Source organism: Bacillus rossius, chromosome 8 (genome assembly GCF_032445375.1).
Source record: "Bacillus rossius redtenbacheri isolate Brsri chromosome 8, Brsri_v3, whole genome shotgun sequence".
NCBI classification, from domain to species: domain Eukaryota; kingdom Metazoa; phylum Arthropoda; class Insecta; order Phasmatodea; family Bacillidae; genus Bacillus; species Bacillus rossius.
Genome location: NC_086336.1, coordinates 38,447,352 through 38,569,247, shown reverse-complemented (window position 1 = coordinate 38,569,247; position 121,896 = coordinate 38,447,352). Strand labels below are relative to the sequence as shown.

The following is a 121,896-nucleotide window of genomic DNA, read 5'->3' as shown; positions in this document are numbered from 1 at the left end:
CTTACTAAAACATAGCAAAACCTTTTTTTGGAGACATGTTTGTAAAAAGAATATTACCAATATTCTTTAATTTTAGCAACTTCTTCGTATATTCCATCTCAGCTCATCATGTCTAACGACACACAATCTTATAATTATTGTAATTTTTAAACTTCACTATGCTGCTCATACTGTTCATTTAAGAAATAATATATATATATATAAAATTGTGTAATATTGTAAAAAAATACATACATTCAACAGTACTTCATACTGTAAAAAAAAAGGCGAGCAATACTATCTCACATTGAGCTCCAAAATATGTCACTGTACATCAGTTAAATTATATAAATATACCCAGGAACATTTAAAACATGTTTATTGTAGTGAAAGAAGTTTAATTTTCAACAAATATTACACAATATTCACGGATAGTGTTCCAATTAATTCAAAACCGTGTTGTTGCGTATCAAAACACTAGTACAATGCAATATTTTGATTTTCAATGTGGGCGTTGGCACGGCTTGGCGAATGCTTCATCTCCTAGCCTGCAGAAGTGCTGGTATGGCGCTTCCTCCCTTCTCTTTGTTTTATTCCGAACTTCAGGAAATAAATAATATTTTAGCTCGTGATCGAAGCCAGAAAATTGAAATCTTTTTTAATAAAATAAATCGTTAATAAATTCTAATTTTTTAAACATTATTCTATTATATAGTATTTTGCGTTTAGATGCGTAAATACGGTTTTTGGCCTTATATTTTTGTTTTATTTTATTATAGAGCGATTTTAAACCAAAAATAATTACAAACATTAACATGAGCATGTTATAAACATTTTAATGACTAATTTACATCAAGGACACTTACAAAAGATTATGACATGCTTTGCAATGACTCTTCATTTTTCAAATCCATTTAATCTATTGATATAATATTTGCTGTATCATCTTCATTTTAGTCGGACGCGTAAAGTGAAGGGGCCCTGGATTTTTGTTTCTGTGTTTCTGTAATATACTATATACTGTTTAGCTGCCCGTCAAAAAAATGTCGTCTATCAGAAAAAGGAAGGTATAATATTGTGGTATAGTCGTGTATATATGTATGAATTATTCAAAAGTTGGATATAACAAAAATAGTTAACCATTTTGTCGGTAGGGAGCTCTGATACACAATATTTAGGAATCTATAGGGATTTTGTCGTGTTCCTCACATATCATATTCCCATGAAGCACTGTAGGTTTAGAATCTCGTTGTCTAGAATCAATTTTTTAAAACATGTCACATGGGTGACGTTGCGTGCGGAAGTTTTGTTATTTAGTTGCAGTGATATCAGAAGTAAATGAATTACGTGAGAGTACGTATATGCCAAGTAACTTAGGTAACTAATTATTATTCTTTGAAACGTGTTTAAATGTTTTTTTTTCTAATGTGGTCTGGAATAATTAAATTTATTTTATATTTTATATGTTGTGTAGAGGAAATGTAGTATTCACGCCATCTGTTCAAGGCAATTCTGAAGGTGAGCCTTTTATTTTGTAAAATAATATTAAAATTTCGAGTTATGTTTCTGCAATTATTATTAGCCCCTTTTTTAAACAAGTAGATGTTAGGCTAGGTACATTAAAATGAACGAGTAATCGTGAAAACTGTTGGTAAGGTTACGTTAGCTGCATTAAAGGGTAAATATTTACTTGGGCGGTATTTCCGAAAAAAAATGTTAAAAATCCGAAAATACCTTTATTTTATGCTCTTCAACTTCCTCTTTTCATTAAAATCGGCGGAGATTAGAAATTCCAAATACTTTAGGAGATATCGAATTTTTAAATTTCTTCATGTGTAGTTGAGCGGTATTTGCGAAAAAAATGTTAAAAATCCGAAAATACCTTTATTATATGCTCTTCAAATTCCTCTTTTCATTAAAAGCGGCGGAGATTAGAAATTCCAAATACTTTAGGAGATATCGAATTTTTAAATTTCAGCACAAAACCAGTGCATTCCTGTGGCGTGCACCATTGTTTACTGAGGATAAGTTAGCTTCGAATCCTGGATTCATTTCCCAAGAGGTACCATAGTTACAATACCGTACCATAAAAATCGGGTAACTCGACGAAAGACGTTGGTGCAATACAGGCCTAACTCAAATTATTAAAATTTGATGCAACTTAGCCTTCCAATTAAAAAATATGTACATATATATATATATATATATATATATATATATATATAAACTGTAACGTAATTATAAAATATTGATAAAAATTAACCTACAATGTCACTCTTGTGGTGTGTGTGTGATCATGCTATTGATTTATACCTCCAACGCGGCAAAATAGCCAAGTCCATGTCGCATTAAAATTAAAATCAGACTTTCTACATTATGCTCGCTTAGTACACCTTAAAGTACACACATGTGGGTGCAATCCAGTGTATCAGCTTCGGGGTTATGTACTCTGGTGTTTTTTTAAGAGGCCTTCGAACTTGCGATTTTCACCTCCATTGCAGAATAAATCGCCAAGTTCATGACGCCTTAAAATTAAAAACAGACTTTCTACATTATGCACGCGTAGTACACTTTTAAGTACACACATGTGGGTGCAATACAGTGTATCAGCTTCGGGGTTATGTACTCTGGTGTTTTTTTAAGACGCCTTCGAACTTGCGATTTTCACCTCCATTGCAGAATAAATCGCCAAGTTCATGACGCCTTAATATTAAAAACAGACTTTCTACATTATGCACACTTATTACACCTTAAAGTACACACATGTGGGTGCAATCCAGTGTATCAGCTTCGGGGTTATGTACTCTGGTGTTTTTTTAAGACGCCTTCGAACTTGCGATTTTCACCTCCATTGCAGAATAAATCGCCAAGTTCATGACGCCTTAAAATTAAAAACAGACTTTCTACATTATGCACGCTTAGTACACCTTAAAGTACACACATGTGGGTGCAATCCAGTGTATCAGCTTCGGGGTTATGTACTCTGGTTTTTTTTTAAGACGCCTTCGAACTTGTGATTTTCACCTCCATTGCAGAATAAATCGCCAAGTTCATGACGCCTTAAAATTAAAAACAGACTTTCTACATTATGCTCGCTTAGTACACCTTAAAGTACACACATGTGGGTGCAATCCAGTGTATAAGCTTCGGGGTTATGTAATCTGGTGTTTTTTTAAGACGCCTTCGAACTTGCGATTTTCACCTCCATTGCAGAATAAATCACCAAGTTCATGACGCCTTAAAATTTAAAACCGACTTTCTACATTATGCTCGCTTAGTACACCTTAAAGTACACACATGTGGGTGCAATCACGTGTATCAGCTTCGGGGTTATATACTCTGGTTTTTTTTTAAGACGCCTTCGAACTTGTGATTTTCACCTCCATTGCAGAATAAATCGCCAAGTTCATGACGCCTTAAAATTAAAAACAGACTTTCTACATTATGCTCGCTTAGTACACCTTAAAGTACACACATGTGGGTGCAATCCAGTGTATCAGCTTCGGGGTTATGTACTCTGGTGTTTTTTTAAGACGCCTTCGAACTTGCGATTTTCACCTCCATTGCAGAATAAATCGCCAAGTTCATGACGCGTTAAAATTAAAAACAGACTTTCTACATTATGCTCGCTTAGTACACCTTAAAGTACACACATGTGGGTGCAATCCAGTGTATCAGCTTCGGGGTTATGTACTCTGGTGTTTTTTTAAGACGCCTTCGAACTTGCGATTTTCACCTCCATTGCAGAATAAATCGCTAAGTCCATGACGCCTTAAAATTAAAAACAGACTGTCTACATTATGCTCGCTTAGTACACCTTAAAGTACACACATGTGGGTGCAATCCAGTGTATCAGCTTCGGGGTTATGTACTCTGGTGTTTTTTTAAGACGCCTTCGAACTTGTGATTTTCACCTCCATTGCAGAATAAATCGCCAAGTTCATGACGCCTTAAAATTAAAAACAGACTTTCTACATTATGCACGCTTAGTACACCTTAAAGTACACACATGTGGGTGCAATCACGTGTATCAGCTTCGGGGTTATATACTCTGGTTTTTTTTTTAAGACGCCTTCGAACGTGTGATTTTCACCTCCATTGCAGAATAAATCGCCAAGTTCATGACGCCTTAAAATTAAAAACAGACTTTCTACATTATGCTCGCTTAGTACACCTTAAAGTACACACATGTGGGTGCAATCCAGTGTATCAGCTTCGGGGTTATGTACTCTGGTGTTTTTTTAAGACGCCTTCGAACTTGCGATTTACACCTCCATTGCAGAATAAATCGCCAAGTTCATGACGCCTTAAAATTAAAAACAGACTTTCTACATTATGCACGCTTAGTACACCTTAAAGTACACACATGTGGGTGCAATCACGTTTATCAGCTTCGCGGTTATATACTCTGGTTTTTTTTTAAGACGCCTTCGAACTTGTGATTTTCACCTCCATTGCAGAATAAATCGCCAAGTTCATGACGCCTTAAAATTAAAAACAGACTTTCTACATTATGCTCGCTTAGTACACCTTAAAGTACACACATGTGGGTGCAATCCAGTGTATCAGCTTCGGGGTTATGTACTCTGGTGTTTTTTTAAGACGCCTTCGAACTTGCGATTTTCACCTCCATTGCAGAATAAATCGCTAAGTCCATGATGCCTTAAAATTAAAAACAGACTTTCTACATTATGCACGCTTAGTACACCTTAAAGTACACACATGTGGGTGCAATCACGTGTATCAGCTTCGGGGTTGTAAACTCTGAGTTTTTTTAAGACGCCTTCGAACTTGCGATTTTCACCTCCATTGCAGAATAAATCGCCAAGTCCAGGACGCCTTAAAATTAAAAACAGACTTTCTACATTATGCACGCTTAGTACACCTTAAAGTACACACATGTGGGTGCAATCACGTTTATCAGCTTCGCGGTTATATACTCTGGTTTTTTTTTAAGACGCCTTCGAACTTGTGATTTTCACCTCCATTGCAGAATAAATCGCCAAGTTCATGACGCCTTAAAATTAAAAACAGACTTTCTACATTATGCTCGCTTAGTACACCTTAAAGTACACACATGTGGGTGCAATCCAGTGTATCAGCTTCGGGGTTATGTACTCTGGTGTTTTTTTAAGACGCCTTCGAACTTGCGATTTTCACCTCCATTGCAGAATAAATCGCTAAGTCCATGACGCCTTAAAATTAAAAACAGACTGTCTACATTATGCTCGCTTAGTACACCTTAAAGTACACACATGTGGGTGCAATCCAGTGTATCAGCTTCGGGGTTATGTACTCTGGTGTTTTTTTAAGACGCCTTCGAACTTGTGATTTTCACCTCCATTGCAGAATAAATCGCCAAGTTCATGACGCCTTAAAATTAAAAACAGACTTTCTACATTATGCACGCTTAGTACACCTTAAAGTACACACATGTGGGTGCAATCACGTGTATCAGCTTCGGGGTTGTATACTCTGAGTTTTTTTAAGACGCCTTCGAACTTGCGATTTTCACCTCCATTGCAGAATAAATCGCCAAGTCCAGGACGCCTTAAAATTAAAAACAGACTTTCTACATTATGCACGCTTAGTACACCTTAAAGTACACACATGTGGGTGCAATCACGTGTATCAGCTTCGGGGTTGTATACTCTGAGTTTTTTTAAGACGCCTTCGAACTTGCGATTTTCACCTCCATTGCAGAATAAATCGCCAAGTCCAGGACGCCTTAAAATTAAAAACAGACTTTCTACATTATGCACGCTTAGTACACCTTACAGTACACACATGTGGGTGCAATCCAGTGTATCAGCTTCGGGGTTATGTACTCTGGTGTATTTTTAAGACGCCTTCCTACTTGCGATTTTCACCTCCATTGCAGAATAAATCGCCAAGTCCAGGACGCCTTAAAATTAAAAACAGACTTTCTACATTATGCACGCTTAGTACACCTTAAAGTACACACATGTGGGTGCAATCCAGTGTATCAGCTTCGGGGTTATGTACTCTGGTGTTGTTTTAAGACGCCTTCGAACTTGTGATTTTCACCTCCATTGCAGAATAAATCGCCAAGTTCATGACGCCTTAAAATTAAAAACAGACTTTCTACATTATGCTCGCTTAGTACACCTTAAAGTACACACATGTGGGTGCAATCCAGTGTATCAGCTTCGGGGTTATGTACTCTGGTGTTTTTTTAAGACGCCTTCGAACTTGCGATTTTCACCTCCATTGCAGAATAAATCGCTAAGTCCATGATGCCTTAAAATTAAAAACAGACTTTCTACATTATGCACGCTTAGTACACCTTAAAGTACACACATGTGGGTGCAATCACGTGTATCAGCTTCGGGGTTGTAAACTCTGAGTTTTTTTAAGACGCCTTCGAACTTGCGATTTTCACCTCCATTGCAGAATAAATCGCCAAGTCCAGGACGCCTTAAAATTAAAAACAGACTTTCTACATTATGCACGCTTAGTACACCTTAAAGTACACACATGTGGGTGCAATCCAGTGTATCAGCTTCGGGGTTATGTACTCTGGTGTATTTTTAAGACGCCTTCCTACTTGCGATTTTCACCTCCATTGCAAAATAAATCGCCAAGTTCATGACGCCTTAAAATTAAAAACAGACTTTCTACATTATGCACGCTTAGTAAACCTTAAAGTACACACATGTGGGTGCAATCACGTTTATCAGCTTCGCGGTTATATACTCTGGTTTTTTTTTAAGACGCCTTCGAACTTGTGATTTTCACCTCCATTGCAGAATAAATCGCCAAGTTCATGACGCCTTAAAATTAAAAACAGACTTTCTACATTATGCTCGCTTAGTACACCTTAAAGTACACACATGTGGGTGCAATCCAGTGTATCAGCTTCGGGGTTATGTACTCTGGTGTTTTTTTAAGACGCCTTCGAACTTGCGATTTTCACCTCCATTGCAGAATAAATCGCTAAGTCCATGACGCCTTAAAATTAAAAACAGACTGTCTACATTATGCTCGCTTAGTACACCTTAAAGTACACACATGTGGGTGCAATCCAGTGTATCAGCTTCGGGGTTATGTACTCTGGTGTTTTTTTAAGACGCCTTCGAACTTGTGATTTTCACCTCCATTGCAGAATAAATCGCCAAGTTCATGACGCCTTAAAATTAAAAACAGACTTTCTACATTATGCACGCTTAGTACACCTTAAAGTACACACATGTGGGTGCAATCACGTGTATCAGCTTCGGGGTTGTATACTCTGAGTTTTTTTAAGACGCCTTCGAACTTGCGATTTTCACCTCCATTGCAGAATAAATCGCCAAGTCCAGGACGCCTTAAAATTAAAAACAGACTTTCTACATTATGCACGCTTAGTACACCTTAAAGTACACACATGTGGGTGCAATCACGTGTATCAGCTTCGGGGTTATATACTCTGGTTTTTTTTTTAAGACGCCTTCGAACTTGTGATTTTCACCTCCATTGCAGAATAAATCGCCAAGTTCATGACGCCTTAAAATTAAAAACAGACTTTCTACATTATGCTCGCTTAGTACACCTTAAAGTACACACATGTGGGTGCAATCCAGTGTATCAGCTTCGGGGTTATGTACTCTGGTGTTTTTTTAAGACGCCTTCGAACTTGTGATTTTCACCTCCATTGCAGAATAAATCGCCAAGTTCATGACGCCTTAAAATTAAAAACAGACTTTCTACATTATGCACGCTTAGTACACCTTAAAGTACACACATGTGGGTGCAATCACGTGTATCAGCTTCGGGGTTGTAAACTCTGAGTTTTTTTAAGACGCCTTCGAACTTGCGATTTTCACCTCCATTGCAGAATAAATCGCCAAGTCCAGGACGCCTTAAAATTAAAAACAGACTTTCTACATTATGCTCGCTTAGTACACCTTAAAGTACACACATGTGGGTGCAATCCAGTGTATCAGCTTCGGGGTTATGTACTCTGGTGTTTTTTTAAGACGCCTTCGAACTTGCGATTTTCACCTCCATTGCAGAATAAATCGCTAAGTCCATGACGCCTTAAAATTAAAAACAGACTGTCTACATTATGCTCGCTTAGTACACCTTAAAGTACACACATGTGGGTGCAATCCAGTGTATCAGCTTCGGGGTTATGTACTCTGGTGTATTTTTAAGACGCCTTCCTACTTGCGATTTTCACCTCCATTGCAAAATAAATCGCCAAGTTCATGACGCCTTAAAATTAAAAACAGACTTTCTACATTATGCACGCTTAGTACACCTTAAAGTACACACATGTGGGTGCAATCACGTTTATCAGCTTCGCGGTTATATACTCTGGTTTTTTTTTAAGACGCCTTCGAACTTGTGATTTTCACCTCCATTGCAGAATAAATCGCCAAGTTCATGACGCCTTAAAATTAAAAACAGACTTTCTACATTATGCTCGCTTAGTACACCTTAAAGTACACACATGTGGGTGCAATCCAGTGTATCAGCTTCGGGGTTATGTACTCTGGTGTTTTTTTAAGACGCCTTCGAACTTGCGATTTTCACCTCCATTGCAGAATAAATCGCTAAGTCCATGACGCCTTAAAATTAAAAACAGACTGTCTACATTATGCTCGCTTAGTACACCTTAAAGTACACACATGTGGGTGCAATCCAGTGTATCAGCTTCGGGGTTATGTACTCTGGTGTTTTTTTAAGACGCCTTCGAACTTGTGATTTTCACCTCCATTGCAGAATAAATCGCCAAGTTCATGACGCCTTAAAATTAAAAACAGACTTTCTACATTATGCACGCTTAGTACACCTTAAAGTACACACATGTGGGTGCAATCACGTGTATCAGCTTCGGGGTTGTATACTCTGAGTTTTTTTAAGACGCCTTCGAACTTGCGATTTTCACCTCCATTGCAGAATAAATCGCCAAGTCCAGGACGCCTTAAAATTAAAAACAGACTTTCTACATTATGCACGCTTAGTACACCTTAAAGTACACACATGTGGGTGCAATCCAGTGTATCAGCTTCGGGGTTATGTACTCTGGTGTATTTTTAAGACGCCTTCCTACTTGCGATTTTCACCTCCATTGCAGAATAAATCGCCAAGTCCAGGACGCCTTAAAATTAAAAACAGACTTTCTACATTATGCACGCTTAGTACACCTTAAAGTACACACATGTGGGTGCAATCCAGTGTATCAGCTTCGGGGTTATGTACTCTGGTGTTGTTTTAGACGCCTTCGAACTTGTGATTTTCACCTCCATTGCAGAATAAATCGCCAAGTTCATGACGCCTTAAAATTAAAAACAGACTTTCTACATTATGCACGCTTAGTACACCTTAAAGTACACACATGTGGGTGCAATCACGTTTATCAGCTTCGCGGTTATATACTCTGGTTTTTTTTTAAGACGCCTTCGAACTTGTGATTTTCACCTCCATTGCAGAATAAATCGCCAAGTTCATGACGCCTTAAAATTAAAAACAGACTTTCTACATTATGCACGCTTAGTACACCTTAAAGTACACACATGTGGGTGCAATCACGTGTATCAGCTTCGGGGTTGTATACTCTGAGTTTTTTTAAGACGCCTTCGAACTTGCGATTTTCACCTCCATTGCAGAATAAATCGCCAAGTCCAGGACGCCTTAAAATTAAAAACAGACTTTCTACATTATGCACGCTTAGTACACCTTACAGTACACACATGTGGGTGCAATCCAGTGTATCAGCTTCGGGGTTATGTACTCTGGTGTATTTTTAAGACGCCTTCCTACTTGCGATTTTCACCTCCATTGCAAAATAAATCGCCAAGTTCATGACGCCTTAAAATTAAAAACAGACTTTCTACATTATGCACGCTTAGTACACCTTAAAGTACACACATGTGGGTGCAATCACGTTTATCAGCTTCGCGGTTATATACTCTGGTTTTTTTTTAAGACGCCTTCGAACTTGTGATTTTCACCTCCATTGCAGAATAAATCGCCAAGTTCATGACGCCTTAAAATTAAAAACAGACTTTCTACATTATGCTCGCTTAGTACACCTTAAAGTACACACATGTGGGTGCAATCCAGTGTATCAGCTTCGGGGTTATGTACTCTGGTGTTTTTTTAAGACGCCTTCGAACTTGCGATTTTCACCTCCATTGCAGAATAAATCGCTAAGTCCATGACGCCTTAAAATTAAAAACAGACTGTCTACATTATGCTCGCTTAGTACACCTTAAAGTACACACATGTGGGTGCAATCCAGTGTATCAGCTTCGGGGTTATGTACTCTGGTGTTTTTTTAAGACGCCTTCGAACTTGTGATTTTCACCTCCATTGCAGAATAAATCGCCAAGTTCATGACGCCTTAAAATTAAAAACAGACTTTCTACATTATGCACGCTTAGTACACCTTAAAGTACACACATGTGGGTGCAATCACGTGTATCAGCTTCGGGGTTGTATACTCTGAGTTTTTTTAAGACGCCTTCGAACTTGCGATTTTCACCTCCATTGCAGAATAAATCGCCAAGTCCAGGACGCCTTAAAATTAAAAACAGACTTTCTACATTATGCACGCTTAGTACACCTTAAAGTACACACATGTGGGTGCAATCACGTGTATCAGCTTCGGGGTTATATACTCTGGTTTTTTTTTTAAGACGCCTTCGAACTTGTGATTTTCACCTCCATTGCAGAATAAATCGCCAAGTTCATGACGCCTTAAAATTAAAAACAGACTTTCTACATTATGCTCGCTTAGTACACCTTAAAGTACACACATGTGGGTGCAATCCAGTGTATCAGCTTCGGGGTTATGTACTCTGGTGTTTTTTTAAGACGCCTTCGAACTTGCGATTTTCACCTCCATTGCAGAATAAATCGCCAAGTTCATGACGCGTTAAAATTAAAAACAGACTTTCTACATTATGCTCGCTTAGTACACCTTAAAGTACACACATGTGGGTGCAATCCAGTGTATCAGCTTCGGGGTTATGTACTCTGGTGTTTTTTTAAGACGCCTTCGAACTTGCGATTTTCACCTCCATTGCAGAATAAATCGCTAAGTCCATGACGCCTTAAAATTAAAAACAGACTGTCTACATTATGCTCGCTTAGTACACCTTAAAGTACACACATGTGGGTGCAATCCAGTGTATCAGCTTCGGGGTTATGTACTCTGGTGTTTTTTTAAGACGCCTTCGAACTTGTGATTTTCACCTCCATTGCAGAATAAATCGCCAAGTTCATGACGCCTTAAAATTAAAAACAGACTTTCTACATTATGCACGCTTAGTACACCTTAAAGTACACACATGTGGGTGCAATCACGTGTATCAGCTTCGGGGTTATATACTCTGGTTTTTTTTTTAAGACGCCTTCGAACTTGTGATTTTCACCTCCATTGCAGAATAAATCGCCAAGTTCATGACGCCTTAAAATTAAAAACAGACTTTCTACATTATGCTCGCTTAGTACACCTTAAAGTACACACATGTGGGTGCAATCCAGTGTATCAGCTTCGGGGTTATGTACTCTGGTGTTTTTTTAAGACGCCTTCGAACTTGCGATTTACACCTCCATTGCAGAATAAATCGCCAAGTTCATGACGCCTTAAAATTAAAAACAGACTTTCTACATTATGCACGCTTAGTACACCTTAAAGTACACACATGTGGGTGCAATCACGTTTATCAGCTTCGCGGTTATATACTCTGGTTTTTTTTTAAGACGCCTTCGAACTTGTGATTTTCACCTCCATTGCAGAATAAATCGCCAAGTTCATGACGCCTTAAAATTAAAAACAGACTTTCTACATTATGCTCGCTTAGTACACCTTAAAGTACACACATGTGGGTGCAATCCAGTGTATCAGCTTCGGGGTTATGTACTCTGGTGTTTTTTTAAGACGCCTTCGAACTTGCGATTTTCACCTCCATTGCAGAATAAATCGCTAAGTCCATGATGCCTTAAAATTAAAAACAGACTTTCTACATTATGCACGCTTAGTACACCTTAAAGTACACACATGTGGGTGCAATCACGTGTATCAGCTTCGGGGTTGTAAACTCTGAGTTTTTTTAAGACGCCTTCGAACTTGCGATTTTCACCTCCATTGCAGAATAAATCGCCAAGTCCAGGACGCCTTAAAATTAAAAACAGACTTTCTACATTATGCACGCTTAGTACACCTTAAAGTACACACATGTGGGTGCAATCCAGTGTATCAGCTTCGGGGTTATGTACTCTGGTGTATTTTTAAGACGCCTTCCTACTTGCGATTTTCACCTCCATTGCAAAATAAATCGCCAAGTTCATGACGCCTTAAAATTAAAAACAGACTTTCTACATTATGCACGCTTAGTACACCTTAAAGTACACACATGTGGGTGCAATCACGTTTATCAGCTTCGCGGTTATATACTCTGGTTTTTTTTTAAGACGCCTTCGAACTTGTGATTTTCACCTCCATTGCAGAATAAATCGCCAAGTTCATGACGCCTTAAAATTAAAAACAGACTTTCTACATTATGCTCGCTTAGTACACCTTAAAGTACACACATGTGGGTGCAATCCAGTGTATCAGCTTCGGGGTTATGTACTCTGGTGTTTTTTTAAGACGCCTTCGAACTTGCGATTTTCACCTCCATTGCAGAATAAATCGCTAAGTCCATGACGCCTTAAAATTAAAAACAGACTGTCTACATTATGCTCGCTTAGTACACCTTAAAGTACACACATGTGGGTGCAATCCAGTGTATCAGCTTCGGGGTTATGTACTCTGGTGTTTTTTTAAGACGCCTTCGAACTTGTGATTTTCACCTCCATTGCAGAATAAATCGCCAAGTTCATGACGCCTTAAAATTAAAAACAGACTTTCTACATTATGCACGCTTAGTACACCTTAAAGTACACACATGTGGGTGCAATCACGTGTATCAGCTTCGGGGTTGTATACTCTGAGTTTTTTTAAGACGCCTTCGAACTTGCGATTTTCACCTCCATTGCAGAATAAATCGCCAAGTCCAGGACGCCTTAAAATTAAAAACAGACTTTCTACATTATGCACGCTTAGTACACCTTAAAGTACACACATGTGGGTGCAATCCAGTGTATCAGCTTCGGGGTTATGTACTCTGGTGTATTTTTAAGACGCCTTCCTACTTGCGATTTTCACCTCCATTGCAGAATAAATCGCCAAGTCCAGGACGCCTTAAAATTAAAAACAGACTTTCTACATTATGCACGCTTAGTACACCTTAAAGTACACACATGTGGGTGCATCTAGTGTATCAGCTTCGGGGTTATGTACTCTGGTGTTTTTTTAAGACGCCTTCGAACTTGCGATTTTCACCTCCATTGCTGAATAAATCACCAAGTTCATGACGCCTTAAAATTTAAAACCGACATTCTACATTATGCTCGCTTAGTACACCTTAAAGTACACACATGTGGGTGCAATCTAGTGTATCAGCTTCGGGGTTATGTACTCTGGTGTTTTTTTAAGACGCCTTCGAACTTGCGATTTTCACCTCCATTGCTGAATAAATCACCAAGTTCATGACGCCTTAAAATTTAAAACCGACTTTCTACATTATGCACGCTTATTACACCTTAAAGTACACACATGTGGGTGCAATCCAGTAAACAGAAACTATGGTCACAGTGTGAATTACAGCTGTAGCCTTATTTGACAAGAATTGTTTTAAAGAGAAAAGAAATTCTAATTAAAACTACCTCAACCTCTTTTCCTTAACAAGTGTTTATTTATATTCCCAAATTACCGGGCAAATTTTCATCACAATGTAAATACACAAAGCCTTCGGTACTATAATGTTTAGCAAGATAAAATAAAAATCTGAGGGCCAATCACAATCATTGTTTCTTCAATATCTCTGTCAAAATATACCAACCTAACACACATCCTCGCTATCCACAGGGCAAGTTCCAGTTAGCTACACGGAGGTGTAAATGGGATGGTAAGACAGGACCATCGGGTAAAGGGTCCAGGTAGCTTATCTGCAGGGTAGCTACCTGGAAGTTTGCCCAGAGGATGGTAAGACCGGCCCTTAGTAGGACAAGGGTTTCCACTGTCAACCTTTACCCATTTTTTTTAATGAGAGCTGGATAGCCAATGAAAATCACAAATAAAATGGACGTATGTTGTTTAATGTAGTCTTTTTAGACCTGTGATAATGATTTACAACCTATCATGTAATAGAAAATTATAAAAGAATAATAACAGTGGGTGACTAAAATTACAACATAAATGGTTAACCTTTATGAATTATCATACTCAGTGTAGGTAAAAAAAGAAAGTAGACAAGAAGACTTATTCAAAGGCTACCTATATCATATTTTATGAATAAATTGATTATTATTTCTTATGTATAAGTACCGAAATGTGTGTAGTGCGACACCCCATTTTTATTTCGTAGCATAACAATTACTATTAATGTTTGGGATTTTTAAAATCCTTTTTGGTTAATAGTGATTCATGTAAGAATTGGTATTCCAATTATTTCTGTTTGCACTTTTTTGCACTAGTTAACAATTGTGTACGAGTACTAAATCACTCGCAAGTAAGAAGTGAGGTTGCTTAGTCTTTTTTTCCTACGTTAGATGCTAGCTGGCGGGCGATTTTGAAAGAACTATTAATTAAGGTCGGGGCATCGGATTGAGAATACGTTCTCTGTGCGTGGTGACTGTGCTCCCATGGCGAGCACCGATGGCGGCGTCAAAGGAATACTTCTCCTAACAACCGGGCAAACACATTTAAAAAAAGTAAGCAATGGGATGAGAGTTACAAAAAACCTACATTTATATAAATATGTATATATCTGTAGGTGTGCGCGCACAACAAACTGACGTCGTACCGACCATGGCCGTTAAGCCAGTGCTCCGCACCGCCAGTACCATATCCCGTTTTTGGAGCGCGCCCCTTACCCAGCGGGAATGAGTCAAGCGAGCGTCCCGGGCGTGACCTCAATTAACGGAATTAAACATCAGGACACGAAACCCCGGGGGCTCGACTACGGAAAACAATTCCCAAACGAGGCACTAGGACGAAATTATTTAATCTCAAGCAGTGAGCAAGTATGTTGTAGAGATTCCATGTGTGTGCGGCACGCTCGGAACAGAAAACAATCCTTGTCACTAGCCACAACGGCTACTGGACTTGATTAATTGGCCTATGATGGGGGTCTAGCCAAACTAAGGGAATTCAAACCCAAGCAGTGTTCATTGAGACAATTTGTTGTTAAATTTACAATCGCCAACTTTGACGTCGTCTGGCCGACGACCACCCCAGAGCCCGACCTGCACCCGCCAGTATACGCTCCCGCTAACGGAACACACCCCTGGCCATGGCCCACCCGAGTCAGGCGAGCCGAACAGCAATTAAAGGCAAAACCGCGGAAACCTGAGTAGACAAGAGAAGAACCGTACCCATTCCTCCTGAAACATTAAATTAGGATTTTAGCGACAATAAAATCTCTTCCAGACACATCCGTTTGGAGTCTAGCGTAATGAGGTCACGCCTGGCGCGAGAGAGGCCGAGCCTCCCTCGGACGCCATGCCAGTTCAGCGCAGCTCATGGACCGGGGCGGACCTACGTCCCACGGAGAGGCAACATCCTTTGTCTACATTGAAAGTAACGTCTGGTAAATATAGTCACTAATTAACCAAACCCCTTTTATTACTTAACCTCTCCGTGAGTACCCGGTCCCTTTTTTCGGTCCAGGACCTAATCCGGCCGCATCAACTTAAGGACACCCCGCACCACACTTGGTCAACGGGGCTGCTCTTCAGCATACGGCACGGGCCGTCTCCCGCAACGTACAGAACTTTATTTAAGGTCACGCGCACGGGGCTGACCACAAACCCGCAAGGGAACTTGGACAAACTTAATTGCGGTGCGTGTTTCACCACAGTGGGCACAACACCCGCGCCGAGACATTTGCATACGGGATTGGCCGTCTCCAATCGCCCGCCCCCTTAATTCAGTGTATTTTTGTATCCCGTGTTTTGTATTGCTAACTTACGTTACCCGAGTAACGAGTGCCACGTAACTTGTGCGCACCCCCTTAATTCAGTGTATTTTTGTATCCCATATTTTGTATTGCTAACTTACGTTACCCGAGTAACGAGTGCCACGTAACCTGTACGCGCCCCCTTAATTCAGTGTATTTTGTGTCCCGCCTTTGTGTTACGAAATTACGTTACCTGCGTACCCAGTGAGACGTCTGAGACATAACAGCATCCGAGGCCACGTAACGCGGAACACAAACAATACGGCGCCACGGAATAACAAGTAAAAACCCCCCGGGGACCTCTGTAGAGTGTTGTATTGTGTACGACTCGCTCCTCTGAATAAAAGGTACGACACCACCACCTCAACTCCTCGTCTCTTATTTAAAATCATCTCACGCAACACCGCCGCCGGCCCTAGTGGGCCACGCAGGGGCACATACATCCACGACCCCAAATTCACGACTAGAAACGAGCTAGTCTGGCGCCCACCCGGACAACACAGATCAAGAACCGCCTTTTCCCACTAGGAGCCACACCGGGACTCGAGCCCGAGACCCCGGACGACGGCAACTTGGTGCTGCTTTTTAAATTAATAAATCAATTAAAACAACTGTTAAGCCTTAGGCAACTATTTACCAGGTGCAAAGTTTTAATCAAGCACCTGGATTATGTTTCTTACTGATCATATAAGAAATTAAATTATTATAAGTTTTTGGTACCGACTCACAAAGAAGAGAAAGTTTCACTTCCTTGCGAGGCGGCCATGGTCGGCAGTCTCCAACCACGTGTGTCCGTGGTCAGCATTCAAGTTAGTTTCATTGATTATTTTTATTTTGCAATACATCTTCAAATTTAAATCCTTTTATGAATTCACCGCTGCCCACGTCGACTCAGCGCGTATTTCGCGGAACCGGGCCTATTCCAAATGTCTTCATTGTGATACTGCACTGTGCATTGTATCACGGAAGTTACGGTACTGGCCGACTCCAGCGAGAGTATTTTTAATTAAGGACGCCGTGCATATGCCAGCCAGCTGCACTCACGTAAGTATTTCTCCGAACTTAGGAGCCCGCTTATCGAGCCCCCCCCCCTGCACCCATTAACTTTCGGCGCTGGCCGACTCCATGGAGCATCGACCCATGTCCCGCGAGACTGCTGCGGTAACCATTTCAGTATCGCGTAGTGTTGTGTTTTTTTGTTAATTGTGTAACCGCTAGACGTCGCCAAGTGTTTGTGAGAGTTTTTGTAGCGGGACTGAACCGTGGAGCGGACTTTTAGAGCGTACCGTGTACCCATGCGGACCCCCGGTGAAGCTCTTAAATTAATTGTAATTCTCACCAACTCGTGTACAATCATTTTCCGTAGTCTCCCGTCCTCCACATGGCTCAGCGGCCTTCACAGCCAAGGGAGAACCATTCAAGCTGTGTGCCTGGCGGGGCATGCGGGGGCAGAGTACCCAGGACCCAACATCAACGGCCTAGCAGCCCACTAGCCTGGCGCCCCTCCGGACAACAAGAGCATCGCGACGCCCGTAGCACCTGTCAGGTACCCCCCGGGCCTTTGACAGAGGTCGGGTGAGACAAAACACACACACGAGAACACCACAGTTACATTTCGTGCCTTCTTTAAATTCTTTGATTTCCTCTAATACTTGCTTCGGTGGTGTACTCTGTTACACCTAATAACTGACTGACGCCGCCGTCGTTGCTACCTCTGAGAGAACAGGCCGTTATGTGTCCTCAACACCTGATCAGTGCTGCGCCACGAACACGCCCGCGCGTGTAACGTAGTGCGGTGCCCCGAATGGCGTGACGTCAGTCACGGCCTCCTACGTGTGCGAGGCGCCCGGCCGGGTGTGGCATCAAGCAACTAGGTAGTCTGTGTACATGCATTCGATAAAACAAACAAAAACTAAAATGTTTCAGACATCCGATAATTATTGTTAATTAATTCATCATATTGTAAACTAATATCGTTCACAAAACTGGCCGGAATCATCTTCCCGCGCTCCGCAGTTTCCCCGCGGATTTTTCCCCCCTCCCTGGCCCGGTTGCCAGGGAGAATAGTCAGTAGCTCTCCAGCACTCACGAGGGCCGGCAGCCCCGCGCACGGGGAGCACCCAACTTTGGCGCCAATACCCACATTTATCATCAATAGGTAACTATCTTCGAATCCTCTTCCTTCAGCTACCCGGTCGGCCCTAACTGGCCACACGATATCTCGTGCGATCTTTTGTACGTAATTTTAATTAACGTGGCCCTCGCAACCGCGCGGACTAGCCGCCTTTGTGGGACCACCTGAGTGGGACAATTGAACTTCACCCCGAACCCGGGACTAGCCTTTAGTGACTGTAGTGTAATGTTTCTTTGTTCAGTGTCCTTGCATATCTAGCCGTTAGTGTAACCCCGTGTAACGTGCCGCACAAGCAACCGCGTGTGCAGGAACGGACTTGCCGCTCACGTGATCCAAGTTCTTTTAAATCATTTCAATTAACGTAATTTCAGAACAGGCAGCGGGGACGGCGTCATGACTTTTTTCGAATCAATAATACAACCACGAATTGAATAGTGTAATTCCAATACGTACAATAAAGATGCAGCTTGTTTTTAGACTTATTTAATTTGAAAGCAAGGATTTCGTTAACCGAAATGGCCAATAGATATTTCTTTTGTTATTGTTTTTATTATATAATCAATTCTTTTCATATCATACGACACATTACAATGTTATTTCGTTCACTTAGTTAGTTAAACTTGCATGTGCACATCGTACACTTCTAATATTGGACAATAACTGTTAAGTCGTTTATTTCTAACTGTATTGTAGTTATTTAATGGTTTCTTCTCCAAAAGGGGTGTCCTTATTACCGTTTTAGACCTCAAATTCGAAGACTGGCGATAAAAAAAATATTCAGGCATTACAATCTAAACGGGACATTACTTTCATGTTGAAATATGGCTAAAATGTTACCACGCAACGTTGGACAACCCCTGACACGCCAAGCCTTACTTTTAACTAGAAGTTAGCTCGTGCATTATTGGGGCTTTGCATCAGGGATACCAGTCGAATAAAATAGTCTGCTGTAAGCTAATGAAATTTACTATGTTACTATATACAATAATGAATCCTTGGCAAAGAATAACCCAACGATTTGTGTTAATTGTAATCAAAAAATGTGCTACTTGAATGATGAAAATAATTTTTCCCGATAGAACTTTTTCTGTCTTACATTCAATATTTACAAAGCAAAATTTACACATCTACACAAATGCTCATTCTTTGGTACATCCGGATGGTAATTACCGCATACTGGTGTTTCTTCTTTCGTTTTCCTTGAGTTCGGTTTTGACTGCGAGTGATGACGGACGTTCCTGCGCTTACTCGCGGTTAAGTTGGACAACTCGTTAAATGCAGTATTAGCGGAAGACGTTGATTATGATCGTATGGAGGTAGTGTCGCGCAATGATGTAAAGCGGAAAAGCATAAGTGAAACCAGTGATCTGATTGAACGAACAAACAAATCATGCAAGCGTGACGTCCGTTTAAGTAATTCCTTGGGCGAAGACATGTCCGGCGACGGACGAGGCCGGGTGGCCGATCAACAACGTGGAAGTGGGTATGTACCAGGTGGGAGCGCACGTTACCCTGATACCTGTAGCGGTCCTTTCATTGTAGTAGTGGAATCCCTTGATAGTAATATTGGAAACTTGCACCCGATTTCTTTAGGTAAAAGATTGCACCCTAATCGTTATATATTGCAAATCCAACAAGCAGGTCCAAAACGGCTGAAAATGTACTTTAGTACGGCGACAGCTGCCAATCAATTTCTGGACTCTGATACTCCAGGCAAGATGAACCTGCGAGCGAGCATCCCCATGGGTCTGACGAGGAAACAGGGTATCATATATGGTGTTCCTTTGGATGTTAGTATGGAAGAGGTCCTCGACGGATATGAAAGCGCTACCCATAAACTCCTGCATGCGGAACGTCTCACCAAGCATATCCAACGCGATGGGCAGGATCTTCGGGTACCCATCAAGCTCCTCAGTCTCACCTTTGAAGGGCAAACGCTGCCTCCATATATTAGTATTTTTAAAGAAATATACAAAGTGACCCCTAAAGTCCAGAGCGTCACCATGTGTTATCAGTGCCACCGATTTGGTCACACTGCCAAAAACTGTCGTTCCACGACTCCTCGGTGTGCTACCTGCCTTCTTGTCCATGGACAGGCCTGCCCGACAGTTGGTACACCACAATGTGTTAACTGCCGGGGACCACACTCGGCTCTCAATAAAAAGCTCTGCCCCATGTGGGAACGTGAACGTGAAATCAAACGGCTAATGGCTTATCATAATCTTTCGTATGCAGATGCGACAAAGATGTTACCACCCAGTCCGTGTGTACCGGAACAACAGGTCCATTATCCTATAATAGGGTTCCCTGTTCTGCAACCCCATCTCCCACATACAGTTTCCACCTACAACAGTACACCTGCAGAGGTTCCCGCACCACAGCCGACGTTTGCTCACGTGACCCAAAGCACCATGCGACGTAAGACTGTGCCTACACGGCCCGATGGCTATACCACTTGTTACAAGGCGATCCCACCCGTCATTCCGCTGGACTCCCACACAAATGGCGACATTCGCCAATATTACGCGCAGTGGGTCAACAAGGATACCTTGATGGAGGTTCTCCTCCGCATTTTGAACCTATAATTTAATCTTCTTGTACCATCTCACTTCCTTTCAACCTTAAGATACTACAATGGAACGCTAGGTCATTGATCGCTAATCGATATCCCATGGAACACTATCTACACCTACACAACGTTGATATTATATTGCTATGTGAAACCAGACTTACGGACAAATATACAGTCAGGATACCAGGATATCACCTATACAGATCTCACAAACCTGACCGGGGTACTGCTATTTTCGTGAATAAAAATTTTAGTGTAGCGGAAATATCGATTCAATATCCACACCGTGCTGACAATATTGATGCTGTCGCTATTCAGATCCATCACCGACACTTCGTATGGGCCATAGTGTCGCTCTATGTCCACCCCAACTCCTCCATTGATGCTGATACATGGGACCTTTTCTTCCGCCAATTTCCCACCCCTGTAGTGATAGGTGGGGATTTTAATAGCCACCATTCCTCTTGGGGTAATGCTTTTTGTGATGCAGCAGGCCGGACGTTGCTTGAATTTCTTCATACCTCGAGCTATATGGTCATGAATGACAAACGCCACACTCGGTTAGGTTGCTACCAACAACAATCTACTGCTATAGACCTAACTCTCATTTCTACAGATCTCGCGGGGCAACTTACCTGGACTGTCTTAGAGGACAATTGGGGGAGTGATCATTTTCCCATATTGTTGACTACGCAGGTCTGCCAACCTTTACCTCCTCAACAGTCTCCAGCAACAGCCCAGTTTCGTACCCGTCAAGCTGACTGGAGTAAATTCCGCGGCCTTCTGGCCGATATCGCCCCTTTTGCGGTCATAGGCCCAGGAACGGTAAATGCATGTTACGACTATTTCTACACGCAAATCTTGCATGCCGCTCATCAAGCCATCCCTATAACGTGCCAGACCGCTTGTCGTAAACGTAAACCCACTTGGTGGGATGATAAATGTCAGACTACAAATACTGCATGCCTTATGGCCCTTAAAACTTATAAACACTGCTCCACTCTCAGTAACTACATCGCATTACAGAAAGCACAGGCGGTGGCGAAACGGACATGGAAGGGGGTGAAAAAGGAAAAGTGGCACGCCTTCTGCACATCGTTTTCGCGGTCTACTCCCCTGCCACAATTATGGAGGAAGTTTAAACAATTTCGGTCTAGCAAAGATTTCTCTTATGTGACTCCTATCCCTGATGTCATAGTACCGGCCTTTATGCGGCATATTGCCCCGGATTATGTTCCCAATGCAGATATACATTTCACTCCGCCTAAGCCGCCCCTGAATAGGTATATAGATCATACTGCCTTAATTATGCCTTTTACGCAGCAGGAACTACAAACTTGTATACGTCATACTCCTAACACGGCGCCGGGACTTGACAAAATCCCATATGTGATGATCCGGAATCTCCCTGAGAACTGTACTTCATACTTATTACAACTATATAATCACATTTTCGTTCATGGTGTAACTCCGTTAGCCTGGCGGGAATTCATCGTACTTCCTATTAAGAAGCAGAATAAACCGCTATTAGCCCCTACTTCTTACCGGCCCATTGCACTCCGCTCATGTCTTGCAAAGGTTTTTGAAAAACTATTGAAAAATCGGTTACAGTGGTGGTTGGAAAAGAATAAGCTCATCCGGCCTGAGCAGTTTGGATTTCGGCCAGGTATTGGATGACACGAGGCCATTCTATCCTTATTGTCCAAAATTCATGTTGCCTTCAAGCTACAGAAAATATGTACCGCGCTCTTTGTCGACCTGGTATCCGCTTTCGATAATGTTAACTTGACTGTATTGTATGAGAAGTTGTGCCATATTGGAATTCCCACTCAAATTATTGAATGTGTACACGCTCTTTTTTCTGTCCGACACTATTACCCAATCACGTCACAGACACCATCGTCTGCACGCATCGTCTATACTGGCCTTTCACAAGGCAGTACATTGAGCCCACTCCTGTTCCTTTTGTATACCCAAGACTTAGTTTATCACATTGGGCGTACTTCCTATAACATTACTTATGCAGATGATATCGTGATATGGGCCTATAATACAACATATCAGGGAGCTCAGGACACGCTGTGTGACACTCTCCACAGGCTTCAGGCATGGACTGATAGCAATGGATTAGAAATATCCCCAACGAAAAGTAAGGTCGTGTTTTTTACGAGGAAATATAAACCGCACAATTTTCCACCCTTCCAACTGCTGGGTCAACCCTTACCGTTTGTGACAGAAATTAAATACCTAGGTGTGGTATTTGATCATCGTTTGACGGGTAAAGCCCACATTAAATATCTAACGCATAAATGTCGGAAGCGCATTGATCTGTTAAAAGCTCTAACACACCGCACGTGGGGTGCGGAGGTAAAATTATTAAAACTATTTTATGTTACCACTATTCGGTCGGTGCTCGATTATGGCTGTTGTGTTCTTTACAACCTCTCTCCCACCAGGAGTTATGAACTGGAGAAGATACAGAACGTTAGTATGCGGATCATTTTAGGTGCCTTCCCTTCGACGCCTATCTCATGTATGCAATTCGAACTGGGACTTTTGCCACTAACCCTCCATAGAAAGTGCTTCCTGGGGAAACTTTGGATACGCTCAAGGGCATCTCATGTTGCCGGTTATATGCGGGCGGTGGACAAACTGGATTTGGATATTCCGGACGCTCTTAAACGAGCAGAGTCCCATATCGTTTCTACGCCCTGTTTAAACAAATATACTTTAACATATGATATTACGTTTCAACCGCTGCGAACTCAGGTCATAGGTAGTAAGGGACAACCGTCATATCTAACCGCTCAGGAGTTCTATGAAAGCGTGAATCATGTGCATTTGCATCGAACTATATATACAGATGCTTCCAAAACCGACACATGGGTAGGAGCTGCCTATTACGATAGTCACACTAAAACTACTGGCTTATATAAACTGCCCCCTATAACTACCATTTACTATGCTGAGGCGTATGCGGTATATAAGGCATTGCAATATGTGCTCCGGAAAAAAATTCACCAATCTATTATTGTGACAGATTCATATAGTTTAATTCAGTCTCTCAATTCCACCCCTCTTCCTCGAGAACCTGTGGTCTGGCTTATTAAGGAACTTACACTCACCTTGTGTAGACTTAACATCAGTGTACAATTTTTCTGGATACCTAGTCATATCGGGATTCACGGGAATGAAATGGTAGACCGCCTGGCCAATTTGGCTCGATGCTGTGGTAGTACGGTTCCGGCGGTATCATATAATGTCCTTCTCCCTTACCTCGACCAGCTCATTATGGAGGAGTGGGATGCCGTATGGCGACGCTATGCCAGGGATAACGCAACCGTTTACGCGTCCTTATATCGACGTAGACCGGTCAGCACGGATATCGTCTTTGATAATCAGCCGCGTCACCTCGCTGTCTTAACATTTCGACTCCGATCCAATCATACTGCTGCCCCTGCCCATTTGCATAAACTCGGTATTCAAGACAATTCTGACTGCACATGTGGTGCTGTCCTGGCGGATGTTAATCATTTACTATTTGAATGTCGTTGTGTCCGTTCGCGGGATAACCTCTATGCTCAACTTAAGAGTCTTAATTTGCCTTTGCCCATGGCGTACCCTTCCTTGTTGTTTACGTCTACTTGTGAGGTCTGTATCGTGCTGTCCCATTTCCTATTCGAGAATGGCATCCACATATGAGTTAATGGTAACGTCCTTGGGTCCCCTGTCCTTGGTGACCGGTGTATTATATTGACATTTGACCTTATTCCATGGCCTTCTTTCCATTGGTCGATGGGCCTCGACCGAGAAGATAGTTAGCAATGAATAGTTCCTGCTAGGTATTCCTACTATGCCCCTCCGCCTACGTGCGCTCCGCCTGGTATATATTTCAGTTGGATCCCGCTGGTGTTGATCTCTAGAAGAGGTGGTTTTTTGCAGCGTGATATTGAAGACATCTGGTTGTGAGGGACCATAAGACGTGTTGACCACGTGCGAGTATAGTTCTGGTTGTGGGCGAAAGCCGTTAACCAAAAAAAAAAAAAAAAAAAAAAATTTTGTTTTCCTTGCGAGAACAAAGGTTGTGTACGAAACGGAAGGAAATGTAAGTAATCATTTAATATTTCTGTAATTGTGCTTCCATGTGTAATGAGAAACGATGAGTATCGGCCGTAGAAATGCGCAGGGCGTTTGCCCCATTTCATTCGCCAAGTTGCTGCATACTCGGTACAAAGATATTGCAGAAATTGATAGGCTGCGATGTGAGAAACACGGCATTTTTGGCGAATTGGCACAAACATTTCTCAGAAGTAATTGCATAAAGAATAGGTTGTTATTTATGCAAAAATGGCGGCAAAATGTTGGTAATGTCAGGACATATTTCAAAGATCTCTGTAAGTCAGATGTTTCACCTATGTTAAATAACAGTCATAAAATGGCAAGTTCTATTGTGAAACACGCGGCGTGTGTCTCGGAAGTTAATCAAGCTAATACTTCCGTGAATTCTTTGTGGGCATTGGTGTGTAGCGATATTGGTGTTTTTAACAACAGAAAAAATAGGTTAAGACTGTATGAGGGTTGGAAAAGAAACAGAAACAACATTTGTGAACTGGTCGAGACAATTTTCACTTACTCTATTGTTATGTCCAATGTAGGTAGTCACCATTTGCCAGACTATGTAGCTTCACCTGAAAATCTTGAAAAACCAGCCCAAAAAAAATTGCACATTTCTTCAACAGCTGTGCAAGGTGGTACATCTAATAGCAACACGGTTAAACATCTCGAAGGAGCCACAGTAAGTGCAGGAACAGGAAATAGCAATGCAAATTTGGTGGATATAGGAAGTTCAGAAATCTATAACATGGTATGTTTCTCTTCCAATGATATGTTGGACCATTTGCAATGCACTTCAGAGAAAAACGATAGTTTGTGCGGTACTGAACGTTGCAAAGTCATAAATAATAATGAATATTTCCTAGATGGTTCATTGGCAGTTCGTGTAGATCGCTCAGTAGTCACTGACAAGTTGGATAAATTGCACATCAATTTCCCAGATTCAATACCGATTTACATAGAGCAATCCGTGCAGTATGATACTTCAGATTTTGCAGATAATGTTCCTAATGAAAATTGTAACGTACAACAAAGGTGTCATACCCCTGACCTCAAAAAACCAGAGCATACCACTGCACTTGAAAATAGTGTGAACGGTGTCCCAAACATATTACAAAGTACTGATATTGTCGGAAAGCCTGTGTATCGATCAAAAACCTTAGATTTATATCCGGTTGCTTATGGTAGTTGCACTATAGTCAATTCAGAGTTGCCTACTCTTTCCTCAAATGCTCGGCTATCACGTTTTGATAAAGATAAAATACACTGTTCTTTAAAAGCTGCCCTAATGGAAAAGTTAAATATAATTTGTGTGTATAAGTTTTGTTGCTTTCAAATTCGTTCTAAGGGAAATGCAGTTGACTATGCATCTTGTAAAGATAAAAATTGTAATAATATGTATAGGATTGACATGTCGAATCCAACACCAGGTACGTACGTTATACATGTTAGGGCTAGAAATATGCAGGGAGACAACCATGATAGGAAGACGTGGGATGTAAGAGGTTGGCAACGTCAGCAACTGAAAAAAAAACTGAAAGAGAAGAGACCAACCACGTATCGCTATGAGACTATCGACAGTATGGATGAACATATACTTAATTTGGGAAACATGCAAGATGTGAAAAGCATGAGTGTGGTAAAGAAAGTAAGGTGTGAGGCCCTTGCAGAAGATGACTTAGATAAGGATGATGTTAAGGATTTGTTAGAACAGTTTTTGCAGGGTGAAAATGATGGATCAAAATATTTGCAGGAAATTTCTTTACCTTTGGGAGTTTTAATGTTTTCTAAAGATCAGTTTGATGTTATTAAAAAGTACAAAAAAGATATTTCAGTTTTGTTTCTCGATGCCACTGGATCCGTAGTACGAAGGCCCACAACTTTCAAATCTGCAATTTATTATTATGCCGGAGTAGTTAATATTTCAGGTACAGTTTTGCCCCTTTTAGAATTTATTTCTGCTCAGCACTCTGCAGCAGCCATATCAAATTATTTAATAAAATTTAAGCGTTGCATTTTAAAAGAGGTAGGTTCATGGCCTGTGTTCAATAAGGTTGTTGTAGATTATAGTTTTGCGTTAATGAAGGCCATAATGTTAGGTTGGAATGAAATTACGCTTGCCAGGTATCTGAAAGTAACGCATAACCTTTGCCAAACAAATGACGATTCTGCTTTGCATTCTCTCGTGACTGTTCATATTTGCTGCAGTCATTTTGTCCATTTAATAGCAAGGCAATTGAAAAAAAACAATACACCTAAGAAAGTTAGGCCATTCATATTGAAAGTTATATGCATGCTCATAGTTGCGAGAAGTATAGATGAGCAAAAAGCAATTTTTTCATTATTAATAATTGTACTTACGAACCATACTGTTACAAAAAATGTCATAATTAGTCTTGAAGCACTGTCTAACATTTCAAAAAAGGAAAAAGTCCAAAACATTCTGGCAGAATTAATTCCTGAAAGCATATCATTAAATGTGAGCGTTCAAAATGACGATATAGAATCATTTTTTTCAGAAAATTTACATAAAAATAGTCCATTTCATAAAGAATTTAAAGAAATTTATGACATTATTTTGGAAAAAAATTCGCATGCAGCAGAAAGTGCAAGTAAAAATATTTATTTCATGCCTTCCTTTGGAAAAGAACTAGTTGATCGGTACATGCCCATGTCACCCTTGTGGTCTCAAATTCTTCCCAACTGTTCTCAACGGTATAGTAATTCCAATGTTGAAAACTGGTTCTTTCAAACAAAAAGTAATATCCTGAATGGACTCACGCATTTGAAAGTAGGTCGTTTTGTTAGACACATGTGTGCCCGTGTTAAAGTAATTTGCAAAATGTTGAGGAATGATATACCACGAACATTTGCTAGGGAAAGGAAAGCAAACAGACAAACAACACCAACAATTTTAGGCTGTAGCGAAGTTAAAGATTCAGACCCAGATGATCCGGACAGTATCATTGTCGAAGAAGTTTGGCAAAAAACGTGTAAGAAACCAAAGACGTATTTTGAACCAATGTGTGTCGCAGACAGTAAAATGGCGTTGGTTCCAAGTGTACCCACAATTTTAAAATACAATAATAAGGGGTCTGTCAAAGCATGGCATTATACTGATTTAATGCAAACATGTATTGGATTGTACGGAGAAGATGTATTTGCAGAAGAGGATTTTAAGACATTGTTTGGAAGTACGTGGTTGACAGGTGCCGCTATTGATGCTTGTGTTGCCTTACTACTAACAGAATTTAAAGCTGAAGATATTATATACATACCTGCTGAATGGCTTGGAAGTTTTGTCATTTTTGGGCAAACTCTTGAGCAGGGAGCCGAAATAAACAACATTAAATTAAGCTGTGCTAGTAAATGCATCATTCCGTACAATACCAATCAGCACTGGACACTGATTACGGCAGATTTTAATAAAAAAATATTTTCCTACATAGATCCCATAGGTGAAGAGGATAGTGTTTTACCAAACAAGACTACTTCAAAGGCAGATGAAGCATTTAAAGTGTTCAAAAAATTGCTGTCCGAAAGAAATAAATTCAGCCCAGAAAAAGTAAATACAGACAACTGGAATTCCAGAAGTTGCGCTTATCACCAAATTCAAACAGATTTCAATAATTGCGGAATTTTTGTGATATTTTTCATTCAACAAATAATAAAGGGAGCCCCATTAAATGAGAATTTCAAACCAAACATTATGCGAAAAGAACTCGTAAATAAACTATGTAGCTTTACACAGTCGGGTAAAAAGGTTAAACTCACGCTAGATAAACTTGATGTAAAGAAGGACTATCCTCATCCATTGGCTATGGATAATGGTCTCTTTAATAACACGGAGTACTATCGTCATCCAATATTTGAAGTTGTAGTAGCTTTGTTCAGTGATATCTGCCGGAATACAATAAGGGTTCGGGGTTCAGATTACTGCACTTTTTTTAATGGGGGTGAACTTACTAACACTGCCGTAGATGCAGGTATCTCAGTTTTCATTAAGAGATTAAAAAAATTTGATAACATATTCTACCAAAACATTGAATATATCACTGTCTTCGAAAGTAACATATGTTTAGATAAACCGCATGCTTTGGAACTTTTGTACATCATAAAGCTACGTGATTTGAACAAAAAGAATTTATTAATAATGCCTAACTGCGTAAATGATAATCACTGGTGTCTGTTACTGGCTAACTTAAAATCATTTGAGCTTTATCATTTGGACCCGCTAAAAGGCAATGGGGGAAACAAAATTCTGAGTTGATTTGTTAATTTTTTGCAATATCGAAATAAACTATGTCAAACAAAGATAAACATTATTAGATGGTGTGTCAAAAATATAAATGATAATATTCCAGTACAAAAAGATAATGTTAGTTGCAGAGTTTTTGTAATATTTTATGTGTCTGTGTTTTTAAAACAAAATAAATTTGAAAGTGATCTGAATGTAAAAAATTTCCGTAAAATGTTAGCTGAATCAGTTATACAGGATTCTGATGTAGTCACTGACCTATGCTTCTATTGTGGAACTAAAGGAAACCGAAAACAAACACGATGGATAATGTGTCAGATTTGTCGTAGGTGGGTTCACTACGAGCAATGTTTTAAAAATAACATAAATTTTGAAGATATATCTAGGCCAGAATATAAATTTATATGCAAAATATGTAATGTGAGTAACCCATTTCCGCAAAACAGTTCCCCATAGTATCATGTATATTATTTTCAAGTGAAATTTTAAATTTGCCAGGACCGGGTGAAAGGGTAACTGCGACAAATGTTACTCCTATGCCGAATGGAGGCGTGTCGTATGTTACATTTAGGGTCCCGTTTATTTTTTTTCAAATGAAATGTTAAATTTGCCAGGTCCGAGTGAAAGGGTAACTGCGACAAATGTTACTCCTATGCCGAATGGAGGCGTGTCGTATGTTACATTTAGGGTCCCGTTTATTTTTTTTTCAAATGAAATGTTAAATGTGACAGGGCTGAGTGAAAGGGTAACTGCGACAGATGTTACTCCTATGCCGAATGGAGGCGTGTCGTATGTTACATTTAGGGTCTTGTTTATTTTTTTTTCAAATGAAATGTTAAATTTGCCAGGGCCGAGTGAAAGGGTAACTGCGACAAATGTTACTCCTATGCTGAATGGAGGCGTGTCGTATGTTACATTTAGGGTCCCGTTTATTTTTTTTTCAAATGAAATGTTAAATTTGCCAGGGCCGAGTGAAAGGGTAACTGCGACAGATGTTACTCCTATGCCGAATGGAGGCGTGTCGTATGTTACATTTAGGGTCTCGTTTATTTTTTTTTAAATGAAATGTTAAATTTGCCAGGGCCAAGTGAAAGGGTAACTGCGACAAATGTTACTCCTATGCCGAATGGAGGCGTGTCGTATGTTATCTTTAAAGGTTTTATTAAGTTTCATTCTTGTTTATTTTTGCACAGTTACAAAATATTAAATTGATTACAGATTTGTTTCGAATACTTAATAATCTGCTTTTTTAAAAGCTGTATGTTGGTAGTAGATATTGTATATTGTTTTATGTCTTTTTTTTTAAAAGAGATAATTTTCACAAAATCAAACAGTCCTGTATTTTGAAACAATTCAAATGTTGGTTTCACGATTCAGTATTGTTTGCTTTACGGTGACATGGTAATAGGCCTCTTGGGGAACTCGCCATGTAAAATAAAGAGTAACGAGTTGTGTGCTATACCTCCTGATGTATACCACCTGTGGTAAACTTCTAAGGTGACCAGTGTTGCCAGGTTGAGGGATAAATCCCTCAGAGTAGGGATTTTTTGCATTGAAAGGGATGGAGGGATTTTAAGCCGACCAGGTCATAAATGTAGGGATTTTCGGAGAGGTGAATGTCGTCTTTTCTTGTTTGCGCTGCAGACACCTTTTAATGAGAATATTCAGTCTTTCGATATTTTTGTCGGCGAAGTTGGTGCATCTACAGCATCTATTTGTAACAGGAATAGATGTGTCTTATGTTTTGTTACATATTGTCTTTGATGTTTTGTATGGTTTGTTTACACATTTCGTGTTAGTGCAAATTGTATTGGTTACTGTATCATAATTACTGAATTAGTATTACCTTTCTATAGCAGCATCTGGAGGTTGAAGACGAAGTGTATGTATGTTTCCTATATTTAAGTGATAATGTGTGACCCTGAAGCAGGGTCTTCTACCCCGAAAAGGGTCAGAAAAGAACCGGGAAATGAGAAAAAGTCGTGGCGCAAGCAACCATTTGTAGATTCCTGGTTGGAAGAGCCGCAATTTAAAGGTTGGTTATCAAAGGCCAGTGATAATTATAAAGCAAAATGTTTGTGTTGCAAAAAAGAATTGGTAGCAGGGAAAAGCGAGTTGGAAAGACACGGCGATACTCCTACTCACAAAACAAATGCATTACAAATAAAAAATGTTCCAAAAATTAGCGATTTGTTTCGCAGAACATCGGGTACAGAAGAAACTAAAACAAAATTTGCCGAACTGAAAATAGTATATGATGTTATTGAGCATGACAGAAGTTTTAACTCAATGGAACACATTGTACAATTGAATCAGGTAGCTTTGCCAGATTCAACAATAGCACGCAGTATTAAATTGCACAGAACGAAAATAACATCACTCGTGAATAATGTTGTTGGTAGGGCCGTCCAACAAAAAAATGCAGAAGTATTGAAAGGAAATTTCTTTTCTATTCTAGTTGATGAAAGCACTGACATTGGCAACAATAAAAATTTGTGTATTCTCGCAAAGAGCATCGGTGCAAATGGAATTACCATGAATACGTTCCTACTTGATTATGTAAAAATTAAGGATGCATCAGCAGAAAATTTGTTTCAGGTATTTAAACACTGCATGTCTAAGTACGGTTTGCTCTTTGAAAACATTGTTGGGTATTGTAGTGACAATGCAAATGTCATGGCTGGTGAAAATAATTCATTTGTTACCCGTCTGCTGAAAGAAAATGACGGTATTATTGTGTTTGGATGTATCTGCCATTCTTTAAATTTAGTGGCTAGTGCTGCATCAGAATGTCTACCGAAAAATGTTGAATCATTGTTGCATTTGATTTTTTCGTATTTTTCACGTAGTCCAAAACGCCAGGGCATTCTTGAAGAACTTCAAGACTTTATGAGAGCTTGCCAGGTGAGGATGATCAATCCATCTAAAACAAGATGGTTAGCACTAGGTAACTGTATCGCAAGAGTTTTAAGTCAGTGGCCAGTGTTGTTTTCTCTCTTTGCAGAGGCAAAAAGTGAAGATAAGAATACAGTGGCCGACATCATCTTTGCAGACCTAAATAATCCGTACACCAAAGCCTACTTGCAGTTTTTGAATTTTGTTTTACCAACATTTAATTCATTCAACAAACTATTTCAGTCCGATAAAGTACTAATCCATTGTTTTGCTAATGAAGCTGAAAGATTTTTAAGATTGCTAGCTTCAAATTTCCTGAAACCAGAACTGATTTTAGGAGATAGTTTGTTCACATGTAATGCCAAGCATCCTTCTAATATCTTGCCATTAATTGACATCAAAATAGGGGCAGCAGCAGAAGAAACCATAAGTGATTTGAAAACAAGATTTGACCATGATGTAAGCAAAGATGTAGAATATTTTCGCCTCAGATGCTTGCAATTTCACCAGGTTGCTTTTCAGGAAACACAGAAAAGAGTGCCATTACAACAAGGCTGCATTCGTGCTTTGAATTTTCTACAGCCCTCAAATGCCTTGGGAGTTGATAAGTCAATTCAAAGAGCGAATATCGAGTTATCGCCACTTATCAAAAAATTTGAATCCAAAATTGATCCTATTGCAACTAAAGACGAATGGGATCACATGTCTAATTATTTTTCTAGTGAGGAAAAAACTGCATTCTTGAATTTGCCAATACTAGAATTTTGGAGGGAAATTGAAGTATGTGAAAATTTCAATGCTGAACTTCAGTTTAAAAATATTGGCAAACTTGCAAGAATTTGTTTGTCGTTACCACATTCCAATGCTTCTGTTGAACGTATATTCTCTATGGTTTCAGACATTAAAACAAAAAAGAGAAATAAATTATTTGCATCCACAGTTGCATCCCTTGTTCGTGTCAAGTTAGACATGCAAAACATGAAGAAAGCATGCTATGAATACCCAGTAACTGAAAAAATGCTGGAGTTGTTCAACGAAAACATGTACAAGAAGGATCACAAGGAAACTGAAATTGCTGGACTTTTGGCTGCTGAAGACGAAGAAGATGAAACTGTTATCTAATGTCAAAGTCTTTAGAACAAAAAAAAAGTGAAATATTTAAGGTAGAATTGAATAGAAAATGTTGTGTGTGGACTAGGTGTATCCTACTTCATTAAAAACTATTTTTACATATTATTAATACCATATTGTATTATTATTACTTGTCCTATAACAAAAAAATAATAATGTAGGGATTTTTTAAGGCTTGGAGGGATTTTCTAAGTAGTCTGCAGGGATTTTTGCATTGGGGAACCTGGCAACACTGAAGGTGACTTGGAAACTGGCACAGGTAGCAGGGGCCGTTTGGTTTTGTTCCTGTGACTTAATGCACTTGCATCTCTAGGGTCTCCCTGCAGAAGTGAAGTGTTTGTATAAATCAAAACCTAATTTTTCTGAATTACGGCTCAGTCTCAGGCCGAATACGATATTTCCTTTTCTTCTCGATCAATCATTTCATCAATGTTTTTTTATGACGTCACGTTAAAGTATCGTCCGTAAACAGACTTTACAGACAACCAATTTTGTTATTTCTTGTGTTTCATGCATCTAAGGATTATACTATCTGAAAATAACATTGTTCGTAGGCACATGAAAACAAATTTAAACTTAACATGATATTATTGATTGTTGATGTGTAGATGGTCCTCATAAATGCGGAACTTCGTATCGGATGTCTTCTGGCTATAAAAACTTGGGGTCTCCTTTTCAGCTAGTGGAGCCTGTGACAATGAAGACAAATGGTCACCTGAGAATTGGAGTATTTTATGTCCATTGAAGTCGGAACTTAGATATAAGCATTTGAAAGTTCAAATAACTAGGAATATCATGACATAGATAGAACAAAATAATATTGGTCTTAAATTGAGAAGAAACATTTTTATGTGCGTAGACGTGTGTGGATAATGTCGCGGTCTGGAAATTTCATTATTTTTTTTTCTTAAATTTTATTTTACTTTTGTATCTCGTTAGGTTAACGTGTTGGTGTACGTGCACGTTTCCAGGCTCGGCCGGTTGATTTCGACACGTGGGTATTGGAATATAGGTTGCTGCGACATTAGTTTACAGGCACCGCGGGCTTTTGCGAGGCTGCGTGGTTAGCTGATTCTCGCGGGTCGCTGGCCAGGGCCCGCTGAGAGGTTGCAACACGCCGTTCCAGAAAAACCCGCTGTGTAACGTCGATTTTGTTTGTTCTGCCACGCGAGGCTTTTGTGTACTCGTTTCGAGGACTCTGTCCTGATTAGTGTTGCCATCTGGCATCCGACTTTGGAAACGTAGACTGAAAAAAACAATCGAGCAGCGCAAGAGGGAGAGGGGGAAACTCGCTCGCGCCTGCGCAAAAGGAACAGCCTACTTCACTTGTTTTTCATTTTTTCCTTGTGGGAAGGGGGGACAGCCAGTTCCCCCTAGGCTAAGTTTTCCCGGTGTTCGTGTTTTTTTTTTTCGGAGTGGCCCAGTTTTGTAGTTAAAACCTCCTTCCAGGGAGGGGCCGAGGCTTTTTGCCTGGGGACCTCTCTGGAAGCCGGGTCCACGTCGGTTTGAGACAACTTTTCTCAGTCTCCAGTCAGAGGGTAAGTGATTGGCCGTGATGGATAGGGAGATTAAGCTTCGGGCTGGACGATCTTCGTCCTGTACTTAATCTTTTAAGTAATAATGTAGTATTATTCCATCCCTATTATTTATTATTTGGTTTTTTGGGAAAAATCGACGTCTGGTTATAAGCATGTATGTAGTGGTAACTGGGAAGTGTACTGTTCCTCAGCGGAGCTGCGGCGACGGCCATGTTGTTGTAGCGATAATTGTTTGCCGGCTGACTTCACTGTAATGTGTATTTAATGTATGTATTTATTCGTTAATGCCTTTGTTAAATGATTTATTATTAATTTGTTAATCAAATATTTGTTTAATTATTTTTTTTTATCCTAGTGAATAAACTCTGTGCTTGAATGAACTAATCACGTCTCTTTTCAGTACATAAATTATACCCTACACTTCCTGTATAGGGAGAAGACTTGATCTCGAGTACCCTGCCTACCAACGAGCTACAGTACCACCCCCCCCCCCCCCCCCCCCCAATGTTATAGGTTATTTATTATTTTGTGTATAGATGTACGCGGGACGTCTGACGGAGTCACGTCACAATATAGTACAAATGAATAATTTCGTGTCCATAGCATTAAAAAACCTAAAAAGTGGACATAGACAACAACAATTTTCAGCCGGCGAAATGTTAAGATGTTTTACATAACTTTATTTAAAAAAAAAAATTGAAAACACACCACCCAATAATCGCAACTGCATTAATTTATTTCTGTCGTACACATTTATCAAATACTACATTTCTTATAATAAAAATTAATAAAACATCAATAAAACTACAAGCCGCCCTACAAAATTACTGTACACTGATCTCTATTTATGTCTAACTTATCTTTACTTCCATAGACAGAAATTCTATGAAATACCTTAGCACAAACAATAGCGTGTTGTCTTAAACATATAACTTAAACTATATGGATACATACACCACAAAACTTAATTAAAAATTTTTCCTGAACTTATTCCTGTAACAAACGAAATTTACAAAACATTTTTTACAGCCTATTAAATGAACTTTGTCTAACATATACATTACTTAGAGATGTAACAAAATTCTAAAATTTACTAAATCAAAACTGTTCATAAACAAATTTACAAGACAAATATTTACCGTTCAAATATTCTATGTCACCCCCCACACAATATAAACCACAATTCGACTGTGTATATATGTTTCTTAGCAAACGTGCCCCATAATAATCTCCACACTGTACCTTGTATTATTATTACTTAAAAATTGAAATATATTTGAACTGAAAACACGTAACCCATCATTAGTCTACCCCAATGGAAAAGTCGCCAGGTAACTGTTCAACAGCTGTGCTTGTCGTCGACTCCAGGGTCACCAAAGCCAACAACCATCAGGGTATCCAACATACTACATATGGATCGCACTCCACCAGAACGTAGCAGCACCATGACTGGCTGAAAAGCCCTCAGTCTACATAAAAACGAATCTGTAACGATTAAAATATGTTGCCATGAATATGATACACTGGATTGCACCCACATGTGTGTACTTTAACGTGTACTAAGCGTGCATAATGTAGAAAGTCTGTTTTTAATTTTAAGGCGTCCTGGACTTGGCGATTTATTCTGCAATGGAGGTGAAAATCACAAGTTCGAAGGCGTCTTAAAAAAACACCAGAGTACATAACCCCGAAGCTGATACACAGGATTGCACCCACATGTGTGTACTTTAAGGTGTACTAAGCGTGCATAATGTAGAAAGTCTGTTTTTAATTTTAAGGCGTCCTGGACTTGGCGATTTATTCTGCAATGGAGGTGAAAATCGCAAGTTCGAAGGCGACTTAAAAAAACACCAGAGTACATAACCCCGAAGCTGATACACTGGGTCGCACCCACATGTGTGTACTTTAAGGTGTACTAAGCGTGCATAATGTAGAAAGTCTGTTTTTAATTTTAAGGCGTCATAAACTTGGCGATTTATTCTGCAATGGAGGTGAAAATCGCAAGTTCGAAGGCGTCTTAAAATAAAACCAGAGTACATAACCCCAAAGCTGATACACTGGATTGCACCCACATGTGTGTACTTTAAGGTGTACTAAGCGTGCATAATGTAGAAAGTCTGTTTTTATTTTTAAGGCTTCCTGGACTTGGCTCTTTTGCCCCTATGGAGGTGAAAATCGCAAGTTCGAAGGCGTCTTAAAAAAACACCAGAGTACATAACCCCGAAGCTGATACACTGGGTCGCACCCACATGTGTGTACTTTAAGGTGTACTAAGCGTGCATAATGTAGAAAGTCTGTTTTTAATTTTAAGGCGTCATGAACTTGGCGATTTATTCTGCAATGAAGGTGAAAATCACAACTTCGAAGGCGTCTTAAAAAAAAACCAGAGTATATAACCCCGAAGCTGATACACTGGATTGCACCCACATGTGTGTACATTAATGTGTACTAAGCGTGCATAATGTAGAAAGTCTGTTTTTAATTTTAAGGCGTCCTGGACTTGGCGATTTATTCTGCAATGGAGGTGAAAATCACAAGTTCGAAGGCGTCTTAAAAAAACACCAGAGTACATAACCCCGAAGCTGATACATTAGATTGCACCCACATGTGTGTACTTTAAGGTGTACTAAGCGTGCATAATGTAGAAAGTCTGTTTTTAATTTTAAGGCGTCCTGGACTTGGCGATTTAATCTGCAATGGAGGTGAAAATCGCAAGTTCGAAGGCGTCTTAAAGAAACACCAGAGTACATAACCCCGAAGCTGATTCACTGGATTGCACCCACATGTGTGTACTTCAAAGTGTACTAAGCGTGCATAATGTAGAAAGTCGGTTTTAAATTGTAAGGCGTCCTGGACTTGGCGATTTATTCTGCAATGGAGGTGAAAATCGCAAGTTCGAAGGCGTCTTAAAAGAAAAACCAGAGTATATAACCCCGAAGCTGATACACAGGATTGCACCCACATGTGTGTACTTTAAGGTGTACTAAGCGTGCATAATGTAGAAAGTCTGTTTTTAATTTTAAGGCGTCCTGGACTTGGCGATTTATTCTGCAATGGAGGTGAAAATCGCAAGTTCGAAGGCGACTTCAAAAAACACCAGAGTACATAACCCCGAAGCTGATACACTGGGTCGCACCCACATGTGTGTACTTTAAGGTGTACTAAGCGTGCATAATGTAGAAAGTCTGTTTTTATTTTTAAGGCTTCCTGGACTTGGCGATTTATTCTGCAATGGAGGTGAAAATCGCAAGTTCGAAGGCGTCTTAAAGAAACACCAGAGTACATAACCCCGAAGCTGATACACTGGGTTGCACCCACATGTGTGTACTTTAAGGTGTACTAAGCGTGCATAATGTAGAAAGTCTGTTTTTAATTTTAAGGCGTCATAAACTTGGCGATTTATTCTGCAATGGAGGTGAAAATCGCAAGTTCGAAGGCGTCTTAAAATAAAACCAGAGTACATAACCCCAAAGCTGATACACTGGATTGCACCCACATGTGTGTACTTTAAGGTGTACTAAGCGTGCATAATGTAGAAAGTCTGTTTTTATTTTTAAGGCTTCCTGGACTTGGCTCTTTTGCCCCTATGGAGGTGAAAATCGCAAGTTCGAAGGCGTCTTAAAAAAACACCAGAGTACATAACCCCGAAGCTGATACACTCGGTCGCACCCACATGTGTGTACTTTAAGGTGTACTAAGCGTGCATAATGTAGAAAGTCTTTTTTTAATTTTAAGGCGTCATAAACTTGGCGATTTATTCTGCAATGGAGGTGAAAATCGCAAGTTCGAAGGCGTCTTAAAATAAAACCAGAGTACATAACCCCAAAGCTGATACACTGGATTGCACCCACATGTGTGTACTTCAAAGTGTACTAAGCGTGCATAATGTAGAAAGTAGGTTTTAAATTGTAAGGCGTCCTGGACTTGGCTCTTTTGCCCCTATGGAGGTGAAAATCGCAAGTTCGAAGGCGTCTTAAAAAAACACCAGAGTACATAACCCCGAAGCTGATACACTGGGTCGCACCCACATGTGTGTACTTTAAGGTGTACTAAGCGTGCATAATGTAGAAAGTCTGTTTTTATTTTTAAGGCTTCCTGGACTTGGCGATTTATTCTGCAATGGAGGTGAAAATCGCAAGTTCGAAGGCGTCTTAAAGAAACACCAGAGTACATAACCCCGAAGCTGATACACTGGGTTGCACCCACATGTGTGTACTTTAAGGTGTACTAAGCGTGCATAATGTAGAAAGTCTGTTTTTATTTTTAAGGCTTCCTGGACTTGGCTCTTTTGCCCCTATGGAGGTGAAAATCGCAAGTTCGAAGGCGTCTTAAAAAAACACCAGAGTACATAACCCCGAAGCTGATACACTGGGTCGCACCCACATGTGTGTACTTTAAGGTGTACTAAGCGTGCATAATGTAGAAAGTCTGTTTTTAATTTTAAGGCGTCATAAACTTGGCGATTTATTCTGCAATGGAGGTGAAACTCGCAAGTTCGAAGGCGTCTTAAAAACAAACCAGAGTACATAACCCCGAAGCTGATACACTGGATTGCACCCACATGTGTGTACTTTAAGGTGTACTAAGCGTGCATAATGTAGAAAGTCTGTTTTTAATTTTAAGGCGTCCTGGACTTGGCGATTTATTCTGCAATGGAGGTGAAAATCGCAAGTTCGAAGGCGTCTTAAAGAAACACCAGAGTACATAACCCCGAAGCTGATTCACTGGATTGCACCCACATGTGTGTACTTTAAGGTGTACTAAGCGTGCATATTGTAGAAAGTCTGTTTTTATTTTTAAGGCTTCCTGGACTTGGCTCTTTTGCCCCTATGGAGGTGAAAATCGCAAGTTCGAAGGCGTCTTAAAAAAACACCAGAGTTCATAAACCCGAAGCTGATACACTGGGTCGCACCCACATGTGTGTACTTTAAGGTGTACTAAGCGTGCATAATGTAGAAAGTCTGTTTTTAATTTTAAGGCGTCCTGGACTTGGCGATTTAATCTGCAATGGAGGTGAAAATCGCAAGTTCGAAGGCGTCTTAAAAAAACACCAGAGTACATAACCCCGAAGCTGATACACTGGGTCGCACCCACATGTGTGTACTTTAAGGTGTACTAAGCGTGCATAATGTAGAAAGTCTGTTTTTAATTTTAAGGCGTTATGAACTTGGCGATTTATTCTGCAATGGAGGTGAAAATCACAAGTTCGAAGGCGTCTTAAAATAAAACCAGAGTACATAACCCCAAAGCTGATACACTGGATTGCACCCACATGTGTGTACTTTAAGGTGTACTAAGCGTGCATAATGTAGAAAGTCTGTTTTTAATTTTAAGGCGTCCTGGACTTGGCGATTTAATCTGCAATGGAGGTGAAAATCGCAAGTTCGAAAGCGTCTTAAAGAAACACCAGAGTACATAACCCCGAAGCTGATACATTAGATTGCACCCAAATGTGTGTACTTTAAGGTGTACTAAGCGTGCATATTGTAGAAAGTCTGTTTTTTTTTTAAGGCTTCCTGGACTTGGCTCTTTTGCCCCTATGGAGGTGTAAATCGCAAGTTCGAAGGCGTCTTAAAAAAACACCAGAGTACATAACCCCGAAGCTGATACACTGGGTCGCACCCACATGTGTGTACTTTAAGGTGTACTGAGCGTGCATAATGTAGAAAGTCTGTTTTTAATTTTAAGGCGTCATAAACTTGGCGATTTATTCTGCAATGGAGGTAAAACTCGCAAGTTCGAAGGCGTCTTAAAAACAAACCAGAGTACATAACCCCGAAGCTGATACACTGGATTGCACCCACATGTGTGTACTTTAAGGTGTACTAAGCGTGCATAATGTAGAAAGTCTGTTTTTAATTTTAAGGCGTCCTGGACTTGGCGATTTATTCTGCAATGGAGGTGAAAATCGCAAGTTCGAAGGCGTCTTAAAGAAACACCAGAGTACATAACCCCGAAGCTGATACACTGGGTTGCACCCACATGTGTGTACTTTAAGGTGTACTAAGCGTGCATAATGTAGAAAGTCGGTTTTAAATTGTAAGGCGTCCTGGACTTGGCGATTTATACTGCAATGGAGGTGAAAATCGCAAGTTCGAAGGCGTCTTAAAGAAACACCAGAGTACATAACCCAGAAGCTGATACATTAGATTGCACCCAAATGTGTGTACTTTAAGGTGTACTAAGCGTGCATATTGTAGAAAGTCTGTTTTTATTTTTAAGGCTTTCTGGACTTGGCTCTTTTGCCCCTATGGAGGTGAAAATCGCAAGTTCGAAGGCGTCTTAAAAAAACACCAGAGTACATAACCCCGAAGCTGATACACTGGGTCGCACCCACATGTGTGTACTTTAAGGTGTACTAAGCGTGCATAATGTAGAAAGTCTGTTTTTAATTTTAAGGCGTCATAAACTTGGCGATTTATTCTGCAATGGAGGTGAAACTCGCAAGTTCGAAGGCGTCTTAAAAACAAACCAGAGTACATAACCCCGAAGCTGATACACTGGATTGCACCCACATGTGTGTACTTTAAGGTGTACTAAGCGTGCATAATGTAGAAAGTCTGTTTTTAATTTTAAGGCGTCCTGGACTTGGCGATTTATTCTGCAATGGAGGTGAAAATCGCAAGTTCGAAGGCGTCTTAAAGAAACACCAGAGTACATAACCCCGAAGCTGATACATTAGATTGCACCCAAATGTGTGTTCTTTAAGGTGTACTAAGCGTGCATATTGTAGAAAGTCTGTTTTTTTTTTTAAGGCTTCCTGGACTTGGCTCTTTTGCCCCTATGGAGGTGTAAATCGCAAGTTCGAAGGCGTCTTAAAAAAACACCAGAGTACATAACCCCGAAGCTGATACATTAGATTGCACCCACATGTGTGTACTTTAAGGTGTACTAAGCGTGCATAATGTAGAAAGTCTGTTTTTAATTTTAAGGCGTCCTGGACTTGGCGATTTATTCTGCAATGGAGGTGAAAATCACAAGTTCGAAGGCGTCTTAAAAAAACACCAGAGTACATAACCCCGAAGCTGATACATTAGATTGCACCCACATGTGTGTACTTTAAGGTGTACTAAGCGTGCATAATGTAGAAAGTCTGTTTTTAATTTTAAGGCGTCCTGGACTTGGCGATTTAATCTGCAATGGAGGTGAAAATCGCAAGTTCGAAGGCGTCTTAAAGAAACACCAGAGTACATAACCCCGAAGCTGATTCACTGGATTGCACCCACATGTGTGTACTTCAAAGTGTACTAAGCGTGCATAATGTAGAAAGTCGGTTTTAAATTGTAAGGCGTCCTGGACTTGGCGATTTATTCTGCAATGGAGGTGAAAATCGCAAGTTCGAAGGCGTCTTAAAAGAAAAACCAGAGTATATAACCCCGAAGCTGATACACAGGATTGCACCCACATGTGTGTACTTTAAGGTGTACTAAGCGTGCATAATGTAGAAAGTCTGTTTTTAATTTTAAGGCGTCCTGGACTTGGCGATTTATTCTGCAATGGAGGTGAAAATCGCAAGTTCGAAGGCGACTTCAAAAAACACCAGAGTACATAACCCCGAAGCTGATACACTGGGTCGCACCCACATGTGTGTACTTTAAGGTGTACTAAGCGTGCATAATGTAGAAAGTCTGTTTTTATTTTTAAGGCTTCCTGGACTTGGCGATTTATTCTGCAATGGAGGTGAAAATCGCAAGTTCGAAGGCGTCTTAAAGAAACACCAGAGTACATAACCCCGAAGCTGATACACTGGGTTGCACCCACATGTGTGTACTTTAAGGTGTACTAAGCGTGCATAATGTAGAAAGTCTGTTTTTAATTTTAAGGCGTCATAAACTTGGCGATTTATTCTGCAATGGAGGTGAAAATCGCAAGTTCGAAGGCGTCTTAAAATAAAACCAGAGTACATAACCCCAAAGCTGATACACTGGATTGCACCCACATGTGTGTACTTTAAGGTGTACTAAGCGTGCATAATGTAGAAAGTCTGTTTTTATTTTTAAGGCTTCCTGGACTTGGCTCTTTTGCCCCTATGGAGGTGAAAATCGCAAGTTCGAAGGCGTCTTAAAAAAACACCAGAGTACATAACCCCGAAGCTGATACACTCGGTCGCACCCACATGTGTGTACTTTAAGGTGTACTAAGCGTGCATAATGTAGAAAGTCTTTTTTTAATTTTAAGGCGTCATAAACTTGGCGATTTATTCTGCAATGGAGGTGAAAATCGCAAGTTCGAAGGCGTCTTAAAATAAAACCAGAGTACATAACCCCAAAGCTGATACACTGGGTTGCACCCACATGTGTGTACTTTAAGGTGTACTAAGCGTGCATAATGTAGAAAGTCTGTTTTTATTTTTAAGGCTTCCTGGACTTGGCTCTTTTGCCCCTATGGAGGTGAAAATCGCAAGTTCGAAGGCGTCTTAAAAAAACACCAGAGTACATAACCCCGAAGCTGATACACTGGGTCGCACCCACATGTGTGTACTTTAAGGTGTACTAAGCGTGCATAATGTAGAAAGTCTGTTTTTAATTTTAAGGCGTCATAAACTTGGCGATTTATTCTGCAATGGAGGTGAAACTCGCAAGTTCGAAGGCGTCTTAAAAACAAACCAGAGTACATAACCCCGAAGCTGATACACTGGATTGCACCCACATGTGTGTACTTTAAGGTGTACTAAGCGTGCATAATGTAGAAAGTCTGTTTTTAATTTTAAGGCGTCCTGGACTTGGCGATTTATTCTGCAATGGAGGTGAAAATCGCAAGTTCGAAGGCGTCTTAAAGAAACACCAGAGTACATAACCCCGAAGCTGATTCACTGGATTGCACCCACATGTGTGTACTTTAAGGTGTACTAAGCGTGCATATTGTAGAAAGTCTGTTTTTATTTTTAAGGCTTCCTGGACTTGGCTCTTTTGCCCCTATGGAGGTGAAAATCGCAAGTTCGAAGGCGTCTTAAAAAAACACCAGAGTTCATAAACCCGAAGCTGATACACTGGGTCGCACCCACATGTGTGTACTTTAAGGTGTACTAAGCGTGCATAATGTAGAAAGTCTGTTTTTAATTTTAAGGCGTCCTGGACTTGGCGATTTAATCTGCAATGGAGGTGAAAATCGCAAGTTCGAAGGCGTCTTAAAAAAACACCAGAGTACATAACCCCGAAGCTGATACACTGGGTCGCACCCACATGTGTGTACTTTAAGGTGTACTAAGCGTGCATAATGTAGAAAGTCTGTTTTTAATTTTAAGGCGTTATGAACTTGGCGATTTATTCTGCAATGGAGGTGAAAATCACAAGTTCGAAGGCGTCTTAAAATAAAACCAGAGTACATAACCCCAAAGCTGATACACTGGATTGCACCCACATGTGTGTACTTTAAGGTGTACTAAGCGTGCATAATGTAGAAAGTCTGTTTTTAATTTTAAGGCGTCCTGGACTTGGCGATTTAATCTGCAATGGAGGTGAAAATCGCAAGTTCGAAAGCGTCTTAAAGAAACACCAGAGTACATAACCCCGAAGCTGATACATTAGATTGCACCCAAATGTGTGTACTTTAAGGTGTACTAAGCGTGCATATTGTAGAAAGTCTGTTTTTTTTTTTAAGGCTTCCTGGACTTGGCTCTTTTGCCCCTATGGAGGTGTAAATCGCAAGTTCGAAGGCGTCTTAAAAAAACACCAGAGTACATAACCCCGAAGCTGATACACTGGGTCGCACCCACATGTGTGTACTTTAAGGTGTACTAAGCGTGCATAATGTAGAAAGTCTGTTTTTAATTTTAAGGCGTCATAAACTTGGCGATTTATTCTGCAATGGAGGTAAAACTCGCAAGTTCGAAGGCGTCTTAAAAACAAACCAGAGTACATAACCCCGAAGCTGATACACTGGATTGCACCCACATGTGTGTACTTTAAGGTGTACTAAGCGTGCATAATGTAGAAAGTCTGTTTTTAATTTTAAGGCGTCCTGGACTTGGCGATTTATTCTGCAATGGAGGTGAAAATCGCAAGTTCGAAGGCGTCTTAAAGAAACACCAGAGTACATAACCCCGAAGCTGATACACTGGGTTGCACCCACATGTGTGTACTTTAAGGTGTACTAAGCGTGCATAATGTAGAAAGTCGGTTTTAAATTGTAAGGCGTCCTGGACTTGGCGATTTATACTGCAATGGAGGTGAAAATCGCAAGTTCGAAGGCGTCTTAAAGAAACACCAGAGTACATAACCCCGAAGCTGATACACTGGGTCGCACCCACATGTGTGTACTTTAAGGTGTACTAAGCGTGCATAATGTAGAAAGTCTGTTTTTAATTTTAAGGCGTCATAAACTTGGCGATTTATTCTGCAATGGAGGTGAAACTCGCAAGTTCGAAGGCGTCTTAAAAACAAACCAGAGTACATAACCCCGAAGCTGATACACTGGATTGCACCCACATGTGTGTACTTTAAGGTGTACTAAGCGTGCATAATGTAGAAAGTCTGTTTTTAATTTTAAGGCGTCCTGGACTTGGCGATTTATTCTGCAATGGAGGTGAAAATCGCAAGTTCGAAGGCGTCTTAAAGAAACACCAGAGTACATAACCCCGAAGCTGATACATTAGATTGCACCCAAATGTGTGTTCTTTAAGGTGTACTAAGCGTGCATATTGTAGAAAGTCTGTTTTTTTTTTTAAGGCTTCCTGGACTTGGCTCTTTTGCCCCTATGGAGGTGTAAATCGCAAGTTCGAAGGCGTCTTAAAAAAACACCAGAGTACATAACCCCGAAGCTGATACACTGGGTCGCACCCACATGTGTGTACTTTAAGGTGTACTAAGCGTGCATAATGTAGAAAGTCTGTTTTTAATTTTAAGGCGTCATAAACTTGGCGATTTATTCTGCAATGGAGGTGAAACTCGCAAGTTCGAAGGCGTCTTAAAAACAAACCAGAGTACATAACCCCGAAGCTGATACACTGGATTGCACCCACATGTGTGTACTTTAAGGTGTACTAAGCGTGCATAATGTAGAAAGTCTGTTTTTAATTTTAAGGCGTCCTGGACTTGGCGATTTATTCTGCAATGGAGGTGAAAATCGCAAGTTCGAAGGCGTCTTAAAGAAACACCAGAGTACATAACCCCGAAGCTGATTCACTGGATTGCACCCACATGTGTGTACTTTAAGGTGTACTAAGCGTGCATATTGTAGAAAGTCTGTTTTTATTTTTAAGGCTTCCTGGACTTGGCTCTTTTGCCCCTATGGAGGTGAAAATCGCAAGTTCGAAGGCGTCTTAAAGAAACACCAGAGTACATAACCCCGAAGCTGATACACTGGGTTGCACCCACATGTGTGTACTTTAAGGTGTACTAAGCGTGCATAATGTAGAAAGTCGGTTTTAAATTGTAAGGCGTCCTGGACTTGGCGATTTATTCTGCAATGGAGGTGAAAATCGCAAGTTCGAAGGCGTCTTAAAAAAACACCATAGTACATAACCCCGAAGCTGATACACTGTGTCGCACCCACATGTGTGTACTTTAAGGTGTACTAAGCGTGCATAATGTAGAAAGTCTGTTTTTAATTTTAAGGCGTCATAAACTTGGCGACTTATTCTGCAATGGAGGCGAAAATCGCAAGTTCGAAGGCGTCTTAAAAAAAACCCAGAGTATATAACCCCAAAGCTGATACACTGGATTGCACCCACATGTGTGTACTTCAAAGTGTACTAAGCGTGCATAATGTAGAAAGTCGGTTTTAAATTGTAAGGCGTCCTGGACTTGGCTCTTTTGCCCCTATGGAGGTGAAAATCGCAAGTTCGAAGGCGTCTTAAAAAAACACCAGAGTACATAACCCCGAAGCTGATACACTGGGTCGCACCCACATGTGTGTACTTTAAGGTGTACTAAGCGTGCATAATGTAGAAAGTCTGTTTTTAATTTTAAGGCGTCCTGGACTTGGCGATTTAATCTGCAATGGAGGTGAAAATCGCAAGTTCGAAGGCGTCTTAAAAAAACACCAGAGTACATAACCCCGAAGCTGATACACTGGGTCGCACCCACATGTGTGTACTTTAAGGTGTACTAAGCGTGCATAATGTAGAAAGTCTGTTTTTAATTTTAAGGCGTTATGAACTTGGCGATTTATTCTGCAATGGAGGTGAAAATCACAAGTTCGAAGGCGTCTTAAAATAAAACCAGAGTACATAACCTCAAAGCTGATACACTGGATTGCACCCACATGTGTGTACTTTAAGGTGTACTAAGCGTGCATAATGTAGAAAGTCTGTTTTTAATTTTAAGGCGTCCTGGACTTGGCGATTTAATCTGCAATGGAGGTGAAAATCGCAAGTTCGAAGGCGTCTTAAAGAAACACCAGAGTACATAACCCCGAAGCTGATACATTAGATTGCACCCAAATGTGTGTACTTTAAGGTGTACTAAGCGTGCATATTGTAGAAAGTCTGTTTTTTTTTTAAGGCTTCCTGGACTTGGCTCTTTTGCCCCTATGGAGGTGTAAATCGCAAGTTCGAAGGCGTCTTAAAAAAACACCAGAGTACATAACCCCGAAGCTGATACACTGGGTCGCACCCACATGTGTGTACTTTAAGGTGTACTAAGCGTGCATAATGTAGAAAGTCTGTTTTTAATTTTAAGGCGTCATAAACTTGGCGATTTATTCTGCAATGGAGGTAAAACTCGCAAGTTCGAAGGCGTCTTAAAAACAAACCAGAGTACATAACCCCGAAGCTGATACACTGGATTGCACCCACATGTGTGTACTTTAAGGTGTACTAAGCGTGCATAATGTAGAAAGTCTGTTTTTAATTTTAAGGCGTCCTGGACTTGGCGATTTATTCTGCAATGGAGGTGAAAATCGCAAGTTCGAAGGCGTCTTAAAGAAACACCAGAGTACATAACCCCGAAGCTGATACACTGGGTTGCACCCACATGTGTGTACTTTAAGGTGTACTAAGCGTGCATAATGTAGAAAGTCGGTTTTAAATTGTAAGGCGTCCTGGACTTGGCGATTTATTCTGCAATGGAGGTGAAAATCGCAAGTTCGTAGGCGTCTTAAAGAAACACCAGAGTACATAACCCAGAAGCTGATACATTAGATTGCACCCAAATGTGTGTACTTTAAGGTGTACTAAGCGTGCATATTGTAGAAAGTCTGTTTTTATTTTTAAGGCTTTCTGGACTTGGCTCTTTTGCCCCTATGGAGGTGAAAATCGCAAGTTCGAAGGCGTCTTAAAAAAACACCAGAGTACATAACCCCGAAGCTGATACACTGGGTCGCACCCACATGTGTGTACTTTAAGGTGTACTAAGCGTGCATAATGTAGAAAGTCTGTTTTTAATTTTAAGGCGTCATAAACTTGGCGATTTATTCTGCAATGGAGGTGAAAATCGCAAGTTCGAAGGCGTCTTAAAAACAAACCAGATTACATAACCCCGAAGCTGATACACTGGATTGCACCCACATGTGTGTACTTTAAGGTGTACTAAGCGTGCATAATGTAGAAAGTCTGTTTTTAATTTTAAGGCGTCCTGGACTTGGCGATTTATTCTGCAATGGAGGTGAAAATCGCAAGTTCGAAGGCGTCTTAAAGAAACACCAGAGTACATAACCCCGAAGCTGATACACTGGGTTGCACCCACATGTGTGTACTTTAAGGTGTACTAAGCGTGCATAATGTAGAAAGTCGGTTTTAAATTGTAAGGCGTCCTGGACTTGGCGATTTATTCTGCAATGGAGGTGAAAATCGCAAGTTCGAAGGCGTCTTAAAAAAACACCATAGTACATAACCCCGAAGCTGATACACTGTGTCGCACCCACATGTGTGTACTTTAAGGTGTACTAAGCGTGCATAATGTAGAAAGTCTGTTTTTAATTTTAAGGCGTCATAAACTTGGCGACTTATTCTGCAATGGAGGCGAAAATCGCAAGTTCGAAGACGTCTTAAAAAAAAACCCAGAGTATATAACCCCAAAGCTGATACACTGGATTGCACCCACATGTGTGTACTTCAAAGTGTACTAAGCGTGCATAACGTAGAAAGTCGGTTTTAAATTGTAAGGCGTCCTGGACTTGGCTCTTTTGCCCCTATGGAGGTGAAAATCGCAAGTTCGAAGGCGTCTTAAAAAAACACCAGAGTACATAACCCCGAAGCTGATACACTGGGTCGCACCCACATGTGTGTACTTTAAGGTGTACTAAGCGTGCATAATGTAGAAAGTCTGTTTTTAATTTTAAGGCGTCCTGGACTTGGCGATTTAATCTGCAATGGAGGTGAAAATCGCAAGTTCGAAGGCGTCTTAAAAAAACACCAGAGTACATAACCCCGAAGCTGATACACTGGGTCGCACCCACATGTGTGTACTTTAAGGTGTACTAAGCGTGCATAATGTAGAAAGTCTGTTTTTAATTTTAAGGCGTTATGAACTTGGCGATTTATTCTGCAATGGAGGTGAAAATCACAAGTTCGAAGGCGTCTTAAAATAAAACCAGAGTACATAACCCCAAAGCTGATACACTGGATTGCACCCACATGTGTGTACTATAAGGTGTACTAAGCGTGCATAATGTAGAAAGTCTGTTTTTAATTTTAAGGCGTCCTGGACTTGGCGATTTAATCTGCAATGGAGGTGAAAATCGCAAGTTCGAAGGCGTCTTAAAGAAACACCAGAGTACATAACCCCGAAGCTGATACATTAGATTGCACCCAAATGTGTGTACTTTAAGGTGTACTAAGCGTGCATATTGTAGAAAGTCTGTTTTTTTTTTAAGGCTTCCTGGACTTGGCTCTTTTGCCCCTATGGAGGTGTAAATCGCAAGTTCGAAGGCGTCTTAAAAAAAACACCAGAGTACATAACCCCGAAGCTGATACACTGGGTCGCACCCACATGTGTGTACTTTAAGGTGTACTAAGCGTGCATAATGTAGAAAGTCTGTTTTTAATTTTAAGGCGTTATGAACTTGGCGATTTAATCTGCAATGGAGGTGAAAATCGCAAGTTCGAAGGCGTCTTAAAGAAACACCAGAGTACATAACCCCGAAGCTGATACATTAGATTGCACCCAAATGTGTGTACTTTAAGGTGTACTAAGCGTGCATATTGTAGAAAGTCTGTTTTTATTTTTAAGGCTTTCTGGACTTGGCTCTTTTGCCCCTATGGAGGTGAAAATCGCAAGTTCGAAGGCGTCTTAAAAAAACACCATAGTACATAACCCCGAAGCTGATACACTGTGTCGCACCCACATGTGTGTACTTTAAGGTGTACTAAGCGTGCATAATGTAGAAAGTCTGTTTTTAATTTTAAGGCGTCATAAACTTGGCGACTTATTCTGCAATGGAGGCGAAAATCGCAAGTTCGAAGGCGTCTTAAAAAAAACCCAGAGTATATAACCCCAAAGCTGATACACTGGATTGCACCCACATGTGTGTACTTCAAAGTGTACTAAGCGTGCATAATGTAGAAAGTCGGTTTTAAATTGTAAGGCGTCCTGGACTTGGCGATTTATTCTGCAATGGAGGTGAAAATCTAAAGTTCGAAGGCGTCTTAAAGAAACACCAGAGTACATAACCCCGAAGCTGATACATTAGATTGCACCCAAATGTGTGTACTTTAAGGTGTACTAAGCGTGCATATTGTAGAAAGTCTGTTTTTTTTTTAAGGCTTCCTGGACTTGGCTCTTTTGCCCCTATGGAGGTGTAAATCGCAAGTTCGAAGGCGTCTTAAAAAAACACCAGAGTACATAACCCCGAAGCTGATACACTGGGTCGCACCCACATGTGTGTACTTTAAGGTGTACTAAGCGTGCATAATGTAGAAAGTCTGTTTTTAATTTTAAGGCGTCATAAACTTGGCGATTTATTCTGCAATGGAGGTGAAACTCGCAAGTTCGAAGGCGTCTTAAAAACAAACCAGAGTACATAACCCCGAAGCTGATACACTGGATTGCACCCACATGTGTGTACTTTAAGGTGTACTAAGCGTGCATAATGTAGAAAGTCTGTTTTTAATTTTAAGGCGTCCTGGACTTGGCGATTTATTCTGCAATGGAGGTGAAAATCGCAAGTTCGAAGGCGTCTTAAAGAAACACCAGAGTACATAACCCCGAAGCTGATTCACTGGATTGCACCCACATGTGTGTACTTCAAAGTGTACTAAGCGTGCATAATGTAGAAAGTCGGTTTTAAATTGTAAGGCGTCCTGGACTTGGCGATTTATTCTGCAATGGAGGTGAAAATCGCAAGTTCGAAGGCGTCTTAAAAAAAAAACCAGAGTATATAACCCCGAAGCTGATACACAGGATTGCACCCACATGTGTGTACATTAATGTGTACTAAGCGTGCATAATGTAGAAAGTCTGTTTTAAGTTTTAAGGCGTCATGGACTTGGCTATTTTGCCGCGTTGTAGGTATAAATCAATAGCATGATCATACACACACCACAAGAGTGACATTGTAGGTTAATTTTTATCAATATTTTATAATTACGTTACAGTTTATATATATATATATATATATATATATATATATATGTACTTTTTTTTTAATTGGAAGGTTAAGTTGCATCAAATTTTAACAATTTGAGTTAGGCCTGTATTGCACCAACGTCTTTCGTCGTTTACCCGATTTTTATGGTACGGTATTGTAACTATGGAACCTCTTGGGAAATGAATCCAGGATTCGAAGCTAACTTATCCTCAGTCCATTGTTTCTTGTTTACGTACGAGTATCTATTTTTTTATTGGATAATGATGTCACGTGATTGTTCGTGATAGGCCAGAATTCAAATGAACTAATACGTGATTATTTAGTTCAATTATTGTTTAAAACGGTGTTTAATTACCGCTTCCAACTTAGGTGAGTTTTTAACGTTTATAATTTTAAAGTCTTATTTGTTATTTTGATATTGTTGCGCAAGTAATAAGTAACAAAAAAATTTACGTGATTGTTACTGTACATCCTTTGTTACGGGTTTTGTTAGGTAAGGTCAGTTACATTATAAATATTTTAAAACTAAACAGCCATTAAAATTAATTCACAAAATAATTTTTAATGTCGGCTTAGTTTAAAAGTATTAATAATGTAACTGACCTGACCTAATCAACCATTTTATTAATTACGCATTCACGATTCACGTATTCACGAACACACGGCAAAATAACAAAAATGGCGCCGCTCGAATGGTTCCACAAGTTTTGTATTGCAAAATTAAAAAATTCGATATCTCCTAAAGTATTTGGAATTTCTTACCTCTGCCACTTTTAATGAAAAGAGGAAGTTGAAGAGCATAAAATAAAGGTATTTTCGGATTTTTAACATTTTTTTTTCGGAAATACCACCCAAGTAAATATTTACCCATTAAAGTATTTCAAATGTAGTTAACCTAACATAACTGACTTAATATTACAGTATTTGTACCTACTATTTAAACATAACCTTACTACTTGTTAACTACTTGAAGTAACATAACACCCTCTTGGAGAATGATTCAAAAACATGTCAAAAAAAAAAAAAAAAAAGCATTTTTCAATTCTTCTCCTTGGAAAGAGGCTCTCTTTCAGGTTCACAATGATCGTTCCTGAATAATACATAACCTTAAAAAGATCCTGATTTTAACTGGATGTGTTTGGTAGGTTTTAGTTTAGTGTCTGATGCAAAAAAAAAAAAAATGAAAGTGGTTTTTCAACACTACATACCTGTGTGTGTACCTGTTTTGCTACTAGTGTCAAGTATGGTATTTTATTAATATAAAAATAGTTTTGTACATAATATAACAGGTGTTTTCGTTATTTAAACTTTAAATACGTTAATGTAGGTTTCCTGAGCAGTAAATGTGGCAGCCGATAATGATGTGAGTTGATGTGCTCTAGTGTAACCGAGATTGTTTTACACGAGAAATTTCCCTGGTTGTTGTTGCTGCTTTACTGTTTTTTATTTAATTTTGTAACTTGATCCTGTGGTTCTCCCCAGATCCTTAGGAATATATTTTAGCTGAGATTCTTTACAAAAAAAGTGGTCTTTAATGTCGGTACTTTATGCCTGGGGCCAAGACTCTTCCACCTTAATTTGTTTTTCAAGTGATTTTCAGTATTCTTCAATATTAACTTGAAATCTTACTGGTTGCTGTGTGTAAGCCCTCTCGTCACTACTAGTGTAGCTTTTTTATGTTACAAATTGTGTTAATAATTACAAAATTCATAATCCTAAGCAGTCTCACATAATTATGAGCGTCTAACCACATGCCTGCATAATTTCTAATAGGGTAGTAAAAGTAGGGTTTCTGCAGACAAGGAAAATCTGGCAAATGGAAAAGACTCAGGGTAATCGTCTAGAGTAAGAACATGGGAATCCTGAAATATAGCATAGGTACCTTGATTTTCAAAGTAGACCTGAGGAATGAACATGGAACCTGTTCCTCATCAGTCTAGCCAGCATGATGGTTACTGCACTGCAGTTACAAACTCACGTTATTTTCCTTTGTATTTTATGTGTTCTGTAGTGCTTAGGGCTGGCTGATGATTAACAGTGCTGTGATGACTTTGCAGCTGGGTGGTCTCTGTAAATTTTGTCTTATTAGCTAAGTAGGTGTAAAGCATATTCAAAGAGGTGTTATAGACTCAGCATCTAGCCATGCACCAGTCATGTTTGACCACTAGCTAAGCGAGTGTCAGTTACCCAGAGCAAGTGAAAAACTCTTAATAATCAGTTACAGTAAGGGGTCACTCATCAGCAATAAATGTTGTGTGTGCTATTGAACATGTTTATAAAAAATTGTCTCTGTGTGATTTACATCACAGGGAGTAGAAGTAGCTTAAACCTCAGTTATATTGTGCGAGTTTATTAGCTACTTATAGGCAATAAATGTACTGCACAATTATGTCTTATCACTATATAAATACACAGAGCGAGTAGAACTTGCCAAATCGCTGCCAAGCATTTTTCCTTGAGATTTATTTTGTTATTCTCATTTAAATAATTATATAGTTTTTGTATCTTATTTTTATTTGAAAATTAAGTAAATAACAGGTTTTTTTTTTTTAATTTTGTCACTTCAACTGTTTATCAAAACTTGTCATTTGAAAACATAGCCGTTGGAAACAAGTAGTAGAAAATTTAGACCTACGGTATTTATTTTATTTTGTCAATTGATGAAAATTGTATGCTTTTATGGAATTCAAAAATTATTTATAGTTTTGGTAACTGTTTAAATAACATTAGCTATTACTGCAAATTTGTGTAATAAATATAGTTAAAATAATTTTTATTTTTTATTTTAATTTTAATATATGTGAGTTTTATCAAGATATCGTGATATTTTACAAGTAAAATATTTTATCAGCTAAAGTCAGTGGTCTTATTTTATACAGTACTTAATTCTTTCTGTTTTTGAGCCTACAGAGCAGCTGTAGCCAATGTTATTACATAATGTGGAATGGAAGGTTTGTGAAGGATAGCTCAATTAATTAATTCTAACATTCATTTATTCACACCTTAAATTTGATAAGAAAAAAAAAACAGCTTAATCTCTGCATAATAATGTTACACCAATCATTCAAACATTAACACTGATCACTGAAGCTTATTTTGATAGTGGTTCGCTCACCGGCCAGTCTCTGTCCGCATACCAGAGTTTTCATAGAGCTACCTCACACCATTCACCCACGCCGCGCCGAAACACCATCCCGGACCTTCTACGCCAAACAGTCGCTCCATGTCGCCGCAAAAGGAACTTGAAGGTATTGCTGGTACCACTCCCCGATAGGTAGAGACACTTGCCACTCGTCGGCTGATGCCTTTTATACCTTGCGGAGGTCGTGCGTAGAAGCACCCAGAAGCCGCATGTTATGTCACAAGGGTCCCCGACCCAGTAGTGCAAGCTTCGCCCATTCCTCGAGGTGATGAGTCTAGAGGTCTCCAGACATATCGATGCCCTGCAGGAGCGGGGGGTGGTGTTGGTAAATACCAGGCAGTCTTTGAATCTTCCAGGGACTGAGTGGTGCCATGCCCGGGGCGGGGATAAGGTAGAAGGCTACTTTCCGAGCCCGTGCTCCATGATTGGTGCAGGCAAAGAGGGGGGAAGGCCGTGGTTGGCTGGCCGCTAATGGCCAGGCATCAGGCCCCTCTCTCGGGGGGGGGGGGGGGGGGGGGGTGTCCCATGGTTTCCTATGGTTTCCTGGAATCCACGTGAATTGGGCATGTTTGACAGGCCTAGATCCACCCCGTAACATAACAATATCTTGGTTTGTAGAAATATTAATCATCTCTTTCCATAAAATGATGCAAATAAACACATTTGAGAAGTAAATTGCTGAACGGAATCAAGCCTATTGTTTTAAAAAGAGGCAATGCTATGTGTAAAAGTCGAGACCATTAACCCAGCCCAACCTCATCTTTTCACTAACCTTGAATCTTGTTGGCATAGGAAGCAAAGTAAATAGTTTGACTGGAGGAGTTCATTAGTTTTTGGAGGAGGAAAAATTTTTTAAGTACCAATATAGTTTTCTTAGTTAAATTATGCTGCAAAATTCATTAAATCAGTGGGTTTGGCAATTTAAAAATATAGGTAGCTCTATAAAAATTTGGTTCTTAAAGAGGCAGTTTTTAGGTTTTTATTATAATTTTAATTTTGAAATTTTTATTATGGCTTAAGAAATTTGTGTTGTATGCTATATCTCATGTTTTTCTTCTATTTGTAATCAAAAATATTTTTAGGCATAAGTAGGCCTTAAAGTTAAGTCATATTTTTTGGAAAAGTCATTTGTTTCATATTAACCACATAGCATTATGTATGTTTATGAGTTTATTTCTTTTCAGCTTATTGATGACAGGCAGTCATTTTCACACCAGAGGACTAATGCTAACAGACCACAGAGCAGAAGTCCAAAGATACGTCTACAAAAATGGTTTCTTATTCTGATTTCATTTGTTGCACTCACATTAGTGGTTGGTAAGTACGTTTTTCTTTTAATAAACTAACACAGACAAATATAAAGTTTGTTTGGATGCTAGCTAAGATAATTTAAGATTTAAGTTTTTTCATATGTTATTACACAAGTCATCACAAACATCCTTAGCCTACTCGCCATTCCGTCTCTTTGTTATTCATCATAATCATAAACCTTTAAAGATGGTTTTGAGATATATTCTTAATTGTGTAATGTATGAGAATAGCCAGTTTTTTGGTATACCTCGCATTACTGTATTCACTGTAATTTAATGTGACTTTAATTGTGAGTCCAGAAAAAAGACTTTACAGAGTAGAAATGACAATTAAAGTAAAGTCCATCCGGGCTACTGGGACCATGAGGTAACTTAGCCATGATTTTTCATCCACCATATTTGTTGATATTTTAAGTTTGGTGGTTGGCACTGTAACATATCAGATCTCTGGCTACCTCAACATTGGTCTAAAGTGCACATACATGAACACTTGCACAAATTAGTTGGTCGTTGGAAAAAATAATTAAGTTAAAAAAAAGTTATTGTTGATAATTTACTGTTAAAATAAAGTCTGACACATTACGAAGTTTAAATGTTTTTTATTTATCATTCACGAGAATTGGCCGCCATCTTCAGATTACAAAACAAGTGCATGTCAAAAATTCAAACATTTCATTCAAAACATCTTCAGTGACACAAATTTACTGTTCGTAGATACCAAAATATGAATATTAAAGATTGTTCGCAAGTAAATTCAGTGGTTGTTTGCAACTCACGATACAAGACGAAAGACTCAATCCTCGAAACAATGGCAAAGTTAGTTACACATTTCTTTGGGCCATTACAGATGACTGTGAAAGAACAAATTCTAATTTAAAGTTCCAAAAGATAAGAAAAAAAGTTATATATAAATGGTAGAGCCTTAACCACAGCTGCAAAATTCTCTTTTCTCCTTATTAATGTATTATTTGTGCGCGTCCGCCCGATATGAAACTTACCGGTGCCTCGTTCAGATGCTGACTAACTTCATGTTTGCCCTAATTCCTGAGAAAGGACAAAGGGTGCTCAGGTGACATAATTTTCAACCAATCCCAAAAAAAAGTCTCTGCCAATACTGGTGCATGGCAACAAGTTACGAGTCCTATTTCTTACGCTCCTGCAACATTTGTCTCTCTCTAATTTGTATGTGACTGGCAAACTATTGCATCAGCTCATTTTCAAACAAAGAACCACGACAATAATATAAGAAATACAAAAGATAATTAGGTACATGAAAACGTGTTTACGAAGAAAAAAAACACAAGCAATACTTAATAAGAGTGAAAGCAAATAAAAACCTAACTACACAAATAAACAAACTGGTAAACTCAACTTAAGTGTTTATGCACCATAAAGCAAGAGAGTAATCAGAAACACTTAAAAAGCATGAAACAATGTCAATTATGACCATACAATGAATAAACATCTGGTATTTTAATGATGTCAAGAAAACCTAACCATAGTACTAGGTATGATCTGACAACTTACAAAATCTTCATTTAAACTGTGTAACAAGTGGGGAGGGCAGCAGCGTGGGTTGCTTCAGCACCACTACAGGCTAGCTACAAGGTTAGGAAACAATAAGCAAATGCCGCTTTCCTCTTGAACTGGTAGTATCACATTATATCAAGTCTGTGTCTGTGATTTTTTCATTGCAATGCCTGTAATCACCTGCTTTCAAAGATTCCTGAAACAAGACAGTAAGTCCAGTGATTCCATTTTCAGCATTTTCTTTAATATAGTTTACTACTAATTCAAATAGTTGAAGTGTTCCAGTGTGGCTAACTCATGTCATCTTGATGAGAAGGTGGTTGGTGTTGGGGGGGGGGATGGGGGGGGGGGGGGGGTGCAGGTTCTCTAAACTGGGCACTTGGGCCAAATGGTTGGGGCAGTTGAGTCCCTCCTGAGGCCAGTTACCCCTGAAGCCGATTGGAGACAAGTCCAGTCGACTACAACTAACACTGACAAAAACAGGGGGGTTTTTACATTAAAACCCAACGACAGTGGGAAGCTGGTGCAAAGCAAAAATATAAAGCTTTAGAAAAAATACCAAAAATAGAAATAGAAATACCAAACATAGAATTTTATTCATGCAAGCTTATAAGAGTTTATAAAAAGTTTACAGTTTATAAAACAGCTTATAATTGTCATTGGGGCAAATCCTAATGCGCTCCCGCGGGACGCGAAATAAATACAATCATTCACACATATAAAACAAGGTAAGCAAGAGTAAAGCGGACATGGTGGCAAAGCGCTGTAAAGTAGCAGAACAAGTAATATGGGCCGCCAGGCGAAAAAAAACTGAAGGCAGAATCAAGAGAGAACTTATAATGCGGCTTGACAAGAAGTGTCCAATGCCATTGTGGCATGCCCATATACAGCCGCAGAAATGTTACAACATGCTACGGGCAGTACTCGGCGTGAGCAAAACAAACCCAAATCAAATGACCTGAAGGGTCCAAACATTGGTGACGATTACATATAACACGGCAGCAATAAAAAATGAAGGCGCGGCCACGATGCGCAAGCAAGAACAATACCTAAATACAGACGTTAAGTTTCACAGCCGAGTACATACCGGAACGCAGAGCCACCGCCGCAGTGACAGCCTTCGAGTCCAGAGACCAAACGACTGCAAGGAGTACGCTAGGGGCCGGACTATATATAGGCCGGGTAAACACTCCGACAGAGAGCGCTGGTGAGGTGGCGGGGAAAAGAGCAAGAGGGGGGTAGGAAGGGGAAGCTGGAGAGGGAGGGGAAAAGAGGGGAAGGAATGCTGTACAGTGCCGAAAAACGGAGCAACTGCTTCACCCCAATCCTAACCTGCAGTTAGCTAATTAAAAAAAAAGCATGGTGAATAATTTGGAGTGCACTCACACACACACACACACACACATTATATATAATATGTATATGGAGCTCTTAGGAAAACTAAATGATAAAATAGCTTATATTATGTATTATGTGCTTTGAATATTTTCCAAAAACTTATAAGTAATTTGTTTCAATCTATAGCAGGGCGTGGTACGTACGTTTGTCAGGAAACAACAAGCTAGACAAGCTTTGCCCATACCACAGAAGATCTCTATCGAGCTATATAGGATATAAAGAATGGTAACAAGAGCACATGCAGAGCAGCACAGCATTATGGGATTCCTCGATCAACATTGAAACATTATGTTACAGGCATCAGAAGGAAGGGTAGGAGATCAGTAGATGGCGAAGGAGGGAGTGGAGTGTGTTTTTATTCACTGTAAATAAGAAGAGGAAATAGCTGGGTGCTTCAAATTAATGGAATACTACAGCTTCGGGCTTTCCAGTGTAGAGGTGCTGCAACTGGTTGATGGTACATTGCTCAAAATAAATTGACCACGAGATTCACCTTGGCCTAGACAGGTTTACAAGGCTTTACCAGTGCAGGGTCTCAGAATATTTTCATACTTGGCTACTTGGCAAAGGGTACCTGAGAAAACAGTCTTTTTGAAATTTTAACAATAGAAGTAGACTGAATGTTACTACCTACTCGAGCGAGCCCATAGCTCACTCTGCAGTATGCTTGTCTAGTAATCACTGCATGCAATTTATTTTTTTCCATTCTAATTTTTTTCCCTTTTTTCAATTTTTTTCCTTTCTTTGCTACCTACTTATATTTCAAACAAAATATTAGGATGAATTAAAATTTGGGTTTGAAATAAAAAAATATATATTTTGGCTGGAAAAATACTTTATATTTTATTTTAACCAAATTCATAATGTAACATTCGTGTCTTCGTTAAGGGCCACATTTCTTGGCCCGTTGTGTTAATCAGTGACATAAGTTTTGGTGTAGTACTCAATTCTGTCATACACACCACCATCAGTGAGAAACTAGTACCGTGGGCAGTCAGTGTGTAGGAATGTGAAGGGCTAGTTCGGTGAACAGCACCGTGTACACAGTGGGTCGGTGCAGTAAAGCAACGTCCTTCAAACTGTGTCTACCGTTATTTCTTACGGCATCCCAAGTGGCCAATAACTCGGGGTTCCCTCCTGCAATGTCTGCCCTGTTTCACAACCCCCTGAGAAACAGCGCACCACTAGTTAGCCGGCGCACGGGACTCGAACCCGCGACTCGACCATCACTGGGGAACCAGGCGGAGCACGTCAAGCTATTAACATTTATTTCAAGTTTGATTTTAGCAATTGAATTTCGTGACTTTCATTATAAGTGATCTGTACAGGCAGTGTATCAATGTGAAATTTGGCATGTAGCTTGTTAAATCTTGAAATTTAATATGTTATGCTTTTGACAGAATAAAATATTGTTAATTGATTATAAGATGTTTCTATTAATATTTTTCTCACTGAATTAGGGTGTGTTTGCTATGAGTTATTGGCAGTAGAAAGTAAGTGAATTTTATAAATTGTACAATGTGATAGATGAATCTCCTTCCCGTGTTAAAGAGTAATGCAAGTGTTTGTCGTCTCCCACCAGGCAGCTACTACAAAGCCCTGCCATGGAGCCTCCAGTCGCACGCCACCAACACGCTGGATGCAGTGGCGTACTCTCTGGGCTTGCAGAAACATGTGCACGCAATCATCATCGATGCTGGCAGCACGGGCTCCCGCGTGCTGGCCTTCACCTTCCACGAGTCCCTCTTAGGTGATTCAGCATCCGACACATTCATCCTCTACTGTTTGCAACTTAGTCAGTGCTAGTGAGATGTGATTATTAGTGTGATGCTCGCTGGTGTTTCTAGCATGGTATGACCTGTAAGTGCAAGGCCCTGAACTGGCATGCAGTCTTCTCATTGTGCATAGGGCAGTTATGGGATTTAAGCGGTAATCGTAATATTATATGATGGGGAAATTGAGGTTAAGGTGTATTCCAAGTCTCTTGAGTGCTTTCAAGAACCTGTACTGTATGTCCAAACATTATTCCGAAAACATACATTTTAGACATTATGGGAAAAAACTACTCATCTGCCCTCAGCTTTTTCGTAAATGCTTTTCGTGAACAGACACCACTCGGATCTCTGGAGCAGTTTTTTTAAATTGCGGGGTTTCTTCTGAAGCTCTGCACATTGGATGTGTGCCTGGGTAGGTGGGCTCTTAGCTTACCCTTCTGGGATGCTTCCAACATGTTTATTGTTAATGACAAGATTATATGGTTTTATTTTTAGGATGATTTCATTTTTAAAATTGATTGATTAAAATATTTTAAGCACTTTTTTACACAAAAAGCTATGTATTAATCTACAATTATGACACTAAAATACTACTCAATACTTATTTTGCAGAAAAGTATAGTTATTTATTGTTACATTATGCTTTTAGCAATACAATTTTTTGTATTAAGAATGTCTACAGCATTACTCTGAACAATTAAAAATAAATCAACATGCTTCTGTGTGTTTTCAAAATGTATTAATGTCAGAGAGGAAAAAGGGAGTTAGGAAGAGATTAAATTTTTGAATCGACTTGGGCCATACATCTTGGTACAAACTTCATGCTGAATAAATAAATGATATCCGTGAAATTTAACATTTTAAAAGATTAGGTTTTTGAGATTAATTTCATGGTTTAATTCATTTTGGTGCTATATGTTTTATAAATTGTATTTTGGTGGATATGGTGTATTGACATACTTTAAGGTTTTATCTTAATTCACCATAAAATCTTTTTTTATATTTATTGTGTCTATTCATTTTCAATTCATGATAAAAAAATAATAATTTTAAGAGGGCACATATCCCACCATTTTGCCTCTGTCAAAGTTTATTCAATTAATTTCTGTATCAGAATATTTATCCAAATTAATGTAACCACTTGAAGGATAATTACTGGTTGTCTCACATGGCCTACTGAAGATTTTGTAATGGTAAAGTAGCCAATAGTTACTTTGGTTTGTTGTGTCAAAAAATTGAATAATAAATCTATATTGCTGCGGCTCGTATTCAAAGATGACATGTATGATACACCTTAAATGCTTTGCTTTACTGCAGATTTCTCCCCTAAGGATTTTTTTCGGGCACATTGGCCACCTAGTTTCCTTTCCCACCTGGCTGAATATATAATTCTACTGATCAGTCAACAAAACAGCTACAGTTGAGAGGAAGAATAAAAGAAAATATTTATGGAAATGTTGTTGTATATGTAATGTTTTGACAGTTCAAAAAATGCAGACCAGCACGTGTACCTCGAAAAAAGGAGGGGGCCTATAAGGCAGCATCCACACAATTTTTATGTGCAGATATCTACATTATAGAAGCAGCCTTCTTTGAAACAAGGCTGCAATTTCTGACATTATTATTTTTTATTTTTTTTTTCGTTTGAGCCTTATTGGTAGTCATCACATACCGAAATATAAAATAAATTAATATAACTCTAATTGTATATTCTGACGAAACCTTATGGTATTAATTCTCATGAGAGTTTCTTTGAGAGTCTGTTGGTATTGTAAAAAAAAATTTTAATGTGAACAGCATCATTGGGATATAGATTGAACTGATGGCCATTTTTAAATAGACAATTGTTTTTCAAACTATTACAATTATTTTAGGATGTTTTTGCCCTAGACATTCTTATTATAAACTATTTTATTGTATACATGCTTTTTGTATTTGTCAAAATGGCACTATTTTGGTAAAATAAAATCCAGGTTTTAATAATCATCTTCATGAAAATTTATATATATATATAACATTAACATTATAATCTCTTGTTTTAAAAATGAAATTAATTTGAAAATAAAACCATAAATTCTTGTCCCTAGTAATTATAAATGAGTTAAAGGTGTCACAAATATCTATTAGTGTGGTCATGTGGTTATTGTGTCAATCAAAAAGCGTGATTGCAGTCAACTGGTCTCATGGATTATGTAAGGATACGGCTCACTATAACATGCCCCAAGTTATGGTAACCAAATTGTTCTGTACTATCATGAGCATACAATAATTAATGGGATTGGGCACCTTGTGCTATGATTAACATAACTTAGTGATAATTAGTATCACAATAAAATAAAAATAACATTTATTTTTAAATAATACTCGACAAGAATAATATACATCAACACAGATTTCTCGAATGTGTCTAAAAGAAAACAAATTATGTCCAAATCTACGTTCAGTTACGTTGGGCACATGTTTATTAATTTTCAAAAGTCTATTTATTATTTGCCTCCAGCTAGTCAGACACGAGACTCTGACTCCTAGGACTACTGGACCTGTGTGCGACAGATTGATGAAATAGTTCGTTGTTTCTAATTAAATTATTGAAAACACATCAATGATAATTACGTGCGTGATTTATATATTGTTCACTGGGACGGAGCTATTGACTCATGGGGCAAACGTCTCTGAATGATGGTGCAGCCAGCCATACCTGAGTCCTGGTACAAGGGAATTTCTCAACCTTATAATTTGCGGCAAAGTTGTCGCCGCGCGCTGCCTTCATTTGCTGACGTCCGTAGTGATTTGTTCTCGCGTTTAACTACACCTTTGTAGTTAAACACGACGCTGGTCTGCTTCAAACGTCCAAATTCCGCACGGGAATTATCGCAGAATCACGCCATATTCCCGGCGTCAGAAGCAGTTTTTTTTTTTTTTTTTAAATTTCGCATTGTCGGTATTAGCCGGCCAATCCAAACGTAGACGCTAGGCGTCATTATTACAAGCAACCAATTATAATGTTATTGTTTTGAATCACGGCAGAATGTTGTTGATTTTCTGCGTCGTCATGGCAACGTCCAAGGTCGCTGATACTCGTGACCACGCCAAACAAAACACTGCGGAAAGTCCGGGAATGAAACATAAAGAAAACAAATGAGCATCAAAATTCAGTTGCAGTGAACCTGTAAATACCGTAGTATTACAATTACTGAACATAATTCAAGGACCACCCAAATATAAATTTTCTCTATTCTAACGAAAAAAAATTCAAACATAAAACATGTGTAAAATTGTTGTGAGATTTTCTCATGATACCAATTTTAGACGCGGCATTACGCAAAATAACTTGGGGTTATATTTGTAAAATATTTATTTTTTAAACCATTTTTTCATTGAAATGAAAATTATTAAAGATAAAAAAATAATCACCCTTGGTGACAAAAAATAAATGTTAACAATGTTAACTTTGGGCATAATGAAATTAACCTAGTATGGAAGGTGTAAAGTAACATTGTTTAAATGCTGGAAGTTGGGTAATTATATTGTTCAAGTTTGCAGCAAGTGAGTTCAGTGAGATTTTGCATCTGTGCTATAAGTCTGGCCCCAGAACATGCAGACCTTACTGCATTGGGCTCCCTTCTGCGCGACGACAATCAACACGCGTTCACTGCGAGCACAGTGCTGATGGGAGGTTGTTGATGCTGCTCATCACCAGGTTTCTTGTAGTAATTCTCTTGTCATCCATCATTTTGAGCCACTGACATAATCTGCACTGTGTAAACAATACTGTGTCACATAATTTGTTTTGCTGTTTGAAGTACTGTGCTCACAAAACATCTTTGGCAGCATCGAAGCAAATAAAGAATGTCTACAGATCACGAAAATCTCGAAAAAGTAAGGAAACTATGGTCACAAAACTTAATTTTCAGCAACCTTATAATTTATAATTTGTTTTTTGATGTCTCACTTAAGTTTATAGTCACAGTGGAAATTGTTTCTAAAGATGTTTTAGCTTTTTAACTTGAAAATCTATAAAGTCCTACAAATTGTAGAAGATTTTGTTTTGCATTTGCTCATGTGTAGTTTTGGTTATGTATGTCGATTTAAGAATAGCCCTTAGAAGAAAAAAACTTGTAAAAATATATTTTTTTTAAATGTTCAGAAAAAATCTTGAAATTGGTTCTCTAGGTATTTGTAGACACCTTGAAATAGAATACATAGTATGGTCTAATTTTAGGAATTGCTTTTTACATTGTTTGAAATATTTCACAATATAATTAAGTACTAAAAATCTTTATTTTTTCAAGCAGATGGCACGCTGAGGTTGGACAATGAACTGTTTGTGCAGATAAAACCAGGTCTATCTTCATATGCAGATAACCCTAAAAAGGTAAACATTGCACCAGACCAAAGTTGTAATTAGTGAGTGAGTGCTAAATATCATTATGCTTCCCCTAATAGAAAGTGTGATGGAAGTTGCAAAAGTAAATATTGTTTTATTTTATGTACTTGAATAAATCAATAAAAGGAATAGTATATGTTTGTATTAAATTGCAGCGGACAGCTAGCACTGTTCGTGCTGGACGGCCCTCCCCTCCTTTCCCCCCCCTCTGTTCCGCCTCTCCTTGCTCCCCTCTTTCCCCTTCTTGCCTCCCCTCCAGAAGAGTGCTGTAGCTGTTCGGCGGGGTTGACGGCACTTCTCTGTCTAGTTTGGTCGTGAGTGTTTGCTCGAAGGCAGGACAAAGGTAGGGTTGGCAAATGATAACTGTTTGCGATGGAGTGTAGGAGGTGTGTCAGTTGAACACGTCTGTATCGTAGCGTTTCTTGCCGGCCTTTGTGATGAAATTCCCTCTCGGCCTTTCCCCTCAAAATTCATTTTTGCATTCTACGATTTCAATGGTTAATGATTTTAATCTTGTTTCCGCCAACCATGCCAGTGTCTGCTTTTCCAGTGCCTTGTTCCCTTCATTAAAATTAACTGGGCAATTTTGCCTTATCGAATAACCGGCATGATACTTGTGATTTATCTGTTTTCATGTACATTATGGGCTATGAATTATAGTAATCTGGTTAAGGCTTTAATTCGTATGAATATATTAAGTATTGGCGTTTTAATGGAATGTTGTTTTCGGGTTTGTGCCTTAATTGGGTTTGAGGCCGTGCCCTCTCTCCCCATGATTGTTACTTCTGGATTCTTGTTCTTAATAAAACATTATTGAGAGCGCGTTGTTTTTGCTTGCTTGTCACCACACTAGCCCTGCAGATCTCCTATCTGAAGGAGAACTACTTTCCTTGTATCACCTTTGGAACGCTAGAGTTTTGGTCAGGTTCTTGTACACAAGCGCCGAGGTGCCACGCTGCGGTTGGGTGGAACCTCCCCCCCCCCCCCCTCCCCGCAAGCCTGCAAAATTTTATTTTTTTAAATTTTGATTTAGTGTTCTTAAAATAGTAAATGTCATCTGGTATCTGTAGATTTTCTGTTTCTAATGAGTTGCTGTGGACATTTGATACATTTTTAGTAAGATTTGATGTATCAATATGGTTATGTCCATGGAATCAAAAATTTCTAAGAACAAAATAAATTTTTAATAATATTTACAGTTTTGATACAAGAAAGTTTTATCTGGTTGTTATATTTCCAGGCAATGTGAAACACTACTAACATGGCAGTTATTTTGATATACTATTGTACATAACAAGTGGTTGTATTTAGACCATTTGGTTGGGTGGTTAGTTCCCACATTTATGGTAAAACCGTTTCTTTCCTGCAATGTTTTTTTTATGATAATTTTTAGTTTCTGGTTATTATGACAAAATACACTCGGAAGCAAAAAAAAACCTCACTGATTTTTCACTGTAATTTTTTATTTCTTTTTTACTTGTGGTAAGAATTAGTTTCTTTATAGGTTATTTAAACAAAGCTTACCACAAACAAATAATTTTTGATAATAGAACTGTACAAATTAATTATAAAGAATAAGAATAATAAATTAACACGTCTTTTAAAACTGATAATTCTTTGTTTTCGTCTGGTTTTCTGAGAGATGGCCACCAAATAACGGGTATTACCTTCTTGCTAAGCGAAGGGCCCTAACCCTGTCAGGCATAGAAGGAATTACATCCACCAGCACAGCATCCCATTCTTTAGCTGATTTAAGTCACTAAGTCACTAGGAGGACTATGATGATGATGCCCAACATATCTCTCTAAACTATACCACAAATGTGTTATCAGATTCTTATCGGGAGATTGTGCAGGCCAGTCCAAAAATGTAATTCTCACGTGCTCCGAGTATTCTGTGACAATTATTGCGGTATGTGGGCGTGCATTATTCTGCATAAAAATGAACTGTTCATCAATAAATGGAGCAAATGTGATCATAGCCTCTAGGAGCACTTCCTCAGTGTACAAATGTGAATATACAGTGTACTTTAAAATAATAAATTTTTTTTTGGTATTTCCTTTCAATATTTTTGTTTGATAATATGGCAGAATCGCTTATCCGGTACTGCATTGGTGCCAAATGTGCTGAATTGTATCAATAACAGTATTTTCAACAGAACATCAATTGCAATAATTGCATATTATTATTTTGTTTATTATCCAAATTATTTATTATTATTATATATGAATTGGAATTTGCTTAAAAAATTAATGCTGTGATACTAAATTAACCTAATATTGTGAGTGGTCTGAGTGTTTAGGTAAATTTAAACAGTTTTATGCATTGAGCCATTACACCAGACAACTTTAAAAATTGGATTAATGTATTAACTTTTTTTTAAATCAAAATTAAATTATAGAATTTGATTATGTATTACAATGATGTATACACTTAACATTCTTTTTATTCTTAACATTTGTTTTTTACAAAGGCAGCCTTATTTTTTACTAGAATACTTGTTTCTCGTTGCAATTTGATGGAGCTCTTTGTCATTTACACAGCATTATTTTTTTCCCAGGGGGCGGAGAAACTGCAAGAGCTGTTGGACAGAGCCAAAGAGGTTATCCCGCACTCGGACTGGGGCCGAACCCCTCTGGCAATGAAGGCCACGGCTGGCCTCAGGCTGCTGCCTGACCACCAAGCCGACAGCCTTCTGGACGAGGTACCTTCTGTTCAGAAAATGCATGTGCTGTCAAATAATGTCTTAAATAATCATTGTGACTTGGAATAAGCTGTATGTCTTTATTTTTTAAAGATATGTAGGAATCTGTACTTCACATAGATATTTTAATTACAGTAGTGTCTAGATTAGCTGAGTTAATATGAAGTTCTGCATCCTTGGATAAGCATGCTAGGATAACACGGATATAATAAGAAAATAGTCTTAAGTTTTCAGTCAGCCCAGTGGTATTATTTTTAGGGGTGATGTTTTTCCAGCTTTTCTTCAGTTAAATTCTCTTATGTCTCTCTATGATTTACTTAACCAGTAAGTAAATGGAATCTTTCAGGTTAATTTTCTGTATGATTTTGACAACAGTTAGATATTTTCTAGGTTCTCAAGCAAATGTTTCAGCAACCTTTGCTGTTAATGGCACTTTTTAAGTCGGCTCCGACAATACGGAACCTCTGTTAAGCAAAGCTTGGTTAATCAAGACTACTGAAGGTTCCTTTACCAGTTGTCACATAACTCGGCTCTTTTATGAGTGAGCAGGTAATCTTATGCATGCAATTTGCAGGTGAGAAAATTATTTTCGACCTCTCCATTTTTGACTAACGTGAACTCAGTGGCCATAATGGATGGAGTGGATGAAGGTCTCTTCTCGTGGTTCACAGTCAACTTTCTTCTTGGTAAGGTTATTAGCCTGTAAGAGAGTTTTTTTATAATGGAAATCAAATGACTTATTCTTAGAGACCCCGAAAAATGGTGAAGCGCGAAATTCACGAAATAACGCGAAAATTTGATACTTTAAACGAATTTTGCGACTTTCCTTTGATTTTGACATAGTCGCGAAATTCACGAATTTTCGCGCGAAATTCACGCTTTTTCGCACAAAATAATGTCCTTATGTCGTAAGTTCTATTTATTTACGCCATCATAAACATAGGCGTGAAATAAACATAGACTGAAAGACTAGTGCCGTGATATTATCTTCGTTTTGACACGTTAGTGAAATTCACGTATTTTTATTACTCTGTTTACAAACAGTAAATATTGCCATCGCAAATGAAAACAAAATGTAAAAATTGTCAACAATCGATATGTGCGCACTACCAACATAACAAATTGACTCCACAGTTTTCGTGTTTTGAATAATGGTCGTTTCTGCCGCAAGGCGCACTGGTGTCGATTTTTCTAACCTAATTTAATCGCATCGAGCTAAGATGGCAGTCATTTTTGCGTGCACATATCTATGAGTGTTTACAAGTACCGTCCACATTTTGTAAGTTTTGTGATACAATTGAATTTGTGGCTAAGATGCCGAAAACTTCGACAATGTTTGATCGCGAAAGAGAGATAAAATCGGATGATTTTATATTTTTGATCAGCGGGACAAAATTATGATGTGCAAGTTCTGCAACGTGCGGGTTGATTGTACACGCAAAGACATGTGCAAAAAGCATGTGGCAAATGACACACACACAACAAAACAAAAAAGACAATTATTTTGTCAAGCATTCTACCGTGTCTAAACAAATCTCGATAGGCGACAGCGTGAATAAAGCAAACAAGCTTTAAAGTGCAGAAAACAAGAATTTTTTTTCTGATTTTGTTAATATGATGCTGTAAGTTAACATTCCTTTGGAAAAAGCTGATCATCCAGCTATGAGGGAATGGTGTAACACCCATGTTGAAGGTTAGCCTTATTTATTTAGAAATGTTTTCCCCCTCTAATAAAAGTTCATAAGCATATGTAGGCCTACAATATTATCGATTAACTTACCTTTACTTTAAAGAAATATGCAAGTACCTCAGATTAACAAACACATAAATAGGATGGATTGCATTGTGAAATGGTGAGCACACCACAATATATTTTTGACTGATTGATTGATGGTTTGACTCTGTAATCCAGCAGTACCTAATCTAGAAAAGGTTAGGTTAGGTTTGGCTAAGAATTGTTTTGAATAAATTAGCCCATTAATATTTTCAGCGATAACCTTATAAATGCTACCTATTTATAAGTATATTGTAAGTTATGTATACATTTTAGGTGCAGGGGATTTGCCATCATCAGCCAACACTCTTAGAGAAACTTATGTCCCAAAAATTGGCCAGGCAAATAAGGAAGCAGTAAGACTATGAGGTTTTTTTTACACCGCCAATGGCATAATTTTTTCACAATTTTTTGCCGTCTCTACTGATTGCTTATTTTTACACCGATTTTTTGCACCGCTTGCTAATTTTTACACCGGTTTTTTGCACCGCTTTTGTCATTTTTTTACACCGAAATGAGCCAGTTTTATTTACCATTTTCTGGGGTCCTTACTTATTCTTGATAAAAAAAATTTTAATTGCTATAAACATTGTGAGAGAATTACTGAACTGGGGACTGCAAACTCATGGACAATTATTTGTCATGTACTTACGGGATTTGTGAACAGTAAACTTTCAATTTTATGCAGATATAATGTACTAGCTTTAGTAAGACATATTTAAAGGCTGCACCTACCCAGACACACTTATAAAAAACCTCACAAGAACCAGTGCAATTTTAACTCTAGCTGCTGCGGTAAATAGCAGGAGCTTGTTGTGCTGTGCTACACATGTTAGCAAGTGATGCCCTCTCTTTGCTGAGCTAATTTTTACTAAACATCCACATTTATGTGTGTTATTTTTTGGAAATACATGTTTGATGATACAAAAACAAAAATTCCCATCATTGATTTTGATCAGGGCTTTGGACCTGAAATTGGCAAATAAAAAAAAATTAATATTTTACTATATTAAAAAAAATCTGATTTAAAATTTTTTATTATTTTGTAGCCAATTTCTGCAAGCCCCGGCGGCCCGCCAATACTTTCCCCGCCCTCCCCTTCTTAAACTTGTCCGCCCCACCTCTAGTCCAGCCATGCCGCCCCTCCTTCCCCTCTTTTCTCCTCCTTTCCCCTGTGTACCGCGATTTTAGCGCCTCTATCGGCTTAGTTTTTGCTGGTATATAAGCCCCTGGCCTGAGGCTATTCCTCGCAGTCCTCGCTCCCTCTGAGCAAGGCTGTCCACCGACATGTGCACTACGAGCTCGTTCTGACACCGTTACTATGCCCGTCGGCTCCTTGATCGCCCTTATGGCAGTGGTTGTAGGCCGTTACTATGTTTGAACATAGAGCCGCGTCTTTATTAGCTGCGCCTTTTTCCTTTTGTATACACAGCAAGTGGTCTGTGTTCGGGATTTGCGATTTCTTCGGGTGCGTTTTCATTAGGTGTTTTTTAGTGTGAGGTTGTACTTGGACTTTCCGTTTTTCGGTGTCTGTCTTTGACGGTCCTTGTGCTACACATGTCCGGTGTTTCTATTGTAATTTCGGGTATAGTACCTCCTTACGTTCTTAAATTTGCTAGGGGCTGTTAGGCTCATCTAACTTTAGTAGGAGATGCATTCTGTTTTATTCGTGTTGTGTATTAAGAGTTCTTAATTGCAGATATTTATACGGGTATATTTATATTTGTTCATGATAATTTACTTAGCTACCAAACACTTGAATGGCGTTTAAGGCATGTACTGTTGGTATAAGTGCTTTGATTTGTATATGCGCTCTAACTTATCGTATTACTAACGTTATTAAGGCTACGGTCTAGAGGAAGTAAGTCAGATTTTGCAGCCATATAGGTGTGTTGCATTTGTAATTCGTATGTGACTGTGCGCCCGTAATTGTAGCGCAATTCATATAGACATGGGCGTTAACATAAATTGTTTTATATGAATGTATCTATTTCCACTATATAAATATCTTATACATTTGTTATTTGTGATGATATTGTTCTGAATTGTTATAAAATAAAATATATATTTTGGTACCTCTTGTATTAAGTCTGTTCGTTAGGGTCAGCCCCATTACGTCTTTAACTCACACTTACAATGCTTGCCGAACTAGTGTTTCACTTGTGAAGTGTATAAGGGTGATATGTCCGCTTAGTGGTTGTAGCCGACCTGGTGTGTCCGGATCGGTTACAATTTTCTTTCATGTGTATATTTATTGTCTTCCTGAACTTTATACAAAGAATGATTCTATCTCTTTTTACTTCATTCTTCTGTAGCTCCCTTTTGTGTGGAATATTTCAAAGCATGGTGTGAGGTACAGTGGAGTATTACAGGACTTTCAGTAGCAGCAGCAGCGAATTGCTTTACTTGTTTTTTATGCATACCAAACTTTTTCTCGTCTGACTTTTCTCTCTAGTTACTGCCAGAACAGCTGGAAAGTTTCTTCCTATGAAATGACTTGGATGCTCCTCATGTTAGTGTCTTACCCTGTCAGCCCTTGTTCCCCTTTTTGATTATGTCTCAAGAAGTTCTCTAATGTAACCAAGCTGAAATTTTACAGTCAGCAATGCAAGGTCTAGGAGGTGGAAGAAAACCTTAGTGTACTGTTTTACAAATTTCCTCACAAACTATATGCAGATCTGAGTTGTCAAATGCTACCATGTTTAAATGGTAGTCAAGAGTGAAGTTCACAAAATGACAATCGGCCCAACAATGATGCAAAACTAAAATATGCATATAAAAAGTATCTCAAGTCCATTAAAAAAACCATCAATTTAACATAGAGTAAACAATTAAATAAATTTAAACAAAATGAACTAATAGTAAAAGAAAGCTATTCAGACATCACGTCACAAATAAAAACTTGTGCTTCCTTAGTTGCAACCCATCTTGTAAAACATCAGGCATGGTGTCAACAAAGTAAATGGCAAAATAACGTGAAAACTGTACAGTAGGCTAGATACAAATGTATGTCATTGCAAACTGTAGGGAAAGATATAAGGTAATGCCTCTGATTGAAAGTAAATGTCAAAAAATATGCAATATCTATTGTTGGTAGTTATGCTCATGAATACAGGACTGGATGATACCACACTTTACCGGTGATAAAAACAGCTATTGTATACTACATAAACACAAACACACACTATGTTGGATGAGAAGCACTACTATTGTTACAGAAATAGTGGCTAAATGGTATTAGTTTACGAACAAATAAAGCTATCTGTAGCACTGAATGCGAAAGACGTTTTCGTCTTTTGCACGAGCAGTATGATACATGTCTGAATAATATATTCTTGTTTAGCACAAGGCGCACGTAAATTACGAACTAATATTTACGTCCATAGCAGTTAAAAGGTTATTAAAACTGTGCGAGTGTTGCCAGTTTCCTAAAAATACTTCGAAATCTGAATTTTATTTTCTTAAAATACTTTTATTTAATTAATTTTTTATTTAGTTTGAGTTAAATAATTAATGAAAAAGAAATAAAGTTTTTCAAGCAATAAAATAAATTCAATAATGCCTGTATTAATAAATACATTTTTCTCATTAATTTTACCTACAAATGCATGATCATCTTTGATTATTTTGTAGTAATTATCAATTATGTTGTTCAATTGCATTTTAAGTTTTTATGTACTCGAATTTTTGCTCAGACCGTTTGGGTGGAGAAGTAAAGAAGACTGTGGCAGCACTTGATTTGGGTGGTGGATCCACGCAGATCACGTTTGCCCCCAGTGAAGCAGTCACACTGAAACAAGCTGACCCAAAGTTCCTTCACCCAATCTCTCTGTTTCATCACAATGTCACTGTTTACACTCACAGGTTGGTGCATTTGACAAAACGTGGTTTTTTTTTATTTAGTACTGTCTTCTTATGACAGTATGTATTTATAAAACATTGTTAATATTTTTGCTCTTATAACTTCAGAATTTATTGCCTGTTCAGAAGGTAGAAATACAGTGCTTGATTGGAATGTATTATAAAATGTTTGACATTAATAAAGAATAAAATTATGCAGTGAAAGTTAATGGAATGTTGGAAGTGTATATATAAATTGTTACGGAATGTTGTGAGCAGAGTTTTAGAATGAGTTTTTGCTGTTGTAGCTATTTAGGTCTGGGGTTGATGGCGGCACGCAAGGCGATCTTAACAGTGGGGAAGTCAGAGGGTTCCACAACGTTACGGAGTGAGTGTGTTAATCCTATAATAACTGGGGCTCCATGGACCTATTCTGGAGTTACATATACAGTGAGGTGAGTTCATCAGTTGCTTGTGTCTGCCTTGACTTTTGGTTGTGGAACTGTGACGGAGGGGCAGAGTGTGGACTTGTGTTCTCGCCTTTTTTCCCCTTGGGATTTGCGGTGTTCCGTGGTTTCCCTTCTTTACCTCCATTTTCTTCCCCTGCTTTTCCAATCTACGACTATCACTATACTCTTGGCAGTGCTGGAAACTTTATGTATTTCTGATGTAAGGGCTAATGGAACAAATGAGTTGTCAAACTTTTTAGTTCGTAAGTAGAAAAAGGAACTTTAGTGGTTCTTAGTTCTAATAAATGTTTTGGCGGTCAATGGCATCTTATGTAGTTATTTAGGAATAAAATCAATTGCACGTTTACTGCACATTCTTTGTGTCACCAACTACAATTTTTGGGAAGAACGGAAAACAATTTATTATATCTGTATTCAAATTCCTTTAGTTACTTAGATTTTTCTCCTGAAACAATTCCAAATAAATTAATACTATGCCTTCACTCTCAGTACATAAGTAGTGCTATTATTTCAGTCACAAGTGGTTATTTTTTGACTACTTAAAAGAATACATTTTTAATCATGTTTTAACGAGTCTTATAATAAAAAAAGGGGGTTGTCTGTAAAGTCTGTTTACAGATGATAATTTTACGTGATAACGTCATAAGAAAACATTGATGAAAAATTGCATACTTTTTAATTCTCAAATATTATTTACAGTTTTTGCAAATTTAATTTAAATAATTTGTTTAAATATAATCACGAACAATTATTTAAAAAGCCTGCCTTAACCTGTTTGATATTATAGACGATGTTCTTGCACGCTCGGCTCAGGCGGAACGTGACAATGAGTAATGCTTTTTTGTGTGTGCAGCCGGCGTTCATAGATTTATAAGATGTTATCACGTCAAAAATATATTTGCATTAATCAGTACTTATTGCACTTATATAAAGTACTGGCATAATGTTTTTATATAATGTTATAGGAATAGTTCCTGGAAAATTATTTTCATTCTAGGTCATCTAATTATGTTGTATTATACGCCATGAAAAATATTACTTCCCGGCTTTTAAGTTTAAATTATATTACTTGTTAATATCTAAAAATTTTGAACCCCCACTGTATTCATGGAAAATTATTCTTTAAGCTGATAGTTTGTGTCATCATAGCACTTCCATCATTATTGTTTTAGCATGATTAATTAGAGTGAAGTGGTAATAAGCTGTGAAAACTGATTTATTATTACACATTTGTAAATACATGTCAAGTAGTGAGTTATATTGTCAATAACATAACTCACTAGTTCTGAAAGGAAAGCCAAATGAACACGTAAACTATTTTACCTAATTTTATGTAGCATCTTAGCAGATATGTATTGTAAAAAATTTATTTTGTGTTCGTTTAAGACTGTTGTGTGATGTTTGCAGGGGCCCAGAAAAGCCAGAATACAAAACAGTTAAAGGAAGTGCCCACACAGAGGATGAGAAGAGACCGGTGGTGAGGTTCACAGAGTGTGTCAACATCATTCAGAAGTATGTGAAAGGCAAAGTTGATAAGCCAGCAGAGCTGAACTCCAGAGAAATCAATGCTTTCTCGTATTATTTCGACAGAGCCACTGAGTTTGGTCTGATAGATCCTTTTACAGGCGGAGTAGTAACTGTGAAGGATTTCCAGAAGGCAGCCATTAGAGGTACGAGCTCTTTCAAGCTGTCAGTTGGTGTCTCCTGTTCTGAAAGTGTAACATTAGACAGGGACTGTGTGATTATGAAATTTGAACAGCAGAACCTTGCAAGTCTTGGAATGAGAGTAGGGATGTGTAGCGTAGAAGTAGAAGTAGAACTGTATATTTGTTTTGTTCTTTTTGCTAATCAGTAATTTTTTTGCATTCCATAAAATGATTTCATTTTAAAGCAATACCATGAAATGTGGTCAGATTTCACATAAAAGTATTTAAATTCAAAGTTCACTACATATAATTGAAATTTTACTAAGTTGTGTGGGAAGCTGTGTAGTCATGTTTTTACTTCTGGGCTATAGGAAAATGTTTTTCAGTTTAAATTAGTATTCTTTTATTAGATAGTTCAATTAAAAAAAAAAAATACTATATCTGAAAATCTAGTAACAGATTTGAATATAGTAAAAAATTATGTAATTGTAAGTTTTAGACAGGTTTGCAGTTTATCCTGCAATTGCTTGTTTTTGTTTTTTACAGCTTGTGAAACACCAAACACAGAACAGCCATTCATGTGCCTAGATCTGGCATTTATATCAGTTTTGTTAAAGGATGGGTTTGGACTGAATCCTGATGTAAAGCTAAATGTAAGTACCCAGTTATTCATACTTAATTTTACCAAGTTGATTCGTGGTTAAATAACTTTGAGAACCCTTAAGATAGCTATCCCTTTCATATTGCTACCTGCTTTGTATTTCGTTGCCCCATGGCAAAACTAATGCTGTTATGTACCTTGTAACTACAGTAGAGTACATACTACTAATCCAAACCCCACTCTTCTGGATATCCAGTTATTCCAGACAAAATAAAATATTAAATTGATTACAAGATGTTTTGTTTTGTTTTGTTAATCCTACATCAGTTCATAAGTTAAAATCTAAGGTATATGCATACAGTAGTATTAAAACTAAAATAAATCTATAGGAAAATTTGTGTTTATGAAGGATAAAAGAAGAAAAAATAATAATTTTTGTAGTTATAATATGTGCATTTATAGGAGCAAAATCAGATATGTTGAAGTTTACAACTACAGTGAAACCCGGTTATAATGTTCCCGCGTATAATGTTTTCCCGCTTATAATGCCATATTTTTTAAGTCCCGACTATTTCCCCATAAGAGCAATGTATTTAGTTCCCTTTTATAATATTTCACGAATTATGCTGTTCCCGCTTATAATGTTTGTTTTCTGAATCCAGTATGTGGCGCAAACGGTTTTATAAATGTAACTATTCCAACCATTATTCAACCAATTAAGTTAAACGCGTAAATTAAGTAATATCAACACACAATAATTACGTTTTTGTTTACAGTCGTTATACCATAGATTGTTCAAATAGGTTAGTGTGCATAAACAAAATGGAAGTGTGCCAGAACACTGGCGCTTCCAGTGAGCACTGGCCTTATTAACTAACCCTGTGCACTGTAGCATTCAATATATTGAATAGTACCATACACTCAAATTTGCAGTGTCATGTCTATTGGCATATTCACCTAGGGAAACAATACCAAATAGTAAATATTTCCGTTGCTTATTATTCTGTTTTATGAAGCATGTTATTACGTAGTTTTACAATATTGTAGTTTGAAATACTTTCCGCGATGTCGCAAAAAAAAAACGTAAAGCATTTTCTATTGCCGATAAAGCTGAATTTATTTCAATTATCGACAGGAATCCACAAAAAACACGTGTTGAAGTGGCAAAGGAACTGAACATAGGCGTTTCCACTCTGAATGCCATCGTCGCAAATCGCGAAAAAATCTTAAAGAACTTTGGTACTGCATCTACTAAGACAAAGAAAATAAGGAACGGGAAGCACAACGAAGTTGATGAAAAACTGTTGGCTTGGTTTAAACAAGTTCGAGCATCGAGTGTACCCATCAGTGGCAGTATGCTGCGCGAGAAGGCTGAAGAAATAGCTTTGAGGTTAGGTTTTGATTACTTCAAAGCTACAAATGGGTGGATAGATCGTTTCAAGAATCGGACTGGGATAGTGTATCGTGCTATTTGTGGAGAGTCGGCAAGTGTTGATGAAGGAAGAATTGATGAGTGGAAGACAAAGGTATTGCCTAGCATGCTGGAACAGTATGACCAAAAGAACATCTTCAATTTGGACGAATGTGGTTTGTTTTATAATATGTTACCTGACAAAACATTTTCTTTCAAAGGTGAGAATTGCAGTGGTGGTAAGCGAAGCAAAGAGAGGGTGACTGTTCTTTTAGGGGCAAATATGGATGGAACAGAGAAGCTGCCTCCATTAGTTATTGGCAAACCATCCAAGCCGAGATGTTTTAAGAATGTTCGATCACTGCCATGCAGATACAGCAGCAGTAAAAATTCCTGGATGACATGCAAGATTTTCCAAGAGTATGTACAGTTCCTCGATGCTAAAATGGGTGTGAAAAACAGAAAAATCTTGCTTTTTATAGATCACTGTGCTGCACATCCTACAGATATGGTGTTAAGAAACATTAAAGTTGAGTTTTTGCCTGCAAACACCACATCTTGTCTTCAACCACTGGATCAAGGCATCATTAATGTGTTCAAGTGTGGCTTCAGGAAGCGGCTTTGTCGAAAAGTACTGCGGTACGTTCAAATGGAAAAGCCAATCCAGAAACTCAATTTACTGGAAACAATGCATATGTTGGCGGCTTCATGGGATTCAGTTCAGCAAGCTACGATTGCTAACTGTTTCAGAAAGGCTGGGTTTTCCAAATCTTCTGTCAACTCGGAGGTAAGCCTTTCTGAAGAGGAGCTTCACACTCCTACAGCCAATGAGTGGGCAATTCTGCAGAGTGCTCTTAATTTTAAATCTACATACGAAGAATTTGCCAAAGTGGATGATGATGTTCTTTCCTGTGAAACTCAAACTGTTGAAGACATTTGTGCCTCAAATGCTGAAGAAGACAGTGAAGATGAAGAACCTGAACCATATGCAGCTGTACCAACAACTGCTGAAGCATATCAAGCTGCAACTGTATTGAGGAACTTTGTGGGAGCTCAGAGTAACGTACCTGAGAGTGTGATGTGCTCCATGTGGAAAATAGAGGACTACTTGGGAAAAGTAGCACTAGCCAGTAGGAAACAGACAAAAATAGATGATTTTATAATTAAATAATAACTGTAATGAGTGAACATTCAAATGTCAAGGGATTTTGTGTTTTCTTTTCCATTTTTTTATATATGATGTTTGTCAAAAATATTATTTCAGTATTAAATTTCATACTAAGTGCTATAAACTAAAATTAAATTGTTTCACAAATATGATGTAGTTTTTTTTTGTGAATGTACAGAGTTTAACAAGTAGATTAAAAATATAGGAATTCATATTGGGATATATTCCTTTTAACGTGAAATTAATTTACTTAGCTTAATGAGTCCATCAGTAAACATTTAAAATACTATCGAGAGCTAAATTAGTGTTTCCTGCTTATAATGTTTTCCTGCTTATAATGTTTTTTTCTTTTCCCCCCTTGAAAAACATTATAACAGGGTTCTACTGTATTAGTAAACTTTCGCGTTTTTCGTGTGGTGCATTTTCACTTGGAGATATTTTTGAAGTGAAGATAAATGACAATACGAGTTAGAGGTGATTTGTTTCAGTGTTTTTGTGTGAGTTTACCACAAATATCTTAAATGTTTACACACACAGAGACATTCTTATTTTCGTAGGACAAGAATAACAAATGCTGTGGTACTAACAAATTGTTTGTTTTAATGAGTTTGTGCTTTAGTTGATTGGTGATTGTTCCTCTTTCCTTTCAGCTATACAAGAAAATTGATGGCCATGAAATAAGTTGGGCGCTGGGAGCAGCCTTTCACATCCTGCAAAATGGTCTGTGAAAACAGTCTAGGAGCGTCTGTGTGTGTATGCTAGTCAGACACTAGTGGGTATACGGTTGGTGCATTCCTATCCGCTATTAGGCATTTTAACAGTTGTCACAGTGTTTCACTTTTAGAATAACAATTTCACATCCTACAAGCCCAGCCATGCCAACATTTAAAAACTTCTGAATACCCTTGTTTTTTACATTCTTGTTTCTTCCAGATAATTTATTATGAGGGTTGCCAAAGTGTGTACAGGTATAAACTTGACTTAATTTCAGATATTGGTAATTTTCGTAAATGTATTATTGAAAGATAAGATATCTGTGTCATGGGTGACATTATAAAATGTAATATGGCTTCCTTTGTGATAATTTTCTGTTTCCTTATTTTTTGTACTAAATAATGCTGTATGCTGTTTATTATTTAACCCTTGAAGATTGTTGTCAAGTGAAGAGCACAGGAATGTATATAGGTTTCATGTACAGCACATATATATATTTTTTTATAAAGTGCTAACATGATTACAGTAGTAATTCATATATAATGATAATGTTACTATGTAAATAAAGGTGGAGTCATCATTTGCAACACGTGAAAAAAATCTTAGGCATAATTTTTTTATTAATGCATAAAATATATATATCTGCAAATTAAAACTAATTTTCCAAGTTTTTTAAAGAATTTTTTGTCTTTCATCTGTTTTCTTTGTCAGCTTCTGCCTTTTTTATATTGTAGTTAGCAGAGAATCATTATTGAACATGTTATTTTCATACTTGCATGTTTATATATTTGCATTTCGTAGGTCAAGGAGATTCTGAGTAATTTTGTGGACGGTAGTTTGATTGTTGGCAAGGTTGGGCTTCTGCTCTCAGTCAAGTTATAGTTATAGTTATCACATGTTTTTATGCTCAAGTTTTGGAATTTATTGATAAGCATTTGTTTATTGTTCACGTATAGTGTGTGACACATGTGCCTTGAAATCTTTTCATTCGTTTGAATGTTTTGTAGATAATATAAAAAATAGTTTTTAAATAAAATACGTACATGTCTGTATAGGTATATTATTTTAATCTGACACAAAGTGCCTTTAATATTGATCTTCCAGTGGAATTAGTTATTTACATAGTTTTTGTCTTGTAGTACCTCTTTGGTACTACTGTAATAGTGTGTGAAGATAAACTGGGCATAATCCAGTGTCGAGGGTTGTGGATCAACTGAAAAAAAAAATTAATTTTATAAGTGTTTTATGTAAATTAAATTTGTGCTGTTGACAAAGTAGATTTATGGTTTATGAGCTGATTTAATTAATAGTTTTAAATGAGAATATTGTAATATTCCTAGTTTCAATTCATTCTTTCTTATATTTAAGTTATGTTATATAATAATAATAATAATACTAAGACAATTTTGTTTAGTTTTTCAGGTAAAAATTTTGTTTACATTTATGTTCTAAAAACAGATGTATAGTGAATGTGATAAACTGGAGGGAAACTTTGTAAGTTTAAGGATTGAACTAGGGATGGCAGATGGGATAGCAACTTCATTACTAAGAATATTTTTGGTATAGGTTTTACACCATCTTAAAGATGCCCATCTGAACTATGTACATAAATAGATTTAATTTCCTTTGTTGTAAAGAAAGCCATTATAACCTCATTAGAAATTAATTTTTATTATTATGCTAATACAAATCAACCAAATATATATAGAGTATTCATGTATTTATTTTTATTACCAACTGCATTATGATTTCATATTCAATGCAGGGGGGATTGATTTGAATAAATTTCAGTATAAATACGGAAGCTGTATTGATTTTTTTAACTGCAGTGGCTCTCTATACCATATAATTCAAATAACTCCAACAAATATTGTAAAAAACTATAATGTTTAGCATGTTACCTCGTTTATTGAAGACCAGCTCTACTGATAGTGTCCAGACGAAATTGTTGTAGGTTGGACTGAAGGTACATAAAGAATTACTCCATAATAATCCTAAAATTTTGATGTATATTTATGTAGTTAGTTCTGGTGGCATCATTGGTATTGAATTATGACAAGATATCAGTATCCCATCCTTAGTTTAGCTCCATCTAGATGTTCCTTAGCTGTCTGTGCAGTGTCGAGAAACAATTATGTATTTAAAAAAAATTGAATAATTTTAGCAAATACCATAAAGTTTTTAATTTTTTAAACATAATACAGTTTAAAATAATTTTTTAATGGATTTATTTTGGTGCTAGACTCCAACATTGCCCATCTCTGAAGTTGCTCTGTATCTCATGTCAAGTATTTGTTGTTAAGGTCAGTTTCATCCAAGTGATAAAAAATGGTAATATCGGGATAAGGTGTATGTGTTTCACCATGACCAATTGTTAACAGAAGGTTATTAAATTCCATGTCAGCATAAAATTCAATAAATTTGCTTCCTGAAGTAAAAAATAAAAGTGTAGCTATTTCAAGTTGGTTCTTTCATCATTATTCCAAATGGGGAAAAAACTTAATGGCATAAAGAGGTTGAACATTTTAACACAATCAGCTGAGAAAATTTAAGTATGGTTTGTAGTGAACATGAATGTTAGATAATCAAGATAACTTGAATCATCAACTAAATATATATATATATATATTTTTTTTAATTTCTGCTTTTAAAACAATTTTTACACAATTGCAAAACAGATAAAATTTTGGTATCAATATGTATTTAATTTTTTTTTTTTTCTTGTAAATGGCTGTATTTTACAGAGGTGCTATGTTTAAATTTTGCAAGAATTATGTATCAATTTCAATGCAGCAGTAAAAATTACAATACGCTCTATAATTAATCTTATAAGAGATAAGTGTTTTTCAGTAGCCTTCTTAGCAAACTATAAAGAAGCAACTTTATGTTACATTGTGGAAACCGGCTGAAATATTGTGCCCATCCCAATCCTGATATACTTTATGCAAGCCAAATGATGATTAATGAAGGGTATTGTCCTTGGCAGTGTAACTACAAACTTGTAAACAATTTTAAATAATAGAAAATCATGTTAATTTTAACATATATTGTGACCTAAGTAAGCGGTTTAGATTAATTATGAAATTGACTGCTGTCATAATCTTTTTTTAACATGCTTTGTTTTACCAATTACCGAGTTGTGTTGGTTATTGTGGTGTAAAAAGTAATAAAGAATAAAGCATCTTGAAACATGCACTCAGTGGCAAGGAAAATTGTGTTCGGCCTCTTGTGTGATTTATAATTTTGAGCACTAGTCAGTATGTAAGTTAGAGCAAAATAATATTGCAGAGGTGACAACTGTTGTGTCAAATTGATCATTAAGTTCAGTGCAAAAATTCATACAACAGTCCAGCATACAATTTATGTAATTTGTTCACCTAGCAGCATAGTGCACAAATTAAAATTTAAACCTTGGAGTAATCACAAATCCATTATTTTATAATCAAGAGTTATCCCAGTGTCGCAACAGACACCAGTAAACAACTACTTAATTAATAATTATTTCCTCTGGCACTTTTTAAGCCTTTCTTAACTGTTTGTTATAAACTACATCTTTAGCATTGTAATGAGGATGTTGTGTGGAGGATAGTTTTTGCACTAGTCAAACAAGAGAGGTGCAGGGGCAAAATGTGGAAATGACTGACTTCTTCAGCCATACATAATTAATGTGACGAAATATTTATAAATGTGTGAGACCTACATGTGGTAGTCACTGTAAAGAAATCTTGTTGTCTAACCCTGTCTCATCTTCAGTGAGAAACTGTAATGTAATTACCTGTATGTTCCAAATAAGGTTAGCAGCAATAGTGGAACTTATTTTATCCAAGATGCTTTTATTTAAGACGTCTTCACAGTCAGAAAAAATTCCCAGTAAAATAATAATTCTCGTGAAAACTAGTTACAAATAAAGGCTCAAGAATAATCACTTGTATATGTTTGTGTGAGCATCAACCAATCAGAAAACTTTACTGTTTACTCTAAAAAAAATTACCAATCTGAATTACTTTACTTGAACTAAATAATTGTGAAAGGTTTGAAAACAAAAAAAAAACTGGTGGTTGTATTTCTGTCAAGTCAAAGAGTTTCACCATCAGAATGAGTATGGCAACATAGAGTTCTCAATGACCCTACACACAAACACAAATTACACACCCCACAAATCACTATGAACTTAATAAGTAATCTAAGTGGTGTTCATGGTATCCAAAATAGAGTGGCCTTTGAATTGGTAATAAATTACAAGTTAAACCATACAACAAGCAAATCAAATTTAAACAAGAAACTTGTAACACGAGAACATTATTTGTGAAAACCAACTAGTTCAGCTCAAGGCAAATCAAAATAAGATTTTATCTTTAATAGGAGTCCTGGGGGAAAGTTAAGATTAAATATTAAAAAAAAGTAGGTTAATTCAGAGTTTTACGACATATTGCAAATATATGTTGTGGATAACATATACATTTTGGATACAATAACCAAAAATTCATAAAATGCACTCTTACAAACTACCATATACTCCCTGGTTACACACTCAGTGTGCTTTTCACATGTTAGCAGCATTCTTTCGTTACTACATAAACTTTTGATGAATATGTTACTGTCTCCTCGCAGAATCAGTCGTTAATTAGTAATTACACAGGCTGCAGTAGCTGATTACCACAATGAAATTGTCACTACTGTTGCAGACGTCTTCAAAACCGATGCAAGGTACAGTAAGTCTCGTGCACAGATGAGTAGGAGTGCAAGAAGTAGGGTTACTGCACATGGCGACTCTTCATATAACTATTCACCTAATTATAGTCTGCTTTCAATATCCGACAACACTTAAGTCTTGATCCACTAAAAATCCATTTCACCTTGACGAAGAAAACGTAGTTGTTGGTTAACTTGAAGGACCACGTATTTCAGAATTCGTATGGTTTAAGTTTTCATCATCAAATATTTGATGGATCAGAATTTTGGGGTCATACAACTAAACCACAGACTCCTGGTAACTTCCCAAATCATGTCATTTTGAGTTTCAAGGTTTGAAGTATTGTTTTCAATGCACACTTCAACATTTATAATGGCTTGTCAAAATTCGTAGTCGTTTCTAGACATATCAGTCACAAGTGTCTTCAATGATAGATTTATTATCTCTCTCTCTCTCTCTCTCTCTCTCTCTCTCTCTCTCTCTCTCTCTCTCTCTCTCTCTCTCTCTCTCTCTCCCCCTCTCTCTCCTAGATGTTCTACCTAAATGTTCTAAAGAACCAAACAATTTTAACTATAAACTTCATTTGCTTTAAACATTACTTGAATGTTAAATGAAATATAAAGCAAAGCACACTTCAGCAAAATGTTATGATCATTTCTCATAGAATAATGTTGTCTTGCATAGTAAATACAAGTGTTCTGGTATTATAGAATAAAATACATTGTCCTTTTTTTTGATCAAGTAATTAAATTGCACACTTCTTCCGCACTTGTATCTTAAATCACAGTATAATTTGTGGTGGTAGTGCAAAACGTTTACAAGGCCTTCTACTCAATCCGATTTCTTGACAATTTTTAGCGCCAATATTTTTTTGTTAGTGTGTAGTAATGAAAGGGCAAGTCAAAGCAAACTTTTTGGTTCAAGGGCCAACTGAAAAGATGTACAGTGAGTCTACAATAAGAATAAACCTGAAATTAAATTATAGGGCACATTTTTGTTCAAATTGATCATAGTGGCTTTTCATGGGTGCAGTATTAAGTGTTTTTGATTGCGACTGTGCAGAATATTTTGAAATATTTTTAATTACCCAATTGCTAAAAGGATCTGTTATTCTGTGACAAAAATGCTTGCATTGCACTGTGTTGAGGAATCAGATGATATTCAAATTTTATTGAGGAGTTCACGAGAGTGCATGTGCTAGACTTGTGACAAGAAGAGCATTACGGTTAATCTTGAATCTGGTGTTGCACATAAGCTACTTTTTAATGATTTGCAAATTTATATTGTCGCGGGTTGAAATTTTGCAGGGTTGTTGAAATCAAATTTAGGGACTTTACTGACGGGACTCTGGGCTGGCTGCTCTGTTCACTCGTCAGCGCAAGTGGCGTGACCATGTAATTGGGGCACGGGGCCGGCGCGGCGCGCTGCGGGCTTGCAGAATTTTGTTTGTTTGTTTGGCCGCACGCTGGCGCAGCTACGGGCCGCAGTTACTGGGGCGCGCTGTCGTAACAAGCCACGCGGTGTGGCCTGCACATCGGGGTAGAGGGGGGGTAGTCTTCCCAGATGTTCTAGTTAGTTGTTTAGTAAATTTGACTTCAATAACGAGCTTTTGTTATGCTAGGCGCGGCAGGGCGCGCGAATTTAAGCGCAAGTGATTGGTGACTTCAGGCTCACTCAGGCGGAGGCTCACTCAAGCTCACTCAGGCGGAGGCTATGCGTCTCACCTGTGGTCACGAGTTGTTAGTTCGTTCGTGATGTAGGAATTCAAGCTTTCGGGCGGAAGCTATGGTCGACGCCAGAGGCCACGAGTCGTTTAATTTAAGTTAGGTCATAATGTAGTCGTCAAGCTTTCGGGCGGAGGCTATGGCCCTCGTCAGGGGTCACGCGTCATAGTTTTTAAAATGTAATGTTCGTTCGGGATTTCAAGGGCAGGAGAGGCCCCTACGTTATTTTTTTAAAGTAATCGATCAAGAAAGGCTTTTCGGAAAATGTGAGTATGGACTTATCTTTGTTTTAATTTTAAGTATTAATTATGATTTGAGGTATTCGGAAGGACTAGGGAAGTGTTTAGTGAAGTTCTCTCATTCTCTCTCTTGTAAGGTCGTTCAATCGTTAAGGAAGTAAAGAGATTATTGTTTTAAATTGTAATCCCGCTATTTAAATGTTCTTTAAAATGATGTTGAGTATTTGACTTTAAGAATAAAATAATTTTAATTAAGTATTATGTTATTTTGCAAAATCTCCTTAGTTCAGCTCTCACCAGACATCCTGTACGGGATGACGAACCTATGATCCTAGGTACAGTAAAGTATTTTATGAAGTTAAGACTAGTTGATGCCAAGCGAGTTGTTTCTATGTAAAGAGCTACGATTCTCGCCCCCCCCTCTGAAGGTGGATCGTGACAGAAATGGCGGTGGCACCGGCTAGGTGCACGTGACAGAAATGGTAGAGTTCGCCGGATAGGTTCTATTTCTGGAGAGAGAGAGAGGTAGATTTTTATGTTTATTATTAAGTTAGTTTCAGCTTCTGATAGCAGGTTATTAAGAGTTTACTTGAGGAGAGGATTACGGAATTTAATCTAAGTGGAGGAAGTCTTGGAGATTTTTTTTTGACGTAACAGATGTTTATTTGAGGATACTTGTAAGGATAAAGTTTATAGTGATAAGTTGTTTTAAGTCGTTGAATTTATTGTAGATTTATATCGGGGATTATTACGTGAGGAGAATACGTTATAAGTTAAATGCTTATTAGAGATAATGCAAGTGGTTTAATTTAATTGAAGTTCATTTTAAGATTGTAGGTTAAGAGAATTATAATTTAAAATAAAGTTTTTTGTCGTAAATAGGAATTATTTTCAAGAGAAGTTTGTTTTGTTTTCGTGCGCGTAGGAGACGAGACGTACGAATTAAATCAGTCGAGGGAAGGATAAACGTTAGAAAGGAATTAAAGAGAAAACGAGAGTTTATGTAAAAGAGAGTTATAGAATTTATAGTGATGTTTTGTTTTAATTAGAAAAATGTTGAGAGTTGTTTCAGAACGACACGTCAGTGGACGTGGCAGAGTGAACACGTGACGGGGAGGTGCTGAGACCTAGCGGAGAACGGAGGAACCGCAAGCGAGGGTTGGCGCACCTGATGGAATTCGGTGACGTCACGGGCTCATACGGAGACGTGGACAGGCCGTGACCTTGTTTTGATCAGCTGTACGGTAACTTAGCGATAAGAAAATAGACTATTGGTTAAATAAATTTAAATTTAAGTGTGTTTTAGAAGAAGAGGAACTTTCAGTATGTAAGTAATTTAATTTAAGAAGTGTATGATGTATAGGCTAGAAGTGTTTCGTTGTAAGTTGTTTATGTTTTTGTTAGTTAAATTCTACCTCGGTTTTAAAAATATTTTTTTGGGATTTGTAAACATTATTAAGGAGGTACACTATAAAATCGATAAGCATTGAGAAAACTGGGAAGGCTAGATTTTGTGTGTAGAGGGAATTTACTCCAAAAGAACAGAGAGACAAAATTAATGTTTTCATTAGGGCGAGGGACCCTAAGGTGAGGCGTTGTGTCCCTGGGAAGAAAGGGAATTGTAGCGCAGACCATAGGAGATGGGCTGACTACGGAATTAAGGGTCAGGAGAATCCTGAGAGTTGTGAGTAGTTTGGGGCAGGAGTTCCCCATGGTAGTACCGAAGTGGCTATCCTGTATGGGATAGGGTACCATTTCAATGAAGTTTGTTGGTGGGGTTAGAGCCCCCTGTGTAGTGGGCCTATAGCAGATAGGCACTACAGTGAAATTTTTGGTTATTTTGTGAGGTAAATTCCCTGGAGGTTAAGTAAGATTGGATTCAGTTAGGAAGGAGGGAAATGAGAAACATTGCTGTAGAGAGTTAGTGTACTTGCCTAATGTGAAATTGAATTTTACTAAATTAATTTAGGAGAAAGTTTTGTTCGGTAAATAAATAATAATGGAAGATAGCTAGATAATTAATTAATTTTTTTTGAGTAAGGTGTTTTAAGTAATGAAATAAAATAAGGTGAAGTAATTTGAATAATTGGGGAGGAGTTTCTTTAAGAGTTTAGATAATTGTTTTTGAATTTATTGAGATATTCAGCCAGTGGAGTTAGAGTATGAGAGATACAGTGAGATTTCAAGGAAATTGGTTGTTTATTAATTAGGACGAATGAGATTTTATGATTTAGAGTCAGTAAGCATAGTTAAATTTACGACATAATATTTGTTGACAGTTTACAGTTATTAAGGAGAAAACAGAGTAATCTATTTATTTTTATTTTAAGGGTTTGAAGATAAGATTATGAATTTTTTTTTTGGAAGTTTCTTTGGCATGTTGGAATAATTTTTTTTGATTTTTAGAATTTACAGAGAAAATTTAATTGATTTACATTAGTTTGGAAGTATGGAGGTTTAGTGTTCGATTAGCCCTAACTTGATGGTCGGATCTCAAAAGAATGCCGTAAAACCGATAGCCAATTGAGAGGAATGCGGTAGGCGCTTGTGTAGAGAGGGGTTGTGGGAAAACTCCTTGGGACTGATGGCAGATCAGGGGCCCTAAATAGTGTGTGATGCTGTAAAACCAGTGCAGGGAAAGCCTGGTATGCTTAAATTTTTGGGCACAGGTTATGTAAACCTGGGGTTCCATGGGATTTAGTCATGTTAGCTGCTGTGAGACATTAAGATTTCCAGGCTCCATAGTAAATTCAATGTAAATTTTTGTTTTCTTAAAATAATAAATTTGTTTTTAATTTTTTTGAGATATTTGATTTGTAACAGTGAATACAGACCCCGAGGAATAAGAGTTGTCATGCTGTGAGAGGAGAAGGTGGTAGGCCTAAAAGGGTACAGGCACCACAGAGGTTATGTGCATTGCATAATTTAAATATAAGGAAACTTGAGAATTTGAAATTTTGTTGTTGGTTTGTACACCCATAAGAAGAGTATAGGCAGAATTTTTATTGTTATGAGATGTCTAATTTAATTGAAAAGAAGAAAGTTTAAAGATGCAAGGTAACATTATTATTGTAATAATTGAAAGAGATTAAGAGGTAGAGAGAAATAGGCAGTTTTTGTTTGTAAGTACTAAAGTTTACAAATAGAAATTTAGTAACTAAGAATGAATAATAAGTTAAGTCTAGTGTAAAAGTTTTTTTTAAGTTTGTTAAGTTAAGAGTCACAAGTAAATTTTTTTTTAGAGAGAATGTCTTTGATAGGAAGTATTAGAAACTTATGGGAATTTTAGGGTAACATAAATAATGTAGGTAATGAATAATAAATAGATGGTAGGTCTTAAGTTAGGATTAACATTTGAAGCAGAATTTAATTAAGAAGAAGGAAAATAAATAGGCCTAATGAAAAGAACAAAAAAGGATTTTATGGTAAAGCATTTTTTTTAAGTAATAAACAATGAATAATAATGTTGTTTCAGGGTAATGTGTACTAATAATACAATTTTTTTTTAGGACCAAAGAACAGGAATTATGTAATTTAAATTAACATGTATTTTTGAAACTGTTACAGATTCCTTAAGATGAGCTGAGCAGCAGTCCAGTTTACAAGATGACAAGAGTTCGAGAGACAAGATACAAGATCACTGAAACAAGAGCCAAGACTGAAGATTCAAGAGAAGAGAAAGCTGGCAGCCATGGACTTACAAGTGGAGATTAATAAGGTCATGTAAAGTTTTATTTTTTTTTATGGAAGACAGTAACTGGAGTTTTTTTTTTGTTATAAACATTATTTACAGAACTTTTTAGGTTATAGTAATGTAATGGAACTAGTGAGTTGTGGTAGCTGTCAAAAAGAACTAATACCTTAAGTTTAATTTTTAAAGTTAATTTTCTTAATTTACAGAGGGATTAGTAGTTTTTTTTAAACCTTATTTAGGTTGGAATTTAAATACAATAGCTTATTATAAATGTGTACGAACAGTTCAAGTTCACAGTACTGATAGGTAGGTCAGATGATCTTATTGATTTTGATGATTTGTTGTTTTGAGTTGATTTTTAAGTGTTGTGAATTAGACAATGAAATAGTTCTGAAAACTTAAATTATTTCAAGCTAAGAAATAGTAAATTTAATTGTAACTCGAAGGACACCAGAATGTAAATTTGTTTTGAATTAGTAATGTTTGAAAATTTTATACTTTACAAGAAAGGTTATAAACAAACAGATCGGATGGAACAAGGATGCAGTAAATCACAATTTCATTTAGAATTATTGATTAGCTTTTGAGGTTATGAAGTAAAAGTAATTATAGTTTAAAAGTTTGAATAAAAAAAAATGTTTTTTTTTATTTGTTTGAAATAGAAAGTTTAAAAGTTAATTAGTCATGATCTAGGTGGGTGATGGGGTGGGAATTGGCCACTCTTTTTCCCTATAACCTCCCTAACATGGCCTTCTATTACAACTAACAGAAATAAAGAAGAAGAAAAATGAAGAATTATTAGTTAGAATGTTTCTTTCATGAAGATACCTGATGAACTTTTTTTTTATTGTTGGGAAGAATAGTAGCAAGATTAATCAGATGTTTTACTCAGAAGAAGAAGAAGAAGAAGAAGAAGAAGACAAAGCAGTTTTATGACTCGACAAGCCAGAGATTGGTGTTTCCCCTCTGCGCTCCTATTGACTACGTTGTTTACTCTCATGGGATAGCTGGTTCGGCACCATGGAGAGAGATTGGTGGGCATTGTGGTTGCCCCCAGAAGAAAAGAAGAGTAGAAGAGGTTATGGGTGGGTCATGTGAAGTGACCTTCAACCCAGTTACTTCGTGGGGACTATTTGCTGTATAGAGAAGATCAAGACTCAAGAGTTAGGGAAAATCATTGGAGGTCATGTTTCCCTTCCTTAAGTTTTTCCTATCAAATTATTTGCCTGATTAGATTATGCTAAGGGTGGGATACTTTATGTTAGCAGTTGAATTAATTAATTTTATTTTTTTGTGTGTTTGCATCCTTGCCCATCGATTGCAGTTTAGTAGTTAGTTTTGTATTTGTCAGGCGTGATGGTAATGCCTGTTGATGATGTTTCAGAATTGTAATCTGTTCGTGATGAGGATGGCACAACTCCGAAGCAGATGTGGGGAGAAGTTGTGAGCTGCCCTGGAAGCCAGTCCAGTAGCTGTTGGAGTTGAGTGGTGTTTGCTGATGGCCAGCCCAGGGAGCTACTCTTCTCGACAACACTGACTTCGAGGAGTTGCACCAACCTTCACGAGATAAGAGTTTAATTAATTGAAACACTGTAAGGACACTTAATTTTTTTTGAAGAACGAAAGAAGTATGGTAATAAACGGAAACTGAAAAAAAAAATAATAATAATTATCAAGAATTTGCACATTGTTTAACGAATACTGAGAAACTAAGAACAGTAATTTAATTTGTAAAGAGAGCTTCACTAACAGAACAATTTTTTTAGAATTGAGAACTCGAGCCTCTGAAGGTTCCTGTGAGAACAAACCAGATAAAAGTTTTACATTTAATTTTATGAATACTTGTTGTTTTAAAATAAATCTTATGCAGAATCTAGATGTATGTTCAGACAGCAAGGAACTAAGAAAATTATTATTTTTGTGAAATGAGGAATTTATAGTTATGGTTTAATGGAAAAAGACAATTTGTAATTTTGAGGTAGCTCGATGGGGCTCGAGCTCTGTGAGGGGAGGGTTATGTCGCGGGTTGAAATTTTGCAGGGTTGTTGAAATCAAATTTAGGGACTTTACTGACGGGACTCTGGGCTGGCTGCTCTGTTCACTCGTCAGCGCAAGTGGCGTGACCATGTAATTGGGGCACGGGGCCGGCGCGGCGCGCTGCGGGCTTGCAGAATTTTGTTTGTTTGTTTGGCCGCACGCTGGCGCAGCTACGGGCCGCAGTTACTGGGGCGCGCTGTCGTAACAAGCCACGCGGTGTGGCCTGCACATCGGGGTAGAGGGGGGGTAGTCTTCCCAGATGTTCTAGTTAGTTGTTTAGTAAATTTGACTTCAATAACGAGCTTTTGTTATGCTAGGCGCGGCAGGGCGCGCGAATTTAAGCGCAAGTGATTGGTGACTTCAGGCTCACTCAGGCGGAGGCTCACTCAAGCTCACTCAGGCGGAGGCTATGCGTCTCACCTGTGGTCACGAGTTGTTAGTTCGTTCGTGATGTAGGAATTCAAGCTTTCGGGCGGAAGCTATGGTCGACGCCAGAGGCCACGAGTCGTTTAATTTAAGTTAGGTCATAATGTAGTCGTCAAGCTTTCGGGCGGAGGCTATGGCCCTCGTCAGGGGTCACGCGTCATAGTTTTTAAAATGTAATGTTCGTTCGGGATTTCAAGGGCAGGAGAGGCCCCTACGTTATTTTTTTAAAGTAATCGATCAAGAAAGGCTTTTCGGAAAATGTGAGTATGGACTTATCTTTGTTTTAATTTTAAGTATTAATTATGATTTGAGGTATTCGGAAGGACTAGGGAAGTGTTTAGTGAAGTTCTCTCATTCTCTCTCTTGTAAGGTCGTTCAATCGTTAAGGAAGTAAAGAGATTATTGTTTTAAATTGTAATCCCGCTATTTAAATGTTCTTTAAAATGATGTTGAGTATTTGACTTTAAGAATAAAATAATTTTAATTAAGTATTATGTTATTTTGCAAAATCTCCTTAGTTCAGCTCTCACCAGACATCCTGTACGGGATGACGAACCTATGATCCTAGGTACAGTAAAGTATTTTATGAAGTTAAGACTAGTTGATGCCAAGCGAGTTGTTTCTATGTAAAGAGCTACGATTCTCGCCCCCCCCTCTGAAGGTGGATCGTGACAATATAGTGGAATCATGTTCATCTAAAAAAAAATGTTGTTGCAAAACTTCTACAAAAGATAACATGCATGCAAAACATTGTATAGTTGTTAGACATCACTGTTGTTTTGCTGGGCTGCTATGTGAATCGTTTAAGGATCTGAATGCTGATTTTTTCTTTTGACGACACAATGTTGACAATTCTGCTCATGTAGCCTGTAGAGTTACATTGAAATGTTAATTCATTCTAAGCCGATATGTAATAGCATTTATATTCTACGTAAACAAGCTTATTCTAAAAAAAAAAGCCAGAATAATTACACACTCAATGCATATCCACGCACGTGGAGTTGTCTGAATTCCGAAATCACTGTAGGCTACGTATCACTTGGATGCTAACTTGGTGTTGTTATACTGAGATGTGATGTTACACTTAATCTTCAATTATTTTATTAACTTTGGTTTCGTAAATTTTAGTTTATTGTAATTGTATTATATAAATGCATACACTTAATCAACTGTTTTTTATTTTATTTTAAAAATTGTAAACATTTATCATAGCAATTCCAAAGTGCATTATTTGTAATTTTTCAGTATTACTGCTCTGTGAAAACCTCCACATGATTTTATCACTGTGTTCAACTTTCATACCAAATGCACATAAAATAGTGTGTTTCTTGCTGTACAAGCACTTGGCCAATTTTGAAAATAGGATTGACTTTGTACGAGCCCATTGTACGTTTTATTGAGATGCTGTGTGTGTCAAAATGTTTTTGAGTGATATTTATTTTCTTCTGTGCCAGTTCTGAACCAATAAACTTTTACATTACGTGATTAAAAGAATGGGTTTTTTGATTGTGCCTTTAACCATTAAATAACATTAATTTATACTCCAGGCTGCCTGGTTTGACTAGCCTGGTTAAGGTACCGATTATTTTTCAAAATCACTACATAAACACCGAGATAGTTCTCGACTATTTAGATTGATGACAATACTTGGAGCGCCCTCTAGTCTCTCAGACTGTTTAGGCACGTTGCCGCTCCGAGGCTTGTACAGCAGTTGATGTAATAGAATGCCTTTAATGCTGCCCAGGGCAGAAATTTCAACAGAGGTATTGGCCTTGAGGAATGGAGTGTCACTCATGCCTAGGATTGACTTTAGTTAGTATTGGTACTTTTTTAATTTTATAGATTTTTCATTTGTTTATTATAGTTAATGAAGTTCTGACAATTAATTGTTGTTTATTTATTTATTTATTTTTATTAAATGTTCTTTTCCATCAACATAGCCCTAAATAAACCTCTTTTCAATATTTGCATCTAGCCAAAACTCACCTTTAGCAAAGTCTTTGGCGCTCAGGATTAAGCATTTTGTTATCGACTCACACTGAGAATAAACTCCTCTTGTGCCATACAGCCCTTTCAATTTTTATCTGCTTCTGGACATCACTTCAGTAGCTGAAGGTGCTAAATACTTTTTCACTGAGATTTGTCCAGGAACCAGCCCAGATCTCGCCCATTTAACACTTGAATGGGGGTAATTGCTGCAGGGCATGGTACTGTAGTGATTTAACATTTTATTTCAGATAGATTGAGGATATTTTGTGTTGGCTGCTATTTCAACCCCTGTGGTGTTCAAGTGTAATAATAGTTGGCCAGCTAGGACAGAAAACATTATGCTGCGTAAACAGGCAACTTGCATGTTGATTCAATGATGCACCCCAACACCCCCTGTGATAATTACACTGAAGACTGTGCTAAAATGTTTATCTTGAGCCCCTATGTGGCTTGTGATTCAGAACCCCAACATTTACAAAAGACCACAGGCAAGGCAGCATCCCTCGTGACAGTGTGTGTTGTATGTTCTACAGAGTAAATCAAGTCTTGGCAGCAGTGGTGCCCTAGACTACATGGAACTCTGCGCCACTTACTTTTGCAGGGCCCACATATTGTGGAATATGGTATAGCCCCTTTCCCCCTCCCGGAGAAAAAAAGATTGAAAAAAGCATTTTCAAGGCAACTTAGAACTTGAATTTGTTGATTGTTTTGCTAATTTATCTTGAGAAATTTTCATACTAGCTGAGTCGTTATTTCTAGGGGTGGCACAGGGCCCGAGGTGGTTGCCCTGCCCTGGAGCCGCCCCTGCTTAGCAATATGACCTTTTTTTTTCATTCCAGTAGTGTTAATATGTTCCTTGAGGCCCAAACCCCAGGGCATATTTTCCAAGTCACGGCTATCTTGCTTGCATCCCACGTTGTCATGCCTCAAGTTGATCAGTCTCATTACAAGTCATTTAGTGTGTGGTGCCCAATCATTCAAAACAGTTTAAATCAACTGGAAACCTGTATCATCGCCACAAGGTGATCAGGCATAAAGGGCATAGACCATTGCCATTTTCCTTCTCAATAAATAGCCCCAATTTGTTTGTTATGCTTTTTGTCTTAAATGACTTTGTAAGTTTAGGCTCAGTAAAAGAAAAAATATTTTACCTTTGACAGGTTTTTTAAGGAGACTGGTTGCTAAGGATGACGTAAACATGTCTACTGGACAGGACAGACAATGTTCTTAACATAATAAAAATTCAGGCGTCAGGATTCAGCCATGTTCGGACGTTTCTGCAGCCCATTGCCTATGATCGTGACCTCGTCGACAATCTTCGGGCACTTACGTCTTTTTATTTTTCATACCCTGCCATCTTTCGGCCTCTGTAGAAGGCCCGGGAAGTACCTGACTGGCGCTGTGGGCCTCGCGGTGCTGTTGTTAATCCGTGAGGGGGGGGGGGGGGGGGCATCAGGTAAGTGGGACAATAGGCCGTTGGTGATTGGTCGCGGGTACGCTGCCCCCGCGTGCCCGGCCAGGTACACGGCTGGGAATCTACCCTAAGGGCGGTATTCCAAAACATTCAGGTAAGGTAGCGAATAAGCACTACCATGTTGGGATACAACTGTAACCTATCTCGCAGACTGTATTCCAGAACGCGTCCCAATCCAATTCCTGTTAGGAAACGAAAAAGTAACTGTTTTAATAAACTGTGCCCTGTACGAGGCTAGAAACTGATTTCAATGCATTCTAGCGGATGTTTGGCAACCATCGATGGATTTGCTACGCCAATATCCTACAGATAGCAGCACTATCGTGCGGTTTAATTGGCGTAATTTTAATTTTCTCAGGTAATTTTAAAGTTGTTGATTATTTGTTTTTATGACCATTAAACTATTCAAATATATTTCAGAATAGTTTTTGCTATTATAAAGTTTTATTTGACACACTAGGTAATTTTAAAGTTGTTGATTATTTGTTTTTATGACCATTAAAGTAATCAAATATATTTCAGAATAGTTTTTGCTATTATAAAGTTTTATTTGACACACTAAAACACATTATTCATCCCCCGATTATAATTAAAATGACTATATATGAGTTAATGGCGCCAGATGCGATTCAGTCATCTGGGAGAAATCAACTAAAAAGTGAGCTCTGCGCATGCGCGTGATTTTGGCAACGAAACGGCAACAGATAGGACACCAAAAATCAGTGCCCTAAAAATAAGGTACTGGCCGTGTCCTATCGTGCACTTGGAATATGGTTACGGTACAGGTATCGCATATTCAACACCTAAACCCTTATTTTTGTGTCTTGGAATACGGCCCTAAGACTCACTTGTCTGTGAGGCCGCTCGGCCGTGTGGAGGACGGAATGGTGCGGAATAATCGTAGACGACACAGTTTATATTAAATAGGCTTTTAATCCACTGTCTTCTCTGGTGGTACACATAGGTACGCTGTACTCCCGACACACATACTACGTGGTGGCAGAACCGCTACTACATCTATGATAATGCTCTAGGCGGCGACTGAGCCTTTGTACAATTACACTAACACAAAACAAAACACGACACTAACATAACACTGTGAATTTGCCGCTGCAGTCACGCAGGGACGTGATTACTAGTTCACCGGAGACGGCCAGCGCCGAAAGTTAATTGACTTAGGAGGGCTCAATGAGCGTGACCCGAAATTCTAGTCTGCACGTATGTGAGCTTGTAACCGGCAGGCGTATGCGCGGCGAACTTAATGAAAACGAGTTGGCGGGAGTCGGCCAGTGCCGTAAATTGTGCGGTACGCAACGCGGTGCGGAATCACCAAGTAAATGGTCGAGATAAGCCCGGGTCCGCCAAATACACGCTGAGTCAACCTGAGCAGCAATGAATTAAAAAGGTTTGGTTATAAAATCAAGTGCAGAGTGAACGATCAGTAGAACAAAATTGAAGGCTGCTCACGGACACACGTCTTGACCCAGCGCTGAGTGGTTGGAGACTGCCGAACATGGCCGCCTTGCAAGGTAGGTAAATTTTCACCTCCTTTGTGAGTCGGTGCCAAAAACTTAACTTAATTTGCTCTATTGTAAGCTAAAAACACGTTCCAGGTGCTCAATTAAAAGGTAGCACCTGGTAATTGGGTGCTTAAGGCTTAACAACTGTTTTATAGTATTTAATTATTTGAATTGTGGACTATCAAGTTGGCGACTGTAAATTTATTAACATATTGTCTCACTGTGAACTGTATTAGTGGGATTTCTCCTAATCTGACTCAATCATTGTCACAGGCACTTTAATTAAGGCCAGTGGATGTGGTGACTGGCAACGAGGTTCGTTGTCTACTCCGTGCGTGCGATGCTCGCACGGAGTAGCTACAATGCACTTGTTTAATGCATGTGAATTAATAATTGTGTCCTAATGTATTGTTCCGCCCCCGGGGTTTCGTGCACTAAAGTTTATTTGAGTCTAGTGGGGTCCCGCGCCACGCCCGAGGCGCTCGCCTGACTCATTCCCGCTGGGCTAGGGGTGCACTCCGAAAACTGGATCTGGTACTAGTGATGCGGAGCACGGGCTTTGAGGTCATGGTCGGGACATCAACACAATCACGCACAGTGAATCACAGTGCGCCAGTTATGTTGTCGTCGCCTGGCCGACTAGCCCCTGAATGGTAGTATTTAGCCGGCTACTCAGTGTTCGGTAGAGAGGGTTCGGGCCGCGTGGCCAAGGGACTAAGTCACCAGGATAGTCATTAATACTCTCAAAGACGGTTTCCAGGTTCTTTATATACAAAAACAAACCCTTTACAAGGGGCTACCGCGTTCCCGCCTGTTACCGATCCTGTAGGGCGGAGCCCGGTTCCGCGCACTGTTGCTGTATGAAAAAAAATACGTGATGTCCCGTTCGTGATGAGCAAGACCCGTTAATTACCGTGCAAACGAAAGCAAAAATCCAGCCCGCAAAAGAACTCCGCGACTCGTAAACTGCCGGAGAAAAACACGCACGCGAAAGCAGTGCCTGACTGCACGCCGCGACTGAATGACACGATGACACACCTAACTGACCACACGACTGTGACAGAGGAATCGCTTCCTCTCGGCACTGCATTAACTGCAGCGAGACACCGCGCCCGTTCTCACCGCCTCGGAGAGCTCTCGTAGCCACGTCTCTCGCCTCCTGCGTCCAGCTGCCGACTGACTCCCCTCCCCGCCTCGCGCGACCCAGCGCTCGCGTCCCACCCCTCCTCGCGAGCCCGCGGAACACGCTGATTGGTCACAGGCGTAAGCCGCGGCCTAGGCGCCCGGTGAACAATTAAAAACATTCAAAATACAAAACCCTTCAATATAAAATTAATTAAAAATAAAATATACAAAAACGTAAAGCAAAAATATATTTATAATAAAAAAAATACGTCATATCCTGTAAAACAAACATACGTCACACGTCACCGACACTTGCGTTGCACAACACTCTCACGAGATGGCGCTGGCGAGGCATAACGGCCTGAAGGAGCCGGGGAGACACCTGGGTCGACGTCAAATGCCCCCCCTCCGACGAGGTCGTTATGTCCGCCAACGCCTCTCATTTATGCACGAGTTTTCGTAGCCGCGCACTGCGTAGCACTGGGTGTAGTGGTGGGTGTGGTGTCTGGTGCCGTGGGTCGTGAAGGACATACCCCCTTAGTGACAAAATAAGGCAATAAGTTCATAACACTGTCTCGGGGCTTCGATGGCGCGATAAGACTGACTGTGCCCATTTGTGAGCATACAAAGTCCCGCAAGTACCCAGGTGCCCGTCGTGTCCTAATGGGACGTGTCAGTTGGACGGGTGACGTGTCAAGGGATGTGTCTGGTGAAGGTGGTGTAGAAACATCCCTCACGAACTGTTCTGCCTCCTCGTCCGATAATGTCTCTGCCCCCGTCATGTCCGCAGGCCCGTCTGAACGTGACTCGTCCGTCGGCAGGGGCGGCGAACCCTTCCCGTCATCTTGCTCCTCGTCATCGTCTGTCTCAGGCTCCGTAATACGGACCGAAAAGTCAGAGTCAGTAAGACTGAAGTCTAATGGCCACAGGGGCTCCCCAAGCCTCTGGGGCTCCTGATGTCTCCCGGCCAGACTCTCGAACCATACTACTGTCCTCGTTGTGACCTGAGGGCTGTCGTCCGTCAGCGTCTGTTCGTCTGTCGGGGGCTCCTGCGTCTGCCCTTCGTCCGGCTCTTCAATCAGCCCAGGAAGAGTCACGTCTGTCTGGCTGTCCCTTGTTGACCACTCGGACACCTCGATGGCCGTGTCTTCCTGCCTCCCCCACTCACCAAGTCCTGTCTGCTCCACCTCCTGCGGCTGGTCATGCCTCCCCTCACCATTCTGTCTCGTGTCTTGTCCTTCCCCCGGGTTATTCGCCCGCTCTTCTCGTCTGTCGTCAGTGTCCCGTTCGTCCCGCGGCCCGTGAGGAACGCCCCTCGCGCGGCCGGTGTCATGTGTTGCGTCCCCTCGCGTTGTCTGACGGGGACCCGTCCTCTCCACCCTGTCTTCGTCGTTAACTCGTCTCAAGTCGTCCCGGTGTATTTTCGATGGCCGTCCACTAGGTGTCTGGATGTAGTAGGATGTTTCGCCTGCACGACGTAACACCACCCGGGGCCCGTCCCACTTCGGGGCCAGCCCCGCGCTGAACTTGTTGGCGCCCGATGACAGATGGTGCTGTCGCACATATACTAGGTCGCCTGGCTCAAGAAGTTTGGGAGGGCGAGTTGTCACAGGAGTGTTATTTTGCAGGTATTGCTCCTGCCGCTGACGTGCCTGCTCTCTCATTTCAGAGAGTTCGACGCGGGGGTTCTCCCCCCATCCCCTCTCCGTTGCTGCCGCAGCCACGCGGCACTCTCCCGGGAGGGCCAACTTTTGTCCCTGCACCAGCTCCGCGGGGGAGTAGCCGGTGACGGCGCTCGTCCGCCGCCGCAGGCAATACAACAGATTAGGAATGTGGACGTCCCATTTTGAATGGTCCTCTCCCAACCGGAGGCAGAGCTGAGCCTTGATCTCCTGGTTCCGCCTCTCGGTTGGGTTGGCGCGTGGGTGGTAAGTGGGGGTCGTATGATGTTCGACGCCCCACCTGCGACAAGCCGTCTTCCACCTGGCTCCCTTGAACTGCCCGCCATTGTCACTTAGTAGCACTGCTGGGTAACCGAAGCGCGGGAACACCTCCCCCTCCAACAATGCCACCACAGTTCCTGAACGTACGTTGGACACTGGATATGCTTCAACCCACCTTGTGAACAGATCTGTAACTACGACCAAGAACCGCTTCCCTTTTTTGCTACGTGGGTATGGCCCCATTATGTCTAATGCCACGGTGTGGAAAGGTTGCTGGGGCCGACAGGGCCGTTGCTGCTCCTCTCCATCTGATCTCCGCACCTTCCTATGCTGACAGAGTGGACAACGGCGGACATACTCCCGGACGTCCCTCGTGATGCCTGGCCAACAGAAAGTCTCCCTCGCGGCTCTCAATGTTTGCTCCGCTCCCGGGTGTCCTGCAAGAGAATGGTCGTGGAAGAAGGACATGACTGCCGTCCGCGCCCCCTCCGACACATAAATACTCCAGGACTCCATGTCCCCTGGGACCCGGACCTGTAGTGTTTCTCCTCTGCAGCGCCTGAAAGGTAGGTCTCCCGCACGGCACTCCTCCATCTGCGCCACGGTCGCCGCATCTCCCAGTTGCGCCTGCTGCACTGCCTGTACCAAGTCTGAGAGTGTATTCACATAGCCCGAGTCAGTGTTAGGGGCGGCCTGCGTGGTCAGATAAAGGGCCGCGGGTGACGGCCCCTCTGTCGTGGATGAGACATCCCCCTGGGGTGGCACTAAGTCATCCCAGCTGCCCTCGTCCTCGAACACCACGGCTGGATCAGGATGCCTAGGCAACTCGTCTGCCAATTGATTTGTCTTCCCTGGCACATGTTCGACCTGAAAATCGAAGTTTTGAAGCGTCATGGCCCAGCGTGTGAATTTAGACTTCCTCCCTTGCATCGAGTTCAACCATTTCAGGCATTGATTGTCCGTACAAAGCACAAACGACCTCCCCTCTAAGTGGTGACGGTACCTGCCTACCGCCCACACCACTCCAGGCACTCTTGTTCGTTGACATCATACTTGCGAGCAGCAGGCCCGAACTTAGCACTTGCATACTCCAGGACCCGCCGCTCGTCCTCGGGCCCAAGCTGGTAGAGCACGGCCCCCATGCCCACCTGACTAGCGTCTGTCTGGAGGTACAAGGGCTCCTCCGGCCTCAGCCTGGCCAGCGTATGACACTCACGAAACAGGGCCTTGACAGCAGTCAGCGCCTGGTCCGCCGCTTCTGTCCAACGGTACTTGGTTTTGGGGGACAACAGATCAGTCAGTGGTGCAGTTACTGTGGAAAAATTTGAATAAATGTCCTGAGCCAATTTAAGAGCCCCATCAATCGCTGGAGCTGCTTCCTCGTCCGGGGTACTGGCTTGGCCTCGATGAGATCTAGGTGCTCGGGGAGGGGGCGGCACCCATCCCCGTCAACGATGTGGCCGAGGAACTGGATTTCCTCCGCCCCGATGTGGCATTTGTTTGGCGCGCAGGTCAGACCATGTCTGGCCAGCCGCTCGAGAACCATGGCGAGGTGTTGCGCATGGTCCTCCCACGTGTCCGACCAGATGATGATATCGTCCAAGTAGGCAGTCACAAACTTTCCCACATACCCGTCAAGGACTCTGACCATCATCGTCTGGAACGTCGCGGGGGCGTCCATCAGCCCGAACGGCATGGCGCAGAACTGAAATCTGCGGCCATCGGGGGCGGTGAAGGCAGTCTTTGGTCGATCCTCCAGGCGCACCGGCACCTGCCAGTACCCGGATTTCAGATCTAAGGAGGAGAAAATCTTGGCCTTGCCCAGACCGGCTAAAGCGTCTGTGATGTTTATCAAGGGTGGAGGGGCGGGAATTGTGACCGAGTTCACCGGTTTAAAGTTCACACAAAACCTCAGGGTCCCGTCTTTTTTCTTTGCTAACACTACCCGACTGTTGTAGGGTGAGTCACTGGGTTCAATTACCCCGTTTCTTAACATTTCACTAATCTGTTCCTCAATTACCTGCCGTGCCCCGTGCTCAGTGTCATGTGGCTTCACGAAGACGGGTGTGTGGGGCCTGGTGGGTATGGTGTGTTCGGCATAGGTGGTGCGGCGCAGCATGTCCGTTGCCGCAAACACCCGTGGTTGCTGCGCGAGCACGTCCTCAAACAGCGACACAAACTCTGGAGGCACGCTATTGCGAATGTCCCCTAGACTAATGGGCGAGGTGGACTGGGGTGCAGCTCGCACGCCGATTCGGTACAGAGTACGCCTGCCCTGCCGACCCACATGCACCTTACCTTCGCTGACGTCTATTGCCGCGTCTTCCTGTATCAACCAAGGTAGGCCGAGTATCAGGTCCTCTCTCAGTCCCGGAATCACCAAGGCTGTGGTCTGACTCGATTTATCACGAACACCGATGATTACCTTGGCGCACCCAGACGTGGGTGCGCAAACTCCCTGCCTTGCCAGCTGGACGTTCCCCTCGTACGGCTCCACGTCCCCCTCCGGCACCAGGTGAGCGGCAACAAAGGTCTGGCTGGCCGCCGTGTCCACCAGGGCTCGAACAGGGCGCCCGTTCAAGTGGACTGGCACCCGGAGGAGCTCGGCTGCGTCGTCCCCCAGCTGTCCGAGACGCGGAGACGCGGCCCCGCGTCTGCCAGGAACGGCCGGGACGTCCGGTTGACCGGGCTGCTCGTCGGTGACATCAGCTGATCCGGCGTTGACGACTGGTGCCCTCGGTGTGCTGGTGGCTCTGGGTATGATGATCGGCGTCGTCTCCTCGGAGACTCTAGTGGTGGTGTCCAGGTCCTCCCTCGGCGATTCCTCATGCTGATTGGTCCGTGTCGGCGTAGTCCTGCCCCGCTGCTTCCGCCCGTCCGGTTGTGCTGAGTTGTCCGGGCACTCTGGTGTCGACGTGACAGTTGTCCGGGGCCTAACTGTCCGTGCGCCCCTTCCCCGCACTTCTGTCCTGCCCTCCCGCTGTTCGCATTCCCCGCGCCGCCGTGCTGGTGTTCCCTGTGGTGACTCTCGTGACTCAGTCAAGCTGAAACTCCGGGAACAGTGGTTGACTGTATCACTGTTCCCTACTGGAAGTTTCCCGGCTGGCGCCCCTCGTCTGCCATTTTCTTCCACACTCGGTTTCTGGTCGGGCAATCTACGTGCCAATGATACTCTTCTGCGGCACAGTACAGACACCTAGGTGGTCGGCCGCCAGTCGTGCGCCGGTCGACGCGGCGCTCCTCCTGACGTGTCGCCGGGTCGTGTCTAGCCACCGATCTTGCCTGTGATTGACACGGAGGGGGTGGGGCCACGTAAGGGACAACTGCCCAGGTCTCTTCCCGATTTTCCTGTTCCGCGACACCAGATCTCTGCGCAATGTCTTTCGCAGCATTCCCGCACCTAATTGCCTGTAAGTCCCCTTCTACACTGTGCGCGAGCTCCACAAACTCCCACAAATCTAGTCCGATCGCACTGCGCAAAAACGGCCTCAAAGTTGGATGCAACTGTTCGCAGATCATTGGCAACACTGCACTCAACGGTCCATTTGTGCCTAAACGTCGGTACAGGCACACTTTTCTATGAATAAATGCCTCCGCGCTTTCCCTTTCCGCCTGCGGCATACAGTAAAGCTGTCGTTCACAACTGGCGCGCGCCATTGGTCCGTCGTAACGTCTCAACAATGTACGTTCGAACTCCTCCCACTCCGCGAGAAAATGTCCGACCTCCGCCCACCATGCCTGCGCATTTCCTCTTAACTGTTCACTCACTCTCGACACCCATCTGTCCCGCGATAAATCCTTCAATCTGTCCTTGCATGTTTGAAGAAAAATCCGCGGGTCCTCATATGCCTCCCCTGAAAAACTCGGTAACAGTTCCGGCACCTCCACTATACGCATGACCACTGGTAATTGTCCGTGCCCGCATTGCCCGCACTCAGTCACCTGTCCGCCTGCTCCGCGCCGCACTTCCCCCTGGCTAGCTGCATCTGACTCTGCCGGTTGCTGCCCACGACTGTTTCCCGCACTGTCCGTGTCCGTGTTTTCGTGTTGCACTGTCATTTTTTCCGACTTCATCGTGCTACCCAAAGGGCACGAGCAAGTTACCGCACCGATAAGTCCCGTTCGCGGTAATCCGCACCACTCGCATTGCTCGTAGTTATCTGCCATTATCCGTTACTCGTCTTCCCGGCGTATTCAATCTCCGCCTTATCTCTTATCCTCCCGCGACTTTATCTCCCCCAGGTCGGCGATCTCTTCCCGTCGCGAGATACCTGATCCGCGCGGCCAGCGATAAGCCGCGCTGCTCCGCCGCGCGAAATGCGATGCCGGCGTGAGACGCCCCGCGTTATCTCGCTCCCGCGCCGCTGTGTCGCGCCCGTTTCCTGCGCAGCTGCTCCCACGTCTCACGACTGTCTCCGCGTCTCGTTTCGCCCCGCACACAATGTCCGAAAAAACTATGTCCAATGTCCCGCGCACTACGACTTTTGCCACTGTTCAATGTTCCGCATGCGTAGTCAACCTAGAAAAAGTTCGAAAACGTATTTTGGCTAGGCCACACTAGTTAGGGCGCCACATGTCGTCGCCTGGCCGACTAGCCCCTGAATGGTAGTATTTAGCCGGCTACTCAGTGTTCGGTAGAGAGGGTTCGGGCCGCGTGGCCAAGGCACTAAGTCACCAGGATAGTCATTAATACTCTCAAAGACGGTTTCCAGGTTCTTTATATACGAAAACAAACCCTTTACAAGGGGCTACCGCGTTCCCGCCTGTGACCGATCCTGTAGGGCGGAGCCCGGTTCCGCGCACTGTTGCTGTATGAAAAAAAAATACGTGATGTCCCGTTCGTGATGAGCAAGACCCGAAAATTACCGTGCAAACGAAAGCGAAAATCCAGCCCGCAAAAGAACTCCGCGACTCGTAAACTGCCGGAGAAAAACACGCACGCGAAAGCAGTGCCTGACTGCACGCCGCGACTGAATGACACGATGACACACCTAACTGACCACACGACTGTGACAGAGGAATCGCTTCCTCTCGGCACTGCATTAACTGCAGCGAGACACCGCGCCCGTTCTCACCGCCTCGGAGAGCTCTCGTAGCCACGTCTCTCGCCTCCTGCGTCCAGCTGCCGACTGACTTCCCTCCCCGCCTCGCGCGACCCAGCGCTCGCGTCCCACCCCTCCTCGCGAGCCCGCGGAACACGCTGATTGGTCACAGGCGGAAGCCGCGGCCTAGGCGCCCGGTGAACAATTAAAAACATTCAAAATACAAAACCCTTCAATATAAAATTAATTAAAAATAAAATATACAAAAACGTAAAGCAAAAATATATTTATAATAAAAAAAATACGTCATATCCTGTAAAACAAACATACGTCACACGTCACCGACACTTGCGTTGCACAACACTCTCACGAGATGGCGCTGGCGAGGCATAACGGCCTGAAGGAGCCGGGGAGACACCTGGGTCGACGTCAAAGTGACTGCAGTCGTGGATAGTTTTTTTTCTCTCGTTAATGGCTATTTCTACTATAAGTCTGACGTCGACCCAAGTGTCTCCTGGGCTCCTTCAGGCCGTTATGCCTCGTCAATGTCCTCCCTTGCAATACTAGTGCACCGACTGTGAAGTGCGGCGAGCAGGGACGCACGCCAGTGGACTTATTTTTGTGTTATAAATAATTATGTTTTTTATGTATTTTTAAATGGTCACGAGCCTCAACAATTGTGTATATTTTGTAACGTAACAAAACTCTCACGTCTGAAACACTGTGTAAATACTTCGCTTGTCATGTAATCGTAACTAATTAAATCATGTGTAAATTTGCTTTTTAATTAATTACTCGCTAAAGTTGTGTTAATAATTCTGTGATTTTCTCAAGTGCTTATGCCGTGCTAGTAATGTAATCGCAGCCTGGCGCGTCGCGGGGCGGGCCTCTCACACGCCAGCCGATTTCCCCTCACCCCCTCCACCCCCCCCCCCCACCACCCACCCCCCCACCACCCACCCCCCCCCCACCACCCACCCCCCACCACCGCCACGGCCTCGGGCCAGGGTCCGCTGGCGGGCGGAGCAGTGTTGCCAGATGTACGAGAATTCTCGTATGTGTACGAGAATTTAGAACCTGTGTACGTTGTACGAGGTAAAGTTGGATCTCGTACGCTTTTGTACGAGAATTTTGACGATCACTATTACTGTTGGTAGTTGGGTTTTTTTTTACCCGGGTTCTAGTAAGATATATTAGTTTTATTGTATCGTTTTGTCAAAACAAGTGTATAACATTTCTTTTGTAACTTAATACCATTAAGTGAAGTTCCTGCCCGACAGCGTTGACTTGTGCCAACTTCTATTTGTCTAGCACAGGAAATGATGACCCAGAGTCAGAATAATGTTAAATGCACAACCCCTAACTCACAATGTAGAAAATTTTTGTATGTTAAATTAACTAAAATAAAAAAACTGGATACTTTTTACGAAAAAAATAATGCAAACAGAGTGAATTACAGGAATAATTGTATTGTTGTTAATAATGTTTTACATATGTAATCATAGGATTGTGAAAATTGTTTAGTTTAGATTTGTTAGGCTCGTAACTCAAATATTAAAATATTGTTGAAACACATTTAAACTTTTGCTTTTACAATACCATTGTGTACGAGATTTTTTGTTGTCGTACGAGAATTTTCGCTCCTTGGTACGAGACATTGACATTTACAATCTGGCAACACTGTGGCGGAGGGGTGCAGTGGTGTTCTGGACGCGATAGAGGGCAGACGTGCGCTCTGCTCCGCGCTGCTCGTGAGGCGCGTTTTCGCATCTACCGCAATTCGCCGACAGTGAAACGTCACTGGTCGTCTCTGCAGCTGAGCTGCATTCGTTGTATCGCTGGCCGTATTCAGTTCTACGAGTTTTCCGGGAATTCACCAGCCAAACGTCATAGGCCGTGTACGCGCATCTACGGACTGCCGAACCTCTCAGTCAGTACGAATACTCATAGGACCTTATTTCTCTTACGTGACGGACCGCGCACGCGCTGTGCACAATTACAGAACAATTGTAACCGGAACCATAGTTACGGGATTACCTCCCCTGTTCGTGTCGGGACGTATTCTAAAAACGAGACTTATTTCCGGGGGTCCGAGTCGTGGCGGGGAGGGCGCTCATTCCACGACGTGTCCGCCAGGCTGCGGCAGACTCTCTATGCGACAATAAAAGGGGCTCGTGGAATGGACATCACCGAGTTATCCTTGGAGCTGCCTACCATTCCTCCTTCTCACCTGAAATTCCCTCCAGGTCCCGTATTTTCCGGTCCCGGCCACGTTGGCCTGAACTCACTTCTCACCGACGAGAGCTACACAGGCAAAACAGGACAATTACGCAAACCGGGAATCAGGGACCTAAATCCGAGGGACGTCAAGTCATATTATGTTAGTTCTTATGGTGCTTTCTTAAAATATTAAAAGAAATTTAAAATAATTTGGAGGTGGGCAGTTTTGAATGCATGATCTTCAGATAGAGGTGGGTCGCAGAGTATCAACCTGATACTTTTTCACTGATACGCGCCTGTATCAGAAACGGCAAACGATTACACTATTCAAGTATCAAGTACTTTAGTATCAGTGTAGAATTCGTCTTGAACAACACCACGGCCAATGTGCGCAGAACCCGATCGCAGATGACGGTCACTTGGACGGAGCTTGTAAAAAGGGGAGGGAGCGGCACGACGAATAAGGGATAAAGAAGGGAAATAATGTAGGGGAGGAAGCGCAGGGGAAGGCGTTGAAGGAGAGGCGCAGAGCGAAATTGTTACCAGTCGTTTTGTTTATTGTCCTACTTCAAAGTACGCTCAGTGCGCAGTGCGTGCTTCTTGCGAAGACTGAAGACTCTAGTTAGTACGCTAATAGTGATACATGACCAAGGACACTGGTTCTATATCCATCATCCTTAGGTGATAGATATGTGGATCCACAATCTAGGGAGCAAAGCTAAAACACTGTCTCGTTCAATAATAAAACTAATGAAATTTTAATATTAAAAAGTACATTAATAAAAGATATAATATTTATATTTGTGCACTTAACAACTATGAAAATGCAAATAAATTCTCAGTTGATCCTAATAACAGATGTAATCAACATATGGACTTTCTTTTTTTGAAAACAATTAGTAACTAGTGTTTTCATACATTAAAAAATTACGATTTTATCAAAAATAAAAATATAAAAAATAAGATAGGTACATTAGTGAGCATACTATATCAATAGACATTTGAGTTACATCAGGCAGATAGCAGTGCCAATATCGATAAAAAAAACACATTGCAAGTTCAGTCACTATTTAACAAATAGTATTGCATTAGAACTCAGTTTTTGTTTACACAAATTACACTTAGCAAACACTGACGTCGTACCGCCTGTGACAGTGAAGCCCGGTCTCCACCCCGCCAGTACCTTACCCCGCTGCGAGACCGCACCCCTAGCCTAGCCTATGCAGGCTGACGCTGCCCCCCCCCCCCCCCTCCTCTTAGACCAGCCGCGGTCAACGGCAGTCGACAACGGGTCATCAACTAGGACGGATGTGCCGTTCCCCGCGTTTCCCATTCGTTCAAAAACCGTCAAGTAACTGCGTGCGTGTGTTCATTGTGTTCAGACACAATATAGCCTAGGAGCTTAGTAGTGCACGCTGGGGCCGACGACCCACCACAACAATGGCTAGACGCTTTAAGACTAGCCTGGCGCCCTCCCGGAGAACAAACACCTCAACAGAAACACCAGCAACTACTAGGCTCACCCCGGGTATCGAGTTCAAGACCCTGGGTGATGGCATTTGGCACCCATGCGTGTGACAAAAATTAATTATTACTTGGTTTTTTCCGCGATCCGCCTACACCAAGGAAACCAGTGCGCGTGAAACGGCCATCTCGTGTGTGTGAAGGAATTGGGGTTAGACAGGCAGGCGCGACCAGGACAGCGGACAAAGGGCCCCCTCCCTTTCACTTCTGGACATTCCAAAAGAGCGAGACCGACCTCCCCCTTCCACCAGCCGGAGCTAACGCTCTTCTCTTTGTGCGACCGTCCGGGCAGCTGCCGACACCCCTCCCCCCACTTCACACCCCGAGCATTCCTTTACGGCCTACCCTGCTTCCCCCACCAGCCGAAGTTATCGCTCTACTCTTTGTGCGGTCGTTTGGGCAGCGGCCTACCGCGCCAACCCTCCCTCCTGTGCGCGCGCACGAGTCCTCATCCCGACTACACCAAACATCACCGGACATTATGTGTGAATTTCTTTTATATTGGTAAAAATTGTTACGTGATCTTATCCTTCTAAATTATATTAGCTACACCAAATCAACTGACACCTACCAGTGACGTCAACAACACAATTGCTCACCGATAAAATGTTACCATACATTTCAACCACAGTCTGTGCAAACTGCTACCTACCTAAGGGCATGGACCAATTAACAGGGACACTACCGTGGCATATCACATGCCGATGCGCACCCGACACCTTAAAATTCCCGATCAAGCAGGGAACAGTAAAGTCCACATGGGAAATGCAATCGAATCCTGTGTGGCCAGGGAAGGATGAAGCGGGGCTACCACCAACTGCACCGCCTGACCTAGTGACCACAGCACCAATCATGAACACTGCCACGGGAAACCCATCAGATAAAATATAAACAACAGAGTGTGCAAACTGCGCACAGCGCGAGCAGAAGCCAAGGCAGGCACGGGAACACACATCGCTGACCGACTTGAGCGCCACATGGGGGGCACCGCGAATGGTGACGAACACGGGTAGAGCAACACTACCGGAGTTCAGTGGACTGCCGCAGGAGAACCCGGGCGAGTTTCTACGGCAATGCGAGGTGCACCTAGCGAGGGCGGGAATACCACCTGATGAATGGGCAGAACGTGCGAGTGAGTAGCTGCGGGGCGTGGCACGTCACTGGTGGAGCCTCTGGGGCCAGTTCGGAATGCTGTGGCCGAAGTTCACCACCAAGTTCATGCAGCGTTTTGACACAGGAGAGGCGGTGGTACAGTGTACCTCCCAATTCTACGGGAGACAGAAGCGAGACGGGGAACCAGTGGAGCAGTTTGTCGCACACAAACTGCAGCTGTTTCGGCGGATCATGACGAACACAGAACCAATGGCAGCGCTGCCGACTGTCACCACCCTGCTGCGTGATGAGCTTCAGCCCTTCCTCCGCTGCTACCGACACACCTCGGTAGAAGACTATGTGCAACAGGCAGTGGCCACTGAAAGAAACCTCCAGATGGTGTGGCACCGAAACCCATCAATGACAGAACGGGGGTACCACAGCCTAGCATTACCGGGCGCACCAGTGACCAACCACCAAGCCAGGCTGAGTGAGCCTCACCATCACCCGGGCGGCAGCGGGCCATCGAGGATGCACTGGCGTCACGCCAGAGCACCACGCAGCCAGGCCGCCGGGACAACCAGTCGCAACGCAACCATGAGCGGCCACCTCAGTGCCAACGGGGTTGCGCCACTGGAGCATGTCACTGGCACAGTGAATGCCCACTTCCCCCACCACCACGCCAGCAGCAGACAGTGCCACAGTCGGGAAATGGACCACCGGGGGTGCGGGACTGAGGGGCTAACCCCCCGCGAGAATGGCACCACATGCCGCAACTCCCTTCTCGGCACAGCCTGCCGCAACTCCCTTTTCGGCACCACCTGCCGCAACTCACTTCTCGGCACCACCTGCCGCAACTCCCTTCTCGGCAACACCTGCCGCAACTCACATCTCGGCACCACCTGCCGCAACTTCCTTCTCGGCACCACCTGCCGCAACATCCTTCTCGGCACCACCTGCTGCAACTTCCTTTTTTGGCACCACCTGTCATGACCTCAGCCAGGGCACCACCTGCTGCAACCTCACTCTTAGCACCACCAGCCACACCACCAACAGTGCTACTGGCACCATCCTTACCAACGGTATCACCGGCCACAGGGCCAATGCCCTCTACACCACCACCTATCGGGATGATGCCAGGTACCACACCGACGCTGGGCCAACTGTTCCGGCCACACGACCACCTGCTGCGCATCCCGGTGGAGGTGAATGGCCAGCCGATGGCGGCACTGGTCGACACAGGTGTGAGCCATGTGTTTGTCGCCCCAAGCCTGGTACCCCCGGGAGCACTCCAACCCCACCGCGCCAAGCTGCGCCTTGCGACCACTACACAGCCAGGTATGACAGTGGGTCAAGCCGAACTCCAGGTAAGCCTTCGGGAAATGTCAACCACAGTTCTTTCCCTTGCTGTGGAGGACCTGCATGAGGACCTTGTATTAGGACAGCCCTGGCTAGCAGAGCATTATGCTGTGGTGGAGCTGAAGGCTGCACGAGTCCACGTGGGAACACGGGAGCGATACACAGTGTATGCCACGGGGCTCGTTCCCGAACCACCTCGCGAACCACTTACACTGGCGCAACTGCATCACGATGTACCCCCGCAGCATCAGACAGCTGTGGAAAAGGTGCTGCAAGAGAGGCAGGATGTGTTTGCACTCGCCAACCCCCTGCAACGCACCACAGTGGCGGAGCATCGTATCCAAACCATGTATGATCAACCTATTCATGAACCACCCAGGGGATATGGCTTCCGAGAGCAGAGCGCCATCAGAGAGCAGGTATCAGAAATGTTACGGGATGGCGTCATCGAGCCCTCTAATAGCCATTATAATTCATGTGTGGTGTTAGTCCCGAAAAAGGACTGCTCGCTGCATTTTTGTGTGGACTTCCGGCCCCTGAACACCATCACCATCAGCTCACCTCCACCCCAGATCAGTGTAGAGGCCGCCATCGCAGGCTTAGGACGAGCCAAAGTGTTCAGCACGCTTGACCTCAAGGCTGGTTATTGGCAGGTGCCCATACGGCCTGGGGACCGAGGTAAAACTGCTTTTACAACACCAGATGGGCGGCGCTTCCAATTCAGGGCCATGCCATTCGGCTTAAAGTGTGCACCAACCACCTTCCAGGAGATGATGACGCGGGTGCTAGAGGGGTATGTGGGACAGATTTCCATAGCCTACCTCGATGATGTCATCGTGTTTTCCGAGACGTGGGAGGACCACATCCGCCACCTTGCCCTCGTCCTAGAGCGGCTCGCGACACATCACCTAACAGCAGCCTCAGCCAAGTGTCATATTGGAGCGCTCGAAGTCGAGTTCTTAGGGCACTTGGTGGATGCGGCAGGCAACAGCCCACAACCAGTCCACCTGCGGAAAATCGCGGAGGCTGAGGTGCTGAGGACCCGCAAACAGCTACAACGTTTCGTGGGACTCGTTAACTGGTTAAGGAGCTATCTACCGAACTTTTCAAATATCTTTGTTCCACTCACAGACCTTTTGTCACCACAGTTGTGCTACAGGTGGGATGCGATCGCACAAAATGCCTTTGATCACATTAAGGCCGCATTCACGAGATGCCACACATTGGAACGGGTGGACCCAGAGCGTCGCCTGTACCTGCAAACCGATGCCAGTGCACTAGGGGTGGGAGCTGTGCTATTCCATCTGGACCAGAATAGAGACCGACAAGTCATCGACTATGCGAGTGCGAAGTTCGGCTCGGCAGAGTGTCGTTACCTCAGTAACGAGCAGGAGTGCCTGGCTGTCGTATGGGCCGTGAATAAGTACCGCCCGCACCTGGAAGGAAAACCATTCACACTCCGCACCGACAACAGGTGCCTGACCTGGCTGCACACCATGCAGGGGAGGAAGGCCAAGCTGATCCGGTGGGAATTGTTCCTGCAATCTTTTGACTTTGAAGTCGAACACGTCCCCGGAACAAACAACCAGCTACCCGACCTTCTGTCTCGCGAGCCAGACGAGAACAGCGAGCTAGCCGACCATGAAGACTGGGAGGATATGCTGCCACCCAGCCACCAAAACAGGCAAGCCCAACCAGATGCAACATGCATGCGGATTACAGCCGATGCCCAGGAAGACAACGTACCACCGAGTACAGCAGCCGATGTCCACCATCGAGTTTTGGAAGCCCAAGGGACGTCACCAGAGGCCGATCGACGGCGCCAACAGGCGACGATGGGGGAACATGACACCTGGTGTGTACGAGACGGGACCGTGTGGTGCCGTGCACCTGGACACCAAGTGGACTGGAAGACGTACGTACTGAAGCCCGGGAAGCTGTACTACGGTTCTACCATGACCACGACCTAGCCAGCCATCCTGGCATCGACCAGACGAAGCGGGCTGTTTGCCAATATTACCACTGGCCCGGGGTCACCAGCGATGTACTCGAGTACGTGCGCGAATGTAAAGTCTGTCAATCACGGAAGGCACGACGGCGAGATGGGGAGGAGCAGCAGTGGCCACGGGAACCCACCACAGCCTTCCAGACAATAGCGCTGGATGTGATGGGCCCATATCCACGAACACCGAGGGGGAACAGGTTCTTGCTTGTAGTAACTGACCTGTTCACCCGGTGGACGGAGGTCTATCCCTGTCGAAATGTGAGAGCCGCCACCATCTCCAAGATCCTGACACAAGAGTTCTTGCCGCGCTGGGGCTACCCGCAGTCAGCTCTCTCGACAATGGCAGCCAGTTCTTGGGCCGACAGTGGAGGAATTGGTGCGACGACCACCAAATACAGCACCACACCACACCCGCATACCACCCGCGGGCAAACCCCACCGAACGCTGCAACCAGGAGCTGAAGGCGCAGATGCGCATACGCCTCAGCTTAGACCATGCGCAGTGGGACAGACACTTTTTAGATGCCCTGTTCTGCATGCGCCGTCGGGTGAATGTGGCAACTGGTAGAACACCCGCCGAGATGGTTCAGGGACACAATCTACCCCTGCCCGGTGAATGGGCCACGCATGGAGTACCACACCCGACAGAAGGACCGGAAGAGCGAGACCGCCGCCGCACAGCCACACACGAAGAAGCATGCCAACGGCAAAAAGTCTACGCGATGGAAATAACACCAACGATGAACCACGCGCCACCCACCGTACAAGCAGGAGACCAAGTGTTTGTGCGTGTCCATCCCCTGTCGGCCACACCATGTAATTACTGCGCAGGATTGGCCCCCCGCTGGGGAGGCCCCTACATGGTACAGAGACGCCTGGGCCAGACCACATACCTCGTACGCTTAGGTGGACGGCGGGTGAAGAAGATTCATCGTGATGACCTGCGCCTTGCCACACTCCTGGGATACAGGCTCCCAGAATCGCCTGTAACACTGACTCCACCAGAACACCCAGCACCTAGGAGAGAACTGGATGATCCGACCACCCCTGATGGTGAGGGGGATGAGGACCAGAACGGTGGGCAAGCCTCATGCCGACGGTTCAGATGCAAACGATTACCACGAGTAATTATTACTGATGTCTCAGCGGATGAAATGACATTCGATGCAGACGAGGCACCAAGTACACCACCGGTCGTGACCGAACCGTACGAGACTGACCCCGATGCACCTGTGTCACTGACCCGGGGCGCCTGGGGCCACCTGGCATCCCTGGAGGATGCCCACTTCACTGTCCATGTGATCGAGCCGAATGATGAGGCTAATGAGCAGCCCCGCCAGCCAACCCAGCACCCGTGTCACCTGGATGATAATGGCCTCGATGAGCCAATGATCCCACAGCGACAAATTCAGCGACAAATGCGAACAAGGCTGTTGACAGGCGCAGACACCGCACCTGATAGGAGCAGTGACCACGCGCTGACACCACCCGCAATGGACCAGAGGAGGACCAAACCAACCAGAGCTCGAATGGTCTGGCATCACCCGGGATTCCAGAAAGTGAAGAGACCACGTCGGCCACCCAAACTGACCTCCGTTAACATGACAACCTGACCGGACAGCCCCAATGGGTCAGACGGCCACCGGGATACCTTGCAGACTACCACCTGGGAACAATCCGGGGTGTCCGGTCTGCTGATGCAGACCCTGGGTGCACACAGCGGGATGACCTGTGAGCAGAGCGCGGGTCCTACCAGCTGCTGCCACTCCAAGCGCCTCCAGCTTGGTCCTGCTGCCAATGCTAGGGGTGCAAACATGCTGCGGGGTACCTATCGCAGGGAAAGACCGGGCTTCTCGCGAGGGGGGGGGGGGTTGACATCTTACCGCCTGTGACAGTGAAACCCGGTCTCTACCCCACCAGTACCTTACCCCACTGCGAGACCGCACCCCTAGCCCAGCCTATGCAGGCTGACGCTGCCCCCCCCCCTCTTAGACCAGCCGCGGTCAACGGCAGTCGACAACGGGTCATCAACTAGGACGGATGTGCCGTTCCCCGCGTTTCCCATTCGTTCAAAAACCGTCAAGTTGCCGTCGTCCGGGGTCTCGGGCTCGAGTCCCGGTGTGGCTCCTAGTGGGAAAAGGCGGTTCTTGATCTGTGTTGTCCGGGTGGGCGCCAGACTAGCTCGTTTCTAGTCGTGAATTTGGGGTCGTGGATGTATGTGCCCCTGCGTGGCCCACTAGGGCCGGCGGCGGTGTTGCGTGAGATGATTTTAAATAAGAGACGTGGAGTTGAGGTGGCGGTGTCGTACCTTTTATTCAGAGGAGCGAGTCGTACACAATACAACACTCTACAGAGGTCCCCGGGGGGTTTTTACTTGTTATTCCGTGGCGCCGTATTGTTTGTGTTCCGCGTTACGTGGCCTCGGATGCTGTTATGTCTCAGACGTCTCACTGGGTACGCAGGTAACGTAATTTCGTAACACAAAGGCGGGACACAAAATACACTGAATTAAGGGGGTGCGCACAAGTTACGTGGCACTCGTTACTCGGGTAACGTAAGTTAGCAATACAAAATACGGGATACAAAAATACACTGAATTAAGGGGGTGCGCACAAGTTACGTGGCACTCGTTACTCGGGTAACGTAAGTTAGCAGTACAAAATACGGGATACAAAATACACTGAATTAAGGGGGCGGGCGATTGGGGACGGCCAATCCCGTATGCAAATGTCTCGGCGCGGGTGTTGTGCCCACTGTGGTGAAACACGCACCGCAATTAAGTTTGTCCAAGTTCCCTTGCGGGTTTGTGGTCAGCGCCGTGCGCGTGACCTTAAATAAAGTTCTGTACATTGCGGGATACGGCCCGTGCCGTATGCTGATGAGCAGCCCCGTTGACCAAGTGTGGTGCGGGGTGTCCTTAAGTTGATGCGGCCGGATTAGGTCCTGGACCGAAAAAGGGGACCGGGTACTCACGGAGAGGTTAAGTAATAAAAGGGGTTTTGTTAATTAGTGACTATATTTACCGGACGTTACTTTCAATGTAGACAAAGGATGTTGCCTCTCCGTGGGACGTAGGTCCGCCCCGGCCCGTGAGCTGCGTTGAACTGCCGAACTGGCATGGCGTCCGAGGGAGGCTCGGCTTCTCTCGCGCCAGGCGTGACCTCATTACGCTAGACTCCAAACGGATGTGTCTGGAAGAGATTTTATTGTCGCTAAAATCCTAATTTAATGTTTCAGGAGGAATGGGTACGGTTCTTCTCTTGTCTACTCAGGTTTCCGCGGTTTTGCCTTTAATTGCTGTTCGGCTCGCCTGACTCGGGTGGGCCATGGCCAGGGGTGTGTTCCGTTAGCGGGAGCGTATACTGGCGGGTGCAGGTCGGGCTCTGGGGTGGTCGTCGGCCAGACGACGTCAAAGTAACTACGTGCGTGTGTTCATTGTGTTCAAACACCATATAGCCTAGGAGCTTAGTAGTGCACGCTGGGGCCGACGACCCACCACAACAACAGCTAGACGCTTTAAGACTAGCCTGGCGCCCTCCCGGAGAACAAACACCTCAACAGAAACACCAGCAACTACTAGGCTCACCCCGGGTATAGAGTTCAAGACCCCGGGTGATGGCAACACATTATTTTCCGCGAAAAAATTCCACACAAATGAAGTCTTATTCCTGTACTTATCCATTCCTTATTTCACTATAAAGATACTAACTACAGAGCATGACAGCCCGCAACAATGTACGTGGTAATAGACGGCCAGGACGAACTGCAGTGAATGTTGAACTGATTGATACTGGCTGTATTTAGGCGGGCATGAGTGTAACAGAGGTAGAGAATTACTGGGCGTGATAAATAATGTATCAGAGACACCGATACCTTTTTACGCTGGTGATGACGGCACGGAGGATGTGTAACCTGTAACGAGAATGCTGATACCTTGTTGCTTCCTGGGACCGCTACTGCTCTATCTGATACAGAAATATCAGATACTTGTAACTAGTACATTACTGTATCAGTATCAGGTTGGTACAGATACCGAAAATTGCTGTAGCAACCCACCTCTACGCTTCAGATAATCACCTTAGTATTTTGACCACTCGGTGTATACATATATAATTATTTTGAACTTTCCTCAGATCTCTGGATTGGAAAACATACACAATTTACAACAAGGAAATCGAGAAATTTACCAGACCGAGAATTAAATAAGATATATATAAAAATATCACACATATTCTGACTTTTATACTTTTTTAGTTTGAAACAATAACTGCATCACCTGCTAAAGGGCATTGTCGCCATTTTATTTTCAATATTTGCTACCAGCAGTGAGAGTTACACATTGTCAGCTAGAGGAAGCTGCCATCTGGTTTTCAGAAAAAAGATACAAGGAGCGCTAGTGTCACATAGTACATTTGCTATATTCTTTCTTGGTAGATTGCCAATCACCATATCTTCATGTCATCCACCATCTCGTCCACAGTCTCGGTCACCATATTGTAATTCTGTGATTATTAAGCTAGAAATTAGGGAACATTAAAAAAATAATCAAAAAAAGTCATTTATTAAAATAATGATTGATTCGATCGATGTATCTATGGTTAAAACCTTGCTGGATGCAAAAATTATAATTTCAAGTAAAAGTTAGGGCCAATTTCACCATGCGGTCGTTAAACAATGTGTTAACTAACGGTTGTTTAAAGTTAACACTCCGTTCTTAAACAACCGTTAAGCTTTTTCATTTCACCACGCATTTCTTACCATTGATTAGTTACACCTTGTTTTAAGTTTTATTCGCCTAGAAGATTCATATAAAGAAGGCGGTGGCGATGCTATATTGTTACGTATGTGTTGCAGCTTGGTGTGATGTAAAATAAAGTGCGCTATTGAAATTTAATATTTGTTTTGAAACATGGGTGAGAGACGCAAACGTTCTGTTAATTTTACTTCGTATGAAAAGGAACTGCTAGTTGAATTGGTTCAAGAACACGCGAGTACAATAGAAAATAAAAAAACGGATGCCGTTACAAATAAAGAATAAAATAAATCTTGGGAAATTGTGACGAAGATATTCAATGCTTCAAGCCCTTCCACCAATCGCTGTAGTGATGCTTTGAAGGCGTGCTACGAGAATTTAAAAAGACAAACGAGAAAGGTAGCTGCAAAGGAAAAGTTGGAGATATTTAAAACAGGTATGTAGCAAGGTATTTGGGTATGTAGTAAAAATTATTGTTATATTTTTTTGCCGAAAATATAACCTAGAAAGTGAAGAAATACTACTCAATTAGAAGTTATTTAAGATATAAACTTGATACTGCTTTCAAATTAATATGTATATATATATATATATACCTATACTTCTAAAACAACACTTTAAAAAACCTTTAATTAAAATAATGCTTGACAAAGTCAACATCATCATAATCGTCCAGATAGTTTGATCTTTCTTGAACCCATCTAGGCCTTCTTCGCACATTATCATCATCCTCTTCAAAAATTAAATCGTACATTCGCGCGGCCATTACGAGACACAACTCCTCTTTAAAACAACTGTTTAAGACTTAACCGCCCGAATTTGGGCGGTTAATGTTAAACAACTGTTAACGAACTTAAACACTGTTTAACTTTTGGTGAAATATAATTCACAACTAAACGATGTTTAAGTGTTCTTAACCAATGTATAAACTCCTTAACCGGCGATGGTGAAATCTGCCCTTACTCATTTAATTAAAATAACCTCAAAAGTGACAGGTTAGAGAAATAAAGCAAAAATAAATAAATTAAAATTAAAAATGGATTACATAAATAGTACAATTACAAATTAGGAAATAACTAGCATTTTTCGATTTCTACAGTCTTCTTAGAAGTCAAAGCCAATCTTTAGCATGCTTTGACATTGGTTTTCAGGCCAGTTATACATGCCAGTCTATTAACAAGGCATGTCTATTCAGTAGCCAGACACATAATCGGCGGCCAAGCACATCCAGTCGGTAGGTACATTCAGTCCATAACCAGGAATATATTCGATGGTCAGGCACATCCAATAGGTGGCAAGACGCATCTTTTCGGTGGCCAGGCATGTCTATTCAGTGTCCAGGAATGCACATACAATATGTGGTAAGACATATCCAGTTTGTAGCCAGGCATATCCAGTAAGTAGTCAAACTCATAGTCTCAGTAGCCAAGAGATATATTTCATGGATACTCGGAAGAATATTTTTAATATTTCATATACAAAAGTATTCGCATATTCCAAGAATCTCCGAACCAATAGGTATTATTCACCGAAATGCGGCCAACATGTTAAACAGGCCATGTTCAGTTAATGTGACAAAAATAAAAATAAAAATCATTGTGTCAGCTATATTAACAAGTTATCTCCGAACCAAGAGGCCTATCATGTCCTGAGTAAAGACTTATCGATGCTCATTCATCATCAAAAAGGAAGCACATTTTAAATTTAAAAAAAAATTCGTGAAAAAGGAAATACATTCAAAAATAAAGTAAGCTGATTGCAAGTAAGTAGTCCGTATTTTTACCAACAAATGTCTCGATGATTGTGTTGAGGTGACGTCGTCCGGCCGAAGGCCACCCCAAAGCCCAACCTGCAACCACCAGTATCCGACCTTTGAATATATATACTGTATAGAAGTCGCGAGTGGATAGGATTTACTCTACGTTTTTCAGAATCGTATGATGAGCAGCCTGGGAACTTCACCGCTGCAGTGCGCTGCCGTAACGCCCTGTATCGTCTTAGTTGTTATTTACACGTTAGAGCGCAGCGCTGTCGCCCGCTGTCATTCCCCGCACCCCTCATCCATCATTCACTGCAGCTCAACGTCGTTCAACGGGAGGGGGAAGGGGTGTTTGAAGAGTTCGACAGTTCTCCGCTAGGGACCACCACAAGTTGATGCCCTAGAGATGGTGGCGATTGCAGCGGTGAATTAACCAACTACCTCAAAACCGTATTAGAAATTTTAACCTGGGCTGGCGACTTCTATACAGTATATATATTCAAAGATCCGACCCCGCTAATGGAACGCACCCCTAGCCATGGCCCACCCGAGTCAGGCGAGCACTGGAACAACAGGTAGAATCAAAGACCATGCCCTAATTAACCAGCCACCTCGAACCCAGTTAATTATAAATCGAACACAATTTAATGGTACAGTCACTTTTTATTAAAAACCCCGTTTAAGGAAAGTGCGACGTAGGAGTGCCAGGGTCACTCAAGTGTGGATTTACATCAATACATTTGTGAGTGCTCCCCTTGCAGCCTTCTGCCTAAATTAATTAGAGTATTGTGTATAGTAATTATGACCTCCCCATTTTTTGTGTATAACTCGCCACTGGAGCAGTCATTCAAACTTAACTAATGAAAACTTGTTAAATCTAATTCTTAGAGAGTATCTGTAAATTAGGTTAATCTTTATTATTTTATGTATGAATTTAGAGCCACTTTCTATCTATTGTTAATTTAATAATTTCCGAATAACGGAACTTTAAAAACCTTGGCGCGAGAGAATGCTGAGGCCTCCCCTCGCACCAGGCCAGACGCCAGTACCGAGCGACTCGCGGACCGGGGCGGACGTGCGTCCCACGGGGAGTCCTCATCTTTAGTCTTCACCGAAATTCACTACTGGTAATTATAGTCATTCTTCAAACCTCTTTTGTGATTAAACTCCCTGTGCGCACCTGGTCCATTTTACGGTGTATGGCCTAACCCAGCCGCTTAAACTTAAACTCCCTGCACAAAGCATTACACAGGGCAGTGCAGCATACGGCACAGGCCGACTCCCGCCACCAAAGACTTTTGGATAATCGCCCGTGCACAGGCACTGGCAACAATGACGTAAAGACTTGCAATAAATTTAATAGCGAACCGCTGCCCACACAGGTGGACCCGGGTATCGCTGTTTCGCAATTTACGGGATTAGCCGCCCCCAATCGACCTCTCCCCTCAACCTCGACTGGTGTGAGGGTTTAATATTAGTGACAGCGCATCAGCGCGCCCAGTGTCAATTTAGTGTAATTTTTGTAGGGTAATTTAGTGTGCATCGTGTAACTGTAACCTGCAACTGTAACTGTTCGATTAATTAAACATCCACTCCGCACACTCCGTGCGCGATGTGTATATGACAGTGCAAAACCGAACCCGTGTACGTTATTGTGTGAACTTCCCCTAACCCAGTTTGGAATCTGCGTGTTATGCTGTGTAGGGTCCGTAACGTGCCAATAGCCAGGGACTCCTACGACAACGTCCACCGCCGCCGGTCCTAGTGGGCCACGCAGGGGCATTCGCACCCAACGACCCAACTCGTGGTTAGACACAGAGCTAGCCTGGCGTCCTCCCGGACACACTTTCATTAAAAAACCAGCCTTTCCGCTAGGAACCACACCGGATATCGAATATGAGAACCCAGACGACGGCAGAGGTATATATAATATTTATTTTTTTATGTGGAATGTGGGATGCTCCTCACGATCGCAAGAAAAGGAGGGCTTCGCTAGACATCAAAGAGAAGGAAGTTCGTCTTGCATGTCAATGTTTCCCAGCTGCTTTCAAGGCATAGCAATATATAGGATATATATATATATATATATATATATATGTGTGTGTGTGTGTGTGTGTGTGTGTGTATGTGTGTGTTATAAGACAAGCAAATTTATTCGGAATTTCGTTTCGTTAGTGAATTTCTGCTACCATAACATCACAAATAATATTTTATATCAGGTTGAACTTAACAAAAAAATATCACTAAGTATATTACTATGCCTTTTGCATGCGATAAATTAACTCTCGCAGCTGAATGTAGTCAA

At 41.0% G+C, this 121,896-nt stretch overlaps 2 protein-coding genes and 1 long non-coding RNA gene across 8 annotated transcripts; all 3 read left to right on the top strand.

The window, feature by feature from the left end:
• The first annotated feature begins 917 nt into the window (after positions 1 to 917).
• On the top strand, positions 918 to 81,434 carry LOC134534754 (ectonucleoside triphosphate diphosphohydrolase 5). Of its 4 annotated transcripts, none has more exons than XM_063373283.1 (11): positions 918 to 1,046; positions 55,430 to 55,562; positions 60,066 to 60,233; positions 64,554 to 64,633; positions 67,206 to 67,349; positions 67,924 to 68,035; positions 72,819 to 72,987; positions 73,272 to 73,418; positions 74,841 to 75,103; positions 75,626 to 75,732; positions 78,910 to 81,434. In XM_063373283.1, exons 1-11 carry the CDS (start codon positions 1,023 to 1,025, stop codon positions 78,985 to 78,987), a joined length of 1,425 nt encoding a protein of 474 aa, XP_063229353.1. In that variant the 5' UTR covers positions 918 to 1,022; the 3' UTR covers positions 78,988 to 81,434. The 4 variants fall into 4 exon arrangements, with proteins under 4 accessions (XP_063229353.1, XP_063229352.1, XP_063229354.1 ...); XM_063373282.1 differs by having other exon boundaries at positions 64,551 to 64,633; XM_063373284.1 differs by lacking the exon at positions 918 to 1,046 and adding an exon at positions 1,086 to 1,332 and having other exon boundaries at positions 64,551 to 64,633.
• LOC134534752 (uncharacterized) lies at positions 19,525 to 35,020 on the top strand. 3 transcript variants are annotated; one of them, XM_063373279.1, is made up of 2 exons: positions 19,533 to 19,612; positions 24,598 to 35,020. In XM_063373279.1, exon 2 carries the CDS (start codon positions 24,861 to 24,863, stop codon positions 29,082 to 29,084), a length of 4,224 nt encoding a protein of 1,407 aa, XP_063229349.1. In that variant the 5' UTR covers positions 19,533 to 19,612; positions 24,598 to 24,860; the 3' UTR covers positions 29,085 to 35,020. The 3 variants fall into 2 exon arrangements, with proteins under 3 accessions (XP_063229350.1, XP_063229349.1, XP_063229351.1); XM_063373280.1 differs by having other exon boundaries at positions 19,525 to 19,612; positions 24,644 to 35,020.
• A 5,403-nt stretch (positions 81,435 to 86,837) lies between the features above and the next one.
• Positions 86,838 to 93,148, top strand: LOC134534753 (uncharacterized). The gene is made up of 2 exons (XR_010075534.1): positions 86,838 to 86,956; positions 89,197 to 93,148. It is a non-coding gene; the product is annotated as an uncharacterized LOC134534753 (long non-coding RNA).
• The last annotated feature ends 28,748 nt before the right edge of the window (positions 93,149 to 121,896 follow it).

Coding starts and splice junctions, on each gene's coding strand:
- LOC134534752 (XM_063373280.1), top strand. CDS start 24,861: ATGAGTATCGGCCGTAGAAATGCGCAGGGCGTTTGCCCCATTTCATTC.
- LOC134534754 (XM_063373282.1), top strand. CDS start 1,023: ATGTCGTCTATCAGAAAAAGGAAG. Junction 60,234..64,550: donor CTTCCACGAGTCCCTCTTAG/GTGATTCAGCAT, acceptor TATTTTTTCAAG/CAGATGGCACGCTGAGGTTG. Junction 72,988..73,271: donor GTCACTGTTTACACTCACAG/GTTGGTGCATTT, acceptor TTGCTGTTGTAG/CTATTTAGGTCTGGGGTTGA.